The 144,179-nt window shown below is 39.3% G+C and overlaps 1 protein-coding gene across 7 annotated transcripts; it reads right to left on the bottom strand.

Annotated features, from left to right (window-relative positions):
• Positions 1–34,049: 34,049 nt before the first annotated feature.
• Positions 34,050–132,187, bottom strand: LOC149167995 (uncharacterized). Of its 7 annotated transcripts, none has more exons than XM_089433286.1 (14): positions 131,752–132,186; positions 131,554–131,637; positions 130,861–131,421; positions 130,539–130,722; positions 62,714–62,818; positions 62,503–62,574; positions 62,224–62,289; positions 61,375–62,135; positions 61,172–61,220; positions 60,944–61,066; positions 60,435–60,539; positions 60,214–60,305; positions 59,958–60,111; positions 34,050–34,845 (listed from the first exon to the last, which is right to left on the bottom strand). In XM_089433286.1, exons 3-14 carry the CDS (start codon positions 131,397–131,399, stop codon positions 34,591–34,593), a joined length of 2,505 nt encoding a protein of 834 aa, XP_089289412.1. In that variant the 5' UTR covers positions 131,400–131,421; positions 131,554–131,637; positions 131,752–132,186; the 3' UTR covers positions 34,050–34,590. The 7 variants fall into 7 exon arrangements, 5 of the variants coding, with proteins under 5 accessions (XP_089289412.1, XP_089289416.1, XP_089289415.1 ...); XM_089433290.1 differs by having other exon boundaries at positions 130,861–131,411; XM_089433289.1 differs by having other exon boundaries at positions 131,554–132,186.
• Positions 132,188–144,179: the final 11,992 nt, after the last annotated feature.

Genomic DNA, 144,179 nt, shown 5'->3' with positions numbered 1-144,179 from the left:
TATGGATGCCCTTTCTAAACAAACCTCGAAAAATTCTAACGGGTGCGTTCTCTTCTGCACTGAAATTCTCAGCAAGCGCGAGGAAGGATTGAAGCTTGTTGCTTGCAACATGGCTTGCCAAGTAAGATTGTTCTATCCATTCAACGATTGGATCATAAAATTCATGATGGTTGTTTGGAAATCCTCGTGATTTTTTAGAGGATGAATTCTCGATTTGACAGGTGGGATCACGATGGGGATCTTGTAATGAAAAATAAATTTGATCATTCTCAGCGGTCATGCCAAGATAGTGAGGACCTGCCATCAGCGCAGGCTGAAGTGCCTCACCTGCTTGATAGAAATATGAGGAGAAAGATTCTAAACAATGAATATCAGTGTGCACGAAGCAACATTCATTTGACATGTTGATGATAAAATGATAAGTCGAATGACAATCACCCAAGACAGAGTAATGATCAAATGAATTATTTGAGACATTGGATTCCTATTTTGCAGTGAACAAAGAAAAATCCATGTGAACAATCTCGATAACACTCCAAATAATGGAACCAAGTTCAAGGTGAGCTAGATATGATGGACAGATTTGTAGTGCAAGTTTCACAAGAAGGCCAAGGAGTTGATCATGAAGAGGGAAATTTGATAAGTATGATAGCAGGAAAAGGGAGTCTTTGAGCTTATCAAATTCACAATCCCATGATTTCATGATAGATGAATATTCCCAACTTGAGTTTTACATGAGATATTAGCATGAAGACAGACGCGTTGTGACAAATTCATGGATTCGGACAGACGTGAAATTTTGAAAATTTGAAATATGACACTCGAAATACCAAACATTTTTCACACGGGAATCCACATTAAGTGCAACCATGCAGATAAATGGATTGTGTGTGAGAAACCAAATCTGGTGTGGTTCTGGGGGCTTAATAGACTCACGAGGTCTTGACATAATCATCAACAGAAGTTGAAGTGCCTCGACTTCTTGGTACGTCCCAGAACTTTCTAGAATTTCATAATCATAATTTGAAGCTTGAACGAGATCATGCATGGCTTGAGGATGGTTGTTGTTGCTGATTTCAAAATTTCTCTCAAGATGGCAACCATCTTTGTCACAGGTTTCACCAAAATTTTCAGCTTCAGCAAGCTAACTTGAAGAGTTTCCTTCATGCAAGAGAAGAGATGATGAGGGATGGGAAGGAAACTTTGTGATTAGATTGTTTTCAACTTTATCATGGACCACCTCACCGTCGAATGCCAATTGAGGATATAACTCATCGGATGAAGAAACAGGAGAATGTGGAGTATCTCTGATGCATGTGGATGTGTTGTGAATGGTAGGACACATGGGCAAGTGAGGTGAAGAGGAAGCTTCGATGTGGACGTCTTCTTTGACCAAATCACATTCTATATCTCAATTATAGTCTTCATGAGAAAACGAAAGATCACATGATGTGCTTGGGTGTTCATCACAACATATGGAAGCATGGGAGTGATGACTTCCCAAGACTGGGGGTTGATCGAAATAATTAATTGTACATGACATTCCACTGAGATTAGCAAATTGAGAATCATTCGAGATTGAAGCTCATTGTTTTGATGCGCACAATTTTGAAATAGGGAGGGAATATTGATAGATTCCTCACCTTTCTACTCCTTTGTCTGTGTAATGTACCTACCTTGAACCTAGCCACAATTTGAGACAACAACTTGAGAATCAAGTGAATGCGAACAACTGGCTAGTGAAGCGGATTGATCAAGCAATTCATGGTACAAGGAGTCATGGCTTGTAGATGATAGAGGATGGCAGAGATGCAGATCAGATTCGAGACTTGAGTTATGCATGGTGACATCCTTTTTCAAAATGGAGGAGTGAGTCATCGTTGTAGGCTTCCTAAGCCATTATGGAATTTCCTCCATTGAAGGGGGAGACGAATGAGAAGATGGGTTGAGGACAAGTTGCGCAGATTTCTCAAATTTACAATCACCGCAAGGGGGAACCCACTTCGGGACCAAAAAGGGAGGAGGAAAAGGAACAAACGGGGTGTTGGGCTCCTCCTCTGCAATATGAGGTGCCTCGTGATCCGCAAGAGTTGGGGAGGAAGGGAAATCAAGAGGTTCACCGCATTTAAATATGAACCAACCGTTTAAACTCTTCTCTCAAGAATTCAAATTTCACAACTTGTTCACGAATTTTGTAACAGAGGTGAAGGAAGAAATCAGCAAAGTATTCAACTGATTTTTTAGGCTCCATACTTAAACGGAAGATGTTTTCATGGAAATCTTGGTGGCTATACTCATCGAACGTTTTAATCATCATTTTGGCAAGCTTACCAAATGAATCGATAGAGGCAAAGGGTAATGTGTAACGCCAGCGTTGAGCACAAACTTCGAATGTGAGGGTGAGTAATACAGTCCAAACATATTTGTACTCTATCTTGTGGCATAGGAAAAAAAATTATTACTTAGCACACATGTGCACGAAAAGATGGTTCACCCTCACCACTAAACTTTAACTTGCACAGGTCATGTATAACCTCCGCGGGGATGGCACATTCAAACATTGTAGAAAGACATCTCGGGATTATGATGTCAAGAAGAGCAATTTTTAAATAAGAGATTCAACCCAGACTCTACGGTCTTAGCCTGTCATCTAACCCTCCTTCTAGCGCCATTTTGTATGGTGTTGGACCCGCCAACAAAGGGGATCTCCCCGATTTGAAGTCCCAACTAGACCTCACACTGTTTGATGTAGGAGTCCCATCTGGTATGAAGTCTCAGCTTCCATATACTTATATATCTACCTTGGCTCTAGATGTCAGCACATGAGAGTGTTACGCTGGTATCTCCAAACAGTGAGGTACGTGTGCCTGGTGAGTGTGTAATGTAACAATGTCAAGGTTCTCTTACTACAAAGGGGAGAGTAAAGTGAGCCTCTAAATGAGAGATAGTAGTACCACCCAGGAAGAGACACATGTGAACCAGAAAGGGTTTGTCCAGCATCTAGCATAATAGTCCACAACGGACGCCAACCTTCCACAGTGGGAGCAGCATGTGGAGATTGCAGCGGATGTGGTTGATGACCATGGATTGAGATGACTTTCCGATGTATAACATACCGGTGGTTTATAAGGCATTGGTATAGATATCTTGGTGATAGATGGTTGTTGAGATGGGAGATTGTCGACGATGACAATGATTTCAAGTGGGGGAGAATGTAAGGCCCACGAGCTATAGGAGCGAGCATGGAGGCGACGAGCTGTGGCACAGTGGGAATGCGTTGAAGTGCGAATGAATAAATGCGATCATTTGGAGTTTATAACTCGTGGGCGGTCCCGAGCGAACCGACGAGCGAATGAGCCAACGGGCGGGCGAGCCGACTTAATGAAGGGCGAGTTGGCTCAAACATATGGGAGGGCCGATGAGTTAAGGAGGGTGGACGACGTGTTATGTAGAAGTTCAGTGGGTCGGCCTAGGTTCCCCCACACGACGGACGATGTGTATACATAAGCGGCAGTGATATGGTGGAATTCATCATCAAATCATCGAACAAGCATTCGGTCAAGAAGTACGAAGTGCGAGCTGCGGTGGTTCTGCGGTGAGGAGCAGGTCGTCGTGTGATGAGCCCGCACGACGGGGGAACCGAAGGGTGAATGGAGGCAGTGAACCAAGCGACGAGTTTGGGCAAGGCGACACGGGAGTGTGCACCCACCGAACGAATTGTGGTTGGGCTGAACAACCGTGCAGGGTGACTCACAGGTGGGAGCGCCTGGTGAGGCGAACGAAAAGCTGAACAGTGTGTTGGGTTGTGAACGAAGGTGAGGCCAGCATGCGAAGGCGCCTAAGTTGGGTGACACGAACACGGGTAGCGGCGCCCAAGTTGGGCAAACGACACTGCAGTTGAACGAACGCGTTCAAGGGTAAACGATGAGTTGGGCAAGTCGTGCGGGACAACATGTACACTACCCAGTGGAGTAGTCCACACAGATGTTACGGTCGCTATAACCAGAAAACAAAGATGGTTGTTAAATAATGAATCCATACAGGTGAGGATAGTTTTAAATAGAGGAGGAATGGCCTGTTATAGAGTTTTATGAACCCAACGTTTCGGACTACCAAGTGAGTCCATCATTAGGGGCTGCGACAATAGATATTCCAGAGATACTAATGATGTATCCATGAGCTATATTTAAGGTTATATATATAGGTTATGAAAGAAATTAATCTAAGAAATTAGGTTGGGCAATCTCCAATTTTGTTAATTTAATTTTAATTTTTTTAATTTAATTAATTTGTATACTTAATTAATTAAGTTGTTTAATTAATCAATTAATTTGTTTTAATTAATTAATTAATTGTTAAATTAATTAATTAATTGTTTACTTAATTAATTAATTTGTTTTAATTAATTCCCTAATTAATTAATTAATTAGATTGAGTAATTAATTAATTAAACCAATTAACTAATTAATTTGTTTAATAATTAATTTAATTAATTTGTTTAATTAATTAATTAAGATGTTTAATTAATTAATTAATTGTTTAATTAATTAATTAATTTGTTAAATTAACTAATTAATTTGTTTTAATTAATTCGAGTAATTAATTAATTAAACCAAGTTACAATGGTGTTGGCATTGGAAAGACAATTTGGTTGGAGCATCCACCAAATGGATGTGAACAATGTTTTTTTATTGGAGTCCTTAGGTAGGAGGTGTACATTACTCAACCAAAAATGTAGGAAGGGATTGGTTTAAAGGTTTGTAAGCACCATATGACTTGATGGCACAAAACGCATGATACGTGAAAATAGGTGAGCGCATGAAATCAAGAAATTTTCAGATGCAATAAATCCAAACTTCTACATCAAAAGGCAAAGTTAAGGCACCATTCTTCATGCTTATGAACACAATCTCATAATTATGGAGAGTGCTGCAAGTCCAATTGATTAAATAAAATAGGATTTGAAAACAACCTTCAAGAGACAAATTTGCAGCTTCTGATTCATTATCTAGAATTTGAACTATTGTAGAAGAATGAGAACATCTTAATTCTCAGGCCAAGTATGTAAAAGAATTATTTAAGTAGTTAAAGATGTAAAATTGCAAGGGATTTGACAATATGAACCAAGACAAAGTTGAAGATATCAACAAAGGACCCTAAAATATATATGAAACCTTGTAGAGAATTTTTGTTGTAATTTTGGTATGCCTTATTTATGCCAAGTCAAAGGTAAGCATTGTAACAATTTTTGCTTCCATATTCTTGATTTTGTTGAGATTTATGCATTGGAATGTTGCAAAGAGGACATTGAGGTATGTACGAGGGGCGGAGGGGGAGGCTAGTTTTTTAGTGTGGAGTTTTTCGGGAATGAAAGGTTTGGTTTAGTAATTTTTAAAAATTCAAATTATGCAACATCACCAAGATGTTTACTTCTAGCTATATATCCAACATGGGCTTTATGAATTTTCACCAACTAATAAGAAGCATATACAATTATATTGTCGTCCATAAAATATAAGTTACAATAAAGGCTACATGTAATCATGAGTTAGTTGGATCCCTCAAAATAAAGAGTCCAATAGAGTGGAAGGACCACCCTGCCCTATTATAACCATTGTACTGAAATTGGTAGAAGAATCTGATTTTCCAGTAACAAAGCATGTAGAAATTCTTCACTAGTTCATCAAGAGAAAGTTCAAAAATGGGGTATTATACTTTTGTAATGTCCTCCTAAGGAAGAATCTACTCAAGAATGTATTCACCATGCTTTTGTCTAAAAATAATATGTAAAATTTTGAAATAAACTTGATGAACTGATCATGGAGGTGTGGGAAACACTGAGAGGGGGGTGAATCAGTATTTTCTTTAAACTGTTATTATTACCAGTTAGATTCTTCACAATTTAATCAAAGAAACGTATAAGAATAATTTTATTGAGTATAAACGGATAAATACAATGTATGATAATTATTCCCAAGCACCAACTTGGTTTTGATGAGGCTCTGATTTCTAGGGCTTCGACCCTATCTAATCCAAGGCACCTACCTTGTGTTTAGGAGCACCAACTCCAAGGACACCAATCCTGTTGTTCTTAATAGAAAGTATAAATATAAATTACTTGAATGTTCTTATTCCATAAATACTTGAGATTAACTTCACTTACTTTTCATTGTACCTTGTCCACCACTAGACTTCAATGTTGCTGCAATCTCAGATCATAAACCATAACTCAGCTACATAACAAGCTCCAAGCCAATGTACAAATTGGTCATTTCACTTCACCGCATCATTGAGAATCCTCCACTGTCACTGTTGTCCGAGAAGAGTGTTCATGTCTCTATTTGAAATACCTTTCCACAGTCCGAGCAATACTGGAGCCAAAAAATCAGAGTTACTATGTTAATGGAGGCACAACTATGATCCACTGTGATTAAGTATCCATCACGATCAGAGTTTCTACACCGCAGTCTGAGCCTGAATATGATGGTACACCTCTTAAACTGTATACAGTTATATTTTAAGATGATGTCTCTGCCCGCAGTCCTTAAATACTTCCACAGCCTTTTACAGTCCACAATTCATTGATTTAATCCACAGTTGGATAGACCCACAATTAAGTAGACCCTTGTGAAGTATAAGTGCAAACCCCTCATCTTCACTTCAGTTTTTAGGCACAGCAATAAACAAATCATTTCTTAAAGTGGCTATCTCTCTCCTTAGTTCACAAGATGTGAACTGTATATCCTTATCTTTTCACACAAAACTGTTATGTACTTCAAAAATGTGGAGTTCCTTTTGTATATATACTTGTTTGCATATGAAAAATGAAATTTCGTGTCTCCTAGCTAAGCCGACATGAGTTTGACAAGTTCAGGTCGGCTCACTGACCATAACTATACCCTTTGCTTAAAAAATTCATATCTCCTAAAATATTTGGAGTTTCGGGGCATGTGATAGCTCATTAGAAAGCTAAAAGTATGCTCTAAAATATGGTATGGGTATCATGATGATATGCTTCCTCTAAGATGGAGAAAAATATTAGTAATGTGACTGATCATCATTAGTGTAGAAATGGAGGTAGGGCAGAGTGTCTTTGAGTGTTGGGCTTCTCCATCGTTTGGTTCTTTCATTAATTGCCACCAAGTCCTTGCCTTCTTCAATATATTGACATCAATGACAACTAGATTAACAATCTCCCCCTTTGTCATTGGATGGCAATATTTTTCTTCTCTCCCCTTTGACATCAATGGCAAAGGAGTACATAAGGACCGCCCTGTCATGCTGCATCTTAAGAATCAACTTAGTGTGATGCTAGAGAAATAACCCCCATCTTTTGGCAAAGATGTTCAAATGCTTCTCGAGGAAGAGGTTTTGTAAAATTATCAGCAATCTGCTCCTTGGTATTGATATATTCCAACTTTATGTTTTGTTCAGCTACTTGTTCATGAAGGAAATGATACTTGTTTGGTATATGTTTGGTCTTTGAGTGCATCACTGGATTTTTGTTGAGACTAATAGCACTTGTGTTATCACAATAAATGGTGATTGGTTTATTGGTACCTATGTTGACATCTTTCAAAGCTTCCTTCATCCATAATATTTGAGTACAACAATCTGCAACAGCTATATACTCGGCTTCAGCTGTAGATAGTGATATGGATGTTTGTTTTTTGCTAAGCCAAGATACTAGACAATCTCCCAGGAAGAATGCATTCCCACTAGTACTTTTTCAATCATCGATACTTCCAGCCCAATTAGCATCATTTTATGCAGTCACAGTAAGAGTTGAGCTCTTAGGGTACCAAAGACCAAAATCAGGAGTTCCTTTCAAGTATCTGAGAATTTTTTTTACAGCCAACAAATGGGATTGTTTAGGAGCTGATTGAAATCTTCCCACAATTGCTACTGCTTGCAGAATGTCAGGTCTCATAGCATTCAATTATAGGAGGGTTCCAATTATTGACCTGTAATGAGTTGCATCTACCGAAGCAAAGTCATCATATTTGCTTAATTTTCATTCTGTGGTCATAGGTGTGCTCATGGGTGCACAGTCTTCCATTCCATATCTCTTAAGCAGGTCTTTAAGATATTTTGCTTGATATATGAACATATCTGTTGTGGTTTGAGATACTTGTAGTCCAAGGAAGTAATATAACTCTCCTATCATCGACATTTCGAACTCTTTTGACATATTTTGAGAAAACTCATGGCTCATCTCATCATTATTGCTAGCAAAAATCAGATCATCAACATAGACAAGAGTGACTAGTAACTTATCCTCGTCTATCTTCATGTAGGGATTACTTCTGGCCACCCCCTTCTTGAAGCCTTGTTGTTGTAGATAGTGATCCAATCTTGCGTGCCAAGCTCTAGGAGTTTGTTTCAACCCATATAATGCCTTTTTCAACTTACAAATAAAGTCTTTTCCTTCTGCTAGATTAAACCCTTCTAGTTGCTCCATGTAGACTTCTTCCTTGAGTTCCCCATTCAGAAATGCTGATTTTATGTCCATCTGATAGACTTTGAATCCTTTTGAGCAAGAAAATGACAAGAACATCCTTATAGCTTCCATATGAGCTACCGGTGCAAAGGTTTCTTCAAAGTCGATTACTTCAATTTGTGAATAACCTTTACAAACAAGCCTTGCCTTATTTCTGATGATTTGTCCATCTTCATTCATTTTGTTTTTGAACATCCACTTGGTTCCAATTATATTTTTATCCTTTAGACGAGGTAGCAGCTCCCATGTCTCATTCTTCTCGATTTGATGCATTTCTTCTTCCATGGCTCCCACCCAATGAGGATCCTTACTTGCTTAAGTAAAAAAAATTGGTTCTATCATAGATAGGAGAGCAACATCATTTTGCCTTGGTGTACTTATCATAATTCTTTGAGTTTGTATCCCCTCATCTACATTGCCAATAATCTTCTCTTTTGGGTGATGTTTTTGGAGGAACTTCACCTTTGAAGGGGTTTGAGATGGTTATTTTTCCTTTTATTTTTCTTGATCTTTTTCCTCTTTTCCAGGTTCTTCTTCGTTTTCTTCAATGAGAGGGTCAAATTCATGATCTTCAATTTCCTTTTCTGGAAGGTCTTCATTGATCTTCACATCAATGCCCTCCACTATTTTCCGTAGTCGATTATTGTAGCACTTGTAGGCTTTGCTCCTTGTAGAATATCCAAGGAATATTCCTTTGTCAACCAGAGAATCAAATTTTCCTGGTGATTCATCATGGATTTTTATCAAGCACTTGCTTCCAAAAATCTTGAAGTATTTTACTGAAGCAGGTCTTCCTTTCCATAATTCATAAGGATTATTCTCATTATTTGGTCTTAGTTGAGTTTGATTCAAGGTATAAATTGTTGTCCTGACTACTTCTCTCCAAAATTTTGGCTGCAAGTCAGCTGCTAGTAACATTGTTCTTGCCATTTCTTGAACAGTTCGGTTTCTTTTTTCAACTACCCCCTTCTGCTTGGGTGTTCTAGTGACAGAGAGTTCTCTTTCAATTCCATGTACTTGACATCATTCACCAAATTATTTTGATGTGAATTCTCCCCCTCTATCCATTCTAAGACATTTAATCTTAGAATCCTTTTCATTTTCTACAAGATCTTTAAGATTCTTAAAACATTCAAATGCTTCGAATTTATTTTTATGAAATATACCCACATCATTCTAGTATAATCATCAATAAATAAAGCAAAGTACCTTTCTCCTTGGAGCGCTGGAGTTCTAGTTGGTCCACATAAATCAGCATGAATGATCTCCAAAGGTTTTGATGTAAAGAACTCCTTGGTCTTGTGGTTAGTTCTAGTTTGCTTTCCATGTTGACATGGACCACATACACCTTGATTTGGCTTGAATAACTTTGGGATGTCTCGCACTGCATTGATCTTGCTGATATTGATCAAGTTATCGAAACTTGTATGTCCCAGTCGCTTGTGCCACAACCAACTTTCATTTGTTTGACTTAGATAACATTTATCTTCTTGAATTTTGTTCAGAATGTATACGTTATCTGATGTTCTAACTCCTTTCACCACAAGTTCTCTTGAGGAAGAGTTCCTTATTTCACAATCTTTGGTGCTAAAGACAACATTATGTCCTTGATCATAGATTTGGCTAACACTCAAGAGATTATGTTTGAGCCCGTCTACCAGCAAAGCATTTTGAACCTTTCCTTTTCCATTAATAAGGGTAACAGTTCCTTTTCCAGCAATTTTCGCAGATCCACTTCCAAAGGATACATTTCCTTCCTTTTTGTTCAATGAGACAAACTTCCTTTTGTCACCTGTCATATGTCTGGAGCACCCACTATCCACAAACCAATGATTTTCATCACTATGAGCACATAGGGCTAGGCCACATTTATCCGTATTGGGATTCTCATTTTTTGCTTCTCTTCTTTTGAGGGAGCAATTTTGTTCATTATGTCCATTATCATTACATAATGAGCAGATTGGATCAAATTTGGCCAAAGGATCAAAAGAGTTGTAGGTCTTGATTTGTCCTTGCCCTTTGAGACCATATGGTTTGTTTGTTTGATCCTTCAATTTTGGTGTTCTATTCTTACAAGCCATGCAATGTTTAGCTTGATTACCAAAATTTTACAATAATAACAATGCCCAAAAAAGATAGTTTGGTACCTGTTGTAATAGCCATGATTTGAATCAACATTCTTCCTTGGAGTTACTCTTTCTTCATTCTTTGGATTTGAGATGGGCCTTTGATGAAATTATTTTTCTTCCTTTCGGTTGCTGGAAAGTATGTCGGCATAGCTTTTCGCATTATCCTTAGTACTTGATGGTTCTCCTTTAAAACCTATCCCAGACTTGCTCCAATTCCTTCCTCAGAGATAGTATTTTAGCTTCATGATTTTCACAAATTTCTTCCTTTTCTTTTAGCTTATTTCTAGGAGGTCTTCCCTTCTTTTTGCTTCCTCCTTTTCTACTTTGAGAGAGATGATTTTATTTCGTAATTTCTCATTTTCTTCAATTGCACTCATTAACAATTCATCTACATTTCCTTCTAGTCCTAAATCATCATTATTTGTGAATGCCATGAATAAAAATTCTTGGCTTCCAGCATAGTCATTTTCTTCATCTAATTCATCATTACCTCCATTTTGATGAGAGAAATGATTACTTTATTTCCTATTGATGACTACAAATTTATCTTCATCAGACTCATCTTGTTTAGAGAAGAAATTCTTCTTATTGAATCCTTTCTTTTTGTATACCATCCTTTTAGAATCCTCCTCATCATCACTATCATGCTTATAAGGAAATTTTGCAGCATAATGACCTATTCCTCCACATTTGAAACAAATAAAAGGGTACTTATCTTTTAGCTTGGATCCTTTCTTTAGTCTTCGTACAAATTAAACCAATTCGAATTCAACAACGAAGTCATCACTACTGGTATTCCATCCTTTCCCCTTTTTTTTATTTTGAGGCTTTGAATGCTACATCTTTGGAACTTCGGATTCCTTTTCTCATCTCATAGGCAATGAGGATTCCATGAAGTTCATCCATATTGAGAGTATCTAGGTCCTTCATTTCTTCTATAGCACTTACTTTAGAGTAAAATCTATCAGGGAGAGATCTTAAGACCTTTTGGATAACAGTGCGTTCTTCAATCTTTTCTCCCAATCCTTTAAGACAGTTGACCACTTCAGCTACTCGGAGAAAGTATGATGCAATATCTTCTTCATCATCCATTTTCAGACTTTCGAATTGCCTTCTATGAGCTTGAAGCTTTTCCTTGTTAACTTTGGAGTCCCCATCGTATAAGCTAACCAGCTTATCCCATACTTCTTTAGCCGAGTCACAATTCATGACTTTTGTAAATTCAGAATCAGTGATTCCACTAGTGATGGAATTTAAGGCTTTTGCATTTGCAATGTAAGCTTTCCTTTCATCTTGATCAGTTGGAAGAGTGGAAGGAGCAGTGTACCCATTCAAAATTGAATGCCAAACTTCAGGTCTAAGGGACATTAAGTAGTAGGACATTCTTTTTTTCCAAAAACCAAAATTTGTGCCATCGAACAAAGGAAGCCTTCCTGACACTTCTTGATTTTTCATTGTGACTAAGAATCCTTCTTCCAGCTGTTAGGTTGATTATGAAGAAGTTGGCTCTGATACCAATTGTTGGAAATACTGAGAGGGGCGTGAATCAGTGTTTTCTTTCAATTGTTATTATTACCAGTTAGATTCTTCACAATTTAATCAGAGAAACGTATAAGAATAATTTTATTGAGTATAAAAGGATAAATACAATGTATGATAATTATTCCCAAGCACCAACTTGGTTTTGATGAGGCTCCGACCTCTAGGGCTTTGACCCTATCTAATCCAAGGCACCTACCTTGTGTTTAGGAGCACCGACTCCAAGGACACCAATCTTGTTGTTCTTAATAGAAAGTATAAATATAACTTACTTGAATGTTCTTATTCCAGAAATAATTGAGATTAACTTCACTTACTTTTCACTGTACCTTGTCCACCACTAGACTTCATTGTTGTTGCAATCTCAGTTCATAAACCATAGCTCAGCTACATAACAAGCTCCAATCCATTGTACAAATTGGTCATTTCACTTCACTGCATCATAGAGAATCCTCCACTGTCACTGTTGTCCGAGAAGAGTGTCTAGGTCTCTATTTGAAATACCTTTCCATAGTGCGAGCAATACTGGAGCAAAAAAATCAGAGTTACTGTGTTAATGGAGGCACAGTTATGATCCACTATGATTAAGTATTTGTCACGGTCAGAGTTTATGCACCGTAGTCTGAGCCTGAATAAGATGGTCCACCTCTTAAACTGTACATAGTTTTGTTTTAAGATGATGTCTCTGCCCGCAGTCCTTAAATACTTCTCCACAACCTTTTATAGTCCACAGTTCATTGATTTAATCCGCAGTTGGACAGACCCACAGTTAAGTAGACCCTTTTGAAGTATAAGTGCAAACCCCTCATCCGCACTTCAGTTTTTAGGCACAGAAATCCGCAAATCAGTTCTTAAAATGGCTAGCTTTGTCCTTGGTTCACGAGATGTGAACTGTATCTCCATCATTTGTTTCTTTCATTAATTTCCACCAAGTCCCTTCCTTCTTCAATATATTGACATCAATGACAACTAGATTAACAGGTGGAAGGAATGACAAAATATTATGAACATTTGTACATATGTCATTAACAAAAACCAAGTGTTAAACCTAAGCAAATATAAATGTAACTAAAATATCATTGTGTCAATTAGGTGTCAAAACACACTCCCATATTTTTTTGGAGTTATGGCTGAATTATGATAACCATGGTATTGAAACCTGTAAAAAAATCAATTTTCCAATACAAACCATTTAGAAATTCTTCAACAATTCATCCAAGGGAAAGTTGAAAGGAGGACAAGTGAACTTTTTGTAATGTTCTCGTGAGGAACAAAGGGGATTGAAATTTTCTAATGTTCTTATGAGGAACAATGTGCTTAAATATGTATTCACAATGCTTTTGTCTAAATATAATTTGTAATATATCATGACAAACATGGTGTAAAATTTAATGAATTGGTCATCAAAGTGGGGATGATCAAATATAATCACCAATATCAACCTCTACACATGCTATAAATAAAATTAGTGTTAGGGGTGGTAGGTATGAGGGAGATCATCCTAGATCCAGGGGAAAACTTGAAACAACTTTCACTTGAAGTTTATAAAAGTCCACAAGTAACTAAGATCTGGATTTTGCAATTTTCAAGGTTATATTCTAGCAAATGAATCCAAAACAAAGACTTTGATTTCCATAGACAACTCAAATACAAGCATCAAATTGATGCTCTTGAAATCAACCCCATCTAATAGCAAGTTTACACTTTGCCTAGCTTGAATTTAGGAGGTCTACAATCTACAAAAAGTCTTGCTCTACCAAGTTTTAAGATAGTGCAATTATCAACTTAATTCTCAAGAAATGCGGTCACCACTCTCAAAATAGGGGAGCTTAAGAAAAATGGGCATTGGAACTAGCAAGCAATACCTTGTCATAGGCCATGCCTATGTAGGCATGTAACATCATAATAAATCACCATATACCACAATACCATCGGCATTCCATTTCGAATGAGGAGCTTAGATAGGAAATACCTATCGATCCCCATAGGGAGTGATTGGTTTAAAGGTTTGTAAGCACTATACAACTTGATGGCACAAAGGGCATGATAAATGAAAATATGTGAGCGCGTGAAATCAAAACAAAAAAATTAGATGCAATAAATCCAAACTTGTACATCAAAAGGCATAGTGAAGGCATCATTATTCATGCTTATGAAGACAATCTCATAATTATGAAGAGTGATGTAAGTCCAATTGATTAAAAAAAATAGGATTTGAAAGCAACCTTCAAGATGACAAATTTGGGGCTTCTAAATCACTATCTAGCATTTGAACTATTGTAGAAGAATGTGAACATCTTAATTCTCAAGCCAAGTATGCAAAAAAATTATTTAAGGAGTTAAAGATGTAAAATTGCAAGAGATTTGACAATTTGATCAGACACAAAGTTGAAGATATCAACAAAGGACTCCAAAAAGTAAATGAAACCTTGTAGATATTGTTTGTAGTAAGTTTGATATGCCTTATTTATACCAAGTCAAAAATAAGCATTGTAAAAAGTGTTGCTTCCATATTCTTGATTTTGTTGAGATTTATGCATTGGAATGTTGCAAAGAGGACATTGAGGTATGTACAAGGAGGGTTTCGTTTTAGTGTGGATTTTGTCAAGAATGAAAGTTTTGGTTTAGCAAGTTTTAAAAATTCAAATTATGCAACATCACCAAGATGTTTACTTCTAGCTATATATTCAACATGGGCCTTAGGAAATTTCACCAACTAATAAGAAGAATATAAAATTAAACTATCATCCATAAAATAGAAGTTACAATAAAGGTTGCATGAATCATGACTTAGTTGGATCTCTCAAAATAGTCCAATAGAGTGGAGTGCCCACCTTGCCCTATTAGTGCCCTATTATAACCATGGTACTGAAATTGGTAAAAGAATCCAATTTTCCAATAACAAAAATCGTAAAAAATCCTCACTAGTTCATCAAGATAAAGTTCAAAAATGGGGGATTATACTTTTGTAATGTTCTCGTAAGGAAGAATTTGCATAAGAATGCATTCACCATGCTTTTGTCTAAAAATAATTTGTAAAATTTTGAAACAAGCTAGATGAATTGATCATGAAAGGGGTAATGACATAATATTATGAACATTTGTACATATGTCATAAACAAAAACCAAGTGTTATACCTAAGCAAATGCAAATGTAACTTAATTAAATATCATTGTGTCAATTAGGTGTCAAAACACACTCCCTTATGTTTTGGCAGTTATGTCTGAATTATGATAACCATGGTATTGAAACCCATAAAAATCCAAATTTTCACTTGAAAACAAAACATTTAGAAATTGTTCACAAATTCATCCAAGGGAAAGTTCAAAAGAGGACTGAACTTTTTGTAATGTTCTCCTAAGGAACGAAGGGGATTGAACTTCTCTAATGTTCTTATGAGGAACAATGTGATTAACTATGTATCCACAAAGCCTTTATCTTAAGATAATTTGTAATATTTCATGACAAACACGGTATAAAAGTTAATGAATTGGTCATGAATGTGGGGATGATCAAATATAATGACCAAGATTAACCTCTATGTATGTCATAAATAAAAGTAAAGTGTTAGGGGTGGCAGGTACGAAGGAGATCACCCTAGATCCAGAGGGAAAACTTGAAACAACTGACATGGACAAAACCAGCAATTTACATAAGAATATGTATTTATTAATAATGAATATAAAAATGGGTTCTTTACAGGATGAGAGGCACGGGCTTAAATACAGTTGTACGTGCTTCTTGGTGAATAGGCATGATATCTAATCATGCCCTATGCCCTAATTAACTAATCCATTTACAAATACTAAATTTTATATAACATTGCCTTCCTCCCAAAAGATGCTTTGTCCTCAAAGCATACATAACGGCGGATGTTGTTGACGAAATGCTTCAGTTTCCCAAGGATCTTTTTTTTCTGGTAAGTCTTTCCACTTGATCAAGTACTCTTTGATTACTCGTGATCGGAGCTTCTTTTCCATGGTAGATATGATACCTTGTCGCTCTAAAATGACCCTTCCTTCATCATCTAAGTATGGAAGCGTTGTTTGTGTTGATTGATGGTCACCAAGTGCCCTTTTAAGGCAGGATACATGGAAGACATTGTGAACGCGACTTTTATCCAGAAGGTTTAAACTATATGCAACTTGGTTGATCTTTTTGTTAATCTGGTATGATCCATAGAACTTTGGTGCTAGTTTATTTTTTCCTTTTTGTTTCAAAGAAAATTGTTTGTATGACTAGAGCTTGACAAATACCCATTCTCCAACTTCAAATTCTCTCTCAGTTCTATTTCGATCAGCTTGTTACTTCATACGGTTTCTTGCACTATTTAAATTTTCTTTTAGAGTTTGAAGGATTTTTTGGGTTTCTTCTAGGTGGTTTTTAACAGCTGGTAGATTTGTCTGGACAGTAGCTAGATTCTTCCATTTCATAGTTTTGTACCATTCAGTTAGATGCAACCACTAAACCCACTTATTTTGTTTTTTTTGTAGCATAACAATGTAGGTAGGCTTCCAAACATTTATTGACAACTTATGTTGGTCCATCTGTTAGAGGGTGGTAAGCAGAACTCATATTTAGGTACGTTCCTATATGGCTGAACAATTCCTTCCAAAAAATACCCTTAAATTTGGCATCTCTATCACTCACAATGACTTTCAGAAAACCGTCTAATTTATAAATATTTTTGCAAAATATTTCAGCGATTTTTTTAGCTGAGTCTAATTTCTTGATTGCAATAAAGTGAACATATTTGGTGAGTCTGTCAACTACTACGAAAATCTTATCCTTGCCTTCAGATATAGGTAATCCCTCAATAAAGTCCATCGATATTTCTTTCCATTTCTGGTTCGAAATGTTTAAGAGGTGAAGTAATCTAGGTGTCGTAATATTTTCACTTTTATTTCTTTGACATTTGTCATATTCTGCTACATATTTCTGAATATCGCGACTCATCCCCTTCCAAAAGAATGATTGATGTGCATTGTAGTAAGTTTTAAAGAATCCTACATGTCTCACTGACAGTGAATCATGTGATTCCTTGAGTATCTTGGATTTAAACTTGGAGTTTGAATTCAGATAGATTCTTCCTTTGTACCATAGAATATCGTTCTTCCATTCAAATTTTGAGTTGTCAGGGAGGTTATTGATTATCGCAGTTATTTCTGGATCTTTAGCATACTCACTTCGAATCTCATTAAACCATTCAGGAACAACAACTGAGACTACAAGTAATGTTGGTTCTTCGTCCTTCCTAGATAGGGCATATGCCACTACATTATCTTTTCCTTTTTTATGTAGTATCTCCATGTCAAAGGCGGCAATTTTTTCAATCCATTTTTGTTGTTCTTCGGAAAGTGCTTTTTGTTGGAGGAGGTGTTGGAGGTTGTTATGGTCTGTTCGAATGGAGAACGAACTTCCCAAAATATATTGTCTGCACTTGGTCAGTGCGTGCATAATAGCGATTGTTTCCTTGTTGAATGTGACTTAAGGCATTCTCATTTATTGAGCTTCCTGCTTTCAAAAGCTATTGGATTCCCTTCTTGCATTAACACTACACCTATACCGAATCTGGAAGCATCACACTCGATGATAAATGGTTTAGAGAAATCTAGAATTACCAATACTGGGGCGTTAGATATAAATTCCTTTAGTTTTTCAAAAGACCTTATGGCTTCCTCATTCCATTGAATTGATATCTTCTTTAAAAGGTTTCTTAGAGGTGCAGTTATATGTGCATAGTTTTTAATAAATCTTTGGTAATATCTAGTCAACCCTAAGAACCCTCTTAGCTTGGATATATTAATTAGTGTGGTCCATTCCTTTATAGCCTTGATTTTATTAGGGTCCACTTTTACTCCTTCATGGGATATTATGTGTCCTAGATATTCTACTTCTTCCTTCCCAAAGGTGCATTTGGATTTCTTGGCGTAGAACTGATGCTCTTTCAATAGTGTAAGAACTTTATCCAGATGTTGTAGGTGCTCCTTCCAAGTTTTACTGTAAATTAAAATATCATCAAAGAATACTAATACAAACTTCCTAAGATATGGACGGAATAACTCGTTCATAGTGGCTTGGAATGTTGCTAGTGCATTGGTTAACCCAAAGGGCATTACTTTAAATTCGTAGTGACCTTCGTGTGTTCGGAACAGTTTTTGGTATGTCTTCCAACTTGATTCTGATTTGGTAATAGCCTGACCTTAAGTCCAATTTTGAGAAGTATTTTGCGCCATGTACTTTGTCCAACATTTTGTCAATAAAGGGAATTGGGAATTTATTTTTAATCGTATTTTGTTTAATCCTCTATAATCAATGCATAGCCTGAATGATCCATTCTTCTTCCTTACCAATACCATTGGAGCAGCGTACGTACCCTTACTTTTCGAGATGACCCCGCATTTTAAAAGGTCTTTGATTAATCTCTCAATTCCGCTCTTTTGGTGATGTGGATATCGATACGGCTTTATGTTGGCAGGGCCTAATCTTGCTTTGACTTCTATTGTATGCTCGATTTCCCTGTTAGGAGGCATTTTCATGGGCAAGTCTTGGAATACTTTTTCATGCTTCTGATTAGCTCTTGTACTTTTGGTGACTCTTCGTTGATCACTTTTGCAAATAACATTTCTAATTGGTGACATTGTACTACATAAGTTAGTGCTTCTTTTCAAATCATTTTCATCATTTGGGATGATGACACGATTCGATTTTCTAGTGGTTGGAATCCATATAACTTGTACCTCTACCCTTCCTAGTTAAAGCTTATGAACTGCTCTTGATGGTTAGCAAAGTAAGTGCCTAGGGTTCGTAGACATTGAAGACCACATCTACTCCTCCTAGTGGTACAGTGAAGAACAGGGATTCTAAATTAAAGTCTTGAATCTACAATTTGACCTTATGGCATTTCCCTACCTTTTCAATCTTCTTACCGTTGGCTACCATCACCTTCATGTTGGGCAAGGGGAATGTGAAAATGTTGAGTCTCTTTGCCATGGTTGCATCTAGAAAATTGTGGGTGCTACCGGAGTTGATGAGAACCAATACGTTGTTCTTCTTTATATGTCCTTTTAATTTTAAAGTCTGGGGTTGTGATATACCAGTCATCGCTGATAGTGACACTTGTGGAATACTTTCATCATCTAGTTCTGGAGAGAATTCTGGGGTATCTTCTATGTCTGATTCATCATTGTTCGAATAACTAGTTGCTTCACAGTTATATAGGTTCTTTGACTCTTTTCCTTTAGAACACTTATGTTTAGGGTTCCACTTCTCGCCAAGGGGTTTGCACTCGCCTTCTTTTATCCTTTGCATTTCACATTAGATTTTTTTTGCCTTCACGAGGATGTGGTGGAACATATCTTGTATTATTCGTATTCACATACTCGGGCATTCTTCATCTTGAATATACTTTTTCCGATTTTGACCACAATATCTATTCAAATTTCTCTTCAGCAACTTTTTCTTTTTGTCTTGCTACTTATATTGACGTAATGTCATGAAGCTCAAGTTCTACTCATAGATGAGTTTTTAAGTCCAGAGATGTATGATTGAATTAGACAAGATTATGATAACCCAGATACTCATGTTGCTAAGGTCTCCCATTCTCAAGTATATTCATCCACCTCTTTTTTGTCGCAATCTGATGAGTGTTGAAAAGAACTCTTCTTCATTTACACCTTGGAATCTTTTAAAGAATGCATCCTTAAATTTTTTCCAACTGATAGTGAGTGTTGTCTTCTTCCACCACATATATCAATTATATGCTTCGTCTTCCATTTTCATGGAAGCATGCCTAATCTTTTCGTCATCATTGTTAATATCGTAAATCTCGAAATATTCTTCTGCTTTGTTCAACCACACAACGCTGCATTTTTCATTACCGTCGAACTTGGATAACTCGATTTTTGCTCGTCGTTGATACGTCGCTTATGGTGGAACGAAAAGAGGGTATTGATTGGTGAATGAATTCTAGAGTTGCTTATTTGAAAAATTCGCGTTACTATTTCCTTAATGGTAAGTGTATGATTTTTTTGGAGACACGGTTTTTTCATGAGAATCCGCTGAATTTGTTGAATCTAATGAATTGTGTGATTGATAACCTCCGTCATCCTGGAGTAGTTGATCGAGTGTAATCGTCATCCTGTCACACAAAATGGTCAGCATTGTCATTCCCTGATTATGATTCATTTCAGATTTGATATGGTTCTGCCCAAGCTGGTGTTCTATTTGATTTGTTATATCTTGAAGCTTCTTGATATCGTCGAAATGTCTGGTAACCTTACTCTCAAGATCAACTAATTTTTGGTTAAAATCATCGGAAGGGCTAGTAATCATATTCTCAAGATCAATCAAATTTTCGCTGAAATCGGTCATTTGTAATTATTATGAATCATCAAACCAATCTCCCCAACGCTTACCAAACCACCGATGACCCTTGGTTGTTGGTCACATCCATTGATCGTGGCAGATGTCGGCGGCTCCTGTGACTACAACAACCAGATGTATTCTTACATGGAGGAACTGGTGACGACAGTGGAGGATAGGAACAACTCTAGGGGAGCACGGTCAGGAGTCGGAGTTTTGGGTGCCACGGTAGACACAGCGACAACAAGAAATGTCGTGTTCACTGGGCACGATGGGGCCGATGCGATGTGGTAGGCTAAGTCTTTGACGACTGTAAATGTGGGGGGACGAGGTGAGTGGAATGTGTGGGGAAATGGAGTAATAAGGGACATTGTGGAAGAACAGTTGATGGATAAAGCAGACAATTACAGTGAATTGGTGGACAGATATGCAACGAGACTGTGAGGACGATGGACAGGCGCAGGAGATGCTGGAAAGCGAGCAGAGGTTTGTAGGCAGGGGATCGACCCGCTCTAATACCAAATGACATGGACAAAACCAGCGATTGACATAAGAATATGTATTTATTAATAATGAATATAAAAATGGATTCTTTACAGGATGAGAGCCCTAGGCTTAAATACAGCACTATGTGCCTCTTGGTGAATGGGCATGATCTTTGATCGTGCCCTGTGCCCTAGTTAACTAATTCATTTACAAATACTAAATGTTATATAACAAAACATTTAGACCTAAGAAAATGTAAATGTAACTTAATGAAATATCATTGTCAATTAGGTGTCAAAACACACTCCCTTATGTTTTTGGCAGTTATGTCTGAATTATGATAACGATGGTATTGAAACCCGTAAAAAATCCAAATTTTCACTTGAAAACAAAACATTTAGAAATTGTTCACAAATTCATCCAAGGGAAAGTTCAAAAGAGGACTGAACTTTTTGTAATGTTCTCCTAAGGAACAAAGGGTATTGAACTTCTCTAATGTTCTCATGAGGAACAATGTGCTTAACTATGTATCCACAAAGCTTTTGTCTTAAGATAATTTGTAATATTTCATGACAAACATGGTGTAAAAGTTAATGAATTGGTCATGAATGTGGGGATGATCAAATATAATGACCAAGATTAACCTCTACACATATGTCATAAATAAAAGTAGAGTGTTAGGGGTGACAAGTACGATGGAGATCATCCTAGATCCAAAGGGAAAACTTGAAACAACTTTCACCTAGAGTTTAGAAAAGTCCACAAACAATCAAGCTTAGGATTTTGCAAATTTTCAAGGTTATATTCTAGCCTAAGTCACCTGACACGGGGATTCGGGACACGTAGGATTCGAGATTCGTGGTGTCGGATTCGGACACGCTGACCCCCCGAAACAGGACACGTTATATATTATTTTATTAAAATATATATATAGATAGATATATATATATAATATATATATATATATATATAATATTAAATTAGATATTATCATATTTCTTACACAAATTTTAATTAATGATACAAATTTATTGATTTCAAACATAGATCTTCATCTATAGCTATTAGCATGCATAGTACATACAAAATTCAAATAAATGTCAGTGGTACTGATCACATAAATGATAAATCTATTAAAAATTTAAATCATGATTCATAATTCATAACTGAAAAACAACTTACAACTACAAGATAGTAATATAAACACACTGACAACTGTAGTTTTCTCATTAAGTCATCAAATCAAAATGTGTTACATAGGTAGTGTTGGTGCAATGCCAATGGCAAATAGAAATAGAAAATATAAAACAACTACAGGTATACAAGCCTCAAGGAATCAATCAGCATCAGAATCAGCATCACTGTCCCCATCATCATGGTCCCCACTGCTCTCCTTTGCATCCTCCTCCTCCCCTGTATCCATAGTCGCCTCTGCGTCTGCTGGTATGGAGGTTGACCCCTCTAAGTCATCAAATCTATCAGGCTCTAGCACTGGATCACTGAGATCCATGTTGGCCAATGCCAACTCAACAGTGGTGTCCAGACCCATATCATCAGGAAAGACATCCCACATCTTTGTCTTTCCCCTCAACCACTCTTCCCTCTGCCTGTAAATAAAAAGAAGGTTGGTGTGCACATACACCATCGTCTCTGCCCTGGACTGCTCAAGCCTACTCTTCTTCACACTACACAAATTCCCATATGTGCTCCAATTCCTCTCGCAACAAGAGGATGAAGTCACCTGAGAGAGGAGCCTCATGGCTAACTGCTGAAGAGGAGAGCTTGTTGCCCCATGATTTGCCCACCAAGAATAGGGCTTCTTAGCCCCCCTGTCTCTAATCACATCATAACCTCCAAATCGGCCACTGCCAGTGGAAAACTCTGCAAAGGCATCCTCCACCTCAGCGAGCAATGCATTATCCTGATAAATCCGCCTGAATGCCTCTTTCCTTCGTTGTGAGATTTCACCATCCATGTGAGGAGGGAATCTGCGGGAAGGTCCACCATTCAGCCACTCATGGTTGTAGTATTTGGGGTTCAATGAGTGAGCCAAACAATGTAAAGGTGTACAATTCTTATCCCATCTGCTGACAAGAATATCATGTATGGTATCACAGAAAGTAAAGGTTGATGTCTCATACTCGGGGCACTCTGTAGAATAATGCTCCTCACAGACTCAATCATGGAATCCCATCCCTCATAAACCTCTCCTAGGATGGGTTTGTCTATATCTGCAACTCGAAGCAAAAAAATGATAGGGTCCATGATCCGAATAATTAGATCTACCCTCTCCCACCAAGCATCATCTAGCACTGTGTCCTTCACTCTTTTAGAGGCTGCCTGATCTGTCTTTCTCCAAAAAGACCAAAACTCAGAAATAACCATGAACCCAAGAGCGGTCTTGACCCCCCTCAACCTCTTCAACATCATGAATGAAGATGCAAACCGTGTATCAGCAATCTTCAACAATGATATATTGGTGTACTCCTTGTAGATAGTGAAGGCATTTGTATGATTTTGCACAAAGTTACAGATATGTCTTGCATCCTCAATAATGCTTCCAATCCAAAGCACATCAGAAGCAATGGATTTCAGTGCTAAGTTCAATGAATGGACAATGCAAGGTGTCCAAAACACTTGTGGATATTTAGCTTCCACAATCATGCCAGCAGCCTTGCAAACAGGTGCATTATCTGTAATGATTTGCACACAAGAATCAACACCTACATCTTCAACAACTTTAATAAATAACTCACCCATAAATTGTGCATCCTTGTATTCGCCAAGTGTATCCACTGCTTTCATGAAAACTGGACCATTCAAGGAAGACACCATGAAGTTGATGATTGGGTGTCGTGCTGGATCTGTCCATCCATCAGAAACAATGCTAACCCCAGATGTTGGCCATGTTGCCACAATAGGCTCAAGCATTTTTTGCACCTCTTTTTTTGCCTTCATCAACAATGTGGTTCTCAGCTTCTCTGGCCCAGGAGGCACATACTCTGTTGGAGCCCCTTGAGTTAGAGCTCGGCACATCTCAACAAATAAAGGTGAACGTGCAACATTAAATGATATGAAGTTTTGATAGAAGAAGAAGGCAATGGTGAGATCAAGCTCTTCCCGTCTCTCTTTTTGGAAAATTTTGTCCATTGGACCAAGTGCTCTTCTTTTTTATGCTTGTCCCCCAGTAGAAGTAGAACTCTCAAATGGAAATTTGGTGTTGGCTTTCCTCAAAAATGGAAGGGGGTCTTCATTCTTGGAAATTTTTGATGTTGAACCCAGTGCCACATGTTCCATACCAACATTGGCCTCCTTTTGCAATTCTTTTCTCTTTTGTGAAGTAATAGCTCTACAAGATCCAATCCCACAACCAGGTAAAGCCAACAAATGTGATTTCACACGGTAATATGTGCTTTTGAAAGAAATGTTACAAAAATTGCATTTCCATTGCACACTGACTCCTCCCTTTCCCGCAATCCTCTCTTGGGCCATATTTCCACAATGGATATTTATCATTGTCTTTAAGTTCTCTTCCCTCAACATTACTTGCAGCAGACTCTGATGATATTGGGGGAAGAAGGACATCTCTACCCATGACATTCTTGCCCTTCCTTTGCCCCCTAACTACTGCCTTTGATTGAGCCATGAACATTGTTACCTGTAAAAAAAATGAACAAACTTACAAAGCATGCACAAATTTGTAAATAAAAAATGAAAATCATATACAAACTGCTGTAAAAAATGCAAAAAAATGGAGGTGAAATGCCAGTCTTAGAACAGAGACAGTTTTAGCATGTCTTTTGGAAATTCAAGGTTGCAAAAGACATGCCAAGCTCGTACAGGATTTCAGTGTATTTGGGCAGCCAAGTTTTCTCCAAGATTGCAGTTTGATCCTGTGGAAGGAGAGGCCGAGGATGAGTGTCACTGACTAGTACAGTGACTAGTAATTTAGTTGTACACTGTGGTATGAATTATTGACAGACTTTGGGTTAAATCCATATATAAGGACCTGGTTTCATGTTTACCAAATATGAATAGAAATGCAATTTCCTTGTGTACTACTGCTCCTAATTGCCAAATGCTATAACTGCATTAGGAAGTAAAACTGTGAGAAATATAAATTAAGGGATTCTGTTGATGTTATTTATCTGCCTATTACTGTATCTTTATGGTCATTAAAGATAGTTGAAAAAGTGCTGGAATTTTGGTGCAATATTCTCTTATTTTCTTAAACCCTAAGGGAAAAAAATCCCCTCAGGACATTACACCACCTAACACAATGTTAATCTGGTCACTGACTGTGCATTAATCAATTTTAAGTGTCACAGGCTCACAGCATTCAAGATTTGAAACATCGATTCTAATTTCTCTGTGATCAAAATGTTTACAATGCCAAGGTTTCCATCAATCCAACAGCAATCATACCACAGAGGATATACCAAATGGCAAACAGCAATGCCTCAGTGTTAGAAAAGCAATTGTGATATGCGGCTATGCCAATAAATAAGATTTTCCCACTATCTTAAGATCAGAAAACTCTGTTCTGAATACGCAAATCCAAGGAAGTTTCGTTATAAGTTATAAGTTTATAACCCTTCTTTGCTGCGATTGGAGTGGTTGACCGTTGAATAATAGTGTGATTGGAGTGGTTTTGTTATCCAAGTAAGTTGAGGCCCTTGTAGATGGAGACCGAGGATTGTCAAAGGGCTTGACTGGTAATGGAGCTGCTCAACGTAAACTATAAACACTGAAGTTTGAACAGTGAGATTAGAACTTACCTGGTCGATTCTCCTTGTTGAATGCTTTACTCCTTGCTGCAACAGCACAAATCACTTGCCAAATGAAAATATTAATGAGCAAACACGCCCTTTTCATTCCCGCGCTGAGCTTAGCGAGTCTTGGAAACCGGACACGTGTCCCAAAATCGCGACACGCTTTTGAAAATCACGACACGACCTCAGATTCGACGTGTCGGAAACGGACGCGACGTGTTATGTGATTTGGACACGAATCCAGACCGAATCATGTCGGATTCGCTGAATTCGGGATTCGTAGGGGGTTTAGGACGAATCCGGTGACTTAGATTCTAGCAAATGAATCCAAAAAAGACAAGACTTTGATTGGCATAGACAACTCAAGCACAATCATCAAATTGATGCTCTTGAAATCAACCCTATCTAATTAACAAGTTTACATCTTGCCTAGCTTGAATTTAGGAGGTTTACAATCTGCAAAAAGTCTTATTCTACCAAAGTTTTAAAATAGCACAGTTATCAACATAATCCTCAAGAAATGAGGTCATCACTCTCAAAATAGCGGAGCTTAAGAAAAACGGGCATTGGCACTAGCAAGCAATACCTTAATTATCATAGGTCATGCATATGTAGGCATGTAACATCATAATAAATCACCATATACCACACTACCATCGGCATTCCATTTCAAATGAGAGCTTAGATAGGAAAGACCTACCGATGCCACCCCTCCCTTCACATTTTCAGACTAAACACTGGTCTGTCTCTTGAACCACCTGGTGAGGTTTATCAAAGATAAGGTGGGATAATGGAATTCCATATGAGAGAAGAAAGCACTGCCAATTGGAACCAGACCATTCCGTTGAAAATTTGTCTAATAAGAGATTTCCTCAACCTCTGGATGGTATTCTAGAATATATGTTTGATGGTCATAATTTCAAGGCATGTTTTGTGCATGGGCATCCATTCGTTTTGGCTCTTTGACATTTTTTGTGTATGGTTCTTTAGTGTTGTTGCGTCCTTTAAGTTTTTGTCTGTGTGTTTTAGTTACTCTCTTTTTGGTGTATGGTTCTTTAGTGTTGTTGCGTCCTTTAAGTTTTTGTCTGTGTGTTTTAGTTACTCTCTTTTTGGTGTATGGTTCATTGGTTTTGTTAGGTACTGGACCAGGAGAATTGTGGATTTTTGGTGCCCTGGCAGTGTTTTGTGGTCTATGGTGTAGAGGGGGTTTTCTTGTGTCTTTGATTCAGGGCCATTCTTAACAAAAGTTTGGACCTTTAAGCTCTGGAAGTTCAAAGAGTCCTTTGAAAACATGAAGAAGCATTCAATGGAACATAAACTGTTGGGTCCCTATAATACTAGTGATTACCCCATTACTATTGTAGTTATACCCCCTATTTATATTGTTGTGCCCCTATTACCCCCATATTGTTATTTCTGTGCCCCATAGAATCCCTCTATTGTTATTTTTGTGGCTTTATATTATTATTGTTAGGTCGGCTAGATTATATTGTGACTCCTTAGACTCCTATATATAGAAAGGAGGTTTTGTCATTTGTATCATCCAAGAATTGTTCATTTATGTAATGTAAAGGAGGTTGCCCCCTCGAAAAGGCTGAATTATAAGGCGTTGATCTATCTTTTCTATCTTTTCTTGAGCTGGTTTCATAACATTTGGTATCAGAGCTTTGGATTCTAGGGTTTTGCTGCTCCAAACAGGTCATCGTGGCATTTTCGCTATAACTTTTTTTCTGTGACGTTTCAGAAGTCGCAAAAAAAACCCATTTGAGAAGAAATCGAGCTGAACCTTGGGTCCGAATTTTAGAGCGTTTCGCGCGATATTTGCGGAGATATGATCTGACGAAGTTGGTCTTTTTGCAGACTCCTGAATTACATTAAAAACAGGTGACCTGGGGAAAATCGTCATAACTTTCTCTCTGGGGATCGGATTGAAATTTCGTAAGAAGGTACAGAAAGAGGACGGACTGTAGTTTCTTGTATGTGTGTTCCAGATTCAAAGGTTGAAACAGGGACTCGTGGCACGTCATACAAGTTCGTTCTACTGAACCAGTCTAAAAGCAAGTCACTGTGGGAGATTTCACATAACTCTTCCTTGGAAAATCCAATTTGGCTCAGACTTGTGGCATTGGAAAGAGGACGCAGAAGGCTACTACAAGTAGCAATTTCAGAATTGGATGATCCGAAATTACAGAGATACATCAGATTCAATATCAGGCTTCTATAAAGTGAAAAAAAGTGTGTAGTTTTTTTTTTAATTTTTGTGTAAGCTTGGTTTAACGGAATTCAAAGGGCATAGTAAAGCATTATTATCGGTAACTGATGCCCCGAGGAAAGAAAATGCAAACACCTAGTAAGGAACCTGAAAGCTCTAGCATGACTCATGAAGAAGAGGAAGAAATGCTACATGATATATCAAAATTACAAGAACAAGTGCAACAAATGTCACGCTCACAAAAGCTAACAGAAGTTAAGGTAAATGGCGTGGAATCTAAGAAGGGCATGGAAGCTAAGATGGAGGATTCGATGGCAAATTTGAAGATAGATTTGAAGACAGACATGGAAGAATTGAAGAAGTTGCTACAAGAAAGGGTCACTAATGGTGAAAAGGTAGTAAAGGAAACTCATGATGAGAACAAAAGAAATGTTAATCATGATTCCATAGACTCTAATGTTGGATCCAAGACTCACCATGTTCCAAAAATCGATATGAGGAAGTTTGATAGCAAGGATCCCGCCACATGGATATTAAAGATGGAGCAATTCTTCGATCTCAATAATGTGCAAAACACACAAAAGGTACGTATGGCAACTTTATATTTGGAACCAAATCAGTTTGTATGGTATCAATGGCTTTGTTCTCGTAAACAATTTATCACTTGGGCAATTTTTACGGAAGAATTGATAGCACATTATGAGGATACAAAAAGCAACATTTTTTTTAGCCAATTAATAAGTCTCAAACAAAAGGGTTCAATAATGGAGCACATTGAGGAGTTCCAAAAATTGAACATAAGGGTAAAAGATATTCCAGAGGAGCATAGGATTGATGTGTTCATAGGGTCTTTAAAGGATAATATCCAACATGATGTGCGCCTTTGGGAACCTGATTCATTAGAGAAGGCATTCAGGTTAGCAAGAAAAATGGAAAGCAAAATTATGGCAAGTAGGAAGCATACCATTCACAATTATAAAGATGGAAGTGTTGTTGCCCATAGTCTTCCACAACCTACAAGGTTGACACCACAACAATTGGAAGAAAAAAGAGCAAAAGGGCTTTGTTACAATTGTGATAGCAAATACACAAAAGGTCATAAGTGTGCTGAGAAGAAATTATTCTACATAGATTGTGAAGAGGAAGAAGAAAAGGAGCAAGAAAGGTCAAAAGAAGAGGATATATTCCAGGAACAAAGCCTAGATGAAGAACAAATAAATCCGACCATATCTTGTAATGCATTGGCGGGAATTACCACTCCTCAAACCATCAAGATAGAAGGACAAATCAAGAAGAAAAAGGTAATAGTATTGATTGATTCAGGAAGCACCCACAACTTTATTCATTGTAGGGTAGCAAAAGAATTGAATTGCTTCCTATATCCAGCACCAGAGTGTCAAGTGATGATTGCAAATGGAGGAACAATAAATTGTTCTGGAAAGTGTCATAATATCAAGCTATCCATGGGAGAATATGTATTGACTAGCCCAATGCTTTCCATTCCAATGGGAGGTGTTGATGTTGTACTAGGAGTCCAATGGCTACAATCCTTGGGTACAATAGCTTTTAATTTTCAATAACTTTTCATGAAATTTTCTGTGGAAGGAAAGGAAGTTGAATTAAGGGGTATTGCAGGGAAACCAGGAAAGATAATCAGCATTAATGGCATAACAAAGCTTCTAAAAAAGGAGCAAAGAGGTGTAATTGCACAATTATGTTCGCTAGATGTTTCCACATTGGAATCATCTATTTCTCCAGATCTCCAAAAAGTCCTGGACAATCATTCCAAGGTATTTGAGACTCCCAAAGGTCTCCCACCTATGCGTGATCATGATCATGCTATTCATCTAATGCCAGGAAGTGTTCCTCCAAACATCAGGCCGTACAGATATCCATATGTCCAAAAAAGTGAAATTGAACGTATGGTTGCAGAAATGCTAGAAGCTGGTATAATTCAACCGAGTCAAAGTTCTTTCTCAGCTCCAGTAGTATTGGTGCACAAGAAGGATGGATCATGGCGCATGTGTCCAGATTATAGGGAGCTCAACAAGCTCACTATTAAAGATAAGTTCCCCATTCCTGTTATTGATGAATTGCTGGATGAATTACATGGATCAATTTACTTCACCAAGTTGGACCTTCGTTCGAGATATCATCAAATTAGAATGAAGATTGAAGACATTCCGAAAACGGCATTTAGAACTCATGAGGGTCATTATGAATTTTTGGTCATGCCTTTTGGCCTTACCAATGCACCTTCAACATTTCAAGATTTGATGAATTCAATTTTCAAACCATTCCTTAGAAAATTTGTGTTAGTTTTTTTTAATGATATACTAATCTACAGCAAGTCTTGGAAGGAGCATGTTGAACATGTTGACAGGGTGTTCCAACTATTGGAGGAGAAACAATTATATGCAAAAAGATCCAAATATTTCTTTGGAGTCCAGGAGGTGGAATATTTGGGTCATATTGTATCTCATGAAGGAGTTAAGGTAGACCCTACCAAAATTAAAGTCATTAAGGAATGGAAAATCCCCACATCCATAAAGCATCTGCGAGGATTTCTTGGGTTGACAGGGTATTATTGCAAGTTTGTTAAGAATTATGGGAGAATAGCAGCACCTCTAACAACATTATTGAAGAAAGATTCATTTTCATGGACTTCGGAAGCAACAAAGGCCTTTGAAAATCTTAAAGAGACAATGTGCCAAGCACCGGTCTTAGCTACGCCGGACTTCACAAAAACCTTTATTGTGGAATGTGATGCTTCAGGAAATGGAATTGGTGCTGTTCTAATGCAAGATGAAAGACCCATTGCTTTTGAAAGTCGTCCAATCAAGGGAAAGTTTTTAAGCAAAGCTATTTATGAGAAGGAAATGTTGGCAATACTCCATGCACTTAAGAAATGGCGACCCTACCTAATGGGAAGACACTTCAAGGTAAAAACGGATCATGATAGCCTTAAATACTTTTTAGAACAAAGATTATCCTCTGAAGAGCAACAAAAGTGGGTCACAAAGATGTTGGGTTATGACTTTGAAATCATCTACAAAAAAGGGAAGCAAAATGTGGTGGCAAATGCACTCTCAAGAAAGGATGAGGATGTGGAAGCATTGTTGTGTGTCATTTCTATTATCCAACCAGATTGGATAAACGAAGCAAGGGAGGAATGGAAGAACGACGAAGAAGTGTGGGCACTTATTCAAAAGCTACAACAAGATTCCAGTACTTCCGATACATTTAGCTGGCAAAATGATTCGTTATGGTACAAAGATCGCTTATACCTTTGTAAGAATTCCCAGCTAAAACAAAAGATTCTTATGGAATTGCACACTTCTCCCTTAGGAGGGCACTCAGGATTTTTAAAAACTTACCACAGGGTTAAAAAGGAATTTTTTTGGGATGGCCTTAAATCAGATATTCAAAAGTTTGTGGCGGAATGTTTGGTTTGCCAGCAAAATAAAGTTGAAACAATTAAGACACCAGGTCTATTACAACCTTTATCCATTCCAAGCCAACGTTGGGAGGAGGTTTCAATGGATTTTATCACAGGTTTACCCAAGTCTGAGGGAAAGAGTGTCATCATGGTGGTAGTTGACAGAGTTACCAAGTATGCACACTTTTGTGCATTATCACATCCATTTAAAGCCAGTACAGTTTCTACTGCATTTATGGAAACAGTTCAAAAGCTACATGGAAACCCAAAGATTATTGTAAGTGACAGAGATCCCATTTTCACTGGAAATTTTTGGACAGAATTATTTTCTTGTCTTGGGACTCAGTTAGCTCATAGCTCATCTTATCATCCTCAATCTGATGGGCAAACTGAGATAGTAAACAAATGTTTGGAAGGATATCTTCGTTGCTTTGTATCTGATAAACAGACACAATGGGTCAAATGGTTGCCTCTGGCTGAATGGTGGTATAACACTTCCTTCCATACAGCGACAAAAATGACCCCATTTATGGCACTTTATGGGTATCAACCACCATCCATCACATCATATTTAAGAGAAAATTCTAAGGTTCAGGCAGTGGAACATCACATCGAACATCAGCAACAAGTCCTCCAACTCTTAAAGGATAACCTCGTGTTGGCACAAAATAGAATGAAACAACAGGCAGATCAACATCGCAGTGAAAGAAGTTTTGATGTAGGTGATTGGGTATTCCTACGGCTACAACCATATAAGCAAATGTCCCTAAAGCAAGCTAAGAATGATAATAAATTATCACCAAAGTATTATGGTCCGTACAAGGTGTTGGAAAAGATTGGTACTATGGCATACAAATTGGAGCTTCCTGCAGCTTCTCGATTGCACCCAGTTTTCCATGTTTCATGTTTAAAGAAGGTTATAGGTGACAAGCTCCCAATTCAAACAATATTGTCAGAACTTGACGAGGAAGGAAAAATTATATTGGAACCGGAAGCATCACAGAAAGAAGAACTCGACAGCTACGAAATCGATCAATTTCAGAGTATCTTATCAAGTGGAAGAACTTATCCGCAGAAGATTCCACATGGGAGGATGAGAATTTTATGCAGAAATATCCAGAACTGCTGAAGCGTTGAGGACAACACTTTTTTTGAAGGAGAGGGGCATGTTGGGTCCCTATAATACTAGTGATTACCCCATTACTATTGTAGTTATACCCCCTATTTATATTGTTGTGCCCCTATTACCCCCATATTGTTATTTCTGTGCCCCATAGAATCCCTCTATTGTTATTTTTGTGGCTTTATATTATTATTGTTAGGTCGGCTAGATTATATTGTGACTCCTTAGACTCCTATATATAGAAAGGAGGTTTTGTCATTTGTATCATCCAAGAATTGTTCATTTATGTAATGTAAAGGAGGTTGCCCCCTCGAAGAGGCTGAATTATAAGGCGTTGATCTATCTTTTCTTGAGCTGGTTTCATAACATAAACTCTCTCCTCTTTAACTACAAAAATACATGAAAGTGAGCATCTGTGCACCCCTCAAAATGCCATAATTATGAACACTCTAGTCCCCACTAAAAAAGCAAATATATACCCTGGAAACAAAATGCAATATGTTGAGACATATAGTCCTCAATCTCAGAAAAGGATCTCAATCTGCTGCTTCCAACCATACGATGTTGACAAATTCAGTTCAAGTGGAATTCAAGAAGGAAGATCCAATTCACCAGATGATAGAAGACATGGATATTGGAAAGCAGGAATCCTCCTTCCAACATTGAGCTAAAAAAAGTCAACAGTTATCATGTTTTTCATCAAATTTATGTTTAGTAAAGCATTTATACTATTAAGTGTGTTCCTAAAAATGCATATCTGTAAAGGATTTTGGAATGTATTAACTGTGAACATTTACAAGCTCTATTTTCCTGCTCTAAGAGAGTTACTTATTTTCTTCGGAAACTCAGGCCAGCAATAGTATTGTATATTCTTGTTGTTTAGTTCTATTACAATATTTATGATAATAAAAAAATCCAAATTCAGTTAAAATAAATACATAAATAGAAGTGTTAAACCTAATTCAAAAGTAAATATAACTTGTGCAAAAGGTTATTATGTCATGTATGTGCCCAGACACACTCCTGTGTTATATCAATGATGTCCAAATATGTACTTTACTGATTTCTTCTATAATGAATAATAGTTCTCACATAATGCATTTTCCCTGTTACTATTGTGCCAATTTATCTGCAAGCTAGTAATTGGCGAGCATTACCCTAAATTGGAAATTGTCACCATATCAATGTCAGGTTCAACTTGATCATCTGAAATCGACACCTTCTTGATCATCTGAAATCGACACCTTCTGACAACCATAAAAAGCTTGGTAAAGGCCAAATAAGAACTGACAATGTTGGCAAGAATGAAACATTCAAGGAAGTTGATATGAGTAAGAAAATGGACAAGTTTACATGCAAGCTTCTAATTTTCATAACGGAAAACATTTTAGGAATGGGATTGAAGGGAAGAGTATAAATTCCCAAACTACTGACACAAGCTCATCATCGACTACAAAACCAAAGCAGAGGAATGTACACGTGTATCAAATAAACTAAAATACCCATACATACTTTATCATATCAAAGGAGATATGTAAACATGAAATTTAGACAAAACCAGTCACAGAAGCATGCTTGTTTTTTTAACGTGATGGTGGTCCCTTGTGCGCTCAACAATTTGCTTACAAAGTACACAGATTTTAATTTTGTGCCCATATAGGGAGTGCCAGGCAGCAAACTTCTACAGCCACAACTTGCACAAACATTTTGTAGATATTGAAAAATATTACACCGCACTTAATATTCCACAGTAAAATGAGACTGATGTCACGGTGGAATGTGTAACAGCAAAATATGAATAAAAGAAGCTAAATTTGAGATAACGACAGTTGCATGAATCATCTTCAGTGGCAGACTATTTGACAATCTTCTAATGGTACAAAATATACAATCAGGTATTGCATCACAGTTGTGCAGCCATGTACCCCTTTTTATTATCGTATAAAGTCCAAAACTCAAACTTCAGTCAGGGTCACCATTTGACATGACACAAGGTATCTCCTTACCTAAATGTTTGAGAAAATGTTATTCCTCACACTTAACAGCTGGAATAATGTTTTGAAGCTTTTTTGGAAAATTAGTTATTGAGATACTACCATGAGCATGACCATCCATTAGCAGCTTCCCTATTTTCGATCTCCATTCCATGTCATCGTCATCAACCTTCCTATCATGAACAACCCGATCACAGTAGTTCAGCAACGAGCCAAATCCACTATTTGGAGTCCATCCATAATCCTCTAGGATGGTTGCTTCCTCTGATGTCAGGTCGTCACCAATCTATGTCATGCAATAAAATAAGACTAATCAGAACAGTTTATGGAATACAGAACAAATCACATCAACCCTTCCCACTCAGCATGCATAGAGACTGTAACAAAAAGAACCTATGCCATATCTTTAACCAATCATCAGTAACACCAGCATAAATCCATCTCAAATCCAGATCTATCAAGCATATTGAGAGGGATCAAATATCTTGGAATGTAAATTTTTTAAAGCATTTAGGATGGATTTAGGCTAAGATGAAGGGTAAAGACATCATATTTACAGTATTTATATTTTTTGTAAATCTGGTTCTCTCATTTTATCTCTATATATAGTAGTGTTTAAACTTTATACCAGGTGTACATATAGAATCTCTCTTTCATATTATATAGATATTTTTATTTCTATTTATATCTATGTTTAATTAACATACAATATTATCATTATTTGTTAATGATATTATTTTTTTTGAAGCCAACATGTAAGCCTTAACCACATGTGGCATCTCCATCCTCCTCGGCTGTAGAGCTCTTCGCTACTCTCAGTGCAAAGAGCACCTCACTACTCTCATTGCAAGAAGAAAGTCCCAAGCCATAGTTTTCAAATCAATCAATATTCACAAGCACAGTGGACACCTGTGAACATCAAAAAACCAAGTGTGCCCGGCTAAAATATTCCAGTAGGCAATGTACTAAATTATTTCCTCAGTGCACAACAAGGCAAACAAACAGGTATCAAATCTCAGATAACAACTAACTTTCTTTAAATGTGCATATAAGACCATCCAACTCTTACCCTCTTTGCAAAGTTTAATTTTCTCATATCCACCATACTAGAAGAATTTAAAAGAATTTAAATCATGATAGTGGGGTACGATATCTTAAATCCATTTGTCACATCAACTCTCAAAGTCTAGCGACTTGTCACTATTGTCCAAGTCTTTCAAGGTTCATCACCATCATATCAATTAATAAAATTGTCCATGCTGGAGTAAGTTATCTTCTTGATCATTGCACCACCAAATCTCTTAAGAGTTATCAACGCCTCTGTTTCCCCTTCTACAGCTTTAAACCTTAGTCATCGAAACACTTGAAAGTGCAACAAAACTGATCAAAAACATAATGCATACTCTACAGTTGTTTTTAGGAAACTTTGGTATCATCACCCTGCACCTCAAATATTTAATCAAAATACAAAAGCAGTGATTCACCCTGCACCACAAATACTGAATCACCTCAAATATTTAATCAAAATGCAATTGAAGTGGCTCACCCTGCACCTCCAACACTTAATCAATATTCAATTGAACTGGTTCCTAGGGTCACCACTAATCACTTGTCAATACTCGATCATTTTAATTTTTTTCAGAGCATGGAGATTTTAAGAAGATTAAGCATACCTAACTCAGGTAAGGAAACAGTCCATTTGATTTAATGCACATAAGAATCCTTTCAGACCAGAAATAATTTTCAAATACATTTTAGCAATGTTCCACCGAGTTTTTGGGACGGGGAAACGTGGGAGCGGGGATACGCAAAAGGGGAACGAATATAAGCAACCCCAAAATTTAGGGAAATTTCAGGGAAATGGGGAGACGTCAGATTCCTTAAAATTATAAATTATTAAAAATTTAATATATAAAAATAAAAAATAAAATCCCAACAATATGTCAATAACTAAGTTAGTAAATAACAAATCTTAATAATTATGAAATGTACATCTAAATATGATCATCATTTGGTATTAGATGATTATGAATCAAAATTATCATTTGACATTTCTGCAATCATCAATGTAAAACTGTAAATCTAAAAGTAAATTACTAAATTGAATCCATCATTTGACATTATGCAATGTTCTATCTAAATTCATCATTTAGCAATGGACATTAATATTATGCAACATACATCTAAATTAGATTAATTATTTGACAATTTAAATTACACAATACACATCGAAAAGTAAATTCATCATATGACAATGACATTATGTTGAAGTCTAAAATTGTTAAAATTGGCAACTAGGGCCAAACTCCATGTGGGTTATCTTATTTATGGCAGCTGATATTTTTCTTGGATCCCTCTCATCGAGAGGTGTAAGATTGATCTAAAGATCATTTGATTCCAATAAGTATTCATGGAGTTATGAATTTATTTGTGTTATAAGACAATTCGTCAAGGTTGGCCAGCAACCAAATAAACCCCACATGTGCTCAACATTTTAGTATAAATAGAGGTGGCCTTCAAGTCATTTCAACACACTTGGGATCTCTTCCTCTCTCTACTTGTCTTTGGGTTTTAGTAGGAGGAGAGATCCTAAGGAATAATGTTGCCCTAATCCAGAGGCCGGAAAGCCGAAACTACTGGAAAACCCAGAACTATCGGAAAAGCCGGAAAAGACGAAACTACCAAAAAAGCCGGAAAAGACGAAACTACCAAAAAAGCCGGAAAAGCCGGAATTGCCGGAAAAGCCGGTACTGCCAGAAAATCTGATACTGCCGGAAAAGCCAGAACTGCCGGAACTATCAGGACCAATGTTGTTAAAATCGCGATCGGGATTTATTCGGCGCCGGGAAAAAAGCGGAAAAAATCGTAAAAATCGGGAAAAAAGCGGAAAAAATCGGGAAAAAATCGTTTGACACAAAAATATTCATTTTTTTTCAATTTTTTTAATATCTAAACCATCTACAACATAAAATAAATACATTGACACATAAATATGATAAAAAAACTAATATATAAGATGTTGAATATCATTTCTAGCGCTAAAATCACACATAACATTGAATCATGTCCTGAATAGTAAGTCCTGAGTCCCAACTCAGCCTCAAAATATCAACAAAAAATATGATAATGTATCTCATCATGTCATAATGTCATATACAATAAAATGAAAGTCTAAGACTCTAATCCTATTGATTTCCTCTGCCCCTCTTGCGAGAAAATGTCACTGCTTTCACTGATGTCCTCTGCGCGGACAGCCAAATGAATAAATAAAAAAATCGATTTTTGCATATAAAAGCCCGCTGCCCGCGCCAGTAGGGATTTTTTCACAAAAAATCCCGATTTTTTCGAAAAAAATCGGGTATAAAAAAATTGGCGATTTTTATGGATAAAAATCGCGATTTGATCGGGTTATGGATAAAATTCGGGATTTTAACAACACTGATCAGGACTGCCAAGACTGCCAGAACTGCCGGAAACAACCGAAACTGTCGGAACTGCTGGAAACAGCCAGAACTACCGAAGCATCTGTCTCCGAAGGCAAGAGACAGCGAACTAACATTGGGACAGTTGTATGGTACTTAGCAGCAAATACACCAAGCATGCAATGTTACAGCTAGCATGCAAGGGACAACTAGCATGCAACAACAAGCATGCTAAAGACAAGAAGCATGCTAGGGGCAACAAGCAAGCAAGGGACAACAAGCAAGCAAGGTGCAGCCAACACATAGGTCAGGATGGCAACATGGTGCAGCAATGGCACATAATGCAGTACAGTGATGGGTACAGTCATGATTAATGAAGCGTGATGAGATGCAGCATAGTGATGATGGGTGCAGCATGGTGCAGCGCGGTGAGGTGCAGCATGATGACGAAATGCAGCACAACGATAGGTGCAGGAGTCACTTGGAAAATTAGTTGAAGCAACATGTCTTCAACTAATCTCATGTATCATCTTCTTCAGATGATCTATGCTCTTATCTAGATAAGTCAAAGTGTTGACTTCTGTTGTAAACGTACCATCTCTCTCTCTCTGCTGAAATATTGAAGAACATATAAGAAGAATTGATCACGTGTTTCTCCACATTGGGGTTTGTCCCTGGCTAGCGCCACATCTTGTGTCCTCTTGTCTTGGCTTGTCTTCTGCGATTTACATTTATGTTCTATCTGCAGTTTACTTTAATGTTGATGTGATTGCTAATCTGGAAAAGATATGGAGCCAACTGTGAAAATTGAAATAAATTGCTCTAAGCATATAACATACCTAAAATTAACATGGTATCAGAGCTGAGGTGAAGACAATGCCCAAGCAAGAGTGAAAGAGCAATCACCGAAGACAGTTGGGAAAGGACAAAAGGATCAGTGGATTCCTCATCCCTCTTCAAATTCACCAAGGGTAAAGTCGAAGCAGAGAATATTATTAGAATGGCGCAGCAGAATATGGCCTACCTAAAGATCACTTCATTGGAAGACCGGATCTCAAGGTGGAAGGAAAGGCAGATAACTAGTTCGGCCATTATGCGAAGGAGTGTCCAAATGGCAGGGACACATCACTTGATGATGATAACAATCATTCCAGGGACATCTTCAATGATCAAAGGCATGACAGGTAACGCAGGTCATCAAGGACATGGCTGACTCTTCAAAGAAAGCAAGGAACCCCAGGTATGAAGAATCAAATGTTGTTTTTGATAAGATAAAGAAGCGTTATCTTGTATTGGCCCTCTCCTTCAGATTCTTTGGGAATCTAGCTTATTGATTGTAGTGCTTCAAGGCACTTCATCGGATAGAAGGGTGCACTCTCTAATTTGGTAGAGATGGAAACAATCGTGGGATTATACTTCGAGGCAATGCCACCTATCCCGGAAAGGGTGTAGGGAATGTTAACTCTCAATTGAATAAGGGTAACACGATTCATTTACAGAATCTCTTTTATGTACTTGTCGCAAGAAGAACCTAGTGTCCATCTCGGAAATGGAAGTCAAAGGTTTCAGGGTGGCATTCATCGATGGAAAATTACGTGCTAAAAAATATAATTTTCAAAGATGCTTTTTCTCATGGGTTCAGGGTTGGCAATTTGTATCAAGTTGCAGGATGGTCCATTAGGGATCATGTCAATTGACATATCGCATCTATAACACCGGAGGTCTACCTATGGGGCCCTACCTGATGTGAGTCAAATGGTGATAGGGATGTCTGAATTCAAGTAGAGCATGAAGGTACATGTCTGAGATGTACCAAAGGAAAATCTTATAAAGGGACCATTCCCCTCATGCAGTAGGTCCACAGGTTTGGAATAACCCGAGGAGTTTGAGATTCATGATCGGGAATCTCATGTATACATGTGGAAGAAGGCCTTCTATGGCTTGAAGCAAAACACCCCGAGCGTAGTATGAGAGGATTGATAGATGTCTGATGAAGTTGAGATTCACTAGGAGTGAAACCGATCCAAACCATTACCTGAAGGTTGTGGATGATAGACCTCTCATACCAGCACCTTATGAGGACGACCTATTTTTGACAGGTGCAGACCCTCTCATTTGCAGAAGTAAGAGGGAGTTGGATTCCAAATGTGAAATGATAAACTGCAAGCTTGTGACTACCTCGAGGATCTTAACTTTCAAAAGTTATATGGTAGTGATGTCGAACCAGATTTGGGAAATGCCTCCAAGTTTCATAAACTCATTCGCGTTGATGTTCTTGGTGAACTTCTGTCCGAACATATGTTTTGCAGTTAGCATGGTGAGCTCATATTTGGTTGAGCCTCACTGGATTGGTGACAAGAATCTTCTGAGATATCTTTGGGGGCACAATCTCTCATGGATTGAGATACACTGCTAGAAATATGAAACTGCATGATTATTCGAATGATGACTAGGCAGGCAATGTGGAGGATCACTAGAGCACTTCTCAGTGTCGGTTCTCTTTGGATTATGCTTCAATATCATGGATGAGCAGGAAGCAGAAGTCAGTTGCTATAAGCACCATCGAGACTGAATACATAGCTACGAGTATGATCTCGTGTGAAGCTGCATGGTTGCAGAAGCTCTTAAGTGATTTGCTTGTACACATGATGATTACTACTTTGATTCTCTATGACAACCAGAGGGGGGATTCGATTATTGAGGAATCTCGTATTCGATGATTGCTCCAGTAGATAGACATCAGATACTGCCTTATTTGTGATATGGTAAGTCGATGAACAAGGAGGCTCTATCGCATTGAGACTGATGTATAGGTTGCAGACATTTTGTCAAAGCCCCGGGGAAAGGTCAAATTTGTGACTTTCTTGAACGACTTGGAGTCGTGGAGAGACCTTCTTATAAGGGTCCTGCGTGTTGCATGCATTGAGCTCTGGGAGCTCTGGGGGGCTTGGGGTACTTACTGGAGCAACATACAACCACAAGGTGACTCACCCTCCCCTGGTGGTGCGCTATGAAGAGGATGATTAGTTCTTCTGTGGGTCGGGATGATTAGTTCTCTCGTGGCAACTATGGAATAGGATGATTAGTTCTCCTGTGGGTCGGGATGATTAGTTTTCCCGTGGCAACTGTGGAATAGGATGATTAGTTCTCCTGTGGGCCAAGATGATTTGTTCCGTGGCAACTATGGAACAGGATGATTAGTTCTCCTGTGGGCCAGGATGATTTGTTCTCTGTGGTGACTATGGAATAGGATGATTAGTTCTCCTGTGGGCCAGGATGATTAGTTCTCCGTGGCATCCACTGACAGGATGATTCGTTCTCCTGTGGACAGGATGATTAGTTTTCCTGTCAAGGCATCCTACCCATGCAGTCTGGGACTCATGGGAAGTACCTCTCATCTGATCAATGAGCGGAGAAATGAGGATCGGGACCATAGTAGTACTATCGATGGACGCATCGCTGTATCTACCGCACTCCCTATGCTAGGATGACCTCCATTGATCCGGGATCAATATGAGTGGTTTGAGACACTCTCTTGTGACATTGATCTGGGATCAGTATGAGTGGTTTGAGACACTCTCTTGTGACACTGATCTGGGATCAGCATGAGTGGTTTGAGACTCTCTTGTGACATTGATCTAGGATCAATGAAACTGATCTGGGATCAGTATGAGTGGTTTGAGACACTCTTGTGATATTGATCTAGGATCAATAAAACTAACTTCGGGTCAGTAAGAGTGATGTGACACACTCTCTTCAGATGAAGCTGACTTCAGGTCAGTAGAGAATGGTATGAGACATTCTCGATCAATTCTTCTTCTTCATGGTTCAGCAGAGCTCAGCAGATCAAAGCAGAGCAGAGCAGAGCTGTGCAAGGCACTGATCGCAGAGATAATACAGTTGGACATATGGATCAAGGTCAGCGAACAACCAAATAAACCCCACATGTGCTCAACGTTTTAGTATAAATAGAGGTGGTCTTCAAGTCATTTCAACACACTTGGGATCTCTTCCTCTCTCTACTTGTCTTTGGGTTATAGTAGGAGAAGAGATCCTAAGGAATAACGTTGCCCTGATCCAGAGGCCAAAACGTCGGAACTGCCGGAAAAGCTGGAAGTGCCAAAAAAGCCGGAAAAGCCAGTACTGCCAAAAAAGCCGGTACTTCCGGAAAAGTTGGAACTGCCGAAAAAGCCGAAACTGCTAGAAAAGCCGGAAATGCCAGAAAAGCCGGCACTGTCGGAAATGTTAGTGTCGGGAACAACCGGAACTGTGGAGAACAACCGAAACTAACAGAACTACCGGAACAGTCAAAACAGCCGGAGCATCTGTCTCCGAAGGAGAGCAGCATGCAAGGGACAGCTAACTAACATTAGGACAATTGTATGGTACTATTGTGGCCACAACCACCACCCTATTAAAACATGCTCTGGTAGCAAACTTGAATGGGCCCCCTATGAGTTTGATCTTTCACTTCTCCGGATGATCTGTTTTTATCTCAAGGGTTTTAACTCTGTGCCAAGTCAAATCTTCAATCCTTAATCGTCAAGACCCCCCTTTAATAAATCTTTGTTGCATGATTCATCCACAACCTAGTCTAGCCCTTCATTCATATCTTTCATCAGGACTCTTTCAAATCCTCGTAAACGTTCATGATGCCCTACGCCCACACATATAATCGCCCCTCTTTACCCCTCAAAACCTTACATCGCATCTTTATTCCCATTATAAGTCTTTTCGCTTTGCAAAGCATGCATAACTTGCCCTTTTCGCTTATTGCAATCAACACTAATACATAACGCGCACCACTAGACACCGGACCCGACGGCACTGTTAACCATAACACATTTATATTTCAGGTCCGGAGCCCCATCGCATATCACAATCGGCGAGGTCCAAGGCCTATATATAGGGCGTACTGCAATCTACCGAACCCGCCGGGATCGTTAACCACAACACATATATTTTCCGGTCCGCTCCCCAATCGCAAATAGCAATCAGCAGAACCCGAGGCCCATACACAAGGCGTTCCGCAATATGGCGGACCTGCCGATATTATCAAGCGCATCATATATATTTTCCAGTCCGCAGCCTATCACTACTCGCAATCGGCAGTCGACAAAAGTGAAGCCCATGCGATATGCGAAGGGGTAATGAGCGGATGCAGCGATAATTATACGCCCTGGTGCATAATATTTCAAGCCCGGCCTTATGGCTTGGCCGCAAGTTTTCCCGTGTTTTCTTGTGTATTGCGATAATACGTTGTGGTCGGGGTTTTCAAAGGGAAATCTTATGTGGCGGATCCGAAAGGATTATGAACCGCGACACATATATATTTCGGGTCTGGCCAGTCGCAAGTTGCAATCAGCAAAGCCCAAAGCTTAAACATAAGGCGCTATGCGATTAACGGACCCAGCAATAATTATACGACCAGGTATATATTATTTGAAATCCAGCCTTATGGCTCGGCTGCGGGTTTTCCCGTGTTTTCCTACGTATTGCGATAAAAGGCTCCGGTCCGGGTTTTCAAGGGAAAATCCCGTAAAGTGAATGGTCCGCTTTTGAAGCATTGTTAAAGCAATCCTCAAGTAAAAATGAATATTATGGGGAACATAAACACATGTCACAGCAAGTTTGGTGGTTTGATAATCATAATTGCTCTGCGTTTCAAGATTAAATAGAAACTCTGGCTGAATGCAAGGTTTGTTTGTGATCATGTTTTCATGTTTCATAATTATAAAACTAATGTTAATTATCTCTGCAGGCGAAGAGTAAAAAACGCATGAGTAGATCCGGAGAGTTCATGTATGCAGATGCGTTCCATTTAAAGATCCAGCCTTGGGCGTTCTCGGTTAGGTTTCCACGCGTTGCCTGTGTATTCCGAAAGTAAAATTGTCACACGTTTCATCATGAAGAGATGACACACAATCATCCTCTTCTAACCAACATCTCTTCATTTTCCCGGGAAATGAAGCGCTCCAGCAAATATGCCTTCTACGTGTCAACAGTTACACCGACGGTTCTATCTCTGTATATTTTGATTTGTATATTGAAAAGAGTGGGGAGGTGAAAAGTTAAGGGAAGACTGAGAGTCATTTCCAGCTGTATATGTATTACCTCCGGAGATGAGAGAAGCACTTTTTTTGGGCAGAACAGCTTTTGATTTATTGTGAATAAAGAACATTGTTTAGTCGAGAAAGAGCTTTTTTTTTCAGATTCATTTGCCTCTCCTTTCATGTGTTTAGAATCAGGATGTTGTTGCTGGCATAAACATAAATGTGATTTGTTTTGTGCATATCGATAACAAATAGTTCGTGGCTGGTCTTGGTTATTCAAATATAGTTTGTTACCATGGTTAATTCATGAGCGATTGTTGATTCGAGACCCTGTTAAACATCAATTGCAAGTGTTATTTGTTTGGAAAGGAATGTGTATTCCTGTATAAGTAATCAGATTGCAATAAAGATTTAATACAGCCTTGTTCATCTATGAACCAGTAATTGATTCATTTGGACTTGGAATCTATATATGATGTTTAATCTCTTTTGTTATGCTCCTGCAAGATAGATTAGAATAGCTAGGATTAGCATAAGTAGTTAAAATTAGTGTAGATAGGAGTTGATACTTATAGGTTAGTTGTTTCTCTTTGTTGATTTAATTAAAGTCTTCCTCCAAGAAGCAGTCTTTCAACACATATAACAGTTTACGGGATCCTTTAAAACCCGTTGGAACTAGCCATTCCAAACAAAAGTAGATCTAATTGGGGTCTGTAATCAGGTTAGTTCCCCTTGTTGGCATAGCGAAAACTCGCCCTGTCAACAGGTACCTAGCAGCAAATACACCAAGCATGCAATGTTACAGCTATAGCATGCAAGGGACAACTAGCATGCAACAACAAGCATGCTAGGGACAACAAGCAAGCGAGGTGCAGCCAACATTAGGTCAGGATGGCAACATGGTGCATCGATGGCACATAATGCAGTACAGTGATGGGTACAGTCATGATTAATGAAGCATGATGAGATGCAGCATAGTGATGATAGGTGCAACATGGTGCAGTGTGGTGAGGTGCAGGATGATGACGAAATGCAACACAACGATAAGTGAAGGAGTCACATTGGAAAATTAGTTGAAGCAGCATGTCTTCAACTGATCTCATGTATCATCTTCTTAGAGATGATCTATGCTCTTATCTAGATAAGTCAAATCAGAGCTCCAATCCGGCAGCTCCAAGTCACATAATGAAAATCGCAACTCCAAATGTCTTAGGCCCCCGTCGATGGTAAATTTGAATCACAACAAATTGCAGATGGAAAATGTTGAGCAACGACAGTAGGAAAATCTCAAGCGGCAAGGTAAAATCGTAGGGTTAATGAGAAATGAATGAGATGTGAATTTGTTTTAAAGTTTTAATTTATCCTTCAGTTTTTATTTTTCATTTTTTCAATTATGTTAAAATTTGTAATTTTTTTAATTTTTATGTTTTTAATTGTTATTAGAAAAAAAAATTGGGGGGGCGGCGAGGAGCGCTTTTCGTCACTAGAAAAAAGTCCCCTCAGAGTTTCCCCAAAAAGGGGACATGGGGAAAAGTTTCCCCAGGAGTTTCCCTATCTCGGGAGCATGGGGGAGCGAGGAAGCGCATCCCCACCTTGGGGGGCACGTCCCTGTGGAACACTACATTTTAGTAAATGAACTAGTCTTAGAAAATATGGATCTTACATGCACAGTTTTCTAGTGTTCAAACCTACAAGAACAAGCATAGTAGACAATTGGATACGAGGGTGCTACCTCCTTGACCATAGACTCTTGTTTCAGTGAACATCCTTTCGTGAAAGTCGCTTGGTGACCACAATGGTAGATGCTTCAGTGTTTACTATTCCTATACAAATTCACTTCAAATTGTTGGTTGATTTGCACCACAATCTGATGCATATCATCCATACACCTAAGTTTTTTGGTGAGAAATGTTACCTATTTCACTTCCCACTTTGAGAATCAAGGTATTACCCTCCCCTTTGTGGGGGTTGAGATCAATGTTATCAGAACTGGAAAAATCATTGAACCCATCAACCCCAGAAACCAGAATTGGACCAAAACCAGACCACAAAACTGGTCGACCTAAAAAAACATAAAACATGCAAATTTTGAAATGTGTGTGTGCGTATGTGCATGCATCCATGTGAATCCAAACCATTACATAAACAAATTTATAAAGTTTCTCATGCATATAGCAAGGGTGCATAAAACCAGAATAGCACCAAATGCAATCCATGTCTAGATCAAAATACATCAACAAAGAGGCTCTTTAAATTGAATTGGGGGGGCCTAGGGTTAGGTTTAGTGTTTTCCCCTTTTTAATTGATTTTATTTAATTTAGGTTTAAGTGGTCCCCACTGCAAGCTATATGGTTCCATACAGAACTCGCTGGTTAGGTATAAAACTGGCCTTTAGCAATTTGAAGCATCCAACCAGACCTATACAACCCCAGAACTAGTCTGTTTCTGATAGCATTGGTTGGGATCGATATTAGCTTTATGTTGGGCATGGAATCCCCCCACAGCATGTTTTGGGGCTCAAAGCCCAAGTTTTGAGTAATATTATTGTAAAGCTCCGCAAATTGCAGGCGCAAATTGTATGTTAGAGTCATAGGGATGTCCGCCCTAAGTTTTGAATGTAGTGTCAACCTACCCATGGTCCGCGGACTATGGGATTGTATAAATAGAGCGACGCTCTAAGTTGTAAAGTAACGAAGGAATCAATGGAATCTAATGAATAGAATAAGATAGCGAGCATAAAGAAAGAGTCTAAGTATCTTGGGTCGTAGTAGTAGGAAGAGGCTCGGCAGTTGAGTGCGCAAAGGCCTAATAGAGTCCGCAGCTGAGTGCACGGACCCCTGCAACTGAATGCGCAGGGCGGAGTCAAGTTTGTAACCAAGGAAGAAGAATAATAAAGAGAAGTTTTATCTGAATTCCATGTATCTGTTCTTGTGATATTACCTTTTTGATGTCATTTGCAATTATATTGTTTATTTACTGTGCGTATTTGTATGAATGGTGAATAGTGTTAAGTATAACTGAAATCATATAGATAAGTGAAGTTAATCAATTAATATCGGGTTGCTAGTAAGGATTTGGGTAATAAGACTATTCGACCCCCGAGTAGGGCTGCGCAAAGGCAGCATCCTAGGCGGCAAGGTACTGATAAGTGCGTGTGGCGACGTGTGCGCAGGGTCAAACCACATACCACTTGGAACCCATCAGACATCCCCAAGGTGCGGAAACCTGGTTCTAGCACCCTCCCATACTACTTCAGGTAAGACCTCAGTCCGTGCTCCGCGGACTGTTGCCGAAAGAGCCAATAGTACCGAGATTTGTTTGGCTAAATCACCTCCGCACATGGGTCAGGCCCCAACAAGCCAACAAATGGTTCTGTTGCCGGGACCGAGATCTGTATAAGGGATGTCTGGTGTAGTGTCATTGGAATCCAACGAAGAAAGAAATTGAAGGGTGGTTGGACAGAAAGATTCACGAGTTCGCGGCACAGGAAAACAGGAATCCGCAAGTATCAAAGGAACAGTCGTTGGAGCGCTACTTGTATACGGAAATCCACGAAATTTTCAAAATTTTCTTTGCATCCTTTCCCTCTAAGTTGTATGAGTGGATCACGAAGCTAGCAAACAGTTAGGGAAGGTGTAGGCTCGACAAACCAATTGTGTGGACTCCAGAATTAGTGCGCATACTAGAAGCATCAGAAGATAAGATCGCGTGCGCTGTGGACCATTGGCTCGATCGAATTATAGGGGGGTTTATCACCGAGTTCGCAGTAGACACGACAGTCAGCTACAGTGAGGTGGAACGACGCTTCCTCAAAGGACCGCGAGGTAAGTACATTAAATCTTTGAACACTTGGATTAAGATGCTATTGTGTGAAAAGCGAGTTATGCGAATAAATTGATGTTTGGGGCTACATGAAGTGGGAGGATCTATAGAAACGAAGGTAGCGCAGAGATAGAAAATAGCCCCTTGATTTCACCTCGGCGGGAAAGTGAGGAAGAGCTCACGAAAGTTTCTCCGAGGAGCGCAGTCAGTCTGATAAGGCAACGAATTTTGTGCCTACCACCCCCACCTACGCCACCACTAGTCTCACTTTCTTCACCTCCATCTCCCGCCCACATGACCTCCGCCACCACCACAGTTCAATATGGCGAGCGCAATAAAATTGTCGATATTTAGAGGAGTAGGGAACGAAGATCCAGACCAATTTTGGTTCGTGGTAAGAGCCATATGGGAAGCACAAGGAGTCGTGGATGACAATATAAAGAAGGCAACGTTGGTGAGCATGTTGCAAGATCGCGCACTGACATGGTACATTAAGCATTCTAATGACCATCCAAACGCAGGGATCGCAAATATCCAGGCCGCGCTGAACAAGGAATTTAGCAGGCCAAAGTCGGAGATTCAATCAATTATCGAGTTTAGGAGATCACGATGCTTCCAGGCAAGACCCCATGGGATCTAGATCAGAGACTGAAGAGTATGATTCGCGAAGCCAACATGACCTTGACAGATGGGCAGCACCGCGCATGGTTTGTAGTGTCACTAACAGCGCATCTAAGGACGGCGCTATCACAGCAGAAGTTATCCACCCGGCTGAAGCTTTGGATATTGCAATGAGACTGCACGAGACCCCAATACAAGATCTTGCCCTGGGAGTCCAACAAATCCACGCACAACTACAAAATTTGTGTTTGGAAATGCGGAGTTTGAAACAGGACAGGACAACTCGCCCAGAAGTGCGCAAGGAGGTATGGTGCATAAAATGCAAAGGCCAGGGGCATGACAAGGACCATTGTCTAGTCTTCGTGAACTACTTGGCGGGAGGAGGGCCAATGCCATTAAGACCAAAGGCACAAGCAGGACCGAGCACGGCGCCTGCATTATGGTGTGCGATCTGTCAGATAGGAGGAAACACGCTACGGATAATTGTCATCTATTGCATAAGTATATGCAGATGTCCCAGCAATTGTTCTGTAATTTCTGCAGGTCGGTAAGCCATGATGAGCACACCTACAGAGGTTACGAACTAATGATGGACCAGACTCTTGCCTACAAAGAGCAGACCGAAACGCGAGCCGTCGACCCAAATGCAGGAATGGCACGTAGTGGATTTCAAGGGCGCAGACGAGGTCGAGGTGGAATGGGACCAGGAAGGGGTCGCGAACAACTAATTTGTTACAATTGCGGAGGGCCAGGGCACTATTGGCAATTGTACGAATCCGACGAGAGCATCATGTTTATATTGTACTTGGTTTGATTATGAGACGGAGGACTACCCTACACTGATAGCGAGACTGCGCGATAAAGAGATACTCCAACCTCCCCCGACTCAGAATTTGCAAATGATGAGGTCTGAGCCGCGCGAAGAGAACCAGACTGTAAACATCGTGCTCAGAAGCGGTATCACGACAAGAGATGACAAAGGTAGGCAGCCTGAAGAAAGTGTGTGGGTTCGCAAGGCTCCTACAAAAGAACCTGAATTTGATTTAGAGCGCACAAAGGAGACATTCATGGAAGCTAAGAGAAGCTTCACGGAGGCCTCCACTTCAGGTAGTAAGGATCAACTAGTGCCGGAGCCAGATCCTTCAATGATCACTACCTTTCTGGAGACATGCATAAAACTGTTGCGTGACAGAAAAGTTATGAAAGGGTAGCAAGAACTTATCACTAGGTGCGCTGGGTCAGGAGAACCACGCGTAGTCCGGAAGCTCAGAAAGCACACATCATGAACAGGAAGGGAAATGAGATTGACTGCGCAAATCAGGGAGTATGAAATGGATCAAGTAATTCTGGATCTAGGATCGGACGCGAATGTGCTGCCAAAAAAAACATGGGAGCACATGGGTAGGCCCGCATTGCAATGGCCCCTATTTAATTATGGATGGTGAACCAGCAAAAGATCCTATCGATGGGAAGATTGCAGGGTATAAAAGTAGACATTGAAGGTGCGAGCGCGCTTGCAGATTTCGAGGTGATAGAGACTGTCAATGACAACAATCCCTATCTCGCACTACTGGGAATAGACTGGCCATTGATATGAACGGAGTAATAAATCTAAAGAAGCGCAAAATGATTTTTGAGAAAAAATCACTACGCATAGTGGTGCCTTTAGACCCTGCGGAAGGAGCGCGCTACACAGAGCCAGTGCGCGACGACAAGCTAGACTGTATCTACAAGATAACCGCTCGGGAATAGGATTGGGTGAATCCTACAGCGGATGGCCGGATTTCGTGGGAGCGCGAAAGCTCCTGCACATCAAATTCGAATGAGGAAATAGAACGATGGCAGAACCGGTTACACGAGGTAACCACGCTCAATTGCAACATGATGGTAAGATCACTGCGCTGCGTGACAACAGAGGTAAGGGATTTGCCTATGACAGGTTGACAGCTGTGGATGAATTCCTAAACAAATTTGAAAGCGTAGTGCCAAAACAGTAGCGGTTCGATGCTCTAAAATGGGCACTGCACGCGACACCGCAAGGTGGTGGGGTACGCATAAGAGAAGTATTGAGAGCTGGCGCGAATGCAGGAGGGGATGCTTATACGATTTGGAAAACCTCAGCTATAGATGAGAGCTGGTTATGAAGGGTGAAACAGCTTGCACGCCCACCTTTCCAGATGGGTACGGGCGTACGGTACGCAGCCCGCACAAACACACACTGTTATCACGATAGGAAACAGGAACAACAAGCAAAAGCATGCAAGACAAGTGCGCGAACGACGAAGCATGATAAAACCTAGCGTGCCAAAAATCATACACGGGGAAGCCTTTGACAAGGTGTGCGAAGTGTTGAACAGGGTCCACCATGTGAGATGCACCAACTAGGACCTGCACATACCAACGGTTGTATGGGCTTATAGGACCATGTGCAAAACTATAACTGCGCAAGCGTTTCCGAATCTGAAGTATCAAGCAGGCGTTGTAGTCCCTGTGGAGCATGCAACGACAAGTCCGCGCATAACAGCACCCGTAGATATGATGGTCTGCGCAGACCAGAACGAAGAAATCACACAGTTGCGCGAAACAGAACATATAAGACTTGAGGAAGAAAGCCGATGGGGAAACTTTAGACTTCGCAAACTTGAAAAAGGTCAAGTACGGCTAAGGGAGAAAAGCGCTTTAGTAGACGCAGAGTTCAAGAAGATGGAAAACGAAATAAGGGAAGCATTTCTCGTCGAAAAACCGAGGATGGCAAGGCAAGATGCGTACAGTCATACTGACAAATTGGAAAGCTATCGTCGTGAATTGGTTAGTTTGTTGTCGTCGTTGAGACCGCATCTCGCCAAACGTAGTGACCAGGGCAGCGCAGTGCAAATAGTAGAGTGCGCGATGCCAATCACTACAATGGAAGATGGGGATTCTCCGCGAACCATGGTGGAGGACGAGATGAAGCACGACACGGGTGGTGCGCCCACTTGACTAGCCGTAGGAAGGACAGTCTTAGCACTCCAGGTAGTTGAAAGGGAGCGTAGGACTATAAAATATTATGCCTGGGGACTGCGCGATATGAGATATGCCCGTAGGAGCAGGACGTCACAGGGTTCACGACCGCGCATGGATGGCTGCACTGCCACGCGGGTTGGCTGTGACGTGACTATTGGTGTCACTATTCATGACAGGATGTCCAATTTGAGGACAAATGGAGGGAGCGGCGGGCATTTAAGACGCAAGTTATGGGCAAGATTTGGGAAAATCTGCCACCAAGAAAGCATTAATGGCCCAGAATTGGGGGGAACGGTCGAATTTGAATTCAAAAGGCGCTATAAAACTCACATGGCTAGCCAGCGAACAACACTTGGCCATTTGAGAATTGAGCGTTTGAGCAGAGCACAGAGTGTTGAGAGTCGAGCGATAATTGAGCCCCTAAGTTCGCGAGAACACAGTGTAGAGATGATGACACTAAGGATGTTAGTTGAGAGTCGAGCGATTGAGTGGCCACTAGGATGGGTGAGACGAATAGTGAGGAAGTCGGGAACTAAGGAACGGGATAGAATGAAGCAGGAGAATCGAAGCAGCAGCAGGCCAGGGTGGTCAAAGAAATCCCAAAATCACCGCGGACACCGCGGCCGAAGAAGGATAAACAGGCAATGGGTCCAATACGCATGTCCCCGAGGAATCCGCGGCACAACAAATTATCAATGGAAGAAAAGGGGAAGGCAGTCACAATTGAAACAGATGAGGAAGAAGAAGACTTGCAAGCCCTGATCGCCGCCGCAGAAGAAGAAGAAGACGTGGAGGAGGATATCCAACCGTTGCACTCTGCAGCAAAACGGCCCGCGTATGTCCCTCCACGGAAAGGGAAGACCAAAGTACCAAAGGATCTGGATGCAACGAAGAGTTCACTCCAAACCCCGCTCCTCCCCGATGGCATTATATTTGAGGGCACGCACCTAGGCCGCGTGCCCACCATGAAATTTGAAGACTGGGACCTCGCTGACAGCGAAAAGTTCCCACACCTAGAGACGGTGAATCTGATGAAGCAAAACATCGAGGGGGCCGTGATAACGCTAGAGCAGTGAAAATGGCTGCGCAGTGTGGAAAAGGTCAGGTTGTTGCACTTGTTATGGATTCCACATTTCCACCGCGCGCCCATCACCATTTTCGTCATCAAGCAGTTGCTCTGCCTGTTGCATGATGGGTATATATGGCTGGAGGAGCCTATTACCATCACAGCAGACCTCATCCATCATATTTCTCGGCTTCCCTGTAAAGGAAAGGACCCTGCGACTATAGTCGGGAAAAGTAGCGATTTGGCTCTTGCAGAAGCCATGAAAGCGAAATATAAGCTGGAGAAAAAGAAGAGGGACTACACCATCTCCAGCATCAAGGACAAGGGGGTGCGCGTAGCAACTCAACTCCTGGCCGGTAAAGTGATGAGAAAATGTCGCACCGATGAGGTACCTGCACCAGTGGTCGCGTTGGCCGAGCAGTGCGCGTAGGGAGTCCAGTTCAACTGGGTCGAATTCCTCTGCGAGGAGGTTTTGATCAACTGTCGCAAAGCCTAGGAGCAGGGTAAGACCTTCCACTACGCGTGGTTGTTTTTATCCATCTTGTTGGTGAAGCGAACAATGTTCCTTCTATAAATCAATTACTCCAAAAGACTTGGAATGTCAAGATATCCATTTAGGATATAAATATTATATTAAATAAAATGAATAAGAATGAATGATTTACAAATAGAACTAGAGGCTTGCTTATATATCAAGCAAGTGTCTCTTCATGAAGAGTCATGTCCTATTAGACATGCCTCTTCAACCTAATTACTAGCTTAACTAATTATTATTTATGATTATTATCTTTTACATTATATTTATATTATTTATATATTTTATTCGTTACATTGCCTTCTTCCTCAAAAAGCTTTGTCCTCAAAGCTTGTCGATGAAAAAGGCTTGATCTCTTTTTCGGCTTCGAACGTCTTTCTCTCTCGGGATAGTCATCCTCGTCGATACAAGTTGATATGATCTTCTTAGTGACAAACAAAATTGTCGCACTGAGAAGGGATCAGACCATCCCAGATTAATCTTTTGTATAGCATTCTGATCACTAAAATTTTGTAACGACTTGTCAGCATAAGATGGAATTGATGTTACGTCATTATTCTCTGAAACATTAATTTGTTGTCTACAGTTTGAATGGTCCTGATACACAGCTTGGTTGATTTGTCTATTCTCATGATTCAGATGTCGATATAAAGTTTTTAGATTTTCTTCTGGCGAAGATGTTGTTGAATTGGTTATGGAACATTTACTTGGGATGTCCATTGTCTGAACTGAAACATCTACGTGTGTCGTTTCTTCAACTGACTTGTCTTCTTGAGTTGTCATATTCACTGGATCGGTATTCGTTCCCTTATTTTCAACTTGAATTGTTGTGACTGGAGATTTGGATACTTCTTCTTGAGTGACTTGTTCCAACTTATCTTTTAATGCTTTCTTATCCTCCTTAAGTTTCTTAGTTTGATTTAGCAGAGTTTGATTATGGTTTCTTGCGCAAGTAATTTTTCAATGTGGTCCTTGAGACGAGAATTTTCTTCGTCCTTTTCCCTTATTTCTTTGTAATGCATATCAGTCCAGCATATTGTTGCTTAAGTATTGTGATTTCTTGTTTTACATCTCTTTGGAATTGTTTTTGTTCATTTCTTAGAGATTCCAATTCTTTTCACTTCTTTTATCTTCCTTTTTATTCAACAACTTTTTTTTTCTATTTTTTGTATATGCTATATTCTCTCTCCTCTTTTTTTTTAATCTATAAAATATATTTCCACTTCTCTCTTATAAAAATCTAATATATATATATATATAGATATATATATTTCAAATATTCTCTTCTTCTTCTTCTTCTTCTTCTTCTGTTCACTCTTTTAATAATAATTTTTTTATATATATAATTATAAATTATATATATTATATAATTTTAATTTATATATATTATAAAATTATAATTATACAAAATTTATATATTTTTTTTGAGACCCACTTTCCTTTTATATGTAACTATCTAAGGCTTATATAGTATCTCTTTTTTATAATTATAATAATATTTTTCTCATAAAATTTGGATGAGACGTGACTCTTGGTACGGTCACAATCTTTAGATTTGAACGATTAAAAGTATTTAGATCACAATCTTTAGATTTGAACGATTAAAATTATTTAGATACCATGGGCTATTACCATGGGTTGTTTTTAAAACCTCCTGTAAAAAGTAATATTTACCTTTCACGTAAGAGCTTTTGTATCCTTGTTTTTTCTTTAACTTTTAAAATACCATGGGCTATTACCATGGGTTGTTTTTAAAACCTCTGTTAAAATGTTCTCCACGTAAAAAGTAAAATGTATTCCTTTTGTTTTTTTTCCTTAACTTTTTAAAATACCATGGGCAATCACCATGGGTTGTTTTTAAAACCACGGGCTTCTCCACGTAAAAAAATTTAAATATACTTGGTATGAGATTTTGTATCCGTTTTGTTTTTTTCTTTCACTTTTTTTTCTTCTTTTTTAGGCCTAGAAAAACGAAGAAAAGGAGAAACTCCCAAATTCTAAGCAAAAATGCTTCAATTATACGGCAACAAGGTTGACAAATTTCGATAGCCAAAGGCCTGGTGATCAGCCAAACGTGGCTCTGATCCCAAATGAAGCGAACAATGTTCCTTCTATAAATCAATTACTCCAAAAGATTTGGAATGTCAAGATATCCATTTAGGATATAAATATTATATTAAATAAAATGAATAAGAATGAATGATTTACAAATGAGAACTAGAGGCTTGCTTATATATCAAGCAAGTGTCTCTTCATGAACATGAAGAGTCATGTCGTATTAGACATGCCTCTTCAACCTAATTACTAGCATAACTAATTACTATTTATGATTATTATCTTTTACATTATATTTATATTATTTATATATTTTATTCGTTACAATTGGTTGCAGGAGAACTATCAGAGAATAGTCAGTTCCCCAACATTGACCGAGACTTACCAGAGGTCACGAAGTACGCTTCACTCTGGGCCACCAAGGAAGCGATACAAAAAAAATTTGGGTGCTCATGGAGGCGAGCATCCGAATGTGGATCAACAAGAGGCCGCGCCTGTCACCTATGGTGCACAATAGTCTGTAGAGTTTTGCAGACTTCAAGGCAGATATGCACAACATTTATATCAGGGCGCGAAAGGACCCGGCAAAGCAGTGGACAAAGCTACCATTTGTAGCCACTGACGATGCAATCTTCATTGTATTAGAGACATGGCCTCCCGAGTGGCGCGCCCCAGATTTGGCGGAACTAGAGAAAGCGGCAGCACAGAAAAAGAAGGATGATGCCAAGCTACGCGTCACCCAAGTAGCCGTGAGAAGGCGAAACGAAAAATTGGCAGCTGAGTTAAGGGCAGTGCGCGAAGCGACACAAGAAGCCGTGGAGCAGAAGAAGGTCGCAAAAGCAGCAGCACCGGCAGCGGAGGCAGCAACGGTACAGGTAAAGAAGGACCAAGCAACGTCCTCAGGGCAGGAGGCAGAGGACACAGAAATAGCAAAAGGGAGCGCGGACCCAGGGACCGCGTCCACACAGCTCAAACGGTCGCGCATCGCAGAGAGATCGGGTCCAAGAAAGAAGGTTAAGGCTTCAAAGCTGGCCATTGACCCGATCACCTTAACCAAAGGTGATCTCCATGACATCAGCAAGACGGTATGCAACGTCACCAGTGAAGTGCTTCAAGAGTTTACGACGGAGCACCAAACTGTGTTGGGGGCCCTCAGGGCGCAGCTACAGGAGTTACAGGTGCGGCCCCCTCAGGAAGGCACCCTGTCTACCCACGTCGCAGCGGGCACTTCAGCAGCAGAACAGATGTTGCGCGCAAGGATGGCAAACACAATAGTGTTGCCAGAGGGAGCTCTAGTGTCGCCAAATGCAATGGATCGGATGTTGCTTAACATGATGAAAGACATTGGCCTTAACCTAGCTGCCCTTCCCCGGGAAACGCTATATCAGTTACAAGACAGGATAACGACAAAGCTGCGGGCCAGGGAGAGCCACGCAATCCAAGTTCTCAGTGAGCAGAAAATTAACATAGAACAACTCAGCTTGCAGCGCGACGAGTTGGTGTCGCAGAATCAACAGTTGGTGAATACGGTAGACAACGCTTGCTGACGCGTCCCGGAGCTAGCCATCGCAACAGATCTACCGGTAGAAGTGTGAATCCACAGTTTTGCTAGTGAAGTCCGTGACACGAGAGAAGAGACAAGGGTGCAATTGGAGCTGAATCTCCAGATCGCCGAGCTGCGGTTGAAGGCGTAGCATTCCACTCCCCCGAAAATCAATGAATAGCGCGTCAGCGCTATTGCAGTAAGGTTGGAAGAGATTGGAGGTGCAGTGCGCGACTGTACCAACATGTTGGAACAGGTGCTTAAGGTCCTCACGACGTTGCAGGAGAACCCCAACATCCAACGGCTAGAGACAGAGGCACGCGAACTACAACAACAGTACGACAGCATCAGAGGGACTGCGCAGACAGTAGTAGTCCTTACTAAATGGCTTGCGAGGATGCAGCAAGCCAAGGCATTAAAGGAGTAGGTGGACGTGGCGCACCACAAGGAAGCAGTCCTCAAAGCACGCGTCCAACCATGAATTGACGAAGCCTTCACAATCACGGCAGATATTGAAGGAAAAATCCCGTAGATTCAGGGGATGCATGCACAGATACAAGGCAGCACGCCGGAAACAGAAGTCTCAGAAGAGAGAATGCAGCAGGTTCAGCAAGCAGCAGCTTAGTGCGCTACAGACATCAAGACCATTCGGGACGAGCTGGAGGGACTCGGCGCCGACAGAGTGACTTGAGGGCGAGTCACGATGTTTGTGTTGGGGGCCTATTGGGCATGGAATCCCCCCACAACATGTTTTGGGGCTCAAAGCCCAAGTTTTGAGTAATATTATTGTAAAGCTCTGCGAATTGCGGGCGTGAATTGTATGTTAGAGTCATAGGGTTGTCCGCCCTAGGTTTTGAATGTAGTGTCGGCCTACCCATGGTCCGCGGACCATGGGAATGTATAAATAGAGCGAGGCTCTAAGTTGTAAAGTAACGAAGGAATCAATGGAATCCGATGAATAGAATAAGATAGAGAGCAGAGCAAGAGTCTAAGTATCTTGGGTCATAGTAGTAGGAAGAGGCTCTGCAGCTGAGTGCGCAAAGGCCTAGTAGAGTCCGCAGCTGAGTGCACGGACCCCTGCAGCTGAGTGCGCAGTGCGGAGTCGAGTTTGTAAGCAAGGAAGAAGAATAATAAAAAGAAGTTTTATTTGAATTTCGTGTATCTGTTCTTGTGTTATTCCCTGTTTGATATCATTTGCACTTATATTGTTTATTTACTGTGCGCATTTGTATGAATGGTGAATAATGTTAAGTATAACTGAAAGTATACAGATAAGCTAAGTTAATCAATTAATATCGGGTTGCTAGTAAGGATTTGCGTAATAACATTGTTCAGACCCCGAATAGGGTTGCGCGAAGGCAGCATCCCAAGCGGCAAAGTACTGATCAGTGTGCGTAGCGAGGTGCACGCAGGGTCAAATCGCGGACCACTTGGAACCCATCAGACATCCCCAGGGTGCAGAAACCTGGTTCTAGCACCCTTCCATACTACTTCGGATGAGACCTCAGTCCGCACTCCGCGCACTGTTGCCAATAGGGCCAGTAGTACCAGGATTTGTTTGGCTAAATCATCTCCGAGCCTGGGTCAGGCCCCAACAAGCCAACACTTTAATCCTAAAAATTCATAACCTTTTTAATGCATCATTGCAAATGTTTCTGATACACACATAACTCTGGTGGTCTTTATGGTTTCATTATGGTAATTGTTGATATATTGCTATCCCTTTTTAAATGAGGGGATTTCCTCCCTTTTCTTTGGTAGATGTTGCCATCAACACGTGCGAGCAGCACATTCCAACACGGGATATTGCAATGAAGCAGACATTTCTTGCAACTTATCAAAGCTATCATTCATCTAATATGCCATAACTGGTGGTATATATTCGGCCAAATTCACCTAGGACTTGCACATGGCCCCAACCATATAAAACAGCAGGCTTCTGCAAGACAACCCACAAAGGGTGAACATGTCTCTAGGGGGGTTTGAAGTTTGAACCTTGTTAAGGAAAGTAGAAACACGTGTGCTTTACTAACCAACCAAGCCCTATTGGTAGTTCCTCCATTTATCTCTAGTAATCTCGCTTTGACAATAAATAGAAAGATGAGAAGGATTTATTAATGCCCTATAGTGGCCAAAAGAAATCAATACCAGTCTCAAAGCACTGATAAAACAGATAACAAAAGGCCAGCTCACTCAAGGACCTCAACTGACAATTCTTCAGGAAAATGGTTTAGTGAGTGATCAAACAAGGATTCATCAGCAAGTCAATCTCTTCCTCTGCCATATTTCTGCAAGATGAAGCCGCTTGTCAAAGACTGAAGTCAAAGTTGAAGCTCAAACAGAAGTTGTCTCGCACATTTGGCCTTTCATGTGTGTTGCAAAGTCCAGACAGCTTGATAGGATATGTGCCAAAGAACCTCCTCTCCGACCTGGCATGCATATCATCCTTAATCCAGAATACTTAGTACCAACACTACACCATTCTCAAGATTTTCAATGGAATCTCAATTTCACAGGAGTGGAAGATACCTTTTTTGTTTCTCACTTTATGGGAAATGATTTTTCAAGAACCTACACTTTAAATTCATTAAACTGTTTAACTCCACAAGCACCCTAGTGCCATGTCAGAATTTTTGTTATGAAACAAATTATGAGATAGAACAATCATCCATTGTTTGAAAAAGCATGCACTCATCATCAAAGGCATTTCAGTAAGGCAGACTTCAGGAAAAATAGGCTGCTATAATGACCCTCTTCATGACCAGGATATTTCGACTTGTAATCCTACGTAAAGTCGATTTAACATTTTAATTCCAATTTCCAGCACTATTCTCGTCCAAGAACATCAGAAGGATAGTAAACTGTGACATTACATTCCTCAAGAAACTATTCCCAACTATTCTTCCCCAAGAACAGCAGAATGATAATAAACTGTGGCAATACATTCCTCAAGAAACTATTCCCAACTTCAAAAACATTAGGCATTTAAATTATATGATTTAAATCAGTTCCCAATTAACGAGTGAAGTTATGAAGATGATTAAAAAGAAACAAAACAATCAAAATATCTGCTCAATGAGAAAAAAGTTTGAATTAATATCCAAAAATCTACCAAAAGAAATTTGAAGCAACAACCTGCAACTACATAGACAATTGATTAAATTAAGAATACGTTAACATGACACTTAAAGACGTATGATATCACAAAGCAAACAAACTACTGACAAGTTGCAAGAGGATGACAAGTCTAAATATTGAGGACATGGCAGATGTCTTACTTCCAGAGGCTTGTTTTCAAGAAGAGCAGTTCTGCTACAGATGGCAACACTCATCACAGTGACCAATCGTCCCACCTGCCACTTGATTGGCAGAGCTTGCACCAGCTCAAAGAAGTATGTGGCATAACCATATTCTGGACGTTCCAAGACTATTCTGCACCATAGAGATATGACTGAAAAGTTTAAAATGCCAACATCAAATAATAGACAAAACAGTGTTGCAAGGTAAATGATATCCAATAATAAATGAGATCACCTATTATGTCTCTCAAATACAAATATGAATGACTGCAGCTGTCGACACCAACCCCATTCAACAGGCCACTTACGCAGCTGTAAAGATCGGGTCTGGAAATTTAACAAACAAACTTAAGTTGATTGCAGATAACAGGAATGGCATATGCCTGACAGATCAAATAAACTATAATTGTAATTCCACATTCAAAAGAAACTACTCATTAGATGAACTACATGTACCTGTTCAATCAACGAAAGAAGACAAGCCAAGCAATATGTAGGCTTGTTGGCCCCTATCTGTCGCATGCGACCCATCTTAACCAAACCAGAAGGCCGTCCCCATAGCTGAAAAACAGTCCATAGAATCGCCAATATATCTCATCCAATATTAGTGAAGGCAGCACAAATCATTCTTATTGGGTTCATATTAAGGCTAGAAAAAATAGAACAGTCCCCAATGCCAGGCAGAGAAAACAAAATTGAACAAAATAGTTTTTGGGTAATGTTAGTCTCAGAAGAGAACAAATGAAGCATTTCCATCACTGCAGGCCTCCTGAAATCTTTTGACTGAGAAGAGAGTTAAAATAAGCTCACAACTCATATCAATATACACAAACAACAAAAGTCAAAACCAGAATGCAGCAAATGTTGTTTCATACATGGATCTGGATTGTAGCCATGCTCTGACAACTTTCAACTTTGCCAACACTATAAGCATCACAACATTATTAATAATCCAATAAACTTACCTTCTCAATGACATTTTCAAGTTCTTCAAAGTTATCTTCTTCAGCAGCCAGCCCTAACAAATCTCCATTCACCGAGTCACCATAAAGTTTAATTTCATCAATAAAACCTTTTTCGCGTAATACCTGTTACGATCAACCAGCACTCTGTGCATTACTTCAGAAATTTGACCATTCATAGCAAACATGTATCATCAAAATGCCATTATCCATAGTCTTTAAAGCTTATACCTGTAAAAGTCCTGGGGCATCTTCCTCAAGGGCAGTTTCAACAGAACATCTGAGTGGATAGTGTCCTTTAGTTAGCTTAGAACCAATTGCAATCTTTTGGGGGACAGAATGGAAGCAAACAGAAACAAGGTAGAAAGATGGGGAGAAAGAGAGAGAGAGAGCAGAATGGAAAGAGTCAGAGAGAGAGAGAGAGGAAATCTCACATTTTTGTTTTTTTTTTATTTCGCTTGATGGAAAAATTTCTTTCTCTGGGCTTCTGGGCTACCACAGAATCACATTCTCCTTTCAAAATGTCTATCTTGGGTACTTCCATGTCAACATCCATGTCAGAAATCATTGTTTTACAGATTTTCTGCCTCGACTGAAGTGAAATATGGTCTAGCTCATCACTTTCACAGTCTTCCAATGCTTCACTCTTAACCTTTAGTGTCTGTAAAGAAACGTTGGGACAATTGTCCCTTAGAGGTATAAGTGGAGTTTCTCTGTCATACTCAACATTCTCAACCTTCACCTTGATGGGCAAAGTTGCAATGCTGGGTGTAGGCAGTAATCTCTCTGTATTGTTTAAGTGAACTTCACTTTCTTCAGGCTTCAATCTATCAGCACATAACAAAGACTGCAATGGAGGGACCTGACACAGGTTGTCATCTTCTTTACTCTGTCTTGAGGGGTGAAAAGAAGATTCTTTATCATTGACAATGCTTCCGAGATCCTCCTTACAAACATCAACGTTATCCGTTTCTGAAGGAAAACATTCTGAATCTTTTATAACTTCTCTTTTACTAGAAAATATGACAGGACTTTCCACAGCTCTATTCACAATCTCATTTGAAACTCTGTGTTGTTGCTCAGGATCATTTCCTTTCTCAGAAACAGAATTTGTCACTTTAAAAGATGAAGATTCACACAATTCAAAGGTTTCTATCAAACATTCAGGTGCTTTCGCAGAAATGTCCAATTTGGCCTGCAATTTAAATTTGACAAGACAATTTCAGATTTTCTGAAAGAAAAAACTCATAATACATTGTCAGACCATTGTGTCCAAGGTGTACCTTGTAAGTATCGACACATTCTTGAGAGGAGCCTCCCATAGCCTCAAAACTTTCATCTGCATCTTCCTGTGCATTTATGTATTACTTTAGTCAAGACGCTATTCCAACAAATAACAAACTATAATCATGCTAAAAGTGGAAAACTCTCATTTATAAATAAATATCATCTTAAAGCTCATGAAATCCGACAAAGTGCTTGGTGTTCTGTCTTCATTGAGGAAGCTAGACATGAATGCTGGCATTAATGTTGCAAGATGAACTATCAAGTTGGCAGCATACCTCCATGGTACTGTCGCAGTTTTGTGACATCACTTTCATATTGGTATCTTCCCCTGATTGGCCTGCTATCCTCTATAAATTAAAATGGAAGATATATCAAGAATAAAGATATAAACTTCAATGAAAGGCAAAATCTCTGACAACCCAAATGAGTCACATGCAGTCCTGAAACCTAATACAATCCCCCTAAATATTGGAATATGCAACACACCTCAGAGTAATGATAATCCGCTTTTGATAGATCTGTCTTAACATGCAAAGTTTGGCCATCCTTGATTATTTTATCAGCATCTTCAGGTGATTCATTTGCTACCCTCTGTCAACAATAATCTTAATTTAGCCAAGTATAAAGATAATACCTAGAGTTATGCTTCTTGTGTATCTTAACCAAAAGAGACCAATATACTAAATTGCCATCAATACCTTTGAAAGAACAAAATGATTAACTAAAACACTGCACAGTCAAAGTTAGTGCTAATTAATTGTGGAATGAAGCAGGTCTGTGTCAGCAATCTTGCATAGCTTGGAATTCTTTCCTTCTAAAAATATATTGCCAGTTTAACTACTGGCAGTGATGCTATAACCAATCACATTCCATCTCTACCCTTGGGACTTTCTCAGCCTGCTTTGTTGGTCCACAGCAAAGCTCAAGTTTCAGTCCTAGTGGCATTCTGTGGGTGGGACCTGTTACCACTCAATTTAGCAGGGGTCCTAGGAGGGGTTCCAAAGGGACTACTACTAGACCAAAAGGAAACAACAGGATGAGGACCCACTGTCACCTCAATCAATGTCCCCTACTCTTTGTTAGAAAATCAAAAAGGCAGAAAGATTCTACTTGTGATATTCTTGTAGTCTTATTAACTTTCTTTATGTTCTTTTTATCTTCTTTTCATCAAGCAATCATCAAATCAAAACATGAAGATCAATGACACCAGATATAGGCACTCAGCCGGGGGCTAAAACCCCTCTATACGGGAAAACCAAGTCAAACTCTTCCACTGGCAGATTCAAATCAAACTTGAGACAATCCAAGACCCTAGACCAGACCAAAAAAACATCCTCCTCCACCAAGTCAACCTTCCATGATGATGAACCAAACACAAAAGACAACGCTGCTTCAATTCAGCTTCAAGTCAAAATTTCGGCCCCCAGCTTCAGAATTTCAGCCCTACTGCAGATCTGAAATTTCAGCCTTCCCAGCAGCTTCAGAATTTCGTATGTGTGAGTCAAAGAGAGAGAAAAACAGCTTCTTCTTGCTTGACAAATGTCTCCTTCTCCTACGCTAGGGTTTTCTCCTTCTTTTCTGCCTCCAGCTACTGCAGATCGAACTTCTTGATTGGTCCTTCAAATGAGGTCGAATAGCTTCCAATATAAAGTGAATCTGTGAGTTCAAATTCCCTTGATGAGGCTGACTTGTCCTTCTTTGACGCCGACTTGGTGGAGGAGGGCTAAATGACCTAATTTACATCAAAATAAATTTATTTCTTGATAGATAAAGCCCAAAAAGGGTTTGTTACATGATGACAAAGACTAAGACTCAAGACATAAATCCTAGAAGCCTACAATGGATGCTTTGACCTATTAATCATTGACCCAAGCATGAAACCCATGCTTTAATAAGTCAATTTCTTTTACAATAAAATTTATTTTTCTTGATTATGACTCAAATACAATTATGAAGCCCGACACTAGTTACATTCTTCAAGACTCCCTTTTAACCAAAGAGGTATTCATAATTACATATATACATAGGTACATGGAAAATCTCAAAATGATATACTATGAAGAGTCATAGCACACGCACTGCTATAGATTAGATACCTGACCAAGGTACTCTAATCAGGTGGGACTAAGGTGTGTTCCAAGCTTCAAAGTTCAGCCTCTATAGGTACCATCAAGCTTCTACTCTTAACACCAACCTAGGGATCTAGGTGTGTATCAAAGGTCAGAGTTCTCAGGCCAACGCCACCCTCCCTACTTCGGGATCTAGACATCATCACAAGTCAGCCAGATGTCCTCCCAACCATCTTGTTGCCCTAAGATGCTCCATCTCTCCTTATCAACTAAACCAGATATATCCACCAATCCAAGCATGCTTCAAACATTCAACCTTCTTATGGAGAGATATGCACAAATACAACACCAATTAGTAATAAATTTTCACTATACATGTTTAACAAAAACCTCTGGGGTTCTTAATCATTAGATCATCATCATATCAAACACGTCTACTTGAAAGTTTTACTTCTTCAACTTTTCAGCAGCACCAAACTCAGCCTTAGCACTTTCTTCCAAAAATATCCAAGTTTTGTTCACAACTTTATCAATCACAAATAACCATCAGTATTGCTTCAACTATTCTTTGATTTCAAACATCCTCATGGCCTTTTCATCAGGTCATTCACTTCTCTTCAAGCTCCCTCTCAACTAGGGAGACATACACTTTCCTTTATCCAAGTAATTAGAGGACAAGTTCATCAACTATCTTATTCATACAAGCTCTTCCTTTTTGCATCAACAATTCATCGGAGAATTTAGACCTTCCAAAACTTCATCATTCCTTCACATGGTAACATGGTCATGTCATTGAAGTTCTCACAGCTCCCTCTTACCATCATGCTTCACATTGTTATCAAATTATCATAAAATATGAGGTAAGCATCTTCATCATCTTTAAGACTATGTACCTGTAAAACTTAACAACAAGTACAATCAAAAAATATGTACGTACAAAAGCATGAAGTCTACTTTATCAATATGTCATTCTAATAAATCAGATTTTAAACATTCAAGACCTAAACCTAGTTAGGTTTTATAATCAATCAAGAGTTTCATCCATTAGACTTCATGAAACAACGTTTACTAGAGGTTCGTCACAAACCCTAGATTTTATCATCAAAGCTAAATTATATCAATAATCAAAAACAATATACTTCTAGAGTTTTATTATCATGCCCTAGAATATCAATTTTGTTACAAACCCTAGATTTCAAAAACTAAAACATGAATATCAACAATCAAGTTAGCATACCAGCATTTCATCTCTAGGGTTCCGTTATTATTTCCTAGAGACTTATATCAGTCTCATACTAGGGTTTTATCGTAAACCCTAGATACAAACATCAAACTCCAAAATTTAGATATGTAACAATTTTGACCAAGCTAGGGTTTCAATTATACAGAAGCACATATACCTAGAGATCCATTTCTAGGATTTTATATTGACTATTACAAGGGTTTAGTCATAATCCCTAATATACCAAACCCTAAGAAAAACTAGGGTTTCTAGACATCAACAACAAACCCTAAACAGCTAGGGTTTTACCATAATATTCCTAAACATTAAGAGTAGGATTCAACAATATATCTAAACTTTATCCTTAAGAAGATTAGAGTTTCATCATTAGTATACCCTAAGCATCAAAAGGCTAGGGTTTTATAATGAACCCTATGTTGAGAAATCTAGGGCAGCAAAAAAGTTAGGGTTTCTTAAAAGATTTCTCATTAAACTTGACATTTTCTTGTGATGTTAGATTAGTGCTTCTTCATTATTATGTTGTTCAGATTATCATCAAGACAAATGCCATCAAGAATATCACAATGCACACAAAAGAACACCAGAGATAGGCTCCAAGCCAGGGAAAACCCCACAAGGGGAAAACCCAGAAACTCTTCCTTATGAATCAGTGCAATGCAGACTTCCAAGACTTTGACCCAAGACCAACCAACCCAAAGATAAGCCAACCAACCCTCCCAAGAGATCTCTGCAAAACCAACATGAGGAAATCCTAGTTCCTCCTGCAAAAACTCGCACATGTGAGTTGTAGAGAATATCAACCTCAGAAATTTCGTCCCTCCCTAACTTCCTTGCTCTTTTCCTATGCAAAGGCACCATCAAAGAAGCTCCTTCAAGCATGTTACACCACCAAAGAAGCCATCCGAAGCAAGCACAAGAAGTCGGCCTACAAACTGTCCTCAAGTCAACCTAAAAGGAGGTTCAGTCCTCTATATATAGAAGTTGTCCACTCCACCAAAACGCACTCACTTACCTTTGAAATCAACGCAGCAAGTGAGAAAATAAAAGCTGAAAAAGAGACGAGAAAGGGAGCCTCTAGTGCACCATCAAAGGAAGGAAGAAGACCGAATCTTAAAGGGTTGTTTCTAGGGAAATCTACAGTCACACATGCAAGGACAGGGAAGGTTGCCTGCGGTCACAGTAGCAGAAACCCACAGTGGGCGTATCTCTCTAAGTGGGCTAGGAAACTAGACCTATAAGGTCTCTCAATCAAGCGAAGGAGAAGGACACTCAAGCAAAGGAAGAAAAGAGCTTACCATATCAAGGAAATCACCACACGTGCGGAAATCTAGGGCAACATGACAGTCATATCAAGTCTACACCTACACCTTGAAGAAAGAGCTCATTTGATCAAGTAGAAGAAAGGGATCATCACAAGAAAAGGGACTTATAAAGAGCTCATTTGATCAAGTAGAAGAAAGGGATCATCACAAGAAAAGGGACTTATCAAAAGGTGTCTCTTCTAGAGCAAGTGCAACAAGGTCTATCAACAATTGAGAGAAGAACGAAGTGCCGGAAGAAGGAGGTCGAAGTGTCGGAAGGAGGAAGTGTCGAAGAAACAAAGTGTCGAAAGGACTTGACTTGTGCTTGGAGGATATTCAAGTCAGGGTCTAGGGTTTGGCATTGATCAATAAGAAGCTTCAATAAGAGAAACTTACTAAAGGGTTTTCCTCTCAAGAGAAGAGAGGTTTTGGCCCTAGAAGAGAGCCAACATCTTGTGTTCTTGTTCTTATGTTTTGGTAGCAGTTTGATGAAGTACACACACATGCATTAATAGGAAGAACAAGAAGATTAAGCTACAACAAAAAGTAAAGAGACTCCACAAATTGTTATCAAGTAACGAAAAATCACACTACACTTATTTGCCCTAGATTCTTCAACATGGTATCAAAGCTAAGGTGACACATCAAGGAAAGGGCAACTCAAGAACACTCATCAAGGAAAGGCATCTACAAGGTTGAAGCATCAAGCCAAATCTACTAAAGGAAAAGAAGGCCTACCATAGCAAGAAGAAGAGCCTTACATAAAGGCACCTACAAAGAAGAGCAGATCGAAGCAGCACCTACATCAAGCGACAAGTCATCAAGCAAATCTCATCATCAAGCAAGTCCACTTGGAGAAGGAAACTTGAAGAACATCAAGATCCTAGGAAGGCAAGCCATCAAGTCTTCAAGGAGAAAGCAAATCCACTACATCTCAAAATCTATCAAGTATATGTCCCCTTTTGAATATACATCAATGTCTTTTTGCAAGGAAAGCAACAAATTGGTAGGTACCAATAACTTTCTTGCATGGAAGAAGAGGACTAATTTACTTCTCAAGGAGAATGAACTCCTAGAACATGTCAAAGGGAATATCGTTATCCCTGCTAAGGAACAAACTCAAGCCTTGGTTAAGTACAATAAGGATGAGACAAGAGCTCAAAGGATTCTAATACAATCAATCAAAGACTCTCTCATTCCTTATGTCTCCAAATTTGAAACATCAAAAGAAATTTATGATAAGCTAGTAGAGCTATTCTCGGTATCCACAACCGGAGAAGTAATATCTCTAAGGAATGAATTGTACAAGATGAAAATAACAAAGGAAGGAATAGCTCCCTACTTCATGAAAATCTTTGAAATGAGAGATTAACTTCAAGAGCTTGGGGAAGTCATGTCTGACAAAGAGATGACAACTGTAGTACTCAATGCTCTACCTGAGGATTGGGGCAACTTCACATCAAGTATATATGCCAAGAAGAAAGCAACCACACTCAGTGAAATGTGGTCTCTATGCAGGACAGAGGAAACCATACTTAAAGCAAAGGAAGATGTGGGATCAAAGGAGCAAGCATTTGCTACCATGGCCAAGAGAAAGGGAAAATTTGGCAAATTTGGTCCACGAAGAACAAACAACAAAGACATGTCCAAAATCCAATGCTAAGGATGTCAAGAATATGGACACTACAAAAGGAATTGTCCTAAGCTTAAGAAGGACAACAAAAATAAAAGAAAGAGGGAAGAAGCTCACATGACTCAAGAGGTGAAAGAAGAAGAGAAGCAAAAGAAGGAAAGTCCTCCGGATATCTAATATGAGTAAGTCAAACTCTTTACTTCAAGTCTTCTTTCAAGGTTTTGGGTAGAAAAGGAGCATGTAGAAATTGCATGGCTAGAACAATCGTCTAGAATCTAGAAGCATGTAGTACATAGAGTTCTAGATACTCATGTAGAAGTAGCATTTATAATGAGAATAAAATGCATGGTTAGAAATATCTTCTACAATATAGGAGCATGGTAGATATATCTCAAGATATTCATGTAGAAGGAGCATACCTAGTATGGGACCTCATCCACGATGAAAGAAAATTGATCATGATTAAGAATCTTAGAAGACCTCCATCATCAAAAGAAAAGAAACATTTGCAAGGCAAGGGGCTTAAAGATCCTATGATGGAATCTTCAAAAGAAGGTTCATGAACCAAAGCAGATGTCTCATAGGGAATCCCACTCATGGGATTCAAGAAAAGGATGATATGTAGGCAAGCTAAGATGAAGCAAGAAGGGCCACACCAAGGACAACCAAATGAAGCTAAGATGATCAAAGGAGAATCAAGATGAGGTATGTATGCATCAAAGTTTAGTCATGTTATCATATGTATATTATTAAGACATGGGAATAGTTCTATAACATGATCAAGTATGAAAGAATCTCTTTCACCAAGGACATGCTCGAAGGCATGTACTACAATGCAATGAAGCTCAACAAAAGAATATTCTCACATAAGGAAGTATAAGATTGCTGACTAAGAAGCAAGAAGAAATGTTAACTAGTCCAAGAAGCAAGCAATGAAGAAGTGCTCTCACAAGAAGCATAAGATGGTTGACCTATCTATCTAAGAAGAAGCAAATGAGAAAAGAGATCAAGCATGTGAAAAACACCATGATCACCGAGAATCACTATCTGACAAGATACTTTGAAGATATCTCTCGAAAGAAGGCAAGACAACTCTGATAAAGGAAGGAAGGACCCTTGACACTCATGAAGGCCTTGGAGATATAAAAGATGCAGATAACTGATTCTACTCTACGAAGATGTCTGAAGAAGCCATCTAGCAAAAAGAAAAAGCAATGTCGGGATGAAGTCATGATGGGCTAATAGGTTGAAGCATGTAAACAAGCAAGTACAACGAAGCATCCATGAAAAGAGTATTCCAAAGTATGAACAGATGACAGAGGAGTAGCCAGATGACAAGAAAACCTGATGTACGGCAAGAAAGCCACTTTCCACGAAGGAAGCAATGACATGACAAACCAGGAAGGAAAGTGATCAATGGATGGTGCCCTCCCTAGAAGAAGTTCAAACAAGGACTTCATGATATCAAAGAAAGGAAAGAGATCAAGCAACTGAAGGACCCACGGAGAAGAAGTTGTTGATGAATGAAAGAGTCCCTAGTTCAGAGGGAGCTCTGACAAGTGATAAAAGCAGATCACCCCTTATTACAAAAGAGTGACAATTGTGTTTTTCCATTTCATGGATCATGCACTAGGCTAGGACTAATAGTCGTAAGTCTAGATGAAGGCCATGAATGAATATAGACACAAGATAGACACAACATTCTTGTCTTCAGTTGGGAAGAAAGAATGGGAGGATTAGGTAATCATCTGGCATCTGATACTCTTTGAGGATGTGTAGGACATCCAATACAAGAGTAGGCAAGAGGACCGATATTCTTTGAGGGCTGGGAACCCAAGACAAGAATAGTCCTAGAAGGGCATACTCAGTGAACACCTGGGTGGGTATGTACCTTGAGAGACAATGATGAGGTTGTCTATAAATCATTGGTCTCACCATCATTGTAGCTCATTATCTCATGAAGACATCGAGTTGTTAGTCAAGGCCTTGCACTATGACAATGATGATTGATATGATGCTATACGAGATGGATTGGAAATCCAGTTTCTCTTATGTGAATTCTTCATAAATTGATAATAGCCAAACACCTTGTAATATTGTATGAATACCTCCCTAGTTAAGAGGGAGTGTTGAAAGAAATGTAACTAGGTTCGAGTCTTCATAAATGTACTTTTGATATTTGTACTTATTTAAGAAACAAAATATTATTTTTATAATATATGTCAATGAGTTTCTTGCTCATTGAAATAGGTCTAGCACATGTTAAGTGCTATAGGTGAGTCAAATAGTCAAAAGGAAATGTTGAAGGCCTTAAGGGCATGTTACACCATGTATTAGGGTCAAGAGAATACCTCCAAGCAAAGTCAAGTCCCCTCCTATGCAAAGGCACCATCAAAGAAGCTCCTTCAAGCATGTTACACCACCAAAGAAGCCATCCGAAGCAAGCACAACAAGTCGGCCTGCAAACTGTCCTCAAGTCGGCCTTCTAGTCGGCCTAAAAGGAGGGACAGTCCTCTATATATAGAGGTTTTCCACTCCACCAAAACACACTCACTTACCTCTGAAATCAGCACAGCAAATGAGCAAGTAAAGGGTGAAAAAGAGACGAGAAAGGGAGCCTCTAGTGCACCATCAAAGGAAGGAAGAACACCGAATCTTAAAGGATTGTTTCTAGGGCAATCTACAGTCACACGTGCGAGGACAGGGAAGGTTGCCTGCAGTCATAACAGCAGAAACCCACAGTTGGCATATCTCTCTAATTGGGCTAGGAAACTAGACCTATAAGGTCTCCCAATCAAGCAAAGGAGAAGGACACTCAAGCAAAGGAAGAAAAGAGCTTACCATATCAAGGAAATCACCACACGTGCGGAAATCTAGGGCAACAGGACAATCATATCAAGTCTATACCTACACCTTGAAGAAAGAGCTCATTTGGTCAAGTAGAAGAAAGGGATCATCAAAAGAAAAGGGACTTATCAAAAGGTGTCTCTTCTAGAGCAAGTGCAACAAGGTCTATCAACAATTGAGAGAAGAACAAAGTGTCGAAAGAAGGAGGTCGAAGTGTTGGAAGGAGGAAGTGCCGAAGAAACAAAGTGTCGAAAGGACTTGACTTGTGCTTGGAGGATATTCAAGTCAGGGGTCTAGGGTTTGGCATTGATCAATAAGAAGCTTCAATAAGAGAAACTTACTAAAGGGTTTTCCTCTCAAGAGAAGAGAGGTTTTGGCCCTGGCAGAGAGCCAACATCTTGTGTTCTTGTTCTTATGTTTTGGTAGCAGTTTGATGAAGTACACACACATGCATTAATAATAAGAAGAAGAAGAAGATTAAGCTAACAAGAAAAAGTAAAAGGACTCCACAAATTGTTATCAAGTAACGAAGAATCACACTACACTTATTTGCCCTAGATTCTTCAACATATCAGATTCATCGAATAGCTTCTTCACAAGATGTCATGTCTTGTTTTCATCAGTATTCTTCATCATGGTCTTCCTTTAGGCATCTAAACAAATGGATTCATCTTCACATTAGGCTTACTGTGTCAGTGCTTTTGTAGCTCCCTCTTAAATCAACAGCCTATGGTTTACGAGACCATATCCAATGTTGATCATCATCTTCATGTCTTCATTCGGAAGAGCTCAAACAAGTCCATAGCACATCATGCTAAAGCAACCAAGCATACTTGCAAACTACTCTTCCTGCAAACTAAAAACATGAGTTGACTAAATCAAAGAGGAATCTCAAAACATGCATACCTTTTACTTCAATTGGTCATCTAGTCTTCCTTAAACTGCTTTTCATCTAGAAGATGAGGCTTCATCATGCTGCAGTTATACCAACAAACTTCTAAGAAGCTTGCTCCAAATCTGAGAGACTAGAAAATATTTGCAATATCATCATGGTCCTTCTTTTATCATTTGAAGAAATCTTTCCATGAAGTCATTCAATGGAGGATCCTTGAGTGACCCTCACTAGCCAACTGTTGCACGAGCTTCTTTTGTTATCATGTGATAGATCATTGTTATCAATGCATCAGGATTTCGTATAACGAAATCTTCTAGAAGATCTTTCTTCACCAAGCATCCACATTCATGGTTGATTTCCACATGAATCTTTATATCAGAGTGTCCAAGGATCTGACTTGATTACCAAGTCACCAATCACAGGATCCTTATTGTTCCCACCTTCCATCATGCTTGCCAAAACATAGAATCCTCTTACTTACTTTCTTCATGATGTACCTTCACTACTTATTGACAAGTACAACCAAGCGATAACAAAAGAATGATGTTAACCTAGCAATCTAGGGTTTTCATGGAATCTTAGAGGATAGACTTCTAGGGTTTACAAATGCCATATACAACTCATCATCCTCATCCATTCATACTTGTCATATGCCTTAGATTGCACACGAACCCTAGAGACCAAGGGTTAGGGTTTTTATGAGAGAATCAACCGAAATCAAAGTTAGGGTTTCCATATGGCTAGGGTTTTCATGTACTATCTAGGGTTTTACAATTTTAGACATCAATAACTTTCAATAAAGACTACAAACCATAGAACCATATATAAGCTGCTAACCCTAAAAGATTTTTATGTTAGACCCTTAACCAAATGATCATATTGTACATACCTCAAGATTGCATACCTTTGTCGTCGTCACAAGGCCTTTTTCCAACTTTTACGATGACTGCTTTCAAGAGAAGACTTTTGTCGAGCGCTAACTTACAAAGGTACTGCAATTTTTTATTATGTCATTATCCTTTTTGCTCCTTTCAAATGTGAAGTCTTCAAAAAAATCTATCCATAAGGAACTATCCTTCCCTTTTTGATATGTTATTGCTCGTCTCATTTGTATCATGTTCATAGATCAGATTTATTTTGTCCTTGAGACAGGGACTTATCACCAATATAGGGCGAGAGGATCACCTTCTATAAGGGTACCTGTAGTTTTTCTTAATAAACTAGACCCTAGATCCAGATCAGCTATAAAACGATGTTATGAAAGATAGATTTCAGATGCCTTACATTTTGTAGAAGTAGATACTTCTAAATTCAACATATATGTGTGTGTGTGTGCGTGCACGCCCTTGACAAACATTATGTTCGGTCATCAAACAATATATATACTGAAAATGTCCTTCAAAGAAAAAGTAAGCTTTCAAAGTCGGTCCTTCAAACTTCACCATTCAATCTTGACTCATATATAGATCTAAGGACTAAGTTCTCTTGGCATAATTAATTTCTTGTTCTCCATAGCAATGAATATTTGGCTTCACTGCTTACCTTTCAAGCTCAGATTAAATATGGAATTGTGGTTTTTACTTTAGCCATCTCAACTTTCATGTCACTGAATAGGTATAGCTTTCAAATAGCTCGGACTAGGTTTCTTATATACACAGATAAGTAAGGGTCTTGACCCTCTTCCAACATGACTGTAGTGTTTGAAGAATCAATTTCACAGTTATCAAAGGTTTAAGAGTCATGTGATATTCATACATAATACTCATGGAGAAATGTGAGAGCCACATCACTAGACAGTTCGTAATGACACACGTGTGTATGTGTGTGTGTGTCTATCTATCTATCTATATATATATAGTCAACGTTTTGATGCCTTTCAAAATTGTATATCAATGCCAACTGAATTGCAAAGACATAATGACGATGCCATACAAACTGAGTAATGATACCATGCCATATCATTGAGTCGAAGACCGTAGAGGAAAATGGCATACATACCAACCAATTGTAGAGAACAAGATCATACTTTGATGCCCATACTGTAATGTGAACGTGCGACCATATCCATAGAGATGCAAAACAAAGATGCGAGACAAGTTAAATAGTTGATGTGACGACAGAGCGAGATCGTCCTCTAGTATAGGTGCGAGTGACCTGAGGCATAGAGTGAGAGGCTAAGAATATCATTATACCATAACTATGGAGTCGAGTTCACTGTGATATGGATTGATCATTGTATGTCATATATTTATGAATAGAGTCGGGAACACTATGTGTCATTTATATGAATCTCAGAACATCCACTCATTGCAGTGAGACCATTAGAGAATTTGTCTTGTGGCTAAGTGAAAGAGAGTATTAATCTTGTGATGCGAAAAGAGAGCCATGTAGCAATGTGACTGAAAGACATGAAGAACCCTAGAGCCACCTGAAAATCTTAGAAGAATCTGTGCATTCCGAAATTCTGAAGTATTACAAAGTTTGAACCTCTGAAATCTCACTATGCTTGTGGCCTAACCACTGAAACTAGGGCTTGTACTTATGCCTAGAATTGTAAACTTCTTTTCTAGGAGCTCAGTCTTAGGTGATTGATTGCCTTTTGCTTCTCTAGAAGCCCTTTTTGACCTTCTTCATTCCCTTATGCAAGTAAACCAAGCTCTAATACCATTTTGAGAAATCTAGCGCAGAGGAACAGTCAGGGTTTCTTAAAAGATTTCTTATTAAACATGATATTTTCTTGTGATGTTACATTAGTGCTTCTTCATTATTATGTTGTTTAGATTATCATCAAGACAAATGCCATCAAGAAGATCACAATGCACACAAAAAAACATTAGAGATAGGCTCCAAGCCAGGACCAAACCCTACAAGGGAAAACCCAGAAACTCTTCCTTATAGAATCAGTTCAATGAAGACTTCCAAGACCTTGACCCAAGACCAACCACCCAAAAGATAAGTCAGTCAACCCTCCAAAGAGATCTCTGCAAAACCAACGTGAGGAAATCCTAGTTCCTCCTACAGAACTCGCACATGTGAGCTGTAGAGAATATCAACCTCATAAATTTCATCCCTCCTTGACTTCATTGTTATTTTCCTGCAATTTTGCTTCTCTATCTTACCTAGGATCAAATCAAAGGTTGATGTGAGATATATCTTCCAAATGAGGACGACCTCTTCTTTATATAGGCTTATTAAGGGCAGATTAGGCCTCTTCTAGGCCGACATGAAGGGGTTGGCCGACTTATCTTTTGGTGGCTTCTAGATTTAACTTTATACATAAAATATATTTCTTTCTTTTGATACTTGAGCCACACAAGGGATATTTCATCATGACTTGACCCTTTTGACTTTGCACAAGACCCTAAAGCACACAATGGGTGCTTGACCTAGGACAATAAACCAATGGGCAAGAAACCCATTTACAATAAATAATTTTCTTTTACAAAATAAATATTGTTTCTCTTTTCTTTTGACAAGTACACAATACAATTATGAAGACCTGCACTGGTTACATTTTTTCAACACCCTAAAGGATAGGGTTTCACCAAAATGAGCAAACAACAAGATATAGAGTGATAAGAGTAGATTCAACCTAAAGATTAATCATCCAAACAAGAATCCTTATGATTCAAAACCCTAGACATGAGAGAGTTAGTAATATGAAGCAAATTTCAAAATGAAGAATATTCATACCTTCTTCTGCAACAAGTTAAATAAAATCAAACATACCTTGAGTTTTTCTTTAACAAACCTTGTAGAGTTTCTTCAACAACATGCTTACTTTTATGATACAAGTCTTTCTTTGAAGGTTCCTCCATAATCCTTATGCATTCCTGCAAACTTTCCTTCTAAGGAAAATACAAAGAAAGGATTATGAGTATGTAATATAAATAGATCTAGGTGTGTGGAGGAAATCAAACATGAAAGAGGAAACAAAGAATAATATACTTATCTTTTGGTAAAATGGTGAAGGCTCCCTCTTAATCCAATCTTTCTGAGGGATACCTATAACTTATCAAAAACAATTCAAGAATTTCTAACAAGACATATTAGATCAAAACATAAAAGACAAACTTTACAAATACTTAAAATAGTAATCTAGAAGGATATGCAAGGAAAGACTTAATAGTATAAGTCTTTGACTTCAGATTCTTCAGTCTTGTTCTTCTTTGGTGGAGCTTTATCAACAACATTTTAAGTTCTCTTTCTCTCTTTTTATTCCTTGGATTTTCGAAACATTGACTCTTGTAATGTCCCATCATATGGCAATTGTAGCATTCAATCTTTGATAGATCAACTTTCTTCTTTGGTCCTTTGAATTTCTTGTATCATCCCTTCTTGTGATTAGCAAAGTATGCATTGGATGTGTTGTCTTGATCTTCTTCCTTCTTATTATTGCTAATGAGATGTGGGCTTCTTCTTGACTACAGGCATTCCACATTTTTTCAAAGGATGGTGTGTCCTTCCAACTACTAATACCTGATGCAAAAGAGCTCCATGATTTTGGTAGATCTAATATGTCAAGAATTTCTAACAAGACATATTAGATCAAAACATAAAAGACACTTTACAAAAACTTAAAATAGTAATCTAGAAGGATATGTAAGGAAAGACTTAATACTATAAGTCTTTGACTTTAGATTCTTCAGTCTTATTCTTCTTTGGTGGAGCTTCATCAGCAACATTTGCATGTTTTCTTTCTCTCTTTTTATTCCTTGGATTTTCAAGACATTGACTCTTGTAATGTCCCATCTTATGACAATTGTAGCATTCAATATTTGATAGATCAACTTTCTTCTTTGGTCCTTTGAATTTCTTGTATCCTCCCTTCTTCTTGTGATTAGCAAAGTATGCATTGGAGGTGTTGTCTTCATCTTCTTCCTTCTTATTATTTGCTAATGAGATGCAGACTTCTCTTCTTGACTGCAAGCATTCCACATTCGTTCAAATAATAGTGTGTCCTTCCAACTACTAGTATCTAATGCAAAAGAGCTCCATGATTTTGGTAGGCCTAATAGTGCAGCAATCACAAGTTCCTTTTCTGGTATAGCATCATCAATGGCTTGTAGTTCATCTCTTATTTGAGAGAGCCTCACAATATATGAAAAAACATTATCATCTTTTGTCATCCTCATTGTTCTTAGTTCATTCTTGAGACTAGCTATTTGTCCAATGTTCTTGATGGTGAATGGTTTGGAGAGAGCTTCATACATCCCTTGAGCAGTATCTATGTTGGATATGTAGGGGATTAGATTGTCCCTTACTCCATCCACTATTAAATTCATGGCCAAGATGTTTGTTTCCTTGTACTTTTCCTTTCCTGCATCCTTTGTTGGTTTCGCAACTTTTCCTAGAACAAAATCCAATATTTTGTGCTTAGCAAGGATGAGATCTATCATCTTCTTCCATGCCCTATAGTTGGAGGCTCCTTCTAGCTTATTTTCAATCTTCATTGTCATGTCTTCTTTTCTTGATATAGATAGTAGGCTTTCATTCCCTTATATGATCCTTTTTCGTTGACCCTTTCAATAGATCTTCAAGCTGCCTTTTTCTTTCCTTCTTTACCTTAGCTCTAATACCATGTTAGAAAATCAGAAAGGCAAAAAGGTTCTCTTTTGTAAATAATTACTTGTTATATTCTTGTAGTCTTATTAACTTTCTTTATGTTCTTCTTTTATCTTCTTTTCATCAAGAAATCATCAAATCAAAGCATGAAGATCAATGACACCAGATATAGGCACTCAGCGAGGGCTAAAACCTGTTATGTAAAAAATTAGTTATTATTTAATTTTTTAGGTTTATTCTTTAATTTTAGGTTAATTAGACAAAAGGGCACGATCATAAGATCATGCCCTTTCCCCAAGGGGTGCCCATGGCGATATATAAGCCAGGAACCCCCACTGTAAACAATCGTCTTCAGTCAATTAATCATTAATACATATATATATATATATATATATATATATAGATATATATATATATATATATATATATTTATGTGTATCTAGAAGTTGTCACTTCATTTGTATCCGAGCAAGTTCAGTTCTCCCACTGTACATCCGCTGACTCCATTGTCCACTGCATAGACCGTGTCGCTCCGTTGCTCTTGTCCGCTGGCCATCCGCACGTAATCATCACTGTTCCGCTGCCCATCGTTTTGCTGCGTTGTGTCGTGCCACAGCATGTTCCATCGCTGCCCACCGTAGCTTTCCCCACCCACGCTGTTCGAGCATCACAGTCCGCAGTCTGCACCTGTCCGCAGTCTTTTGCACACCCTGTTCCGTCCATCTCTGTCCCCGCCGACATCCCCCGCACCAGTCTACTGCTCTGTCCGCTTCCATGTATCCCATTTCCACTGCACACAATCTCCAAGCCATCGATCCGTAGCCATCGTTTAAATTGCGGTGATATTTGCTAATTTTTTTTGAACAATCATGGGTTTCCATCAATCAACGTGACTGTTCGGGGTAGAAATATATAATATATATTTATATCATCAAATTATATATAAGGATTAATTTACATATATATATATATATATATATATATATATATAATATAATTATATATATAAGTTATATATATTACATAACTTAATCTAATTATAAGTTATATATATATAACGCCAATTTAATTAATTTTTTTAATTAAAAAATAATAATTAATTAATTAAAACTTTAAGCTGGCAGATAAATACACGCCCCCACAAACTCGCTCAATGTCGACAATGACAATGGCTGATTTCCAAAAAAAATTGGTTGACACAAAGCATAAGATAAATAACAACAACGATGAGGTTAATAAAGATTAGATGATTTCCAGATCAAGCTTGAGGGGCAGGCTGACGATATCAAAAGTCTTTAGGATACAACAAATCGAATAGAAATAAAGATGGAAAATCACCGTGTCCAATCAGGGGTGGATCACAAAGAGACCTTAACATTGTTGAAACTTCTATGTAAAATAATCAATTATACACCCGCACAACTACTACAAGAAGATGAAGAAAATCAAGAGCACAACTCATCAGATTCAACGAAATCAACAGACTCTCAAGAAAAAGCTGAGTCCCCAAAAAAATCAGCAACACCCCTAACGCGACTCTTACAAACAAGCAACTCTGGGATACCTTTACCAATCAACACCCCTTTTTCGCTCAACCATTAGCGACATACTAGTGAAGGGCAAAAGTCAAGATGCCTAAATTCGATGGAAACGAAAAAAACAATGTTGCATGGATAAATAAAGCAGAAGAATACTTTGAGATATATGACATCAATGATGATGACGAAAATCACAGGCACGCATCCATGAAAATGGAAGGGGAAGCATATAATTGGTATATGTGGGGGAAAAAGACAACACACGTCATTAGTTGGAGAAAATTTAAAGATGCATTCTTTAAAATATTCCAAGGTGTAAAGGAAGAAGAGTTTTTTTCAAAAATCATCAAATTACGACAAAAAGGAAGTGTGGACGAATACACTCAAGAATGGGAGACCTTAGTAACACGAGTACCTGGGTTATCAGTTTCTCGTCTAATTCAATCATATGTCTCAGTGCTCAAAACCCATTTACAAGTAGAACTTGAGATGCATGACATTACATCAATAGAAGTCGCAAGACGAAAAGCAAAAACAGCCGAAAAGAAATTCGAACAAATATTTTGGTCAAAATCGGAAAAAAACATATTCAAGACGAAGAATACCCCAGTATGTGGACTCAAATAATACAAGATATGTTCCACCACATCGTCGTGAAGATGAAAAATCTAATGTGGAAATGCAAAGGATAAAATAGGGTAAATGCAAACGTTGTGGTGAGAAGTGGGACCCCAAACATAGATGTGCTAAAGGAAAAGAACCAAAGAACCTATATAATTGTGAAGCAACCAATGATTCAAACAGTGAAGATTCTGACATAGAAGAAACAGAAGATGCCCCAGAATTCTCACCAGAATTAGATGACGAAAGTATTCCGCAAGTGTCACTATCAACTATGACAGGTATATCACAACCTCAGACCTTAAAGCAGTGTTCCACAGGGACTCACCCCCACCCCTAGGGGTCTAGTTTCCTCGCTCCCCTGCGCTCCGGGGACTTGGGGACGAGTAGGGGACGTTTCCCCACACTCCCAAAAATTAGGAAACTCAGGGGGACGTGCCAGGGAGTCGTTTCCCTTTCCTGAGGGGGCGTTTCCGAAAAGGGGGACGAGGGGGGGACGTGAGGGGCGAGGGGGGGCGAGGGGGGACGAGAGGGGACGAGAGGGGACGAGGGGGGACGTGGCACACGTTTATGCAAAAAAAAACGATTTTAGTTAACTTAACGCTAAAACTAATCTTTAATTAATAGTTAAACTAAGCGTAGGGTTTTGAAATTTAGCTGTTTCATGTTATAAAAACCTCAGCGTGAACACAGAACAACACACTCACGGCCTTCACTGAGCGCTCCACTCACAGCCTTCGATTTCACTGTTCAGATTCCAGAACTCCTCCCTCCCTCCGGTCGAGCATCGTGCGAGCAGCATCTCTTGTCGAGCATCATGCAAGCAGCACCTCCCGTCAAGCATCGTACGAGCAACACTGCGTGCGAGGAGCGGACTACTACAGCCTAACAGGTAAGTAACAGTGCATGAGCATTTGCGTAACTGCGTTTACATCTCTGCGTTCACTTGATTTGATCAAGGATCGAGCTTCTTATTTTAATCGTTATACTGAGAAATTTTAGATGACCGAGACCATCAAATGCAAACAGGCTGCAGAGAGGTAATGCATTGTATTCACTTGCTCAATCCCATCTGCATGACACCGAGACCTTTTCTATAATCAACCTCAACGTGTATTGAGTTGCTATGCTTCAAAGGGGATGAATATGTTTGCAAGTATTAGCTAGTTGAAGTGCAAAAGTATGTAGCCTTAATGCCACCGAAAATTAGAGTGATCCACCTGTAATACGAAACTTAAGCCCTGATTTGGTGCTTCAGTAGAGAACAGAGCAATTCACTTCTTATTTCTAGAATTCGAGCTAACAAAAATTGAGCTCTAACTTCAGAGTTCAAGGCCGAAAGCTTGGGACAGACCTTCCTTCATCATTCAAATGCTATTCTAGTAGACCTGTGATCAACCAAACAACAAGAATGAAGCTCTAACCCTTAAAAGATTCCTTCATTTTGCTCCTGTAGGGTGATCAAACAGTTCAAATGATAATTCGTTAATATCTTCACATCTTTTTATATTTTCATCAAGATACATCACATCTCAATTTATATTCTAAGTAGGAGCAAAGGATTTCTCATATGAACGTTGGAGGTAATACTTCCTTGTGAATGAAGAAAGAACCATGACTTTAGACTCCCATGTCCCTTATCCAAATGTAATCCTGTACTGTAGGAACCTGACATCTGCTATTGAATTTTCTTGATTTAGGCTGCTGTTTTTTTTTCATTTTTTTTAATTTCTTTTTTTTATCATTATGTTTTGAGTGTTCACTGTGTTTTAAAAAAAAATTGAAACTGTTTTTGTTTATAATTTGACACTGTTTTTGTTTATAATTAGAATTTTAAATTTATTATTTTATATGATATTAGAAATTTAGATAATGATATTCATATCAATGATCATGCTTTGCAGCTTTCAATTCAAACCAAATTGTCATAGTGGACTCAATTAATAAATTATATTTTATATTTATAAGTTTTTAAGACCCTGACGCTCCCCCACGTTTCCTAAAAAATGGTGGGGAGCTTTTGCATAGGTCGCTCCCGGGCCCCCTCGCTCCCTCGCCCCCTCGTCCCGGAACCTTGGTGGAACATTGCCTTAAAGTTAAAAGGACACATAAAGAAGAACAACATAGTGGTTCTCATCGACTCTGGTAGCACACACAATTTTTAGATGCAACTGTGGCAAAGAGACTCAATATTTTTTCATTCCCCTTACCAAACATGAAAGTGATGGTAGCTAACGGTTAGAAGATTGAAAAGGTGGGGAAATGCCATAAGGTCAAATTGCAGATTCAAGACTTTAATTTAGAGTCTTTGTTCTTCACGGTATCGTTAGGAGTAGATGTAGTCTTAGGTATCCAATGGCTACGAACTTTAAGTACTTATGCCGCCAACCATCAAATACAATTTATAAAATTCAAATGGGGAGGTTGGAAGTACAAATTACACGGATTCCAAGCACGAGAGAATCAAATTGTATGATCATCTCAGATGATGAAGATGAGTTGAAAAGGAGCACCCACTTATGTAGTACAATGTCACCAATTAGAAATGTTATCTGCAAATATGACCAGTGAAGAGTCACCAGAGATACAAGATCTAATTCAGAAGCATGAAAAAGTATTTCAAGACCTACCTATGAAAATGCCACCTAATAGGGAAATTGAGCATACAATAGAAGTCAAGGCAGGGTCAGGACTCAGAACCCGTCAACATCAAGCCATACCGATATCCACATCACCAAAAAATGGAAATTGAGAGATTAATCAAAGACCTTTTAAAGTGTGGGACCTTGATCATCTTGGAATATCTGATCAAGTGGAAGGACTTACCTGAAGAAGACGCTTCTTGGGAGAATGAATCATTTTTTCAACAACATCCGTCATTACATATGCTTTGAGGACAAAGCATTCTTTCGAGAGGAAGGCAATGTTATGTAAAAAAATAGTTATTATTTAATTTTTCAAGTTTATTATTTAATTTTAGGTTAATTAGACGAAAGGGATCGTCAAAGGGCACGATCATAAGATCATGCCCTTTCCCCAAGGGGTGCCCATGGCGATATATAAGCCAAGAACCCCCATTGTAAACAATCATCTTTAGTCAATTAATCATTAATACATATTTATATATATATATATATATATATATTTTCTACGTATCTAGAAGTTTTCACTTCAAAACCCCTCTATAGGGGAAAACCCTGTCAAACTCTTCCACTAACAAATTCAAATCAAACTTGAAACAATCCAAGACCTTAGAGCAGACCAAAATACTTTTCTCCTCCACCAAGTCAACCTTCCAAGATGATGAACCAAACACAAAAGTCAACGTTGCTTCAATCCAGCTTTTGTAACGCCCTCCTCCCACATTTACCCAAGTTAACCAGTCCGCTGGGGTAAACGTGTAACAAGAGGCTACTACAATCTGATTCAACTCCCCATGTATAATTAAGGAAGTGGAACCAACGAAACATAGAGAACCTGAACATCTACACCTGCAACAGAACCCCCAGGAGCCATCCATCCCATCCAGGTGACTAGCCCCTAAGACAAACTCACATTTCACTGCCCTAGAGACATGGGCATGCATGCGACTGGGGCCCCCCACTTCAAAATTTCGGTCCCTAACTTCAAAATTTCGGCCCTACTATAGATCTGAAATTTCGAACTTCCTAGCAGCGTCAAAATTTCGCTCGTGTCAGTCAAAGAGAGAGAAAAACAACTTCTTGCTTGATAAATGTCTCCTTCTCCTTCGCTAGGGTTTTCTCCTCCTCCTTCAGAATTGTGCTCTTCTTTTCTACCTCCAGCGACTGCAGATCGAACTTCTTGATTGGCCCTTCAAATGATGTCGAATAGCTGCCAATATATAGTGAATCTGTGAGGTCAAATTCCCTTGATGAAGTTGACTTGTCCATCTTTGAGGTCGACTTGGTGGAGGCCTAAATGACCTAATTTACATCAACATAAATTTCTTCCTTGATAGATAAATCCCAAAAAGGGTTTGTTATGTGATAACAAAGACTAGGACTCAAGACATAAATCCTAGAAGCCTACAATGGACGCTTCGACCTATTAATCATTGACCCAAGCATGAAACCCATGCTTTAATAAGTCAATTTACCCATGCTTTAATAAGTCAATTTCTTTTACAATAAAAATTGTTTTTCTGTATTATGACTCAAATACAATTATGAATACCAACACTAGTTACATTCTTCAACACTCTTTACGGACATTCCCCAATGGGAGCAGTCCCAATATGGTGGAAATCACTAGAATGATGAGGTCAATAATAATGTACAATGTGATTTCCAAAGCCTATTCAAGGAAGAGGCTCAGATAATAGGTTGCTTGTTTTAGAAGCAAAAGAAGGGCTCTCCAATAAAGGCTTGGGGGAAGGAGGCCTAAACCTAGGTGAAAGGATATTCAATAAAAGAGTTATGCCTAGATCAAGGTTTCCTAGAAAGGGAGGACCTGTCTTAAGGTTTTGTGAAATATAGATCAAACAAAGGTTGGAACCACAAGAGAGACCTAGGGGATCCAAACGAGGCCTAGGGTTTGGGGTAATCATCAACAATATGACTAGGTCAAGCAAGGATTAGAAGGAAGGGTTGAAGAAAGGTGAACTTCCGATGAGTTTTTCAGGCAAATGACCCTAGAAATGCCTCTAACCAAGGAAAGTGAAGAATAGAACTCATGACACATGGATTGCTGATAGGTGATCCGATCCTGTTGGAAAAAATTGGCACTTTCGCTTCCTTAGAACTTTGACAATTTGAGTGCAACAGAGCCTATTCCAATGCGAGAGGATGAGGTATAGAAAACTCCAAAAGTTGAGCCAAGGTCACCAATGATTTCCAAAGTAATACAACGACCTTCAAGTGCAAAGTGGGAGACAATAACCCCTTCCACTTCTGTCAAAAGACATCAATGGTTCACTAACACATTGAGAAATGCTCAAGAGATTGTTGAGACCCCTAAGAGCACATTCAAAGAGATCAAACCTCCGAAGAAGTTTCCAAGATACATGGCATTTAAGAGCAGCATTCAATATTTTGAACCTTCCAACTTTTAGGAAGCACCAGACTAATGGGTGCAGTGGGATGCCATGGTGGAGTACACCTCCATCATGAAGAATGATGCTTGGGACATTGTGCCAATATCAAAGGGGAAGTCAACTGTGAGTTCCAAGAGGCTCTAAAAGGTCAAGCATATTGCAGATGGCAACATCGAGAAGTTCAAAGCAAGTTTTGTGGCAAGAGGGTTCTCCCAAAGCGAGGGAGTGAACTACAAGGAGATGTTTGCTCTAGTTGCCAATTACACTTCCATTACATCAGTTATGACCTTGGTTTCATTTATGGGATGGAGGATACATCATATGGATGTGAAGAGAACATTCCTTAATGGGATCATTGAGGAAGAAGTATACATAGAGAAGCCTTAGGGCTTTGAAGTAAGTGGGGAGGAGTCCCATGTTTGTTTTGCAGTGAACACCTTGAGTCAGCTCATGTGGAGCCTAGGCAGGAGCATTGGGTGGCAACACAACATGTGTTCATGTATTTAAGGGGAAAAGTGGAGTATTGTCTGAAATATCTTGAAGATGGTGAAATAAAGTTGAAAGGGTATTCACACTCAGATTAGGTAGGCAGTGCAGTAGACAGAAAGATCACCTCAGAGTGTTGCTATAGTTTGATATCAGTAATGGTATCATGGTTCAAAGGGAAGCAAACTCCCATGGCACTTAGTTCAACATAGACAGAATACATACCAATTTTTTGTTTGTGAGGCCATATGGCTTCGCAAGTTACTTGCAGAATTGTTTGATTAGGAATTGGAACCTACAGTTATTTATAAGTTGTATTAAACCCTCTAAAAATCTAGTGTTTCATGACAAGTCCAAGCATACAGAGATCAATCACTTCATACCAAAAAGGGTTCACAAGGGAGCAATGAAGCTTTAACACATTCCCATGGACCAACAGGTAGTTGATATTCTGACCAAGCCCTTGGCAAGAGGGAAATTTGAGACATTCAGAGACAGACTTGAATTGGTGCAAAACTCCCTTCTCATAAGAGGGAATGTTGATAATTTTAGCTCAAACAAGAACTTCCACACAGATTCAATGTTAATGTGCAAGAAGTAGTTTGAGATACTTTCAAAAAGTAATTCTGTTTTCAAAAAACAAATCTATTTTTGAAAATTCATTCTATTTTGTAATTCACCTTTGTAACAAAAGTAAAATGTCTTATATTTAGTTGTTAAACTCTGAAAAGGTGTATCTCGTGCATGCATACCATGGACTAGAAATACACTCAAAAATAGATTAAGGTTTTGGTCACAACTAAAAGTATAAAAACAAGTCAAGATAGAGGTTTTCAACACATTTGAACAGTTGAGTAGGCTGAGCAATCGAGAGTGAGAGAGAGAGAGAGTAGGGATTCAAGCAGAGGTGAATCCAAGCAGCAGATAGTTCCATAAAAGTTGTTGTATAGTTTCATGCAGTTGTACAAAACAATTCTATATTGTAATACAGAAGTCTATAGAGACAGGGTCATACAATCCAGACAACATGCCATACTATCAGTGTGTCCGTACAACTCAATCAAAGGCAGTTTTGTGAACCATGCACTTGCTTTTTTGGCAGCCTGTGGAGGTTTCATTGTAAGTATTTCAAAGGAATGAAAAATTGCTTTCATGGAATAATTACCTAAGTATGTGTGAAACTAATTTCGTGCTTCTGCTATTTAATTTGCAATTATCATGTGATCAATGTTATGGTTTCGATTTAATTTCAGCATTATTTAAATTTAGCAATTCACTTGTTTAATTGAGATCATAAGGACATCAATCATATAGGCTTGGAATTTTCACATGAACAGGGCCAATGGCGTAAGGTGTGCTTCTTTTGAATGAAGGACTGGATGTCATTCAATTAAGGTCCTATGTGTTATGTTCAAAAGAGGGTCAATGCCTTGATGGTTGCATCATTCAAACTAACCCAATGAAGATAAAAGGGGTGTTGCATGTGGTCTTCGACCCATGGAACAAGGCTTAATTTGAAACGGAAGTGATTAAGTTCGATGGGAAAGACAAAAAAAAGGTGCCCCTCTCCTCTATAAGGCCACAAAGGGGATGGGGGGTACATGATAGAGTAGTATCAAAACGTAAGTTATAGCATTGGGTTGTTATGGGCTAGAAATGTAAACTAGTTACAACATTGAGCCAATGTGGGCATGAACTCGTAAATGAACAAAAACACTATAATGATATTTTGCTAACAATGTTAAGCTAACAAATTGTACGCAATGCTTGTGAAGAACTGAGGCTGCTACAGCGAATGGGTGACTTGAAATAGAGTCTTAGTCTTGTTGGACTGAGCATATTGTCATCATGGAAGATGCACAAAACCCTTATGAACATGAAGAAAGTATCACGAGTGAAACCATGCAAGTTGGAAATGAAAAGACTTGAGTACAGTAGACAAAGAAACCAAGAGACTCCTCAAAAAAATTATAGAAACCATGAGGAGCTTGAGGGTAAAGGTTCAAAGCTGCAAAGTAAATAATGAAAGGTAGATTAAAGCTCAAGAAGAATAGAACCAGTTGAACGATGCCTCGTTGCAAAGTTTGACAGATATACAAAGGTAAATGCATCATGAACAAAATTCAAACAATTTTGCTTGGAGTACAAACAGCAGAACCTCCAAATATGGGACATATACACCATCAAAATTCTTTAACAATGAATCAACTATCTCCGGAGATTTATTAAGCAATTTGAGATCTTCTTCTTCTCGTAGGCAGTAACAAAAGAGGCCTTCTAACAACAGCTTGTAGGAAGAGTCCAAGAAAGCAAAACAACCTACTTTTGATGGTGCAATAAAGTTTGGATAGGAAATTAAAGCTTGGTTATGTGGGATCAGGAAGTGTTTTTCAAGTTCATAATTTCTCGGTAAATATGAAACTCGTAGAGGCCATATTCAATTTGAATGGCATATAGCAATTTGGTGATAACATCTTAGATAGGTCAAGAAAATCAGCAAGATAAATATTGGATGCAATTCAAGAAGTGCTTTCGACAAAAGCATCTGTCTAGTAGATACTATGACAATAAAGTCAAGGATTTCCATGAGTTAAAGTTGGAACAAATGATAATGGATGATATGTAAATAAATTCTTGGAACTCCAAAGGTAAGTCAAGTACATCAAAGATAAGAAGGTAAAAATCCAACATTTCTTAAGTGGATGACCTCAATCCTATAGAGACAGAATTGAGTTCGACAAACCTTAAGGCTTAAACCTTTGATGAGGCTATGACAAAGGCTAAGTATTATTATGAACAAAACAAGAACAAGCCCAAGGTTCACAAGGCTTGGAAGGACAAGAAGGAAAAGCTTAACTAGAGAAAGAAAGGGTTCAAGCCCCCACTTTATAAAAATCCACCAAAGAATTTTCAAGAAAATAGGTCAATACAAAGTGAGACTAAGCCAGTTGAATAAATAGGAAAGAACCCAATAGATCCTATTTGATTTTGAGGATGTGGAGAATAACATTTTCTCACACATTGTCCTCATTAGAAGGAGAACACCAAGAATGTTCATAACATTATTATGCCTTCTAAATAACTTCCAACAAAAATAATATTATTCCCTCTAACTAGCTCCAACAACCAAGTCAACAATAAATAAATTAGGGCTTATTTGCAACTTCTTTCCAAGAATAGAAGCAAGTAGCTTGGGCAAATTCCTTAGCATGATAATAGACCAAATCATGCTCTAAAATAACAAACCTTACGCTTATCGACAAGTGTGCCCTTCTAGAAGAGTCACACATGTGATAGGACATGTGCATGTGAAGAATAGGACATGTGCATGTGGGTCACCTCATCCACACTCATGGCAAGGTAGATCCATGTAGAATGAGTCAAGTGGAGATACAAGTGACAATGCATGTATGATCACAAGGTAGATGACGTGGAAAAGAACCAAATAGACACCTAAGATAGACACACGACCTCATAGAGATGTGTACTAGGCAACTTCATCAAATACATGTGTGCATGTGTCATCCAACCTCCCAAGTAGACTTCTCCAACAAATGGCATGAAAATGAGTATAAGCAACCTATAATGTTCCCAACTCAAACCAAGAAAACTAACAACAAATAGGTTGTCCTTTCCTTGGCTCACCCGAGAGGAAAAGAATGCAGAGACACACTAGGTTTGGGCACATGCACAAGGATTAATGTATATGGATAAGACTAAGCATGACTAGAAGTTGTTGGGTGCAAGACATATATAGCCTAGCTCTAGTCCTTTCACTTCTTTTGTTTCCCTGGCAAAGAAGAAGGATGTCACTATGAGGATGTGCATTGACTATCATGCACTAAATAAAAAGACCATCAAGAACAAGTACCCTATTCCACATATTGATGAGCTAATGGATGAGCTACATGGAGCGGTCTATTTCTCTAAACTAGATCTTCGTTTAGGATATCATTAGATGCGATTCCAAGAGCAAGATGTGCACAAAACAACTTTTAGGTGTCGCTTTGGACATTTTGAGTGTTTGGTGATGCCCTTTGGGCTATCAAAATGCTCCAACTACTTTGCAATTCTACATGAACCATGTGTTCAACAAGCCATTGCAAAAAATTTCACTTGGTTTTCATTGTTGACATCTTAGTATAGAGCAAGTCATAGAAAGAGCATCTTCGACACCTTGATGAAGTGTTAAGTATATTAGCAACTAGTTCCCATTTTGCGAAAGCCCCTAAGTGTGAGTTCTACATGACTAAGTTATTGTATTTGGGATATGTCATTGGGGAGGTGGTGTGAAAGCACATCAAGAGAAGATTCAAGCTATACTTGACTAGCTAGCACCAAACAACGTGTCACAATTGCGGGGCCTCATTGGTCTGTGCACATACTATAATGGTTTGTGAATGGATTTTCTTCATTAACCGCTCCTCTAAAAGATTTGACCAAGAAGAATACTTTTGTTTTGACGAATGAGACTCAAGGAATTATGTATCATCGTAAGATAAAGTAATGGGTACTTGTCCTATTTTGGATTTATCGGATTTCTCTAAACCTTTTGTTCTTCACTGTGATGCCTCAGGTATTCATATTAGGGTTGTTTGATGCAAGACAAGCATCCCATTGCTTATGAAAGTCGAAAATTGAATGAATTTTAAAGGAGATTCTCCACATATAATAAGGAGATGTTGGCCATCATACATGCACTTGAAAAGTTTTGTCAATATCTTGTGGGCAGCGAGTTTACTGTGAGGACTAATCATAACAGCCTCAAGTATTTCATGGAGCAAAAAGGATTAAATGAGAGACAACAACGATGGATAAGTAAATCGGAAAGGCAGAAAGATTTTCTTTTGTTGATAATTACTTGTGATTTCCTTGAGTTGTTATTATCTTTCTTATGTTCTTTTATCTTAGCTCATGAAAATAATTAACAAAACCAAAACACGAAGATCAAGGACACTAGATGTAGGTGCATAGCCACGGAAAAAACCCTATATAGGGGAAAACCCAGTCAAGAACTCTTCCTTCAATAATTCAAATGAGATAGACCAAGACCTTAGACCAAAATACCTTCCTCCTACACCAAGTCAGCTCTTCCTTCTGATAGATGATCTCTTCCAAAGTTACCAAGTGCCAACATCTCAAATGTAGCCTCTCAGCTTCGACCTTGATGTAGTTTCACAGCTTCAATGCAATTTCACAGCTTCGATGCAGCTTCCCAACTTCGATGCATTTTGTTGCACATGAGAGAGAGAGAGAGAGACCAAAAAACTTCGAATCTAGCTTCCTTCTTAAACTTCGCACTTTTTCTACTCCTAGCTATTGCAATTCGAACTTGTGTGTGAGATGTGTTACCAAATAAGTCGAGTTGCTCCAATATATAGTGAGTTTGTGAGGTCAAATTCCCTTGTTGAGGCCAACTTGTCCTTTCTTGAGGCTGACTTCGTGGAGGAGGCCTAATTGACCTATTTTACAATAAAATAAATTTCTTCTTTGACAAATAAATCCCAAAAAGGGTTCTTTACAATATGACATGGACAAGAACACTTGACATAAACCCTAGAAGCCTTCAATGGAAGCTTTCACCTAAAACCAATTGACCCAAGCATGAAACCCATGCTTTAATAAGTCAATTTATTTAATAATAAAAATTATTTTTCTTTTTTTTTATAAATACATTTCATTATGACTCATGTACAATTATGAAGACCGACACTAGTTACATTCTTCAACACTCCCTCTTAACTAGAGAGGTATTCATAATTACCTATATTTATAGAGGTACATGGAAGATCTCCAAAATGAACTACGAAGAGTTCTAGCACACTTAGTGTCTCGGACTAGATACTTGACTAGAGTTATCTATCCGAATGGGGCTAAGATGGACTAAAGCTTTCAGCCAATCTAGGTACCATCAAGCTTACTAACTAACCATCAAACCAAGGATCTAGGTGTGTATCCACACTCAAATTGGAACTCAGTGTTCTTTGTAATTTGGTAGCCACTTTGCCTGATATCAACTCTATTCTCTGCACACTTTGCAGCAACACACGGATCTGCTCAACATCAGTCACTCATCGCAGTCCATGCAACTCTGTTCTTTGCTCTAAATCTGTAGTCACTTAGCTCTCAGCATTTTTCTTCCCACATGACACACACAACTCTCAACCTTCTTTCTTTGCACAGGCACCTTCGGCCTTTCTTGCAACACAAACAAACCAAGTATCTAGGTGTGTATCCAAGGTCAGAGCTCCAAGACCAATGCCACCCTCCCTCTTCGGGATCTAGACATCAAACACACATAGGCCGGCCAGATGTCCTCCCAAGCATCTGCCATTAGATGCTTCATCTCTCCCTAATAAACTAGATATATCCATTTGTCCAAGCATGCTTCCCAAGTGTTCATCCTTCTTCATGGAGAGATTTACCTATTCAAACACAAACCCTAATCAACAATAAACTTTCAAATATACACATACAAGTAAACGCAAACCTTCATGGTCCTCAATAATCCTAATGCCACTTATTCATATGTAACCAGTTGAAAGCTTTTCTTCTTTCATTTCTTCAGCAACATCAAGACATTGTAGTACTTTTATTTATTCTTTGATTTCTTCTTCAAGGTATCCATCATGACCATCATAATATGCCCTCCCTCTCAACTAGGGAGATCAACTACATCCTTTTGATATGGCTACATTCCTTCTTACGATATCAAGCTCATCTTGATCATCATCATCCTTAAAGCTTTCTACATCATGCTCATATGGACATCTTCATTATCTTGAAGATTGTGTACCTGCAAAACTTTAATAGCAAGTACAACCAAATACATGTATAGAAGCATGAAGTTAACTATATCATAATCATGTCAATATAATGAGAGCAAATAGACTTCAGACATCAAACAACTAGTTAGGTTCATGATCAACAAGAAACACATACTTCTTCCTAGGGTTATTATCATAAATGCTTTGACTACAATATAACGCAACTCAATCAGTCTTATTCTATCTAGGACCTCAATATTACTTTCAAAGATATGTCAGACTCTACTGTGATTTACTGCAAACTCTAGATTCCAACTTGAGAACCAAAGCCATAGAAATTAGCAGTTAATAACAATCCTACCATGCATTTAATGTTTCAACAATGTTAGACACTACTAGGGTTTGTTTGCAAACCCTTGATTTTATTATCAAAACTAAATCATATCGGAAAACAATATTATCATATCCTAGAATATCAATTACTAGTGCTTTGTTACAAACCCTAGAGTTCATGTTAAAATTGGAAACTAGGGCCAAAGTCCACTCTAAATAGGTCTTAAGAAGATAATTATGGCATTGAATTCCTCTTTTCAAGAGTAACAAAATCGACCTATAGATCATCATATTTGGATAAGGAGAAGTGGGTTTTTGAAATTATGTTCTCTCACATGTAAATTATCAAGGTCGGACTCACCTCTATGGCGGCTCATCAAGTCCAATGATCACATCTCTTGACGCTCATCAAATTGTATATATAGAGGTGCTTCCAACCTCATTTGGGACATCATAAGAAGCGAAAATTCTTCTGAAATGGAGTGTGGGTCTGAGGTTTGGGCGTACAAGAGCAGGAGCCATGTTTGTGTAAGGATAGTCTCTGTTTGGGTTTAGTTTTCCTATGGGAGAGAGGCTGCAATTGTCTAAGGGTTGTAGTGGTTGTTTGAAGATTGTTTGGGGTTGGGCATTCTTACTATCTCAGGCCACAATTTAGAGAAGAGGTAAGGTCTTCGATGCTTGTATTTGTATCCTCTATGTTTTTATTCAGGCTGCAGGAAGGGATCATCTACCAGCAGGTTGGATCACTTGTTTGAAGATTCGTAAGGCCTTGGAAGGCTCCTCCCTTCAAGCCGCAGTCACAAAAGGGTACAACGCAGTTGATCAAAGGCGTCTTCCTTAGTTTTGGGGCTACTTCATCCAGCTATTGGTAAAGGGTTGTTGTTGTGAAAATTCCTAGACTCGAAGGAACCCCTACTGCAGTAAATCTGAATCTACTTCACCTACTTCATTTTTAAAATATATTCATCAAGTTATCCTTCTGAATACTGAAGCAAATTACTTCTGCAGCCTACACTAATTAAATATTTGATCTCATGAAACAAAAAAACAAATCAAAGAACAAGATACATAGGACACACTTAATTTTGGATACAATAGTCCCTGGAAAAACCCAATGTGGGAAAATCGGTGCAGCAGTTCTGAGGGTTTATTATTATGCAGGAGAAATATCTGAATACAAATCTAGGATGTTCATCTAGCAAGCCTTTACAAAGAAAAATACTGGCAGAAAATCTGAGTGAGTTTTACCTCACTTCACCTGGCAGAATTCTGGTTGATCCGGCACAACACTAGCTATCCCCGGCTATTTCTACGATGGCCCTGCATAGGCCCTGCGTCACCTCTTCTGCCCTCTGCATGAGCTATCCGGACTATTCCAACTGTTCCCGGCAATTCTGGATTCTACGTGACAGGCAACTCTCTAGCTCTGCGTCAGGACTGCGTGGGCCCGGACTGGCCCACCGTCAGCACTCTCGGCTTTTGCGCTGCCTCTCTGCAAGCTCTCTCCACATCTCTATCAATATTCTCCGGAAAGTCCTTCTCCCAAATTTTCACTGCCCCTCTGCTACTAAATGATCACTTAGTTTGAATTTCTCAGCTTCCTAGCCCCAGAAATCGAACTCCAGATCAATTCTCTCTCTCTCTCTCTCTCTCTCTCTCTCTCTCTCTCTCTGTTTTCAAATGAACCCCAAGCCTCCATTTAATACTTTTCCTGTTGAGTCTTCAACGGCCGAGATTAAGTCTCTAATCAACGGCTAAAGACTAAAACATGACTTGATCCGCCTTCTAGATCATTCTCATCCATATTTTGATTAATAACCATTAATATTTTAATTTCCCTATGTTTAGTCTTAGGAACTCCATTAAAAATATTAGTTATTTTAATAAAATACAATCCGGGTGGAATTTCACTAAACGGTTTTTGTGTTCTTTAGAACTCGTGTGCTTTAGCCTCTCCACCAATTTTCAAGGCTAGAGCACTTCCGATGCTACCAAAAACTAACACTCCCTCTTAGCGAGGAAAGTGCTCTAGCAACAATGTCCACCCGCATGCTGCTCTATTTCTGAAGCACCTCCTTTCTGCATTGTTGCTGCTACTGTACTGCTGCCCATGACACTACCAATACCACTCTTGCATCTGTACTACAGCGCCCTCTCAAACGCTGCATTTGCTATGCTGCTAGCACTACCACTACTAACACTACATCCGTACTGCAACTCAGTTACTGAGAGAAGCAACTAAAAAACATCCAAAATTAGTTGAACTTAACTATGTTCAACATAATACAATGAATGTTGGAATCTGACTATTGTTGGCCCTCTGAATCTTCTGCGTTGTTGCTGACTCTTGCATTGTGCCAACTGCACTGCTACCAACCTTGCTCTGCGTTGATTAGTCTCTGGTCCCAAGCCACTACATCTGTCCTCCAAACACTCCCCTGCATCATCTAACACTAAGTCCATCTCGCTATTGTTGAATCTTGGGCTCCCGTAGCAAGGAATTGATCCAAGAGGTGGACTCCTCAAGGATCTTGCCCACATGTAGTATTCCCGACTACAGCTCAATATCGCCCCATCTCCCTCTGGAGATGCGCGGGCACTCATGGCAAACTCATCCTCGTCAATCTTTGTTGAAGCAACCTTAGGATCATGTTTCTCATCCTTATCCTTTTTCATGGTCTCCTAGTTATAACTCGCACTAGGAGACAATAAACCGAGCCTTCCACTCTTGCGCATAAGTCAAACTGCTTCATGAGCTCGTCCTAGTTTATAGGGACTCATTCATGCTAAAGAAGAACAACTCGTGGTCTTCCCTGACTAAGGGACAAGTCAAGAAGACCTTCACTCACTACTTTTCAACATAGTTTCATATTTATATTTACTTCAGTAAGTAATTTTCATAGTTGTAATTCCTTATTTTTATATGGAGAGGAAAATTCAAGTTATGTTGTGCCAATTGAGAAATCAACAGGGGCGGCGCTTAAGGGTGATTTCTCTTTACTTGATAATTGCTTGTGGAGTTATGTTGGCTTTCTTATTACTTTATTATGTTCTATTCATCAAACAATTACCAAAACCACAAATAATGAAGATCACAGATAGACAACAAACACAGGATGTAGGCTCCAAGCTAGGGCAAAACCCCTCCAAGGGGAAAACCAAAAAATTCTTCTCTACTTATAGAATCAAATCAAATGAGGAATCGAAGACCCAAACAATAAGACCAAGACCATCAACAAGACCCAAGTCAGCCCTCCTACCAAGCTCTTCAAGCAACAACTCAAGTCAACACCTTTAAAATGGCTTCCAGCTTCAAAATTTCGGCCCTCGACTTCAGAATTTCGAACTTGTAGTGAATCTACAATTTCGGCCTTGCAGCAACTTCAAAAATTTCACGTATGAGGAAATTAGGGTAGATTCTAAGGCAGAAACTTCGATTTCCCTCTCTTCTTTCTCTCTCTTGCTTCCAGCTCCTTCTCTAGAATTTTGCACTTCTTGTCTTGGAGATCAAATTTGGTTGAGTGGTGCTCCAAATGAGGTGGAACTGTCGCTCTATATACAAATCCAGGAGGTCGAATTACCCCTTTCTAGTCCAACTTGATGAGGCAGGGCCGACTTGGTCATGTAGACATATACAATAATATAGTCTGTTTGGGGTAGCTCAATTGGCAATGGCCGTGGAATTGAGGTCTCACCGAACCGGAAGTCTTGGGTTCAAATCTTGTGCTATCCCCCCCACCCCCCCCCCGATTGGGGTGAGAAGTTGTACATGATGAAGATGTAGTCCTACCAAGCTTACAAAAAAAATGTATACAATAATATAAGTACAATAGCAATTATGAAGATCGAACCTAGTTACATTTTCTAACACTCCCCCTTAACTAGGGATGTAGTCATAATCCCATAACAGGTACAAGGATATGCTCAAACTGAATTGTTCTCATAAGAATAGTCGGATTGGTAAGCCATATTTTAAGCATCATCAACATAACCAGCATTGTCAAATACCAACATAATGAGGCCTTTTGACTAACAAGCTCTAACTCTCCACAAGATTAGAGCACAATGTTGGGAGGCACACATATATGGACACCTCAACCTCTCAAGGCACATACCCCATCCAAATGTTCACAAGGTATGTCCTTTTAGGACTTATTCTTATCTTGGATTCTCAATCCTCAAAGAATATCGGTCCTCTTCAACCACTCTTATCTTGGATACCCTGTAAGATCCTCAAAGAGTGTCAGTTCATGGAACTACTTCCTATCTTGGATTTCCAATCCTAAAGGGGTACCAATTCCCAGATGCTTAACCAATCCTCCATTCTCCCTCCCAATGTGATACACTAGACGTACGGCGGTTAATCCTGGCCTAATGCATGACACCTATGGAGAATATAGTGTCACTCCTTCTCAACCAAGGAGGAGGTCCTTTTTCCTTTTCAAATATGAAGGAGATTTTCTTGCTCCCTCTTAATCAAGGATACTTCATCATACTCATATGCTTAGTTTTTTTGTTTCTTTGATCGACTACTTGTTCTTCCGTGGAGATCATAGTAGTAGTTGCAAGGGCTCCTCTCTCTTATCTTCATATCATATGTGAGCTTCGGCCTTCCTGGATGTTATGGAGTTCTTTCTCGACCTTTCTTCATAACAGGGTTCATGCCAACAACTTTCTACATCATTTTCCATTAATCAACTTCTTCAACGTCAACAGTATCTTGCCAAACCAATCAATGTAGAGTTAATCATTGCTTTCACTATCCATCGGAAAGTGAATATCATCGTATTCAACATGACCAACATGCTATCTAGTGACTTGTTACCTTTCCTACCTTCATGATGTATATATTTTTTGTTGGACATTGGATAAACCAACACTCCCTATGTGTTTCGCGACATGTGCTTAACAGCCTCTCATGGATCAATTAACTCTAGCGATGTGTTCGTTTACTAACACCTACGTGTTTTGGTCTAACGGCAATCGTGATTCCCAACAAGTGGTATTAGAGCCAAAGGTATCGAGTTCGAATCACACCCAGCTCGCATTGGGGAAGAGATTGTTGGACATTGGATAAACCAGCACTCCCCGTGTGTTTCGCGACATGTGCTTAATCGCCTCTCGTGGATCCGTTAACTCTAGCGATGCGTTCATTTACTAACAACTACGGGTTTTGATCTAACGGCAATCGTGATTTCTAACATTTTTGTCATCAATACCTCTAAGCCAAAATCAATGTTGTTCACTCAATCCATGTGATTAGAATTGAGCTTAAACCAAATAGTTGCAGATATAATATCTCAACTATTATCTTTCCATCTGTATTTTTGTAATGCATCCTTTCAGATAGTCAAGTCATATCTCACATGAATCATCAATATCAAGTTATCAAAATCAGAGTTACCCAGTTATGATAGCCTTCAAGATGTCATGTTATGCTAGTATCTTCCTTTGACATCAACATCCCCTTGTATGGTTTATCTTTCTACTAGAATCCTTCTCCATGCTTTTTGCCTTTCAAGTGTCGATCAATGTGTTTGTGGACTGAACTAACCAACAAGCTTCAAATTATATCTGACAGAGTTTGTGCAGCTCCCTCTGAAGTTCTCCATCTTTCATTCTTCAAGAGACCAAATCGGATGTTGATCAGCTTCATCATGAGTTTTGCTCATTTATCATGTTTCTATATACCGGATAATCATATTTAAGAATCCCAAAACAAATCATCATGCTCATTTATCATGCTTCTATGTATATGGAACAGTTCTTTCTTGTTCATCATGCTTCTTTATGTAGAGTAATTTGAACATAAGGGTTTTGTCCAAGCAAGTCATGTTTGTGTTCCAAGTATACTTATGCAATGAGCTCTTCCTGCAATTTTACTAGAGACATGAATTCTGCTTCTTAAATATATACATACCTCTTCCTTTATGTTTGCCATCTAGTATTCTTCCTTTTTGGGTGAGTTGCATCTTTCCTTGGGGATGATATTTAAAATGATGTTCAAGATCAGACTCCTTCTCTAAGATGAGAAGTGCTCAATTATATCTTCATGCTGCAACTTGATTATCTTATTTTCTATGAGCTTCTTTGATGCTAGCTTCCATAATTTTAGTAAAGTAGGCTTCTTGTCATCTTATAAAGATTCTATCACATATTGAAGAACCTTCATAATCACTAGCTAGTAGACTCCCTTCATAATTATGTGAAGGCCAAAAGGTAACTGCATGAATGGTAGAGTGTTGGATGGTCCAAAATCTTCTATATTTGCTTCATGACTGCTATTGATGAGATGCAACTGATGGTGTAGATTCTAATCCTTCCAATGCTTTATGCTTCTTCCATGATGCCATGCTTCAAAAATACAAATTTTTCTACAAATGAAATTGTACATGCTACTATAACTGCCATCTTCTAATGAAAAGAAAACATACTAAAAGTAGACCTGAGGAATCCTTCAATAGTATAGATCCTTGGTGTCTTCATTCTTCAGTTTCTTCTCGGGTTCTTCATTCTCTCCAGTTATATGTGTTTCACTTCTTTCCTTGCTCTTGTTGTTCTTCTTGTTTTGTGGGTCTTTGGGACAACCTCTCTTAAAATGCCCATATTCACTGCATCCAAAGCATTGTACTTTGGCCATATCTAGATTTCTTCTTGGCTTATTGAAGTTCCTTTGATGAGGTTCAAACTTTCCAAACTTCCCTTTTTCTTCTTTACTTTAGCAGGAAAAGCTTGTGACCTTTCATTTGGTTTTGTGTCATCTTTTGCCTTTATTCTTGTTTCTTCTATCATATACAAAGACCATATCTCATCAAAGTTCGGAGTGTCCTTCCTTAAGTAAATGCTTGTCACAAAGCTACTCCATTCAGGACATAATAAATTGAGTATACAAGTTATCAACTCAGAATCAGTCACAATTTCTCCAAACCCTTGTAGTTGATCCCTCAATTGTGAAACCTTTTAAGAGATATGAGGTCAAGTCTTCATCCTTTGATAGCCTTGTCTTGTAGAGCTTGTTCCTTAGAGATATCTTATGACCTATAGTGCTTACTGAAAACAATTTCACCAACTTGTCATGCATTGCTTTAGATGTGCCCAAATCTACAACAAAAGGAATGAGATGATCCTTGATGGATTCAATGAGAATCCTTTGAGCTCTCACTTCTCCTTCCATGTACTTGGCCCAATCTTGAGACTTGTCTTTCTCTAGTTCTGCAACTTTGCCTTTAACATCGTCCATGACTTCATTCTCTACAAGTATCAAATCTATTATTTTCTTCCATGCTTGAAAGTTTGTTGACCCATCAAGCTTATTGCCTTCCTTACAAAATGAAGTCATTTGATTTGAAGATTGAGCCATAGAGAATAATGTAGTACTTACTTGATATAAGAGTGTCTAACTTAATAAAGAGATCTTCAATTATCTTGATGTTTCCAAGACTTCTAAGAGACTTCAAAGATGCCCTAGAGTGATGACTTTTAGGATGCCTCCAGCAATAGTGTCTTCAAGCTTCTTCAAAGAGTGTACTTGATGTTCCCAAGATTCTTGATGCCTCCTTGCCTAATGCTTTCTTGTCTTCCTTGTCCTTGTATGATGCTTTCTACAAAGATGTCTTCCAAAGAGCCTTCAAGATGATAGTCTTCCAAGTGAGAGAGAGAACAATGTTCTTCTTTAAGATAAAAAGCCTTCAATAGAGGAGTATTAGCCTTCCTTCAAGGTGAACCTTTTTGAGTCCTCTTCCTTATATCCTTCTCTTATGCCTTTCCTTATATCCTTCCTAGTGTCTTTCCTTGTGTCCTTCCTGCAAATGATGTCCTTCAAGGTATCTTTGATGAAAGTCTTCTCCTTGTGCCAACAAGAGTGATCTTCAAGTTGCCTTCTTCTTCACCTTAGCTCTAATACCATGTTGAGAAATCAATAGGGGCAACACTTAGGATGATTTCTCTTTACTTGATAATTGCTTGTGAAGTTATGTTGGCTTTCTTATTACTTTATTATATTTTGTTCATCAAACAATTACCAAAACCATAAACAATGAAAATCACAAATAGATAATGAACACAAGATGTAGGCTCCATGCCAGGGCAAAACCCCTCCAAGGGGAAAACCCTAAAAATTCTTCTCTTCTTATAGAATATCAAATCAAGAATCCAAGACCAAGACCATCAACAAGACCCCAGTCAGCCCTCCTCCCAAGCTCTTCCAACAAGTCAAAGTCAACTCAAGTCAACACCTTCAAAACAGCTTCCAACTTCAGAATTTTGGCACCTAGCTTCAGATTTTCAGACCTGTAGTGAATTTGCAATTTCGGCCCTGTAGCAGCCTCAGAAATTTCACACGTGCGAGAAAATTAGGACAAATTCTAGGGCAGAAACTTTGATTTTCCTTTCAGCTTTCTTTCTCTTGCTTCTAGCTCCTTCTCTTGAATTTCGCACTTCTTGTCTTGGAGATTGAACTTGGTTGAGTGGTGTTCAAAATGAGGTCACACTGCCTCTAATATATACATAGACAAGAGGTCGAATTACCCCTTTCCAGGCTGACTTGGTCTCGTAAACACAAAAATTACATTTTTGACTCAAATAAATTTATTTTTCCATTTTCTCTTCAAAGTCCAAATGGGACTTGCCTCCAAGACAATAAATTGACTTATGACAAATATTCTTTTGACTCAATAAACCCTAGAATCATGAAGAACATGCTTAACCTAGATGACCAAATAATTTGAGCATGAAACCCATGCTTAAAAAATAATATTTCTTTTTCTTTTTTTGATGTTCACATGAAATATACAATAATATAAGTACAATAGCAGTTATGAAGGCCGAACCTAGTTACATTTTCCAGCAGTGCCCTCATTTTAAAAATATTGTTGTTTTTCTAATATCTCTAGTTGGGGATATTACAAAACCTTCTCAAGTCATCCTCAAGTGAATAGACACCTCATGATGTGAAGCACTCAAGTAGAATGGGCCAAGTCATCAAGTCCAAGCTCCATGTGTCATAAAACCTTCCAAGCAAAATTGAAGACGCTAAAAAAATATGGAGAGGAATGTCCCACATGAATGAGTGTCCATTCTATAGATCATCATCATGAGACATGATATGCAATAAAATCCTCGTAACGCTCATGCCCAAAGATGCCATGACTAAATCATCCAAGTGCTTATAATTGTTGAATATTGTGCCCAAGTGTTGGAAATCCATCATGAAGCAAAGAATTCAATCAAAGGAGGTATCCAATCCATCAAATATGACCATAAGACTATGATAGAAACAAAAAATCCCAAAACATTTTTCCCAAGGAGTGTGATCCATTAATCATGCCATAAAAACCTAGGATATTAGAAAAGTACTAAGGAAATAGGTGCTCACCAAAGAGTTTTCTATTATGCCACACATCCCTATAGAAGTAGACACTTCAAGTGGTTGAACGATCCATTAGAAGACCCAATAGTATATGATCTCATGAAACCCCTAAGAGAGCTCCAAAAGTGCCAAAAAAGAGAGCTCTTCAAGAGGACAAGTGTCTATTGTTGTTAGTATCATCATGGAAGTACAACATGTTGAAGAATCTAGGGCAAATTAAGTTAATACGATTCTTCTAGTCATGATAACTATTTGTGAGGTATTTTTAACATTTTCTTATTAGCACAATCTTCGCTTGTTATTATTAGAGTGAGTCTTCTTAGTTCATCAAATAGTTACCAAAACAAAAGAGACAAGAACACAAGATGTTGGCTTTCTGCCAGGGCCAAAACCTCTCACTCTTTGAGAGGAAAACCCACACAAATTCTTCTTATAGAAATTCCAATTGACGAATACCAAGACCACACCCCTTGACCAATTTAGCCACTCTAAGATCAAGACACCAATCCTCTTCTTCGTCATTGCTGAGATCATCATCACTACTACTAAAGTCATCACTGCTGCAATACCGAGGCCATCACTACTGCACCACCGAGATCTACATTACTGTTGCACCTTCACCGAGATCTTCATCATAACAATGAGATCTCCATACTGAGATATGTATATATATATGAGAGTTGCACCGATATCTTCATCAAGATCATGATCTTGTAACTATGCCGAGACCATGATTACAACTATGCCAATATTATGACTGCATATAGAATGTATGTTGAGATGGTGTGTCACTGTGGGATCACCAAGATCCTCCTCATCAAAGGGATAGGTCTATTCCGAAGTTTCCATAGAGATTTTGCCACTGCCCATCTGAATAACACTGAGATGTATTCGAACCTCATTCTGCCTCTGCCCATTCGAATTCAAAGATGACTGTAGCCTCATTCGAACATCAGAGAGAGGCATCTGAATCACTGTACTTGCAGCTAGCCTTTAGATTTTTTCATTGTTCCGTTATCATCTTTTCTTGTTGCTCCTTTGTTAAAATTGGCAATTAGGGCCAAACTCCATGTGGGTCATCTTATTTATGGCAGCTGATATTTTTCTTAGATTCCTCTAGTCGAGAGGTGTAGGATTGATCTAACAATCATTCAATTCCAACATGTATTCATGGAGATATTAATTTATTTGTATTTCTTGACAATTTGTCAAGGTCGGCCAGCAAGATAAAGTTTGGCACACCCCCAGCTTAACCTCAACGTTGCATATAAAGGAAGGAAACATTGTGCCTCATTTCACCATCACTCATCTCTTCATCTTCTCTCTCCTAATCTGATTGGGCAAGCGTAAGAGCAGTTGATCTCTCACACATGCTAGGAGGACAGATTTATGTTTTTAGGGTTGCATTGACTTTTCTAGGTTGAGTTGACTTTTAGGGCTACGTTGACCAAGGTGCAGGGTTGCTAACCATTGGCCGAGGTGTTGAGGAATGTGTTGACCCAGCGTTGACCAAATCTGATCTGCGCATTTATGTTTCGGGTGTCACGTTGACCAAAACGTTGACCAGTGTTGACTAGTTAGGGCTAACCATAGGCTGTTGTTCGTTGACTACTGTTTGACCGTTGACCAAGGGTTGTTCTGGGCTGCCCATGTTTGTTGTTGAAGACCGAGTTCTTCAAGGTTGACTTAAGGTCAAATTTGAGTTGTTTGACCAGCTTTGACTTTGTTGGTTGGCACTGTATTGCTGCTGATATAAAATCATAGATTTGTGATATTGTACTATCTCTCTCTCTCTCTGTTGAATTATTGAAGAATATAGAAGAATTCATCAAAGGGTTTCCCCGCATTGGGGTTTGTCCTTGGCTAGCTACCACATCTTGTGTCTCTTGTCTTGGCTTGTCATTTATCGATTTTATTTATGTTCTATCAGCATTTTACTTATATGCTAATGTGATTGCTATATTGAGAATTGACATTGGGCTAATAAGAAGAAATTGAAGTAAATTGCTCTAAGCATAAAACATACCATAATTTAACATGGTATCAGAGGTGAGGTGAAGACAAAGCCCAAGCAAGAGCAAGAGCAAGAGCAATCACCAAAGACTATTGGAAAAAGTCAAAAGATTTCATGGGTTCCTCATCACACTTCCCCACCGAAGACAAGCTCTGTGAGAAGTCTGACTATCACGAATGGAAAATGTCTCTTGATCTGACATTGCAAGAGCAGGAAGTGTTGGACTATGTGAGAGGCAGAATTATGGAGCCTCCATCAAATGCACCGCTGCTATAAGGAACAAGTATACTAAGGGTGAAGTCAAAGAAAAGAAGATCATCTGGGACTCTATTGACAAGCGCCTGGTGGCCTACGTTTTTGAGTTGAACACCTCCAAAGAGATTTACGATAGACTAGTAAGCTTGTTTAAAGTTAGAGATGCAAATCAAGTTTTGTTCCTCAAGAATAAGCTGAAGGATATTAAGAAGGGCAAAGACGAGGATATTCAATCCTACTTCTTTTGGAGAAGTCATTGCTGACAAGGAACTGACTATCACTACTCTTGGAGAGCTCCCATCCGAATGGTATGTATTTAGAACCACTCTTCTCAACAATGATCGAATTCCGAGATTTGAGGAATTGATGGCAAGATGCATTCAAGAAGAGACAAGGATGGTAGAGCAAGAAATGCCTTCATTCAAAGGCAACCCCACTGCTTTCTCCTCTCATGCTAAAAGGAGAAATAATTCTAGGTCTAAATTCAAGGGAAAAGCCGAATCAAAGGGTGGAAGAAAGGGAAGATGCTTCGCTTGCAATAAATTTGGCCACTATGCGAGGGGGTGTCCAATTAGGAAGGACACATCTCATGACAATGATCAAAATCACTCCTGGGGCAACTCCAACAACAATCAAAGGAATGGCAGGTTCAATGGCAAAGGAAAGAGGAAAGTCGGAAATCAAGGAAGTGGTCAACCCTCCAAGAAAGTAAGGAACTCCAGGTATGAATCAAATGTTGTTAACAATAAGCAAGATGAATATTATCTAATATCAGCCCTCTCCACTACCTCTCCTCTGGACTCATTGGGCAATTGGCTTATTGATAGTGGTGCCTCTAGGCACTTCACTGGTTACAAGGAAGCTCTCTCTAATCTGATAGAGAAGGAGACAAACTTGGAGATTATTCTTGGCGACAATTCCACCTATCCTGTAAAGGGTGTAGGGAGTGTTACTCTTCAATTAAATCAGGGTAACACAATTCATTTGCAAGAAGTCCTATATGTACCTAATCTCAAGAAGAACCTAGTGTCCATTTCGGCAGCGGAAGACAAAGACTACAAGGTGGCCTTCATCGATGGCAAGGTACGTGTGTGGAAAAATAATTTTAAAGATGCTTTCATTCTTGGGTTTCGAGTTGACTCTTGAGTCTTTATATCAAGTTGAAGGAAGTCCGTTGGGAGTCATGTCTTGCGACACAACTCTTCAATCTGAACTATGGCACTAGAGGTTTGCCCACCTTCATTATAAGGCTCTACCTGATCCGAGACAGATGGTGACCGGGATGCCCGAGTTTAAAGTAGAGCAAGAAGGTGTATGTCCGGGGTGTGCCAAAGGAAAACTCAAAAGGGGACCATTCCCCTCAAGCCACAGCAAGACCTCCGACATTTTGCAGTTGGTTCACTCTGACATATCTGGTATGATGCCCGTGAACTCTTTGGGAGGATATTTATATTATCTCACGTTTACAGATGATTATTCTCGCAAGACTTGGATATACTTCTTGAAAAAGAAGGATGAAGTGTTCCCCTGGTTCCATCACTTCAAAGCTTTGATCGAGAATCAAACCGAGAAGAGGATCAAGATCTTAAGGACTGATAATGGGACTGAGTATGAATCCAATGAGTTCCATGACTTTTGCAAGGAAGCTGGCATTAAGAGGGAGACCACAACACCATACACTCCTAAGCAGAATGGTGTGGCGGAAAGAAAGAACCATACGATTTTGGAAGTTGTTCGTTCCATGCTCCATGATCAAAGGCTTTCGAAGTTTCTATGGGCCGAAGCTGCAAATACCGTCGTATATGTTCAAAATCGATGCCCTCATCAAGCATTGGATTCCAAGACTCCCGAAGAGATGTTCACTAGTAAGAAACCTGATGTCTCTCATTTTAGAATTTTTGGAAGTCCCGTATATTTTCATGTGTCGAAAGAGAAAAGGAACAAATTGGGTGCATCTAGAAAGAAGGAAATCTTCGTGGGCTATAGCAAAACTTCTAAGGGTTATAGAATCTATGTGGTTGGTCAAAGGGAAGTCGAGATAAGTCATGATGTCACCTTTGACGAAGATATGACTCTTAGTAAGGTTGACAATCTTCCTATTCTAAGAAAAGATAAAGAAGCTGACACCAAGAAGCCGGATGAGAAGGAAGATGAGACGATGCCCGATGTGGAAGAACCTATGGATCCTATTGATCCCCCTCCGCAAGAGTCGTCCTCTTCTAGGAAGAGGCCCTCATGGCTTAGGGGGACACTTGATGATGCTGAAGGACATATTGCACCCAAAGGGACTTTCCATGAAAGTAAGAAGCCTACCAGGTATCAGGGATACTTGACCATTATGAGCACCGTTATTCAAAATGAGCGTTCGTCGTTTGAAGAAGCCATGAAGCATCAAGTATGGAAGGATGCTATGAATGAGGAATACAAGTCCGTCATGAAGAACAATGTCTGGGATGTGGTCCCCAGACCCTAGGACAAATCAGTTGTCACCTCGAAGTGGCTTTACAAAATAAAGCATGAAGCTAATGGGAGTGCTGAAAGTATAAGGCTCGCTTTGTCGCATGTGGCTTCTCTGAAAAGGAAGGTATAGATTATGACGAGATATTTGCACCTGTTGCCCAATACACCCCATCCACTCGATCATAGCCCTTGCTGCTTCGCAAGGATGGAACCTACATCAGATGGATGTCAAAACTACATTCTTGCATGGTTCGATTAAAGAGGAAGTCTATGTGGAATAATTTGAGGGGTTTGAGATTCATAATCGGGAATCTCACGTATGCAAGTTGAAGAAAGCCCTCTATGGGCTTAAGCAAGCACCCCGAGCTTGGTATGAGAGGATTGATAGCTACTTAATGAAGCCGGGATTCACTAGGAGTGAAGCCAATCCAAACCTTTACTTTAAGGTTGAGGATGATAAGCCTCTCATACTGGTGTTGTATGTTGATGACCTCTTTCTGATAAGTGCAGACCCTCTCATTCACAAATGTAAGAGGGAGTTGGCTTCCGAATTTGAGATGAAGGACCTAGCACTGATGCACTATTTCCTAGGGTTGGAAGTCTGGCAGAAGCCAGGAGAGATTTTCCTATCTCAAGGAAAATACGTAGTTAAGATATTGGAGAGATTCAGTATGGTGGACTGTGAGTCCATGACTACCCCGATGGAGCTTAACTTCAAGAAGTTATGTGGTAGTGTTGCCGGACCTGCTTTGGGAAATGCTACTAAGTATCATCCACTCATAAGAGCATTGATGTTCTTAGTGAACTCCCGTCCAGATATATGTTTTGCAATCAACACGTTCAGCCAATATATGGTTGAGCCTCATCATTCATATTGGATTGGTGCCAAGAATCTTCTAAGATATCTTAGGGGCACAATCACTCATGGGTTGAGATACACTGCCGGAGATGTGAGGCTACATGGATATTCTGATGTTGATTGGGCAAGCAGTGTGGCGGACCGAAAGAGCACTTTCGGGTGTTGTTTCTCCTTAAGTTCTACCTCGATCTCCTGGATGAGCAGGAAGCAGAAGTCGATGGCTTTGAGCACCGCTGAGGCAGAGTACATTGTTGCGAGTATGACCTCCTGTGAGGCTGTCTGGTTGAGGAAGCTCTTCAGTGAGTTGTTTGGACATACATTGGATACTACCATGATCCTTTGCTGTTATAGACATTTTTGTGCCTTACAGCATGAAGCATGAAATGTCCATAATCTGAGGGATCCAAAGTCCCTAAACATGTTGTTCCTACCCCTAGAGGAACAAGGTCAGCAAACCACAGCACTGAATAACAGTTCTCCACCTGAAAACACTCAAAAACAAGGCAATTCTGGATCATGTCAACTGCTCCACTGAGCATCTGCGCTGAATGTCAACTGCTCCACTGTCTACCTGCGCTGAATGTCAACTGCAAAGAAGGCTACCTGCGCTGGGCGAGTTGGGACATGTGGCACAGTCATTCCTCAAGGTGTCAATGCCCAGGAAGCTTCCAAAATGACACTTGGATCAAGGAATTCGACTAGTGATGAGTAAGAGGGTCTAGATCTCCAAGTGGAAGCAAGAACCTCCAAGTGGACTCAAGAACTGAAGAATAACTGAAGTGAGAGAGGACACTAGTCAGCTTCATGCCAGCCTCAAGCTGACTCATCCTTTCTCCAAAACTCCTATATATAGATCTCTCTCATGAGGTCTAGGGAGGTTGGAATCTTGTGAATGTAAGGAAGTGTTGTTGGTTTGAGTTTAGAACTATTGGGTGATTTGCTTTGAAGGAGGTGAAGAGGAGATTTCTTTCTGCTGGGAGGTGATGCTGGATTGGGCCTTTTATGGTTGTATCACTTCCTGAACTTTACTTCTTCCATTAATAAAGCATTTGAGGTTCTTCTATATGCATGTGTCTCAATGGTGTATTGTTATACTTGTGTATTTGATTTATTCTAATCCTTGAATCAATTATGAATGTATGCTTCTTGTAGTTTCCCTCTCTTGCCATTTTGCAGGATCTTGGTGTAGCTGGGCCAGTGAAAGAGCAAGGAGCCGGGAGCAAGCAGCAAGGAGAGAAGATTGGATCAACCATTAGCGAAAGACATCGGTTAGTGGATCTCTTTCTCCCCTATTTTACTTTCATAAAGAAGAAATCTTAGATAGCTTTGCTTCGATTGTTGCTGAGGTACTATCACCCTTAGAGTGGGATAGGGTCATTCCGTATTGGATACTTTTCCCAACAACAAATTGGCGACTCCACTGGGGATCGTATCTTGTTGGTTGTTTGTGTTTTTGCTATTCATTTCCTAAACATAGGGAGTACCGAATCGAACTGCATTTGGATCTTTCAAATGCAAAGTAGAGGGCAGCTACTCTAGCTCAGTTTCTCGGCATGTTTATGATTTGAAGAGCTGATCCACAAGGACTCTGAACAGCTCTTAGTGATAGCTTTTCATCCTCCTTTTCATCCTTTAGTGTGTACTTGATTGATAGCTTTTGATTTGGCCAAAAACTGTGAATTTTTTAGCAATCTGTAACCCGGAAACCAAGAGAAACGAGAGTTTCTCTCTTCATTGCAGACACTGTGAAGGCAGTCTGCATTTCATCGCAGGTCCCGAAGGGGCTACCTGCGCTGAATGTCAAACTGACAGTGTACTACCTGCGCTGAAACAGTTTTGCCTTGTGCAACTGGGGTTCCTTGCTGTTTCTTGCCCTGTTTTCATCCTTGTTTTTGCAGCCTGTTATCAGTCAATGTACCTATCTGAAACCACCTTTCCTTACCACTATTCCGCCTCGGTTGTATAAAGAAACTGTATTTGTTCTTTGTGTATTTCTTACATCATTTGCAATTTCTCATAACGAAAGTGAACTAGTCTTGCTTTGGCCTCTTAGATCTAGACCTGTGATAAGTGTCGTTTTGATCTTAAGAGTTAGTTTGTTTGCTGTTCATAGCTGATTGAGCTTTTGCTTTCGTCATATGGTTTGAATTTATGTATTTCTAGTGTCGAAACAAGTAAATCTTAAGGTGTCTTTTGATTTTGGACAAAGCTTGTTTGCTTTCACTTGAAATTGAATTCAAAGTTATACAACAGCTTTCTTTTTGTAATACATCAACATTAAGAAAGAGAAAAGAAATACCTGCATTGTGCATGTGCATTTTGACAGCTTGTATGTTGATTTAGAGAAAAGTGCATTAGTGTGTGCTCTATGATCTGTGTGAAAAGATGATGTCTTTTTTTTCCCTCAGTAGTTAAGATTTTCAAAGTTGAAAGATTGAAAAGCTTGCTTATCATCTTAGACTGCATTTAGGAGTTGTACCATACATCTCGTGGTGATCCATAAAGGCAAACTGCTAAACAAGATCAACTTAAAATAAATTGAATTTACATAACAACGCTTTGAAACATAACGCAAACACATAGAGGTCTAAGCTAGAGACGTGTTCCGGCGTCGTTAAACGTGATATCTTACCGTTGAGTGGTTGGGTGATTCCTCCACGGTGAAGCGATAAGTATCAATACGGACTTGTGCTCCCACGTACCGTCGCGTATATATTGGGAGACCCCTATAGGAACAAAGCCTTTATCCATAGGAAGCCGTGTCGGCCGCCCTACTGATCGCAATGCAGTGAACACAGCATTCACGAAGATCGACCACCCGTACCGTAAAACGTATTCTGTGGTTTTGCGAAAAGTTTGGCACACCCTCTGCCTAGATCTCCAGAGCAGTTTCTTTTGGCCTTTTTCAAACTCTATAACTGAAAAAGTCCATCCGAGCATTTGTCACTTCGGGCTCGCTAAAACATCGAAGGAGACTAGAGTCATCTTTAGCTTTTTCTCGACTCTTAAAAAGTGAAAAAGCAAGTTGTGTCTAAAGCGTCATTATAAAATTTATTTTAAACGGAACATAATCACCTCCTATTCCTGTGTTGATCTGTAGGTTGAGAACATGGAACGCCCCAACCAAGGAATTCCCCATGATGGAAATCCTAGTCCTTTCTCCTCTTGGGGAGAAGTTGGTGCGCCCCACATGGCCACATTGTCGCTTCCAGGACTGACAATTGGCCTGCCAATTTGGCTATTCTCAATTAATGTAGTTCAGAACACCATGGTTCCTGAACAGTCGAGTCAACAGTTAGATCAGTCTAGAGCTACCCACCAGCCTTCTACTTCCTATAACTCTTCCTCCAATCCTTCATCTTCGCAAGGTAGGTAGAGCCGCAAAACCAAGCTCCCATGGAGAAGAAGGAGAAGAAGAAGAGAGAAGAAGAAGAAGGAGCCTAAGGCGACTGGGGGCAAGCAAAAGACATCTGACAAAAATCCACACACAGCACAGACCGGGCCTAAATCGCCATGTGTCATATGTAGAGGAGACCACTTCCATAGAGATTGTCCCTGTATTCCCCGGATACTAAGGGACTGGTCCCCTCGTTTGCACAATTCGGGAGCATCAACCTCTGATAGCCATGTTGAATGCTTACCGTCAACCAGCGAAAGTGAAGGTGCAAGACAAAGAGGGGGAACAAGATCCCCCTGCAGACTGTGTGAAGGCGATCACGCCATCCACCGTTGTCCCTTCTTAGACGAAGCGAAGAGAGTTTTGGAAGATCGTCCGGTTTCACCGTTGAGACTTCCTCCTGGATACAAAAAACTCGTGCCAAGTCCTTCGTTGGTTGAGAACACAGCTGGCCCGCTCAAGTGGTCAGCTGAAGCGTCAGTCATTGAAAATGAACCTACTGAATCCAGACCGGACGAAAGTCCAAAGGTCGAAACGGCAGTTGACCCGGTTCTTCCTTCAGAAGTTTCATCATCAAATGACACCGTCACTGAAGATTCATCTTCAAATGACACCCTCACCGAAGAGAATAAGGATGACACCATCCAGATTCTTTTCATCAACACAGACTCTGATGAGCATCAGGGCAATGCGCCCATTCCTTTATCGCATAAAGGAACATCTTCAGGGTCATATCCGGCCGTATATTCGGTCCCACCACCAAGCAACCTGGTTGTGTCCTTTGATTGGAACCAACTAGGCAGACCCCGGTTGCCAGCCAGTATACCATTCAGAATCATAGTCCAAATATACAGAATGGTAATGGCTAGTACTATCATTGATGAAGGGGCATCTGTGAGTATCCTTTCCTCTATTGCTTGGAAAGCACTGGGTTCCCCGGCGCTTTTGCCTGAGATAAGAAATCTCTCGGTTTCGATAAAGGAACCAGTCGACCATTATTAGGGATCCTCCCCAATGTGCCTGTTACATTGAAAGGGAAGACCGTTCAAATGAACGTGATGGTCGTTCAAGGACCCTTGGATTATAACCTACTCCTTGGACGAGACTATATATATATATTGCATGGGAGCAGTAGTCTCCTCACTCTTTAGAGTAATGTGATTTCCACACGAAGGAAGAATGGTCAAGCTCGTAGACCAACTTTCATTTCCGGGATCACGCATCGCAAATAGTCGCATACCAACCCTGAATGGTCTATTCAATCAAGAAATGTCTCCACCCCCAGTCCTTCTTCCCGATGAGTGCGAGTGATTCGGAAAGATGGGACTGGAACCCAGGGGGCATGCATCCTGGTCTGCTTTGGGCAGAGAAAACCTTGGGTATAAGATAGAATTTCCGCGAGAGAATATGACTAGTCTGTACCCCGTCCATAGAGGAAGAGGGGTTGTTCTGGAATAGGATTCTTTTGTCAAAGTTACGTGTTTGACAAGAGTCATTCACCCTTGTCTATTTCGGTAGACAGTGCCGAGGAAATGTTTTGTTTGAAGAAGTTAACGAAACAATCTTTGGGTAACCAGAAAGAGGCAAGCCTCTCTCAGTAACACTAATGTTTTGTCTTTGAGTAGTGTTCTTCTCTTGTCGCAAGTAGCTGCTCTCTTGTCGCTAGTAGCTGTTCTCTTGCGATCTTGCGAAAGATCTGTTAAAAGTTGGGCTGACGAGAGTATCGCGTAAGACCCGTTAAAAATAACGAGAAGACAAGTATCGTTAACATTAGACTGGCAAGACGACAAGTAGGTGTGAACACCCAAAGAAAAACAGAGGTGGGAAGGAGGAGGGGCAGCCTTGAAATTGTATTTTATACCTGGGGGCATGCAAACCTTTTGGAGTGCAAGCAAAGAGCGATTATTTATCTGTTTTTTGGATTAGTCGTTTCCGAACTTGCATAAAGAAAGGATATGGAGTAAAGCTCAGTGAGATGAAACTCCTTAAAAAATAGAGATCTCACAGGGGACATTTCTTATCTTATGACTGGTATTTCGAGCAGTTTTAGCATAAAGTTCATGCTCGTTAAAAAATAAACGCAAGATCCGAGCAGTTTTAACGCGGTCTTCATGCTCGTTAAAAAATAAATAAAAGCAGTGAGCAATGTTTCCCCCAGAGTTTAAGCTCATTTTTAAATAAAAAATGAACCTATTCCGGTAAATAACCTCTGTGATCGTAAATTTATCAGCCATAAAAAGCCTTGGTCGTGTTTGCACCTGCCACCTCCACCGTCATTTGGCCGATCGTTCACCTCCATATGATTGTTTAACCATTTTGAAGAACAGCTGCGAAGAGTGATTTCACCTAGCCATCCTTGTGACACTGCCGTGATTGGAAAATTCCAACCTGTACCTGGAATCTGCTGCTATCCCTGTTTATCACTCGTTCCTCAAAAGACGAGTCTTCTTTGAGCTCTTTTCAATTGACTCGTAAAATATGAAAAGATTGCCGAGTTTTGGCCTTCCAGCTCGTTAAAAGGACCGGAAGAGCTATCCCTCCTCTAGATTTTAATCTTTTTGGACCTGAGGGATTATTACACAAAAAGGTCGAGCGCTTGTTTTATTCGGCTCGTTAAAGTTATCGAAAACTCATCCCTTCTGTATTGTTTTATACTTTTTCGGACTTAAGGGATTAGATGACGAAAAAAGGGAATTATGGAGTTAACTTTCTGTACCTTTTCAGACTCTCTAAAAATGAAAAGGACCGAGTTTTCCTTGTCGTTAGACTCGTTAAAATGATTAAATAGCGACAAACTTGTCTTTAGACGAGAACGAGTTTCCCTATCGCTAGGCTCGTTAAAACATAGCGATGGGCTTGCCCGAAGGGCAGGTTATAGAACAAGCATATGTTATCCTCCTCAAGCTTGACAAAAATAAAGAGGTACTGGTCAGAAATGACTGGGGAAAAATTGGGAGAACCTCAAAGCTTTAATGGTAGCAAGTCGCTCTTGAACATGACACTTTTCCTCCGTATCACATCGGGTTGGGTTGTTTCATTCACCGGTCTCATCACCATGGTCTCGCCAAACCATCCACATTTGGGGTAATGCTACCGATCCATCGCATCAGTGTCGTTATATGTTCAAGAGATGTTGTTCAGAAAGAGTCAACCGTGTCCCATCCACTACCATACATTATCCTTCATCCACCCATGATCGCCACCCTGAATCATATGTCACAGATTGTTTTCACCTCCATTAAAATCATTAGCTCCGTTCCGTGTCACTGATGTGGGATTCATTAAGGCCCTCCTTTGACGGATCGCTTTTTGTCGACTTCAGCTCATTATCCAAGAAGTTGATCTAGGAACAACCCCCTCAGTACTTTGAAGCTTGCATGCCTCAATGGCAAGTTTCTCACTTCCGGCGACAGGTATACATCAATGACCTTCGACCGAAAGATTTTGCGTGGTGTTCGACGCCAAGTCCTTTATTCACACCACATGAATTGTACTGTAGTACCTTGAGGGTCATTATCATTATCGGTGATTCCTCTCGCGCTTGTTAACGGTTTACATTATTGACCGGTAATCAAGCGATGTCTTTCCATGTTCGACTTCAGCGCAATTCTCACATGGATGGACTTGTACTTAGAGTGAAGATCGAACGAGTTTGAAGACCCCGGATCTAGTTTCATCCATCCGGGCTGCGATATATGTTCAGGAAATATAAAGACATTTGACATGTACATCATTGCAGCAGATGATCATCCTACTCAAAGGATGATAATTTCAACAGAGAATTATCAGTCTACCATCAGACGATCGTCTGTTCTATGTACCAAAATGAATTTATAAAGATGAGCATGGGAATGCCCGCCTCAGCTAGATCATGAAAGCAGAATGAAAAATAATGTATTGTATTGTATTTTATTACAGGTCACCTCTCAGCGATTGAATGAACTTCGGATCCTCCTGATAAAGCATTTCACCTGATAAACGACCTCATACTTTAGAGGGCAACTGTTATAGACATTTTTGTGCCTTACAGCATGAAGCATGAAATGTCCATAATCTGAGGGATCCAAAGTCCCTAAACATGTTGTTCCTACCCCTAGAGGAACAAGGTCAGCAAACCACAGCACTGAATAACAGTTCTCCACCTGAAAACACTCAAAAACAAGGCAATTCTGGATCATGTCAACTGCTCCACTGAGCATCTGCGCTGAATGTCAACTGCTCCACTGTCTACCTGCGCTGAATGTCAACTGCAAAGAAGGCTACCTGCGCTGGGCGAGTTGGGACATGTGGCACAGTCATTCCTCAAGGTGTCAATGCCCAGGAAGCTTCCAAAATGACACTTGGATCAAGGAATTCGACTAGTGATGAGTAAGAGGGTCTAGATCTCCAAGTGGAAGCAAGAACCTCCAAGTGGACTCAAGAACTGAAGAATAACTGAAGTGAGAGAGGACACTAGTCAGCTTCATGCCAGCCTCAAGCTGACTCATCCTTTCTCCAAAACTCCTATATATAGATCTCTCTCATGAGGTCTAGGGAGGTTGGAATCTTGTGAATGTAAGGATGTTATGAAACCAGCTCACAAGAAGATAGAAAAGAGAGATCCACGCCTTAGAATTCAGCCTCTTCGAGGGGGCAACCTCCTTTACATTACATAAATGAACAATTCTTGGATGATACAAATGAAAATACCTCCTTTCTATATATAGGAGTCTAAGTGGTCCCAATACAATCAAAGCCTACATAACAATAATATTGTAGGGCACAACAATAACAATAGTGGGCTTCTATGTGGCACAATAGTAACAATATGGGCACTACATGGGTACATCAATATAAATAAGGGGTATAACTACAATAGTAATGGGGTAATCACTAGTATTATAGGGACCCAACATGCCCCTCTCCTTCAAAAAAGTGTTGTCCTCAACGCTTGAGTAGTTCAGGATACTTCTGCATAAAATTCTCGTCCTCCCATGTGGAATCTTCAGCGGATAAGTTCTTCCACTTGATAAGGTACTCTGAAATTGATCGATTTCGTAGCTGTCGAGTTCTTGTTTCTATAACTGCTTCCGGTTCCAATATAATTTTTCCTTCTTTGTCAAGTTCTGGCAATATTGTTTGAACTGGGAGCTTGTCGCCTATAACCTTCTTTAAGCATGAAACATGGAAAACTGGGTGCAATCGAGAAGCTGCAGGAAGCTCCAATTTGTATGCCATAGTACCAATCTTTTGCAACACCTTGTACGGACCATAATACTTTGGTGATAATTTATTATCCTTCTTAGCTTGCTTGAGGGACATTTGCTTATATGGTTGTAGCCGTAGGAATACCCAATCACCTACATCAAAACTTCTTTCACTGCGATGCTGATCTGCCTGTTGTTTCATTCTATTCTGTGCCAACACAAGGTTATCCTTTAAGAGTTGGAGGACTTGTTGTTGATGTTCGATGTGATGTTCCACTGCCTGAACCTTAGAATTTTCTCTTAAATATGATGTGATGGATGGTGGTTGATACCCATAAAGTGCCATAAATGGGGTCATTTTTGTTGCTGTATGAAAGGAAGTGTTATACCACCATTCAGCCAGAGGCAACCATTTGACCCATTGTGTCTGTTTATCAGATACAAAGCAACGAAGGTATCCTTCCAAACATTTGTTTACTATCTCAGTTTGCCCATCAGATTGAGGATGATAAGATGAGCTATGAGCTAACTGAGTACCAAGACAAGAAAATAATTCTGTCCAAAAATTTCCAGTGAAAATGGGATCTCTGTCACTTACAATAATCTTTGGGTTTCCATGTAGCTTTTGAATTGTTTCCATAAATGCAGTAGAAACTGTACTGGCTTTAAATGGATGTGATAATGCACAAAAGTGTGCATACTTGGTAAGTCTGTCAACTACCACCATGATGACACTCTTTCCCTCAGACTTGGGTAAACCTGTGATAAAATCCATTGATACCTCCTCCCCAACGTTGGCTTGGAATGGGTAAAGGTTGTAATAGACCCGGTATCTTAATTGTTTCAACTTTATTTTGCTGGCAAACCAAACATTCTGCCACAAACTTATGAATATCTGATTTAAGGCCATCCCAAAAAAATTCCTTCTTCACCCTGTGCTAAGTTTTTAAAAATCCTGAGTGCCCTCCTAAGGGAGAAGTGTGCAATTCCATAAGAATCTTTTGTTTTAGCTGGGAATTCTTACAGAGGTATAAGCGATCTTTGTACCATAACGAATCATTTTTCCAGCTAAATGTATCAGACGTACTGGAATCTTGTTGTAGCTTTCGAATAAGTGCCCATACTTCTTCGTCATTCTTCCATTCCTCCCTTGCTTCATTTATCCAATCTGGTTGGATGATAGAAATAGCGCACAACAATGCTTCCACATCCTCATACTTCCTTGAGGGTGCATCTGCCACCAAATTTTGCTTCCCCTTTTTGTAGATGATTTCAAAGTCATAACCCAACATCTTTGTGACCCACTTTTGTTGCTCTTCAGAGGATAATCTTTGTTCTAAAAAGTATTTAAGGCTATCATGATCTGTTTTTACCTTGAAGTGTCTTCCCATTAGGTAGGGTCGCCATTTCTTAAGTGCATGGAGTATTGCCAACATTTCCTTCTCATAAATAGCTTTTCTTAGAAACTTTCCCTTGATTGGACGACTTTCAAAGGCAATGGGTCTTTCATCTTGCATTAGAACAGCACCAATTCCATTTCCTGAAGCATCACATTCCACAGTAAAGGTTTTTGTGAAGTCCGGTGTAGCTAAGACCGGTGCTTGGCACATTGCCTCTTTAAGATGTTCAAAGGCCTTTGTTGCTTCCGGAGTCCATGAAAATGCATAATGGCTTTAATTTTGGTAGGGTCTACCTTAACTCCTTCATGAGATACAATATGACCCAAATATTCCACCTCCTGGACTCCAAAGAAACATTTGGATCTTTTGGCATATAATTGTTTCTCTTCCAATAGTTGTAGCACCCTGACGACATGTTCAACATGATCCTTCCAAGACTTGCTATAGATAAGTATATCATCAAAAAATACTAACACAAATTTTCTAAGGAATGGTTTGAAAATTGAATTCATCAAACCTTGAAATGTTGAAGGTGCATTGGTAAGGCCAAAAGGCATGACTAAAAATTCATAATGACCCTCATGAGTTCTAAATGCCGTTTTCGGAATGTCTTCAATCTTCATTCTGATTTGATGATATCCTGAACGAAGATCCAACTTGGTGAAGTAAATTGATCCATGCAATTCATCTAGTAATTCATCAATGACAGGAATGGGGAACTTATCTTTAATAGTGAGCTTGTTGAGCTCCCTATAATCTGGACACATGCGCCATGATCCATCCTTCTTGTGCACCAATACTACTGGAGCAGAGAAAGAACTTTGACTCGGTTGAATTATACCAGCCTCTAGCATTTCTGCAACCATACGTTCAATTTCACTTTTTTGGACATAGGGATATCTGTACGGCCTGATGTTTGGAGGAACACTTCCTGGAATCAGATGAATAGCATGATCATGATCACGCATAGGTGGGAGACCTTTGGGAGTCTCAAATACCTTGGAATGATTGTCCAGGACTTTTTGGAGATCTGGAGAAATAGATGATTCTAATGTGGAAACATCTAGCGAACATAATTGTGCAATTACACCCCTTTGCTCCTTTTTTAGAAGCTTTGTCATACCATTAGAGCTTATTATCTTTCCTGGTTTCCCTGCAATACCCCTTAATTCAACTTCCTTTCCTTCCACAGAAAATTTCATGAAAAGTTCTTGAAAATTAAAAGCTATTGTACCCAAGGATTGTAGCCATTGGACTCCTAGTACAACATCAGCACCTCCCATTGGAATGGAAAGCATTGGGCTAGTCAATACATATTCTCCCATGGATAGCTTGATATTATGGCACTTTCCAGAGCAATTTATTGTTCCTCCATTTGCAATCATCACTTGACACTCTGGTGCTGGATATAGGAAGCAATTCAATTCTTTTGCTACCCTACAATGAATAATTGTGGGTGCTTCCTGAATCAATCAACACTATCACATTTTTCTTCTTGATTTGTCCTTCTATCTTGATGGTTTGAGGAGTGGTAATTCCCGCCAATGCATTACAAGATATGGTCGGATTTATTTGTTCTTCATATAGGCTTTGTTCCTGGAATATATCCTCTTCTTTTGACCTTTCTTGCTCCTTTTCTTCTTCCTCTTCACAATCTATGTAGAATAATTTATTCTCAGCACACTTATGACCTTTTGTGTATTTGCTATCACAATTGTAACAAAGCCCTTTTGCTCTTTTTTCTTCCAATTGTTGCGGTGTCAACCTTGTAGGTTGTGGAAGACTATGGGCAACAACACTTCCATCTTTATAGTTGTGAATGGTATGCTTCCTAGTTGCCATAATTTTGCTTTCCATTTTTCTTGCTAACCTGAATGCCTTCTCTAATGAATCAGGTTCCCAAAGGCGCACATCATGTTGGATATTATCCTTTAAAGACCCTATGAACACATCAATCCTATGCTCCTCTGGAATATCTTTTATCCTTATGTTCAATTTTTGGAACTCCTCAATGTGCTCCATTATTGAACCCTTTTGTTTGAGATTCATCAATTGGCTAAAAAAAGTGTTGCTTTTTGTATCCTCATAATGTGCTATCAATTCTTCCGTAAAAATTGCCCAAGTGATAAATTGTTTACGAGAACAAAGCCATTGATACCATACAAACTGATTTGGTTCCAAATATAAAGTTGCCATACGTACCTTTTGTGTGTTTTGCACATTATTGAGATCGAAGAATTGCTCCATCTGTAATATCCATGTGGCGGGATCCTTGCCATCAAACTTCCTCATATCGATTTTTGGAACATGATGAGTCTTCGATCCAACATTAGCGTCTATGGTATCATGATTAACATTTCTTTTGTTCTCATCATGAGTTTCCTTTACTACCTTTTCACCATTAGTGACACTTTCTTGTAGCAACTTCTTCAATTCTTCCATATCTGCCTTCAAATCTATCTTCAAATCTGCCATGTCTCTCTTCAAATCTGTCTTTGAATCATCCATCTTAGCTTCCATGCCCTTTATCTTAGATTCCACGCCACTTATCTTAGCTTCTGTTAGCTTTTGTGATCGTGACATTTGTTGCACTTGTTCTTGTAATTTTGATATATCACGTAGCATTTCTTCTTCTTCTTCATGAGTCATGCTAGAGCTTTCAGGTTCCTTACTAGGTGTTTGCATTTTCTTTCCTCGGGGCATCAGTTACCGATAATAATTCTTTACTATGCCCTTTGAATTCCTTTAAACCAAGCTTACACAAAAATTTAAAAAAAACTACACACCTTTTTTTCACTTTATAGAAGCCTGATATTGAATCTGATGTGTCTCTGTAATTTTGAATCATCCAGTTCTGAAATTGCTACCTGCAGTAGCCTTCTACGTCCTCTTTCCAATGCCACAAGTCTGAGCCAAATTGGATTCTCCAAGGAAGAGTTATGTGAAATCTCCCACAATGACTTGCTTTTAGACTGGTTCAGTAGAGCGAACTTGTACAACGTGCCACGAGCCACTGTTTCAACCTTTGAATCTAAAACACACATACAAGAAACTACAGTCCGTCCTCTTTCTGCACCTTTTTACGAAATTTCAATCCGATCTTCAGAGAGAGAGTTATGACGATTTTCCCCAGGTCACCTGTTTTGAATGTAATTCAGGAGTCTGCAAAAAGGCCAACTTCCTTAGATCATATCTCCGAAAATATCGCGCGAAAATCTCTGAAATTCGGACCCAAGGTTCAGCGCCAATTCTTCTCAAATGGGTTTTTTTTGCGACTTCTGAAACGTCACAGAAAAAAAAGTTATAGCGAAAATGCCACGATGACCTGTTTGGAGCAGCGAAACCCTAGAATCCAAAGCTCTGATACCAAATGTTATGAAACCAGCTCACAAGAAGATAGAAAAGAGAGATCCACGCCTTAAAATTCAGCCTCTTCGAGGGGGCAACCTCCTTTACATTACATAAATGAACAATTCTTGGATGATACAAATGAAAATACCTCCTTTCTATATATAAGAGTCTAAGTGGTCCCAATACAATCAAAGCCTACATAACAATAATATTGTAGGGCACAACAATAACAATAGTGGGCTTCTATGTGGCACAATAGTAACAATATGGGCACTACATGGGTACATCAATATAAATAAGGGGTATAACTACAATAGTAATGGGGTAATCACTAGTATTATAGGGACCCAACAAAGGAAGTGCTGTTGGTTTGAGTTTAGAACTATTGGGTGATTTGCTTTGAAGGAGGTGAAGAGGAGATTTCTTTCTGCTGGGAGGTGATGCTGGATTGGGCCTTTTATGGTTGTATCACTTCCTGAACTTTACTTCTTCCATTAATAAAGCATTTGAGGTTCTTCTATATGCATGTGTCTCAATGGTGTATTGTTATACTTGTGTATTTGATTTATTCTAATCCTTGAATCAATTATGAATGTATGCTTCTTGTAGTTTCCCTCTCTTGCCATTTTGCAGGATCTTGGTGTAGCTGGGCCAGTGAAAGAGCAAGGAGCCGGGAGCAAGCAGCAAGGAGAGAAGATTGGATCAACCATTAGCGAAAGACATCGGTTAGTAGATCTCTTTCTCCCCTATTTTACTTTCATAAAGAAGAAATCTTAGATAGCTTTGCTTCGATTGTTGCTGAGGTACTATCACCCTTAGAATGGGATAGGGTCATTCCGTATTGGATACTTTTCCCAACAACATTTGCGACAACCAGAGTGGGAACGTTTATCCGAGAATCCCATATTTCATGATCGCTCCAAGCACATCGATATCAGGTACCACTTTATCCGGGATATGGTACAGCGAGGAGCAATAAGGCTCCATCATATCGGTACATATGACTAGGTCGCCAACATTCTGACAAAGCCCCTAGGAAAGGTCAAATTCTTGACTTTCCGAGAACGAATAGGAGTTGTTGAGAGACCCTCTTATGAGGGTCCTTTATGATGCATACATTTATCTCTGGGAGCTCCACGGGGCTTGGGTACTTCTTGGAGCGACGAGCGACCATAGGGTTACTCACCCTCTCCTAGTGGTGCGCTGTGTACAAGGTGAATGGCTCAGCCTTCCCCTGTGATACCCCATGGCGACACGTAGGCAGGATGAGTGGTTCATCCTTCCCCTGTCGAGACATCCTACCCATGCAGTCTGGGACTCATGGGAAGTACCTCTCATTTGGCCAATGAGTAGGGAAATGAGGATAGGGACCAATGTAGTACCGATGGACGCATCATGTATCTGTCGTACTCCCTATGCTAGGATGACATTGATCTGGGATCAATTGGAACTAACTTCAGGTCAGTAAGAGCGCTATTGAGCACTCTCTTTTATCTGGGACTGACTTCAGGTCAATAGAGGATGGTATGATACATCCTCGATCATTTCTTCTTCTTCATAGTTCAGCAGAGCAAAGCCAAGCAGTGCAGGGCAGTGCATTTGATGGCAAAGATAGTACCGACAGACAGATGGATTAGCAGATGGAGTTCTCCCTAGTTGAGAGGGAGTGTTAAAATTGGCAACTAGGGCCAAACTCCATGTGGGTCATCTTATTTATGGCAGCTGATATTTTTCTTGGATTCCTCTCGTCGAGAGGTGTAGGATTGATCTAACGATCATCCAATTCCGACACGTATTCATGGAGATATGAATTTATTTGTATTTCTTGATAGTTTGTCAAGGTCGGCCAGCAAGATAAAGTGGCACACCCACAGCTTAACCGCAACGTTGCATATAAAGGAAGGAGACATTGTGCCTCATTTCACCATCACTCATCTCTTTATCTTCTCTCTCCTAATCTGATTGGGCAAGCATAGGAGCAACTGATCTCCCACACGTGGTAGAAGGAGGACAGATTTCTATTTTTAGGGTTGCATTGACTTTTCTGGGTTGCGTTGACTTTCAAGGTTGTGTTGACCAAGGTGCAGGGTTGCTGACCGTTGACCGAGTTGTTGAGGAATGCGTTGACCCAGCATTGACCAAATCTGATCTGCGCATTTTTGTTTTGGGTGTCATGTTGATCAGCGTTGACCAAAACGTTGACTAGCGTTGACTGGTTAGGGCTGACCGCATGCTGTTGTTCATTGACTGATGTTTGACCGTTGATCGAGGGTTGTTTTGGGCTGCCTATGTTTGTTGTTGAAGATCGAGTTCTTCAAGGTTGACTTGAGGTCAAATTGGAGTTGTTTGACCAGCTTTGACTTTGCTGGTTGGTGTTGTATTGCTGCTGATATAAAATCACAGATTTGTGATATTGTATTATCTCTCTCTCTCTGTTGAATTATTGAAGAATATAGAAGAATTGATCAATGGGTTTCCCCACATTGGGGCTTGTCCTTGGCTAGCCGCCACATCTTGTGTCTCTTGTCTTAGCTTGTCTTCTGTCGATTTTATTTATGTTCTATCAGCAATTTACTTATATGTTAATGTGATTGCTATACTGAGAATTGACATTGGGCTAATAAGAATAAATTGAAGTAAATTGCTCTAAGCATAGAAAATACCATAATTTAACATCCTTCCAACGAATTAGGCTTTTGTTCTAGGGATCCCAACTGTCCTCTTATTTTTACCCATCTGAATTCAAAGGATGATCTGAATTCTTGAACTGAGGAAATGCGAAGTGCCTCGGTGCCTATATATAGTTGTTTCCCATCATAAATAAGCTAACTTGAGTGTATGAAGGGATGTGTCTCTATGTAGTGAGCCGACTTGATCTTCCTTTAATTCAATTTGTAGGCCGACTTCTTCAAGAGGGATTGTGCTTGTCTTTGGAGGCCTTCTAAACATTTCTATAGACTTGTATATAGGCTCAAGAAGAGCTCTTCATACATGACATTAATTCTAGACTCTAAATGACAAATCCTATTATTCTAAAATCACTTGCTCATGAAACCCATGAAGCATGTTTACAATAATAATTTTGTTCTCTTTATTTCATCATTTACATTACTCATAATTATATGTCACTATCAAGACGGAACCTAGTTACACTTTCTTCAACACTCCCTCTTAACCAAGGAGGTATTCATAATGGTAATTGGTCATTCTCAATTTGAAGAATTTCTCATAAGAAGAATCGGATTGGTAACCCATTTGTATAGCATCATAGTAACCAACATTGTTTCCATGGCAAGGCCTTGACTGACAGCTCTGTCTCTCATCAAATCAAAGCACAATGTTGGCGAGACCAATGACTATAGACACCATCATTGTCTCTCAAGGTACATACCCACCCAGGTGTTCACTGAATATGACCTTTTAGGACTATTCTTATCTTGGGTTCCCAACCCTCAAAGAATATCGGTCCTCTTGCCTACTCTTATCTTGGATGCCCTACACATCCTCAAAGAGCATCAGATGTCAAATGATTACCCAATCCTCCATTCTTTCTTCCCAAGTGAAGACAAGAATGTTGTGTCTATCTCTCCCTCTCAACTAGGGAAGACATGCCCATTCCTGTAAAGGAATGTACCCAAGTTCCCTCTGACCAGGAACTTGCCCAAGCTCCCTCTCAATTAGGGACTTGTCAGAGCTCCCTCTTAACTAGGGACTCTCCTTTTCATCAGCAACTTCTTCTTCGTGGGTCCTTCAGCTACTTGATCAATCTCCTTCCTTGATCCCATGATATTCAGTCGAGCTTCTTTCGTGTAGGGCATTAGCCATCCATCACTTTCCTTCTTGGTTCATCATGTCATTCCTTTCTTCATGGAAAGTGGCCTTCTTGATACATATCTGGAACCTTCGTCATATGGCTACTTCTTCCTCATCATGTTTCTTTCAGGAATTTCCATCCACCACATGAATGCTAGTTGTACTTGTACTTACAACCCTTGTTCTAGTAGCCCTACATGAACTCATCCAGATATTATTCAAGAAATCAAAACATAACATTAAATCAAATAGTACCTTACGAGATGGCTCTTCATCATGGCATCTTCCTGTATGTATCAGCATCCTGCATACATGTTAACATATCTCCCAAAGATATCCATTGTCAAGGGTCTCCATCTTTTCCAGACTTTCATCAGAGTCTTCATATCTTTCCGGGAGATTTCCTAGTCAAATCTTTTTGGTCCTTTGGATGTTGATTGCCTTCATCAGGGTTGCATATCTCACGATCTCTTCCTTCCTCACACATTCCATTCCCAGGAGCTTTCAATCAGAGTTCCTTAATTGTAGTCAACCACCTCATACTTCATATGAGGACATATTATGTTGATTTCATCTAGTGCGACTTATGCCTTCTTGCATCCTTTCAGAGGAGGAGATCCTTTTCCCTTGATCATGCTTCTCAAGATAGAAGTAGTGATCCATGTTACCTACAACCATACGACATGACTTTATAATATCAAATACAAGCATACATACCTCATTTTACCTTTAGGTCATCTAGGCTTCTTCCAACAGCTTCCTTGATTGAAAAGATCTTCAACCCCTTGATCTGCTTCATTTCTCATGTCATCATACCATCATCCCATGAACTCCACAAGTTGGAGTTTTTGATGAAACACTTGCTTCCTCTCTAGATTAGTGAACCCTCCGATGAGGATTCCATCAGAGAATCTTGAGGATCTTGTATATCCCCATCTGGTAGATGTTTCCTTTTTGACTTGATGTATGATGAGCCTTGTCCTAGATGACTTCATCCTTTCCTTCAATGTTCAATGAGGTTCCCAAGAGCTATATCCTTCATGTTTGACTGCCATGGATTTTGTCCTTCATGATTCCCATGGTGATGTCATGAGCTCTTGTTTCTAATGCTTCCATGATGCCACGATGCATCTTATTGTCATGGCCATATCAAAAGATTGAGGAGCTTATGATAAGACCCTTTTGTGAGGGATACCATCTCAATCATAGTAGAGATCTGTTACTCCCTCTTTCCTTGGCCCTTTTCTTTAGCTTCCTCCATCTTTCTAACGATATGAGCTTTCTTTTCATAATCTTTCTATAGCATTGAATCTTAGCTATATTGTTTTGTCTTGTTTTGAGGACCAAAATTCCCTTTCTGCAATGTTTGAGTCTTTTAACCTTCAACATTTTCGCCCTCAACTTGTCTTTTTTCTATCTAACATAGAGACCACAAGTTGAATGAGGTAACTTTCTTGACATTTGTTACCTTGCTTATCAATTAGAACAATGATGATTATCTTCTTATCATTTCTCCCAGATCTCCTAATTGAGATCTCATGAAGATATTCCTTCATTCTTTGATACCTTTAATTTTCTGTAGATCAGGTCTAAGTGATATGACCTTATTTACTGCATTTTCAGAGAATATATCTTCTAGTATTTCATATATCTCTTTTATGTCTCCTCTCCTGCTACATAGGGATGAGAGGACCTTTGACTAATTTCATAAGAATCCTATGAGTCCCTTGATCCTTTTACATGCATTCAAACAATGCTTGACCTTCAGAGACTTTTCCATAGACATCAATGACTTCTCTTCCGGGGACTATATCTATCCTCCTTTCTTATGCAAGGAATTTCGATGACCCAACCGATTTATAGATCTCCTTGCACACACGAAGTCATTTAACCAAACTTGATTATAAAATAAAAGATACTTACTTGACAAGTGAAGATGAACTCTTCCACTTGATCACTTTGATGATTAGAGCTTCCTCTTGGATGATCTTCTTTCAGATGAAAAAGCTTTTCTTCAATAGAAAAGGTGGCTCCTTATGATGAGGATGATTTGCTGCTTCTTTGGATAATCTTCTTCTAGGGTAAGGAGATGATCCTTGCTTGTTTTTATAACCTTGAAGATGACAATAACTTCTCGCCTTCACTATGCTTTGCCTTCCTTGTAGTGTAGATATGGACTGCTTCTAGGGTTTCAACCTTTTCCAAGGTGATGTGATCTTCATTTTTGAGGTCCTTCAAGCTACCTTGCTTTGTAGACAACTTGATGAGGGTCTTGGTGGTCTTTTGATGATGACTACGCAAACAAAAACTCTTGTTGTTGTAGACTGCTTCTTCGATCTAAGGTTTGATCAAAATCAGGGTTCGATTCTTCAATGTAGATCTTGATTCTTTTCTTTGATATCCTTCGACTTGTTTTGATGCCCTTCTTGAAACTTGATACTTGAATGTCTCTTTTTTGCCCTTCCTTTGACTTCAGCACCTTAGCTCTGATACCATGTTGAAGAATCTAGGGCAAATTAAGTTAATATGATTCTTCTCATCATGTGAGGTATTTTTTACTTTTTCTTATTAGCACAATCTTCACTTGTTATTATTAGAGTGTGTCTTCTTAGTTCATCAAATAGTTACCAAAACAAAAGAGACAAGAACACAAGATGTTGGCTTTCTGCCAGGGCCAAAACCTCTCACTCTTTGAGAGGAAAACACATAAATTCTTCTTATAGAAATTCCAATTGACGAATACCAAGACCATGACCCTTGACCTATTTAGCCATTCCAAGATCAAGACACCAATCCTCTTCTTCGTCATTGTTGAGATCATCATCACTGCTACAATACCAATGCCATCACTACTGCACTACCGAGATCTACATTACTGTTGCACCTTCACCGAGATCTTCATCATAACAATTAGATCTCCATACTGAGATATGTATATATATATGAGAGTTGCATTGAGATCTTCATCAAGATCATGATCTTGTAACTATATCGAGACCATGATTACATCTATGCCAAGATTATGACTGCATATAGAATGTATGTTGAGACAGAGTGTGTCACTGTGGGATCACTGAGATATTCCTCATCAAAGGGACAGGTCCATTCTAAAGTTTCCACAGAGATTTTGCCACTACCCATCCGAAGAACACTGAGATGTATCCGAACCTCATTCTGCCTCTACCCATCCAAATTCAGAGATCACTGTAGCCTCATTCGAACATCAAAGAGAGGTATCTGAATCACTGTACTTGCAGCTAGCCCTTAGATCTTTTCGTTGTTCCATTATCATCTTTTCTTGCTGCTCCTTCCATCGAATTAGCTTCTGTTCTAGGGATCCGAACTGTCCTCTTATTATTACCCATCTAAATTCAAAGGATGATCTAAATTCCTGAACTGAGGAAATGTGAAGTGCCTTGGTGCCTATATATAGTGGTTTCCCGTCATAAATAAGTCGGCTTGACTGTATGAAGGGATGTGTTTCTATATAGTGAGCCGACTTGATCTTCCTTTAATTCAATTTGTAGGCCAACTTCTTCAAGAGTGATTGCGCTTGTCTTTGGATGGCTTCTAGACATTTCTACAGACTTGTATACATTAAATATAGGCTCAAGAAGAGCTCTTCATACATGACATTAATTCTAGACTCTAAATGACAAATCCTATTATTCTAAAATCACTTGCTCATGAAACCCATGAAGCAAGTTTACAATAATAATTTTGTTCTCTTTATTTCATCATTTACATCAGTCATAATTACATGTCATGATGAAGACCGAACCTAGTTACACTTTCTTCAACACAACAAACTAGAAAAACACTAGATAGCTCTTCCAGGGCAATGAGATGGCATGTCATCATGAAACCACGACTCCATCCCCCCATGGTCCTCCAAAGTACAACCAAAAGGATGAGCACCCTATATCTCATCAAGCATCATCATGATAGCAAAATGGGCAAAGAATATGCTATATTGTTTTCTTTAGAATACAAATGCCAATAATTATCCCAAACCCCTTCAATCAATCCAATGAACACCACCAACCAAAGCATCCAACCTTAACAACATCAAGGAGCAGGTTGAGCCAATTTTCAAGCACAAAAATAGGGTGTGTATCCCTGCAAATACATCTTTATCACTCATGTCAATATGAGGGATGACATGGCAAAAATCAAAATGATTTGAACTAGTCACTTGCAACATCTTTTATTTTCCATCAATCTTAAATTTTCTATATTTCATCCACTAGCGATAATTATTAATTAACATTAAGTCAATAGCTTTAAACTTAAGTGTTCCTCAGCTGAGCAACATTTATTATTTATAAAAGAGAGACAATAATTATGTAAATGTTTACAGACAATATTTTATAAGGGCATTGTGCTGCAAGAGGCACATTGCATTGGTGAGAGTGAGGCAATTCATAGCCCCCACTCAAGTTTGATTCCTCAAATAGTGGTGAGTCCCGCAAGGTGGGCATTGTAAAGTGATAGATGGGTGTTGAAAAGTGACAGAGTTGTGGTTCTCAAGTCAAAGCTGGCCTCATGCCTCCAAGTGTCAATCAACACCCCACCTCTTGATACGCAACAAATGATTAGCATGTTAACAATCTTGAGAGGCATCTTATCAAAAAAAATTTAAGAACATTTCACAACTGCTTTTTGCAATTCTAAGAAAACACATTTTTTATGTTTTCACCAATGGGAAATTTTAGCATCTCACAACGCCCAATCAACGATGGTAAAAAGCAACCATACGTAAACACTACCATATAACTATGCTTCTAACCCAGTAGCATGATCCTAAAAGTCCGTAATGGGTGAACCCTCCACAAGTTCACACTTTGAAAGGTTCACATTGAACTTATCCACAAGCCTGGAAATCCATGAATTCGCATATTGATACCTACATTTCTACAAATATTCCTAGTCTGCTTACTTATGGCAAGCATTCAGTCACAGCTTGTGCAATTCTAAGCTGTTCTGGTCCACGAGTTTGCATGTTCATGCCTATAATTCTGCAACTATGCAAATAAAACTATGTTTATAACAAGTAACTCACTTCACAAAATTGTGCATTCTCTCGCTTGTTCTAGCAAATTCTCTCAGGAATCTGTCCTAAGTTATGTAATCTATATAATAAGTTTGCTTGATAAACAACAACAACAAGCAATAACAATAGGACAACTAGAGTCAAGGACAAAGCAACGAAAATGTCGGTTGGGAAAATGTCAGGAATACCTGACTTTGACATGCATTCTTTTGTCTGGGAACACATTCTAGAAGGCACACTTTCACTTCTGCCTCTTCAATATTCCTTTAAACAAAGGCTTCATTACATTCAACCCATTTACACTAATTGATTATATCTCATACAAAAATAATTATGTAACAGAAGTTAGCTCCTTTCATGGATGTGGGGGTCAAATGAAATTTTATATTTTGTTTTTCTATAACTGGCATTCCTTTCATATTTAGGATGATATTTCGTAAGTCCACAAAACTATGCTATTGTTGATCTGCATTTGTGACTGTCATGTTACTTCAATTTTTAAATAATATATCTAGAATAGTGTATTCATACAGTAACTATTGTTAAGCGTAGGGGTAATGGCAAAGAAGGCAAGCTATTGTGAATCCATAGCTGTCTTGACCTGTATAGTATGAACTCATTATATCGTATGCCAATGCCGAGCAATAAAACAAAAACTTACTGCTAAAATAATTGGCTCCATATCTGGCCTTATAGTCTCTAGTCTCTTTGGCTGCATTAGTTAATGGGCATGAAACTGAGGAATAAGACAATGTACTACAAAATAAAAGCATGGACCAAGCAAATCAAAACAAAATATGCACACCTCCGTTTCCAATTTGCATCTTTCTCTATCCACTTGCTCTTTCAGCATTATTGCTTGCTGCCTGATATAAGCAATTTCCAATCTTTCAGCTTGTGCCTGTGCTGTCCAGTGTGTAATAAGTTCTTCCCGAGTTCGAACAGCCTGTTCTCGCCTGGCAAGATCCTCCTCCTTCATTGAAAGACGCCTGTTAAAAGAATAAAGTTACAACTTACAGACCAATTTTTCAGACAGACAACTAACTTTGTGTTTGAATTCTTCAACCAAGTGCAAATTTAACCTGCAAGAAACTTTACATGCCATCAAAGCAGATAATTCTGCATACCGTTCTCTGGCATCATAGGCGTCATCCAGCTGCTTCCATAGCCTGTAGCAGCTGTCTCGCTGAGACTGGAAGCTGTCGTGATGAGGATATGAATAACAACTCCCGGTTGGACCATCAAACTGTCTGTCATTTCTTGAGGTGTCTTCTCCCTTGGACTGAAGGTGTCCTTCGGCCCACGTATTATCTAATTCGGCTGTAGTAGTACCACGTAAAGGTAGGGTTTGTTGCCGATGCCAAGTATAATTCTTTCTCGTGGGGGCTTTTTCAGCGGTTTCATAGGACCTGGCTGGATTAGTGGACCGGCGATCATCATGGTCAATGTCATCATTCCGAAATGTATTATGATGAGCACTATTACCAGGGGATGCACTGTGATGGTAATTGGACTGGTTCCTGGGGACCTGATCTGTGATAACCCCACGCATTCTCCGCCTCTTCTTACTATTCTTGCGGGGAATGTGCGGTACAAAGGATTTGTGATTTGCACTCGAGACAGGGTCGGGGGCCGTAGCCGGGGATGGAGCAGGAACCGAATCCATGTGATTACTCTTCTGCTTAAAACTTAAAACCAAATTCCCTCTCAGATTAAATAAAGAAACAGTGAGGCTATAAGTGGGCAGCAATGTTGGTACTCTGAATAAAGGTTTCTGGCCAAAACAGTGAAGATGATCTTGTTTTAGATAAAAAGTTTACCTTTAACGGATATAATCGAGATGTTTTTCAACGGTTGGTTTTGCAGAGAGCCAATGTCTGGAAAATTAACCCGAAAAGAAAGCCCTGAAAAACACATGGAAAGAATAATTGAATGGAACCTTGATAATAATGACCTGAAAAGGCTAAGGTGCGGTATTCATGAAAATCAACTGAATGAATCTTGTAACTATTACGGACAAGGAACTGAAATTCCACGGCCGCTGGGTGAATTCGCTGGAAACAAGAATGCCACCAAGCGTTCAGTGCCACAGCAATCCAATTATTCTAAATGTCAGTTTTAAGCGTGCACCAATGTATGCAAGAAATAAATCAGTAGGAAAACGTCCAACATGTATACTAGGATCAATTTCAGATCCTAGTGCTTGAGCAAGTGAAAACGAAGGGATTTCGGCACCCCGTGAAATCGATTCATTGACGTAAACATTGGGGCAGTGGAAATGGCACAGAAGAGGAAACCGTTTCTCCAACGGGATGTGCCTACAAGAACAGCAGCTCGTTTGAAGGGGTTTTAGAGACCGCGAAACCCCCATCGTATTTTAAGCTTGTCTTATCTTAAAGTCATCGGAGAGCCGAATAGATATGGCTTCACAGACGAAGCGAACCAGTAACGACCTTTTGGATCATTGGTGATTTATACAAACATAAAATCGATGGTTATTTCGGTAGATCGCGAGATCAAATCCGCGTAAAGATATTTCATCAAAGATCTTAAAATTAAAGAGCATTTTCCCACGGAAGTTTTAAAAAGTTTGGAAGTATATTACAAAGATTTCAAAAAAATTACCCATGACGATTCACAATGGACACAAACATTCCTTGCAATATAGGTTTTTGACCATTACAAACATTTCTTTTACCAATATAAATTTAAAGGATTACAAATATTTTTTTTACCAATATAAATTTAAAGGACCATTTTTAAATGAATCAAATATTATTTTTTACCAAATATAAATTGATTTTTATTTATTTATGTAAATTTAAAAAAAAAAGTATTTTACTATTCACAATGAATGAATCAAACAATTATTTTACTAATACAAATTTTAAAAAAAAAATACATTTTATTCATTAAAAATCACAATAGATTTACCTACACTATAATTATATATTTAAATTTGATAAACATTTTAAGAAAATACCTTAATTGATCATAAAAATATTGAAAAATCAAATCCATATTTATAGAGAATCACTTCATACATCTAGTAAATTACAAACATTTCTTTTATCAACATAAATTTAGTGAATTGCAAACATTTATTTTACCAACATAAATTTAAAAGAGCATTTTTATCTATTTATGTAAATTTAAAAGAGAGTATTTTACCAATCACAATGAATGAATCAAACATGTTTTTTACTAATATAAATTTAAAACGTTATGAGAAAATACCATATTTGATCATAAAAACTTCAAAGTCTAAATCCATATCAATAGGGAATCACTCCATACATCTAGTGGAAATTAGTGAATCTATTTATGTAAATTTAAAAGAGAGTATTTTACCAATCACAATGAATCAACCATGTCGTTTACTAATATAAATTTAAAACATTATGAGAAAATACCATACTTGATCATAAAAACTTCAAAGTCTAAATCCATATCAATTGGGAATCACTCGATACATCTCATGGAAATTAGTGAAAATTAGGAGTGGTATGAGTGTATTTCCACTTTTTATTGATTTCCTTTAATAATGTTTTATTTAAATATTAATAAAAGGTGTGTTGTTGGGGGGAGGGGGACGGGATCTTGTAGTTGGAGAAAATTGTGGTATTTTTTAATGTTAGTTTTCCCACCAAGTTTGAGGTATGGAAAGTTAAGTTTTATCACCAAATTCTTTGGAATTTGTCGACATTGGCCAATGTAAACTTCTCTTAACATTGGCTCAAGGGAGTCAAGAAGATTTTGTGGGAGGTCATTTAAATTTCACTTTTCATTAATTTCCTTTAATAGTGTTATCTTTAAATATTAATAAAAGTTGTGTGTGTGTGTGTGGATACCATGGTTGGTTTGTAGTTGGAGAAATTGCGTATTTTTTAATGTTAGTCTTCCCACCAAGTTTGAGGTATGGAAATTTAAGTGTTATCACCAAATTCTCTAGAATAAGGATGTGCCTTGAGATGAATTTATCGACATTGGACAATGTAAACTTCTCTTAACATTGGCTCAAGGGAGTCAAGAAGTTTTTGGGGGAGGTCATTTAAAATTTTATTAGTATATTGAACACCTGCATAAAGAGTCGTAAGGTTGAGAACCAAGAGGACTTTGCCAATGGATTCCCTTAAAAAGGAGTTAAAGGTGACTACTAGAAGTAATGATCAAAAAATGGCAAGTCCAATAGAAGAGACACCTTCTTCTAAGAGAGGAAGTGTTTTATGGCTTCCCAAGGCTTCCAAATTCTTTGAACATGAACACCAAAGATCTTAACATGAGAAGGAGTGAGAAAGAGGGTTTATAGAGAGATCCACTAGCATGCATGATGCCTTCCAAGTGGTAAACATTGCCAAATGAGATGCATTGGAAAGACTTTCCAAACTCCCTTGCCCTCAACATCTCTAATTGCCCACCTAGGACATAGTCCTCATGCTTGAACAATCATTTGAATAATACCCCTAGCCCCCAAACTCTCTCAAAGAGCAACAAAGCTCCCAATTAACTCTATGAAACCCTTTTCCATTTATCAACTTTGGCTCATTAAAAATTATTGAGGGTCTTTTCTAAGCATCAATATGTTGCTTTGGATGGAACCTAGTAGGATGAATAGTATACATGAGTTGTGACCAAGATTTTGGTGCAAATTATTATTTGACCACCATAGTAAAGGACTCGGTGATCCACTTAGTTGTCTTGTTCTTTGTGGTCACACTATCACTTCCCATAGGTCTCTACATGATTCCTAATGCATATTATGTTGATAATGAAATGAAGATGGCAAGAATTGACGTGAGATATTATAAAGAGCATAATAATATAGTGAAATCCAAATCTATTAATGAAAGAAAGAATGAAAATGTTGCAATATGCAAAGTAATACAAATTGGCCATGATGGTGATAACTTGTTTCCAATGTCAAATATGCTCATTTGAAAGAAGCCAATAACAAGAAGCTAAAACCATATTTTATAAATGTCAGCAAAATCCAAGAGGCAAAAACTGTAATATGCAAGAACCTTAACCTTGGCATGAAATTATGGTTAAATGGGAATGTTGAGTTGAACAAATTTAAGGTATTCAAGAGACGGGAGCCTTGCCAAGGCTATATCATTTTGCTCATTTGAATGTTTTAGGCCTTCCTTAGTTCATTAGAAATAAAATAAAAAGATTTATCTGTATTTGGTGTGAACAATGCATGGGAAATCATTGAAAACTATGTCAAAAGTTCAAGACCCCAAAATTGTCAAAATTAAAACAATTTTAAAAATGGCCCTGGTCATCTAGATTAGTGCCTATAAGGCAAATGGCATGCCCCAAAATTTTAAAATCTGTGTAAGTAAATCCACTACTACTTTTGGGAGGCCAGTCAAGGGGGCATAAGTTGTTGGCATTATTTATAGCAATATGTTTATCCCATTGAATGTTTGATCCCATGAGTACAAATAGGGTGTCCAGAAGCTCTGTGGTTTAGACCTAGGAAGTCTAGTCATTTGGAATTTCCAAGAAGGAGCTTTAGTTTTGGCAGATCCCTCCAATTAGACCCAAAATCATCGTTGAGCTAATTACTTAGTCAAGAGCTTCAATTACGAGCATGTAGAGGATTAGGATTAAGGGTCCCCTACTGAATAGACTTGAAAATGTTCAAATTTGTAAAGATTTAAATATTACCATAGATAAATATGTGTTGCATTTAGATTTTTATGATGTAGATATGAATGATGTGGATATCGTTTTGGATATGCTTGGATGGACTCAATTGATATAGTTAATATTAATGTGCAAAAAAGGTTTTTGAAGTTGTGGTACAATAAAAATAAAGTTACATTGCAAGATATTTCTCTTATGAAATAAAGGAGGCACATGAAGAGGTAACTATAGGGAAACAAGTTGTAGTACCTAATGACACATCAGATGAAGAGATCATGGTTGAATTAGAAGAAAAGGTTATACAAGCACTTGAAGCAAATCCCCGTGAAGTGCATAAACATGAATAAGAAACTAAGGAGCTAGATGTCTTAAAGGAACCATAGGTTGAAGAGGCAAATAAAGAAGAACTAATGGCTATGGTTGCTTTATGTCACCACCCCTGCCACTCAAAGAAACAATAGTCGTCAAGGTAAGGGAATGAGCATTAACAAGCTTAGTAGGTCATATTATATGGCTAATTTCCATGTTTTAAAGATTAAACATGCTAAGGGAAATGGAATGTAATGTGCAGAAGGAGGATAACATGGGGTGCCTAGGGAGGTACCCAAGGGTATAATAAATGTAAGGTGGCCATAATATTGGAATAGGCCCACTATGTAATTAAAATAAAATAAAATAATAAGGAGTAGTAGGCATAATATCCCATGATTACTCATGAAAGAACATAAATAAACATGAGTAATGTTGCATTGTATTGTCTTGTAGCAAGTATGGCTAGTTATGGAGTGATTCCTCTGTAAAGAGTATTTGATGGAGCCATCCTACTTCAAGGCTTATTCTCTCTATATTCTTGGTTTTGTTTATGGTGAATGTCCTGGATATCTTTTAATTTTTAGGGTTTATATTGGGATTTTTATGGTAGATCCTCTCTTATATCTTCGAGGCTTTATGACAAACTAGTTACCACTATAACCCAAGTGTATATCCAACAACCCACAAGCCATACATTCCAACAACTTATGACTCAACAAGGGCCAGGATGTTTAAGGACGCACCCACCTTTTGGAAGCCTAACTCATGAGGGGGTGCCTACCCTTCTAGAATTATCACAATGGACCAAGTCTGATTTAAGATTTGAACCTAGGTGGGAAGAGTGTAAGACCAACCTTCCCACCACTTGAGCTATTACTCTTTAGTAACCTTACACATACTTATATCAAGGCACTTTTGGGTAGCTTCATGCATACCTATGAAGAGGCCTTAGGTTTTTAACATCATTGAATACTCTACAAATTCTCATTCACTTCCTTCGTGGTTAGAAGTCCAACCTAAGGAATTTTTTATGGTTGATATATTCTCATTGGTTTCCTTAGTGGAAAGAGTAAATATTTCATAGGTTGGTGGCAAATATTGATCCAATGAAGTTTTCTACGTGATTAACTACCTCTTACTTGGCAAACATCATCCACCCAAAGTATATGACACTAGCATAAGCTTACTTTTATTTATCATAAAGGCCCATTGCAACTCCCCCATAAGACCTTCCATCTCATTTTGCATTATTGCAACTATAATGAATTTGATAAATTTACTTGCCTTACCTACCTAGAGAGGTGACCATTTTGGAAATGTCCGCTTCCCACCATATTATCCATCCACCATCTTGACATGGCATAAGAATCAAGTTCCACACAACACAAATGTAGATCAAGGAGCTTGGGTTATGGAGGTGCAAAACATTAAGGATAAAATGAATGTGAGACATTTACATTTATTCAACTCCCATTATTATAGTATAAACTAGATGGGTTTGTGGTTTAATGAGGTGGTCATGTCAATGACATCAAGTGGGTGACCTCCATATGAGTCAAAACCAAAAGGAATTATCTCATAGCCCTATCAAGCATTTCATAAATTTAATCCAATTGTTCTTGAAATTTTTCTAGATGAATCAAGCCTTTGAAGAATATTAGTGTGCTTAGGGTCATACGACCCATGTTGGGCCTTTAGAGATAGATAGGGTTTGTTTTCCTTGATAGGTGCACCAATAATACTACTTCTATATCCTTTTGACACACAACTATTTTAAATCCCCACATAGAAGCCAAAGGCTGTTAAGAAGTTCATCTACAAGCCAACATCGAGATACCACACACTCACCTAAGCCATTAGAAGTATAATTATCAACTCTTCCTCATAAAGAACTATCCAAATCAAGTAAAATCTAAACATGTATTTGTGATGGGATGGATCCACAATAAACAAACAATTCTAGCAAACTGTGGAAATACCATGTTAACAACAATGAATTTCCCATCAAAAATATTAGAGATAAAGTACTTAGACCATAGCCATATTATAGTTTGGGCAATATAAAGTATAAACTCTACCATTTCGACCTCTTGCAAACATAATATATATATATATATATATATACCACCAAGAGAATTCAATTCTTGGTGGATAATGTATTTTCTTGTAAGGTCATTTATAGCCTAGACATTCCATGAGGCCACTTGAATTAAAAGTCGCAATGTCTTGCATCTCTACCTCATTATTCTTGAGACCTTAGGGAGCATGGAAGGATTACTTTGAGGGGGGAAAGTTCAACCAATAATCACCGGGAGTCACTTTTCATGGTTGTTTATGGTGACCCCTGGTATAAAAAACACTTCACTCTCATGTGACTATTTGTGGTGACCCTTAGTATCAAAAGGCACTCTATTGGCTACCTTAGTTAGTGGCTGATAAGTTTCAATCGTGATTATAGCCTTGAGCACTAAGGTCTTCAAGGCTAGGAATTTGGGTACACCATCAATTTTATTTTATGGATAGCTTTAGTCCAAACACCTTCACTTGCATTCGTTTCCTGTGAAATGTTGGGAGAAGGAAAGGTTTGGGTGGGCAGTGTAACCTTTAGGTCACACTTGTTCATAACTAGATAATTGCATCTATGATGATTGAAGCTTTGAAAATGAAAGCAATTGTTAGGAAAATTGATATATTAGGCTAACTAGTGGTGTATCCGGTACCAATCCTAACGAGCATAAGTTCCTTGAGGTCTTTAAATAGATTAACTATAGAAATTAATAGAAATTTGCTACTACTGATAAATTTGAACTGAAAACAAGAGATTGAAAATTTCCTCTGTTATTCCATGGAGTAGAAATCACAATTTATAAACACATGCAATGACATGCAACCATTAAAACCACAAGAACACAATGATTTACAGGGGAATCCAACTGGGAAAAACCCCTCCGATGCTTTTCATTAATAAGACGAGAATGAGAAACTATTACAATTCCTTGCTTTGATCCTAAAGCACACCCTGCACTGTAAACCTATTCTCTCGTTGACTAGCCTACTTTGGCCAACACTTAGCCAATTCAAGGCCCCAACTTCCTCCTATTTCCTTACATAATCCTTGAGGAAATTAGCTCCTAAAAGATAGGAATTTCCTCCTATTTGCTTGCACAATTCCAAAAGAATGATTCACCTGCTTAACTGCCAATACTGTACACTCAACTAGTATACAATTGATGATTACAATGTGCCTTTTGCCTCCACTCTAGCTAGGCAATTCGAATTCCATGCCTATATGGGCTATTTTTATCTGGTTGACTAGTTTAACTAAGAGATCATTGAGTTAACAACAATTATACTACTCAACTGACTCAATTAGTTACTTGAGATCAGTTAACTGAGTTCAACTAAAAATACTTAATTAGATTGCTAAAGTTTAGCAATCACTACATGCACAACTCTACTCCAAGCCTATAATTCAAATTTACTAAGCTAACTAGTAGAGAAGGCCATGTCACACAAGTTAACTGCCACCCAAGTCATCCTACTGATATGGAAAATCAAATTACTAAATTTGACTAAGGCACAAGTAAAATTTAGCCTTTCTTGCTACAATTTCTAACATTAACCTTAAAACAAACCTTGCATTGAGGCTAGGAGTGAAAAAATAACTTAGAGTCATGGTAGATAACATACCTCGAGGATAGATGTTATTTTTAACCCTATGTAGTGAATTATTGAAAACAAATTATTAGTAAAAGTAGAAGATGCAATGGCACACACACACATTTATCATAGAGACTTTACGTCAGAAACCCAAACTTGGAAAATTAGAAAGATTTTTCATATATTATACCTTAAAAAAAATATATGCAAAGAAAAAAAATAAAAATAAAATTATTTGGGTCTCGAGGGGAGCTCTGATGGCGGCATCCATGGTGGTTCAAAGGAACAAAAGCCTTGGGCCTGATAGTATGGGCATCCCTCAAGGCTCGCCTGACCCCTAAACTACTTACCCTCCTCAACCTACTGCGGCTCTCATCCTCTCACCTCGTGATTACCTGGTTCCTCACCGTCTCATTTTCATCTCGACAACAGTAACTTCCACCGACCGTTTACTGTCGGTTACTATGGAGCTGGACGAGGTAGACTATGAGGAGGACCCTCATCCCCAGGAGGTCATTTGGTCTCACCATCGCTCCGTGTCGGGTTCTGGTCCTTTCGCTGCAACCCTGCGACCTCTGTCAGCTGCACCCTTCGTCTAGGCATGCCCAAGTTCATCAGCACCACATCCCCTGCCCTCGATTAACATTGACGATGCCCCTCGTCTAGACTATCCCCCTCTGTCCCCAGCTACCCTAAACCTACTTGGAACCTGCCTCCAGCCCTCACCCACTTTCGACGCACCGATACCCTAACTCCCCCACATATCCGCTCCGCAATGCACCTTGTCCACCTCTCGCATCCATCCGTCCGGGCCTTCCTCCCTCAATAACCCTACTCTCTCCAGTGCAACCCTAAACCCTGGTGGCCCAAACCCTAACACCCCTATTCGCTTTGGCTACTTCAGCTCCCCGATACCTAACCCTAAATCCACCCCCCAGACTATAAATCAGGGTTGTCGAAGACTCCTCAAGGATTTTCCAACTGCTCATCGCTCGGACAAGCCCAAGAAAGGCAGGTGCCTCAAATATGTGGATAAGGACATTAACCTAGCACTGGGTGAAGACATTTCGATCAGTGAAGTTGCAGAGACTACAAAGAAGGTACTAGTTGGCCATGTTCATGGTAGGAATTACTCAGTTGAATGTCTTCGTCTATGGACCACCAAGATCTAGGGCTCCCTGCTCAAAGAACTACCCATCATCTGGGTGCTAGCTCGAGGGTGGTTTGCCCTGCGCTTCCATAGGGAGGAATATACAAACTAGATATTATCCCGGTTTTGGCACATTGAATTCGCACCGGTCCTGCTAAAAAGATGGGATCCACTCTTCGACCCCCAGAGGGAACAACTAGGAGTCGAGCTGATCTGGGTCTGCTTGTCAGGTCTTCCGATGCAATTCTAGACCCCTGTGGTATTCAAGCGCATTGGAGATGCTCTAGGCACATACCTGGAACATAATCAATCCTTTAAGAAGACTGGAATCATGACAATGGTTCGTATCCTGGTACATTTGGACACAAGGGAGGGGCTGGAGGAAAAGATAACCCTTCATTGGCGACACTTCTCACGTCGCCAAAACCTCGATTACGAAGGTGTACCATTTTGATGCAGAAGATGCCATAAGGTCGGCCACCGCTACAGGGACTATCCTGTGCTCACTCCTACTACTTCGACAGCTACAAGGGGAACGAAGCATTGCTAGACGGAAGACCCGATTGTGGACGAGCAGCCCACAAGTCTGGATCATTCAAAGGTTGCAGATGGAGTCATTGCTCAGCAAACCAGTGCTCCCTAGATACCACCTATGTCCCCTCCACTGACTCGATATCAGTCTGCTGCAGAGGCTACTCCTACATCGGGTATTGCTTCTACTCCCTTACCCTCTGCACTATTTTTTAATAATTTAAATGTCTCTCTGGCTCATTCTGCATCTATCTCTAGCATGGTTACCCCCATCAATTGTGCACTCAAACTCCCCTCTCCTATTTTCTCCACCACCCCACCGACTGTCCATGGACATGATCATCTACATCATCCCCCTCACTCCCGTACAGCCTCGGGCTCACACTACTACAACCTTTGTTCCCGTCAACTGACGAACCCTAACCTGTTGGGTCTGGGCATCCCTCCCCCCTCCATTGAGCACAAACCCTCCCAGGGTAGACCTTCAAAGATGTCCAAAGCCATCAAATCCGCGAGGGCAGATGTGGCCCAGGGGCACCAGAACACCATTGAAAGGGAACTTAGAGCACCTGATACCCTCGACTTTGTTGCCTAATGAAGTGGTTATCGTACAACTGTATGGGTTTGGCCAGCCCTTCAAAAAAATTGGCCCTCAAGCGACTTTTGAACATTGTACCATGTGACATGATACTTCTTTAGGATACCCTAGTTGCATCTGAGCAGATTGTTAGGACCCTTCAAGCCATCTTTCCCGGTTAGCACCTCCAAGCTCTAGATGTGGTAGGGAGTTCTGAGGGCCTAGCCATTGGGATAAACCCTCTATCCATCAAGGTGATTTCATCTAGGGAGGTCAGGGGTTCCTGGGTATGGACATTTTCTCGACAGAATTTGGCAAACAGCTTCGTATTATAAATATCTATGCCCCTAATCAAAACAGACTGGCATTCTGGCAAACATTTCTGGAAAATCCCATGATTAGTCATTCTACTATTCTAGGGGGTGACCTAAATTTCTCCATCGGACATGAGGAATCCTGGGGGCACCATTCGCAGCTAGGCCCCCTCTTAGACCAACTAAGCACCCTCTTGGAACAATATGGCCTCATTGATGTCCCTATGAACAAGAAGATGCCAACATGGCATAACAGACAGATTAGTGAAGCAGCTCTAAGGCGAAGGCTAGAAAGATACCTCATTCATGAAGACCTCCTACAATCCCTCACCATCTATAGACAATGGGTGGGTTCTGGGGGAATATCGGGTCACTCCACCATATATCTGGAAGTGGCGGGCTCATTCAGAAAACCTAGAGCACCTTACAAAGCTAACTCCACCTGGCTAAAGGACCCTAACTGTATCAAGATGGTCTCGGAGTTTTGGCAAGCTCAGCCCCCACTCATGGAGCAGAGGAAGGCTAAAGGATTATGTAGCAACCTGAATCAGCTAAAGAGATTATCCATTGGGTGGGCAAAAAGGAAAAAAACTAGGGATGAGCACACTCTAGCTGACATTGAATCACAGTTGGCCTCCTTAATGGATGAATGTGGTAGAGGTTTCTTATCCATAGAAGCTAAGGTACATCTTGTAGAACTAGAAGCTCAGAGATTAGAGATACTACTTGACCGAGAAGAATCATGGAGACTCAGAAGCAGGGCTATCTGGCTACAAGCGAGGGATGGCAACACAAAGTTCTTTCATAAATATGCAAATGGAAGGAAAGCTAGTAATACCATCTGGCACATGCCCTTGGAACAGGATCAGATTGCTAACACACACCCATAGCTTGCTTGATTGGGTATCACACATTTCAAGCAGTTATTCAAAGCCCCTCCTGGAACAACACTTGCTGAAATCATCCGCATTGCTGGTCATTTCCCTAGGTTTGTGGAACTTGACAGGATGGAGGACCTTATCAAACTAGTCTCCATGGGGGAATTAGAGAGCACTCTCAAGTGGTTCAAAAAGGACAAAAGTTTGGGACCAGATGGCTGGTCTGTGGAATTCTTCCTTGCTTTTTTTCGATATCATTAGACATGACCTACTCGGGGTGGTAGAAGAAAGTCAAATCCTTGGTTGTATTTATGCTCCTATCAACTCCACCTATATTGCCCTCGTACCCAAATCAGACTCCCTGCTCTCCTTCAATGACTTCCGTCGTATATCCCTCTGCAACTATCTCTATAAAATTATTGCAAATCGCATCAAGCCAATCCTATTTAAACACATCTCACAGGAGCAGTTTCCCTTTCTGCAAAATACACAAATCCATGAGGCCATAGGCTCAGCTCAAGAGGTCCTCCACTCCATCAAGCTGAAGAATCTGAAAGGGGTGTGGCTTAAAATTGACCTCTCAAAGGCATTTGACAAGGTCAGATGGTTATATTTAAGGATGATACTCACTCACCTGGGGTTCCCACTGGTATTTATCAGATGAATTATGGGGTGCATTACTTCAGTTTCCTTTGCAATCCTAATTAACAAATCTGCTTCCCAAACCTTTTGGGCAGAGACGGGAATCAGACAGGGATTCCCTTTATCCCCTTTACTTTTCCTCCTGGTTATGGAAGCACTGAGTAGATTGATTGCAATGGAGAAGAGAGCAGGGAGGTTTAGGGGCCTCAAGATCACGGAACAATGTCTAATAACACATCTACTATTCGTTGATGACATCCTCATATTCCTAGATGGGGGAATACATGACATCATTACATTAACTGAGATACTGAAGCTATTAAGTGCTACCACAGGGATGGAAATTAATGGAGATAAATCTATAATATCATTGTCTGACTGCACTCAACAAGAAACCTAGCTAGCACTGTAAAATTTCCCCTATCAAATCTTGGCATTGAAGGATGGATTGAAGTACTTGGGCTTCAGGATTAAAGCAGATGGATATAAAATTGCATATTGGACTTGGTTGATTGCAAAGGTGGAAAAAAGATTAAATAATTGAGGTAGACCGGTGCTCATAAAAGCAGTGATGGAAGCAACCCCAGTATTTTGGATGTCCCTGGCCTGGATCCCCCAAGGCATACTATATAGGACTCAACGAGTATGTTGTCATTTTCTATGGAAGGGTCACAAAGAAGGAGAACCCTATGCATGGGTGAAATGGAGTAGGATCACAACTCCTAAAAAA

This window comes from Pinus tabuliformis, chromosome 5_1 (assembly GCF_031772625.1).
Source record: "Pinus tabuliformis cultivar Carrire ecotype Pingquan chromosome 5_1, CPIR1, whole genome shotgun sequence".
Classification (NCBI taxonomy): domain Eukaryota; kingdom Viridiplantae; phylum Streptophyta; class Pinopsida; order Pinales; family Pinaceae; genus Pinus; species Pinus tabuliformis.
The sequence above is the reverse complement of the archived record's forward strand: the minus strand, read 5'-3'. Positions and strand labels throughout refer to the sequence as shown.

Excerpts from the sequence above, each read along its gene's own strand:
- LOC149167995 (XM_089433287.1), bottom strand. The coding sequence starts at position 131,399 with ATGGATTCGGTTCCTGCTCCATCCCCGGCTACGGCCCCCGACCCTGTC. Across the intron at positions 62,136-62,223 it reads AATGTGTCGATACTTACAAG|GCCAAATTGGACATTTCTGC; the intron begins GTACACCTTGGA and ends TTTAAATTGCAG. Across the intron at positions 60,306-60,434 it reads TTCTTTCGTTGATTGAACAG|ACCCGATCTTTACAGCTGCG; the intron begins GTACATGTAGTT and ends TTAAATTTCCAG.